Genomic DNA, 143,732 nt, shown 5'->3' with positions numbered 1-143,732 from the left:
GAGCGCTACATGCCAGCCCCCCGCAAGTGCCATGCGAGAGCAGGCATCGAGCCAGGACAGATTGTGCCAGCTCAGCGTGTCTGGTCTCCAGTGCGCCATTTCGGTCCAGGCTATCCTGCTCCGGCTCTGCGCACTGTGTCTCCGGGGCGCTGGGAGAGCTCAGTTCGCCCAATGCCTGCGCTCCGCCCGTGCCGGGCAAAAGTGGGCATTCAGCCTGGAGTTTGGGTGGCAAGCCTACGCACCAGAACTCCAGTGCTCCCCCACAGCCCGTTTTATCCTGTGCCTCCTCCTCGGACCAGGCCTCCAGTGGGTCGCTCCAGCCTGGTTTATCCTGTGCCTCCTCCCAGGACCAGGCCTCCTGTGGGTCTCTCCAGCCTGGTCTATCCTGTGCCTCCTCCCAGGACCAGGCCTCCTGTGGGTCTCCCCAGCCTGGTGAGTCCAGTGCCTGCGCTCAGAGCCAGGCCTCCTTCATGTCTCCCCAGCCTGGTGAGTCCTGGGCCAGAGCCGCCCGCCAGTCCGGAGCCGCCAGAGCCGCCCGCCAGTCCGGAGCCGCCAGAGCCACCCGCCAGTCCGGAGCCGCCAGAGCCGCCCACCTGTCCGGAGCCGTCTGCCTGTCCGGAGCCGCCAGAGCCGCCCGCCTGTCCGGAGCCGCCCGCCTGTCCGGAGCCGCCAGAGCCACCCACCTGTCCGGAGCCGCCAGAGCCGCCCGCCTGTCCGGAGCCGCCAGAGCCGCCCGCCTGTCCGGAGCCGCCAGAGCCGCCCGCCTTTCCGCCTGGTGAGTCCTGTGCCTGCGCCCAGGGCCAGGCCTCCTTCATGTCTCCCCAGCCTGGTGATTCCTGGGCCAGAACCGCCCGCCAGCCCGGAGCTGCCGGAGCCGCCAGGGACGCCGGGCGCAGCCAGGGACGCCCGCCAGCCGGGCGCAGCCAGGGACGCCCACCAGTCCTCCGGCACGGCCAGGGGCGCCACCTAAGTGGGCGACGCCGAGGGTGGAGCGGAGGCCACGTCCCGCACCTGAGCCGCCGCCGTAAGCAGGCCCACCCGGACCCTCCCCTTCAGAGTCAGGTTTTGCGGCCGGAGTCTTCACCTTTGGGGGGGTACTGTAACGCCCTGGCCATAGAGGGGTTTTTGTTCTTTATTTTGGTTAGGCCAGGGTGTTACATTGGGTGGGTGTTCTATGTTCATTTTTCTATGTTTTTGTATTTCTTTGTTTTGGGCCGTGTGGCTCCCAATCAGGCACAGCTGTAGTTCGTTGTTGCTGATTGGGAGTCACACATAAGGAGCCTGTTTTTCCTTTGGGTTTTGTGGGGGATTGTTTCTGTTTAGTGTCTTGCACCTGACTGTACTGTTTGGCTGTCGGTTTTCTTGTTTTGTTGTATCGTGTTCGTTCGTAAATTAAAACTCAAGATGAACACTAACTCTGCTGCACCTTGGTCTACTTCCACAGACAGCCGTTACATTATCAGAATAACTATATTATCATTATTACCTCTAAGAGGATGTTCCCAACTGAGTCTCTCTCAGTTTACTGGTCAAGACGTGACACTGAGTCTCTCTCAGTTTACTGGTCAGGACGTGACACTGAGTCTCTCTCAGTTTACTGGTCAGGACGTGACACTGAGTCTCTCTCAGTTTACTGGTCAGGACGTGACACTGTGAGTCTCTCTCAGTTTACTGGTCAGGACGTGACACTGAGTCTCTCTCAGTTTACTGTTAAGGACGTGACACTGTGAGTCTCTCTCAGTTTACTGGTCAGGACGTGACACCGTGAGTCTCTCTCAGTTTACTGGTCAGGACGTGACACCGTGAGTCTCTCTCAGTTTACTGGTCAGGACGTGACACTGTGAGTCTCTCTCAGTTTACTGGTCAGGACGTGACACTGTGTCTCTCTCAGTTTACTGGTCAGGACGTGACACTGTGAGTCTCTCAGTTTACTGGTCAGGACGTGACACTGTGAGTCTCTCAGTTTACTGGTCAGGACGTGACACTGTGAGTCTCTCTCAGTTTACTGGTCAGGACGTGACACTGTGAGTCTCTCAGTTTACTGGTCAGGACGTGACACTGTGAGTCTCTCTCAGTTTACTGGTCAGGACGTGACACTGTGAGTCTCTCAGTTTACTCGTCAGGACGTGACACTGTGAGTCTCTCTCAGTTTACTGGTCAGGACGTGACACTGAGTCTCTCAGTTTACTGGTCAGGACGTGACACTGTGAGTCTCTCTCAGTTTACTGGTCAGGACGTGACACTGTGAGTCTCTCTCAGTTTACTGGTCAGGACGTGACACTGTGTCTCTCTCAGTTTACTGGTCAGGACGTGACACTGAGTCTCTCTCAGTCAGTCAGAGAGCTGTGACTTTCTTGGGTTACATATTAAATGGAATTAAAAGTTAAGTAGTGCCATTTGGGACATGGACTTAGTTTCTCACAACTGTGGGTCTGAATGGGTCTTTGTAGAGTTTATGAGAGACAGTACTGTAGTAGTGTAGTAGTACTGTCTCCAAGACGTGGTAGGAGTCTGTTGTGTTCCCATGCCAAGCAGAGAGGAGCGGAGCACCCTGAGGTTTGTCAATGGCATGACACCAAGTTCTCTCGCTCTCTCTCTCTCGTTAACATTGCAAAGCAAGTGAATTAGATAATAAACAAAAGTAAAAAATTAACAGTAAACATTGCACTTTCCAAAAGAATAAAGACATTTCAAATGTGATATTATGTATATATACAGTGTTGTAATGATTTGCAAATAGTGAAAGTACAAAAGGGAAAATAAATATGGGTTGTATTTAAAATGGTATTTGTTCTTCACTGGTTGCCCTTTTCTTGTGGCAACAGGTCACTCATCTTGCAGCTGTGATGTCACACTGTGGTATTTCACCCAGTAGAGTTTATCAAAATTGGGTTTGTTTTCAAGTTCTTTGTGGATCTGTGTAATCTGAGGGAAATATGTGTCTCTAATATTGTCATACATTTGGCAGGAAGTTAGGAAGTGCAGCTCAGTTTCCACCACATTTTGTGGGCAGTGTGCACATAGCCTAAGGCAGCCACTCTCAATAGCAAAGCTTTGCTCACTGAGTCTGTACATAGTCAAAGCATTCCTTAAGTTTGGGTCAGTCACAGTGGTCAGGTATTCTGCCACTGTGTACTCTCTGTTTAGGGCCAAATAGCATTCTAGTTTGCTCTGTTTTATTGTTAATTCTTTCCAATGTGTCAAGTAATTATCTTTTTTCTCATGATTTGGTTGTGTCTAATTGTGTTGCTGTCCTGGAGCTCTGTGGGGTCTGTTTGTGAACAGAGCCCCAGGACCAGCTTGCTTAAGGGACTCTTCTCCAGGTTCATCTCTCTGTAGGTGATGGCTTTGTTATGGAAGGTTTGGGAATCCCTTCCTTTTAGGTGGTTGTAGAATTTAACGTCTCTTTTCTGGATTTTGAGAATTAGCGGGTATCGGCCTAATTCTGCTCTGCATGCATTATTTGGTGTTTTACGTTGTACACAAAGGATATTTTAGCAGAATTCTGCATGCTGAGTCTCAATTTGGTGTTTGTCCCATTTTGTGAATTCTTGGTTGGTGAGTGGACTCCAGACCTCACAACCAATGGGTTCTATAACTGATTCAAGTATTTTTAGCCAGATCCTAATTGGTATGTTAAATCTTATGTTCCTTTTGATGGCATAGAAGGCCCTTCTTGCCTTGTCTCTCAGATCGTTCACAACTTTGTGGAAGTTACCTGTGGCGCTGATGTTTAGGTCGAGGTATGTATAGTTTTTTGTGTGCTCTAGGGCAACGGTGTCTAGATGGAATTTGTATTTATGGTACTGGCGACTGGACCTTTTTTGGAACACCATTATTTTTGTCTTACTGAGATTTACTGTCAGGGCCCAGGTCTGACAGAATCTGTGCAGAAGATCTAGGTGCTGCTGTAGGCCCTCCTTGGTTGGTGACAGAAGCACCAGATCATCAGAAAACAGTAGACATTTGACTTCAGATTCTAGTAGGGTGAGGCCGGGTGCTGCAGACTTTTCTAGTGCCCTCGCCAATTCGTTGGTATATATGTTGAAGAGGGTGGGGCTTAAGCTGCATCCCTGTCTCACCCCACGGCCCTGTGGAAAGAAATGTGTGTTCTTTTGCCGATTTTAACCGCACACTTGTTGTTTGTGTACATGGATTTTATAGGCATGAGAAAACTTTAACTTTGTTTTGGTTTGTTTGTTTGTCAATTAGGGTGTGCAGGGTGAATATGTGTTCTGTCGTACGGTAATTTGGTAAAAAGCCAATTTGACATTTGCTCAGTACATTGTTTTCACTGAGGAAATGTATGAGTCTACTGTTAATGATAATGCAGAGGCTTTTCCCAAGGTTGCTGTTGACACATATCCCACGGTAGTTATTGGGGACAAATTGTCTCCACTGTGGTACATTGGGGTGATCAGTCCTTGGTTCCAAATATTGGGGAAGATGCCAGAACTAAGGATGATGTTAAAGAATAGCCAATTGGAATTTCTTGTCTGTATATTTTATAATTTCATTGAGTATCCCATCAACACCACAGGCCTTTTTGGATTGTAGGGTTTGTATTTTGTCCTGTAGTTCATTCAAGGTAATTGGAGGATCCAGTGGGTTCTGGTAGTCTTTAATAGTTGATTCTAAGATTTGTATTTGATCATGTATATGTTTTTTCTGTTTGTTCTTTGTTATAGAGCCAAAAAGATTGGAGAAGTGGTTTACCCATACATCTCTGTTTTGGATAGATAACTCTTCGTGTTGTTCTCTGTCCAATTTTCCTAGAAGTGGTTAGAGTGATTTCTGACGTGCTGTTCCTTCTTTTTCCGTAGTGTATTTCTGAATTGTTTTAGTGATTCACCGTAGTGAAGGCGTAGACTCAGGTTTTCTGGGTCTCTATGTTTTTGGTTGGATAGGTTTCTCAATTTCTTTCTTTGGTTTTTGCATTCTTCATCAAACCATCTGTCATTGTTGTTAATTTTCTTCGGTTTTCTGTTTGACATTTTTAGATTTGATAGGGAAGCTGAGAGGTCAAATGTACTGTTTAGGTTTTCTACTGCCAAGTTTACACCTTCACTATTACAGTGGAATGTTTTGTCCAGGAAGTTGTCTAAAATGGATTGAATTTGTAGTTGCCTAATTGTTGTTTGGTAGGTTTCCACACTACATTCCTTCCATCTATAGCATTTCTTAATATTCTTCAGTTCCTTTGGCTTTGATGCCTCATGATTGAGTATTACTCTGTTCAAGTTGACTGTGATTTTGCTGTGATCTGATCGGGGTGTCAATGGGCTGACTGTGAACGCTCTGAGAGACTGGGTTGAGGTCAGTGATAAAGTAGTCGACAATACTATTGTCAAGAGATGAGCTATAGGTGTACCTACCATTGGAGTCCCCTCAAAGCCTACCATTGACTATGTACATATCCAGAGCTGCAGGAGTTGTGAGACGTTTTTGTTGGTTATGTTGTTGTAGTTGTGCCTACGGGGGCATATGGGAGAGGGAATGCTGTCACCTCCAGGCAGGTGTTTGTCCCCCTGTGTGCTGAGGGTGTCAGGTTCTTGTCCAGTTTTGGCATTTTGGTCACCATACAGTTGTGGCCAAAAGTTTTGAGAATGACACAAATATTAATTTTCAAAGTCTGCTGCCTCAGTTTGTATGATGGCAATTTGCATATACTCCAGAATGTTATGAAGAGTTATCAGATGAATTGCAATTAATTGTCAAGTCCCTCTTTGCCATGCAAATGAACTGAATCCCCAAAAAACATTTCCACTGCATTTCAGCCCTGCCACAAAAGGACCAGCTGACATCATGTCAGTGATTCTCTCGTTAACATAGGTGTGAGTGTTGACAAGGACAAGGCTGGAGATCACTCTGTCATGCTGATTGAGTTCGAATAACAGACTGGTAGCTTCAAAAGGAGGGTGGTGCTTGGAATCATTGTTCTTCCTTTGTCAATCATGGTTACCTGCAAGGAAACATGTGCCATCATCATTGCTTTGCACAAAAAGGGCTTCACAGGCAAGGATATTGCTGCCAGTAAGATTGCACCTAAATCAACCATTTATCGGATCATCAAGAACTTCAAGGAGAGCGGTTAAATTGTTGTGAAGAAGGCTTCAGGGTACCCAAGAAAGTCCAGCAAGCGCCAGGACCGTCTCCTAAAGTTGATTTCAGCTGCGGGATCGGGGCACCAGCAGTACAGAGCTTGCTCAGGAATGGCAGCAGGCAGGTGTGAGTGCATCTGCACGCAGTGAGGCGAAGACTTTTGGAGGATGGCCTGGTGTCAAGAAGGGCAGCAAAGAAGCCACTTCTCTCCAAGAAAAACATCAGGGACAGACTGATATTCTGCAAAAGGTACAGGGATTGGCCTGCTGAGGACTGGGGTAAAGTCAGTTTCTCTGATGAATCCCTTTTCCGATTGTTTGGGGCATCCTGAAAAAAGCTTGTCCGGAGAAGACAAGGTGAGCGCTACCATCAGTCCTGTGTCATGCCAACAGTAAAGCATCCTGAGACCATTCATGTGTGGGGTTGCTTCTCAGCCAAGGGAGTGGGCTCCCTCACAATTTTGCCTAAGAACACAGCCATGAATAAAGAATGGTACCAACACATCCTCCGAGAGCAACTTCTCCCAACCATCCAGGAACAGTTTGGTGACGAACAATGCCTTTTCCAGCGTGATGGAGCACCTTGCCATAAGGCAAAAGTGATAACTAAGTGGCTCGGGGAACAAAACATCGATATTTTGGGTCCATGGCCAGGAAACTCCCCAGACCTTAATCCCATTGAGAACTTGTGGTCAATCCTCAAGAGGCAGGTGGACAAACAAAAACCAACAAATTCTGACAAACTCCAAGCATTGAATATGCAAGAATGGGCTGCCATCAGTCAGGATGTGGCCCAGAAGTTAATTGACAGCATGCCAGGGCGGATTGCAGAGGTCTTGAATAGAAGGGTCAACACTGCAAATATTGACTCTTTGCATCAACTTCATGTAATTGTCAATAAAAGCCTTTGACACTTATGAAATGCTTGTAATTATACTTCAGTATTCCATAGTAACATCTGACAAAAATATCTAAAGACACTGAGGCAGCAAACTTTGTGGAAATTAATATTTGTGTCATTCTCAAAACTTTTGGCCACGACTGTAGACTAGTACATGTCCCTGGGCCTGGAAATGATTGATTCCCCCTCCAGGATGGAGAAGCCGTGTTCATTAAAGTGGGGAATCTAGGGGGGGGGGGATATAGGTAGCACACAGGATAAGATAATTTCCTTTTGAATTTAATAGAGTGAGTTAGGTCGACTCTATATCAAATTAGCATACCCCCCCGAGTCTCTTCCCTGTTTCACACCTGGTAGTTTGGTGGATGGGACTACCAGCTCTCTGTAACCTAGAGGGAAACCAGTGGGTCCGTCTCCTCTATACCATGTTTCTTGTAGGATGACAATGTCTGTATTTCCAATTTCTTTTATGAAGTCCAGGTTCCTGCTCTTTAGGCCAAAGGCAGATGACCTCAGGCCTTGGATATTTCAGGATGAGATAATGAAGGCTTTGTGTTCCATAAAGGGTCCAATGTTGTTAGTGGTGTGGTTTGGCCTCAGACCAGTAAGTGTGATCAGAGCCTGCTGAGCATCTGGTACATGCCATTTGCCTGGGCAAGTGTAAGAGTGGGGGTTGAGCCTGTTTGCCTGCTCACGGCCTGGGCGTATGTGTCACTTTCATGTTGAGGCCCTCTTTGCGGGAGTGGGGGGCATGGGGTGGGCAGGAGGGGCATAGGTCTGATCTGAGGGGGCCTAAATGGGGTGTGGGCATGGTTGACTTGGGGGGGTGTTGATTGGTTGGAGTGGGGGTGTGGATGTGGCTAGTGGTACTGTGGTCTGGATGTAGGTCCTCTCGGCATGGGTCCTCTATGGGGGGGAGGAGGTCTGGCAGAGTGTCTCGCTGGTCTGGGCGGGGTGTCTATTGATCTGTTGTTCCTGTGTGAAGTGTTGGGGCTGCGTTTGAGGGTGATGTCCTTTAGGGTGCGAGTGAAGGTGGGCACTGATGCCTTGTATAGGTGGACCTGGTCATAGAGGCTGTTCAAGTCCAGGGTGGAGTGGTGGGCCAGGTAAACATTTGGTTTTGAGGCACAGTCATGGGAAATACTTGCGTTTACCTGCTGTATGGAAGCAGGGTGGAAGTCTTTTCATGGTAGCAAGGTGGAGATAACCACCTGTCTCTCTCTTTCTCTCTCTCTCTCTCTCTGAGAGATGACTGTGTCCCCAATAACACCATATTGCTTATACAGTGATGGACTACTTTATACCTGGACCCATTGGGCTCTGGTCAAATGTAATGTGTCCCAGAAGACTGGTCTTCTACATGTCTCAGCAGACTGTGGAGTGTCCCAGCAGAGTGGTCTTCTACATGTCTCAGCAGACTGTGGAGTGTCCCAGCAGAGTGGTCTTCTACATGTCTCAGCAGACTGTGGAGTGTCCCAGCAGACTGGTCTTCTACATGTCTCAGCAGACTGTGGAGTGTCCCAGCAGAGAGGTCCTGAATTTCCCAGTTGAAATACCCTAGCTGTATATCTGACTGGTTGTATTTTCTCAATATGATGGACCGCTAATGAACAAGTAACATAGAGAAGTGTGTGTGTGTTCCTGTACATGGGTGTGTCTGTATGGCTGTGTGTGTGTGTGTTCCTGTACATGGGTGTCTGTATGGCTGTGTGTGTGTTCCTGTACATGGGTGTGTCTGTATGGCTGTGTGTGTGTTCCTGTACATGGGTGTGTCTGTATGGCTGTGTGTGTGTGTGTGTGTGTGTGTGTGTGTTCCTGTACATGGGTATGGCTGTGTGTGTGTGTGTGTGTTCCTGTACATGGGTGTGTCTGTATGGCTGTGTGTGTGTTCCTGTACATGGGTGTGTCTGTATGGCTGTGTGTGTGTTCCTGTACATGGGTGTGTCTGTATGGCTATGGGTGTGTCTGTATGGCTGTGTGTGTGTGTGTGTGTGTGTGTGTGTGTGTGTGTGTGTGTGTGTGTGTGTGTGTGTGTGTGTGTGTGTTCCTGTACATGGGTGCGTCTGTATGGCTGTGTGTGTGTGTTCCTGTACATGGGTGTGTCTGTATGGCTGTGTGTGTGTTCCTGTACATGGGTGCGTCTGTATGGCTGTGTGTGTGTGTGTTCCTGTACATGGGTGTGTCTGTATGGCTGTGTGTGTGTGTTCCTGTACATGGGTGTGTCTGTATGGCTGTGTGTGTGTGTTCCTGTACATGGGTGTGTCTGTATGGCTGTGTGTGTGTGTTCCTGTACATGGGTGCGTCTGTATGGCTGTGTGTGCATGTGTGTGTGTAAAGGTTGTACTGGTACTCTGTGTCTGCAGTCCCAGCACACTACATAACAGCCAACAGTAGTGAATCCATCCCCCCCCCCCCCCCCATGGAATCTTACTCATTATGATGGAAAAGGACAAATGAATTCTAGAACAGCATTATTCTGAGACACTTTGTGAATTCAGGCCCAGAAGTCTTGTGTTAGATCAGCTCCCTGAGCTAATGTTGCCTTAGCTCAGCGGGGAAATGTAGTCTTATAGGGCTACAACGACCCAGGTTCAAACCCAGTCAAAAGCCTACATATGACATTACAATGAGTGGTTTAAACATAGATTCTATAATGTAATCCTATGGGTGTAAATACATTTTGGGCTCCTGAGTGGCGCGGTGGTCTAAGACACTGCCTTTAGGTGCTAGAGGTGTCACTACAGACCCTGGTTCGATCCCGGGCTGTATCACAACCAGCCGTGATTGGGAGTCCCATAGGGTGGCGCACAACTGGCCCAGCGTCGTCCGGGTTAGGGGAGGATTTGGCCGGGGTAGGCCGTCATTGTAAAATAAGAATTTGTTCTTAACTGACTTGCCTAGTTAAATAAAGGTTAAATATTATTATATATATTTTTTTTTTACATCTATCCCTGGATGTCCACTCTTAGGCTGCGTTTACACAGGCAGCCCAATTGTGATCTTTTTTCCACTATCACATCAGATATTTTCAAATCAGATCTTGTTCAGAGTTGATCTGATTGGACAATATACCATTTATTGGGGGAAAAAAGTTCAGAATTGGGCTGCCTGTGTAAATGCAGCATTACATGTCCAGCTTCTAACAGGCAGACTAAAACAGATGTCTCTCAACCCAGAATCCTGCTCTGTAGTTTTATGTGAGTTTTTACAGTGGCCTGGTAACGTTTAGAGTTTTTTCTAAAATGAGTCCAGTGTTTTAGGATGGATTTGGCCTGTTAAACATCAGACAGCGTGTGTGTCTGTCTCTTCAGAGAAACGACCAGATGAATCTACCGTCTGTTTCTAGAGAAATATTTAGAAAAGGACGTTAGGCGAGACTCTCTCTCTCTCACAGCACCGTTAATAATTAGAGATCGTTTTTCTTTTCGAGTGTTTGTGTGTGGTGACTGTATGCGAGTAACTTTGTAGGCGTAAAGTTAGTCAGTGTTGCTCCCTGCTGTCAGGAACAAGAACAGCAGTGGTGAATCAGTAAGAGATGATCAACGAGGGGCTATGAATTTTATTAAAAATAATCAACGATTTGTTTTCCACGACGTGCTAGCGGAGTAGAGCCCAGAGTTGATTATCGCTTTCATACCATGGGTATAATTAAACACATTTTCTTCTTGAAATGTGTTCATTTGCAGGTAGAAATGTGTTCAACATCCACTGAAGTAGCTAGCAAATGTACTAAATAGCTACAGTAGTTGCCGTGGTAACCAAACAGACTCGCTAGTTTAGCTAACTAGCTCGCCATTATGAACATCGAATTCAACAATTCCAATAATGTTTTAAATACGACTTTTGCTTTTAAAAGGCAGCTTCAACATCTAACATGTAAGAATTAACTATAGTCATTGAATTCAACCATGCAAATATACCGTGCGTTATTTAATGAAGCAATAAGGCCAGAGGAGGTGTGGTATATTAGTTGTGGTACATTGGCCAGATGTGCCTTATTGCTATTATAAACTGGTTAGCAACGTAATTAGAGCAGTAAAACTAAATGTTTTGTCATACCCGTAGTATACGTCTGATATACCATGGCTTTCAGCCAATCAGAATTCAGGGCTGAAACCACACAGTTTCTAACAGTATATAACCAACAGGGGTCAGGAGAGGCGAAGGGAGGCACAGTAGGCTGACTGGAGAGAGAGAACTGTTTTAGGATATAAAATGTAGAAATGCTTAATGAACTTAGTTAAACTGTCGTACCCCATCACAACCCAAAATACAAGCTTGTTTTACTCCAAAGTTTGTAAACAAACATGTAAACAAACACTGTTACCAAACCACTTTTACCAAACCAGTGGTGGCTGTCTGTTTTGTTATTGTTTCAACAGCAGATTGCCCCTTTAAAAATCATCCTCCAAATCTGAATTTATTGATGATGACAACAATGTAATTTAATATTTATAATACCACTGATGAATTTAGATGGGAGAAGATATCTCTGAGAGATTCAAGGAACAGAGCTACTTATGGATAATGACAACAGTTATTGAATATTATCAATAAAGTGGAAAGGATTCAAAACATGTATTCTTGTGAAGTGTGATGGATGTGGCTCTGTGAGTAGTTTTGTTTGAAACCTGAAGACTAGGCTTTAGCTCAGCAGGCTAACATAGACGCGCAGGACATCCAGGGTTTCTAGTCAATCATAAAGTCCAAAAAGGATATTGTTTGAATGATTAAGCAGGGACCTGTGTAAAACTACACACTTTATTGCTTTGCAGGGACAAAGTCTCAAAACCCTGTTTTATCAGAAAACATTCATAGTGAAAGTTAGAAAAGAACAAGGCACAGAAAGCAAGAGCAAGTGACCCAATTCTGTCGGGTAAAATTAGTAGGCTTCTCTCAGGTATGTATGTGATCAGTGATTGGACATTGACAGTTACAGTAACTGTAGGCTGTTTAATGAGCATTCTCCATTCTGGTTCAATGAAAAGTTAACCTCTTCAGAGTTTTAACAGCAGATTTATTCGTTTATCTGGCTATTCTTTTCTTATTGATCATAATTTGATTGTTCCCAAATATGTTTCAGTTAATCAAAATAGAAAACATGTCAGATAACATACTGTATGTTTGTGAGTATTACTACCATTTTTTGTTATGTTATAGTGTATAATAGGTGAGTCTGTATCATGTCCTGTCTCTTAGTAATGTTATAGTGTATAATAGGTGAGTCTGTATCATGTCTCTTAGTAATGTTATAGTGTATAATAGGTGAGTCTGTATCATGTCTCTTAGTAATGTTATAGTGTATAATAGGTGAGTCTGTATCATGTCTCTTAGTAATGTTATAGTGTATAATAGGTGAGTCTGTATCATGTCTCTTAGTAATGTTATAGTGTATAATAGGTGAGTCTGTATCATGTCCTGTCTCTTAGTAATGTTATAGTGTATAATAGGTGAGTCTGTATCATGTCTCTTAGTAATGTTATAGTGTATAATAGGTGAGTCTGTATCATGTCTCTTAGTAATGTTATAGTGTATATAAGGTGAGTCTGTATCATGTCCTGTCTCTTAGTAATGTTATAGTGTATAATAGGTGAGTCTGTATCATGTCTCTTAGTAATGTTATAGTGTATAATAGGTGAGTCTGTATCATGTCCTGTCTCTTAGTAATGTTATAGTGTATAATAGGTGAGTCTGTATCATGTCTCTTAGTAATGTTATAGTGTATAATAGGTGAGTCTGTATCATGTCTCTTAGTAATGTTATAGTTTATAATAGGTGAGTCTGTATCATGTCTCTTAGTAATGTTATAGTGTATAATAGGTGAGTCTGTATCATGTCCTGTCTCTTAGTAATGTTATAGTGTATAATAGGTGAGTCTGTATCATGTCCTGTCTCTTACTAATGTTATAGTGTATAATAGGTGAGTCTGTATCATGTCTCTTAGTAATGTTATAGTGTATAATAGGTGAGTCTGTATCATGTCCTGTCTCTTAGTAATGTTATAGTGTATAATAGGTGAGTCTGTATCATGTCCTGTCTCTTAGTAATGTTATAGTGTATAATAGGTGAGTCTGTATCATGTCTCTTAGTAATGTTATAGTGTATAATAGGTGAGTCTGTATCATGTCTCTTAGTAATGTTATAGTGTATAATAGGTGAGTCTGTATCATGTCCTGTCTCTTAGTAATGTTATAGTGTATAATAGGTGAGTCTGTATCATGTCCTGTCTCTTAGTAATGTTATAGTGTATAATAGGTGAGTCTGTATCATGTCTCTTAGTAATGTTATAGTGTATAATAGGTGAGTCTGTATCATGTCTCTTAGTAATGCTATAGTGTATAATAGGTGAGTCTGTATCATGTCTCTTAGTAATGTTATAGTGTATAATAGGTGAGTCTGTATCATGTCTCTTAGTAATGTTATAGTGTTTAATAGGTGAGTCTGTATCATGTCTCTTAGTAATGTTATAGTGTATAATAGGTGAGTCTGTATCATGTCTCTTAGTAATGTTATAGTGTATAATAGGTGAGTCTGTATCATGTCTCTTAGTAATGTTATAGTTTATAATAGGTGAATCTGTATCATGTCTCTTAGTAATGTTATAGTGTATAATAGGTGAGTCTGTATCATGTCTCTTAGTAATGTTATAGTTTATAATAGGTGAGTCTGTATCATGTCTCATAGTAATGTTATAGTGTATAATAGGTGAGTCTGTATCATGTCTCTTAGTAATGTTATAGTGTATAATAGGTGAGTCTGTATCATGTCCTGTCTCTTAGTAATGTTATAGTGTATAATAGGTGAGTCTGTATCATGACTCTTAGTAATGTTATAGTGTATAATAGGTGAGTCTGTATCATGTCTCTTAGTAATGTTATAGTGTATAATAGGTGAGTCTGTATCATGTCTCTTAGTAATGTTATAGTGTATAATAGGTGAGTCTGTATCATGTCCTGTCTCTTAGTTATGTTATAGTGTATAATAGGTGTCTGTATCATGTCTCTTAGTAATGTTATAGTGTATAATAGGTGAGTCTGTATCATGTCTCTTAGTAATGTTATAGTGTATAATAGGTGAGTCTGTATCATGTAATATCTCTTAGTAATGTTATAGTGTATAATAGGTGAGTCTGTATCATGTCTCTTAGTAATGTTATAGTGTATAATAAGTGAGTCTGTATCATGTCTCATAGTAATGTTATAGTTTATAATAGGTGAGTCTGTATCATGTCTCTTAGTAATGTTATAGTGTATAATAGGTGAGTCTGTATCATGTCTCTTAGTAATGTTATAGTGTATAATAGGTGAGTCTGTATCATGTCCTGTCTCTTAGTAATGTTATAGTGTATAATAGGTGAGTCTGTATCATGTCTCTTAGTAATGTTATAGTGTATAATAGGTGAGTCTGTATCATGTCTCTTAGTAATGTTATAGTGTATAATAGGTGAGTCTGTATCATGTCTCTTAGTAATGTTATAGTGTATAATAGGTGAGTCTGTATCATGTCTCTTAGTAATGTTATAGTGTATAATAGGTGAGTCTGTATCATGTCTCTTAGTAATGTTATAGTTTATAATAGGTGAGTCTGTATCATGTCTCTTAGTAATGTTATAGTGTATAATAGGTGAGTCTGTATCATGTCCTGTCTCTTAGTTATGTTATAGTGTATAATAGGTGAGTCTGTATCATGTCTCTTAGTAATGTTATAGTGTATAATAGGTGAGTCTGTATCATGTCTCTTAGTAATGTTATAGTGTATAATAGGTGAGTCTGTATCATGTAATATCTCTTAGTAATGTTATAGTGTATAATAGGTGAGTCTGTATCATGTCTCTTAGTAATGTTATAGTGTATAATAAGTGAGTCTGTATCATGTCTCTTAGTAATGTTATAGTGTATAATAGGTGAGTCTGTATCATGTCTCTTAGTAATGTTATAGTGTATAATAGGTGAGTCTGTATCATGTAATATCTCTTAGTAATGTTATAGTGTATAATAGGTGAGTCTGTATCATGTCTATTAGTAATGTTATAGTGTATAATAGGTGAGTCTGTATCATGTCTCTTAGTAATGTTATAGTGTATAATAGGTGAGTCTGTATCATGTCTCTTAGTAATGTTATAGTGTATAATAGGTGAGTCTGTATCATGTCTCTTAGTAATGTTATAGTTTATAATAGGTGAGTCTGTATCATGTCTCTTAGTAATGTTATAGTGTATAATAGGTGAGTCTGTATCATGTCTCTTAGTAATGTTATAGTGTATAATAGGTGAGTCTGTATCATGTCTCTTAGTAATGGTATAGTGTATAATAGGTGAGTCTGTATCATGTCTCTTAGTAATGTTATAGTTTATAATAGGTGAGTCTGTATCATGTCTCTTAGTAATGTTATAGTGTATAATAGGTGAGTCTGTATCATGTCCTGTCTCTTAGTAATGTTATAGTGTATAATAGGTGAGTCTGTATCATGTCCTGTCTCTTAGTAATGTTATAGTGTATAATAGGTGAGTCTGTATCATGTCTCTTAGTAATGTTATAGTGTATAATAGGTGAGTCTGTATCATGTCTCTTAGTAATGTTATAGTGTATAATAGGTGAGTCTGTATCATGTCCTGTCTCTTAGTAATGTTATAGTGTATAATAGGTGAGTCTGTATCATGTCTCTTAGTAATGTTATAGTGTATAATAGGTGAGTCTGTATCATGTCTCTTAGTAATGTTATAGTGTATAATAGGTGAGTCTGTATCATGTCTCTTAGTAATGTTATAGTTTATAATAGGTGAGTCTGTATCATGTCTCTTAGTAATGTTATAGTGTATAATAGGTGAGTCTGTATCATGTCCTGTCTCTTAGTAATGTTATAGTGTATAATAGGTGAGTCTGTATCATGACTCTTAGTAATGTTATAGTGTATAATAGGTGAGTCTGTATCATGTCTCTTAGTAATGTTATAGTGTATAATAGGTGAGTCTGTATCATGTCTCTTAGTAATGTTATAGTGTATAATAGGTGAGTCTGTATCATGTCCTGTCTCTTAGTAATGTTATAGTGTATAATAGGTGAGTCTGTATCATGTCTCTTAGTAATGTTATAGTGTATAATAGGTGAGTCTGTATCATGTCCTGTCTCTTAGTAATGTTATAGTGTATAATAGGTGAGTCTGTATCATGTCTCTTAGTAATGTTATAGTGTATAATAGGTGAGTCTGTATCATGTCTCTTAGTAATGTTATAGTGTATAATAGGTGAGTCTGTATCATGTCTCTTAGTAATGTTATAGTTTATAATAGGTGAGTCTGTATCATGTCTCTTAGTAATGTTATAGTGTATAATAGGTGAGTCTGTATCATGTCCTGTCTCTTAGTAATGTTATAGTGTATAATAGGTGAGTCTGTATCATGACTCTTAGTAATGTTATAGTGTATAATAGGTGAGTCTGTATCATGTCTCTTAGTAATGTTATAGTGTTTAATAGGTGAGCCTGTATCATGTCTCTTAGTAATGTTATAGTTTGTAATAGGTGAGTCTGTATCATGTCTCTTAGTAATGTTATAGTGTATAATAGGTGAGTCTGTATCATGTCCTGTCTCTTAGTAATGTTAGAGTATAATAGGTGAGTCTGTATCATGTCTCTTAGTAATGTTATAGTGTATAATAGGTGAGTCTGTATCATGTCCTGTCTCTTAGTAATGTTATAGTGTATAATAGGTGAGTCTGTATCATGTAATATCTCTTAGTAATGTTATAGTGTATAATAGGTGAGTCTGTATCATGTCTCTTAGTAATGTTATAGTTTATAATAGGTGAGTCTGTATCATGTAATATCTCTTAGTAATGTTATAGTGTATAATAGGTGAGTCTGTATCATGTCTCTTAGTAATGTTATAGTGTATAATAGGTGAGTCTGTATCATGTCTCTTAGTAATGTTATAGTGTATAATAGGTGAGTCTGTATCATGTCTCTTAGTAATGTTATAGTTTATAATAGGTGAGTCTGTATCATGTCTCTTAGTAATGTTATAGTGTATAATAGGTGAGTCTGTATCATGTCCTGTCTCTTAGTAATGTTATAGTGTATAATAGGTGAGTCTGTATCATGACTCTTAGTAATGTTATAGTGTATAATAGGTGAGTCTGTATCATGTCTCTTAGTAATGTTATAGTGTTTAATAGGTGAGCCTGTATCATGTCTCTTAGTAATGTTATAGTTTGTAATAGGTGAGTCTGTATCATGTCTCTTAGTAATGTTATAGTGTATAATAGGTGAGTCTGTATCATGTCCTGTCTCTTAGTAATGTTATAGAGTATAATAGGTGAGTCTGTATCATGTCTCTTAGTAATGTTATAGTGTATAATAGGTGAGTCTGTATCATGTCCTGTCTCTTAGTAATGTTATAGTGTATAATAGGTGAGTCTGTATCATGTAATATCTCTTAGTAATGTTATAGTGTATAATAGGTGAGTCTGTATCATGTCTCTTAGTAATGTTATAGTTTATAATAGGTGAGTCTGTATCATGTAATATCTCTTAGTAATGTTATAGTGTATAATAGGTGAGTCTGTATCATGTCTCTTAGTAATGTTATAGTGTATAATAGGTGAGTCTGTATCATGTCCTGTCTCTTAGTAATGTTATAGTGTATAATAGGTGAGTCTGTATCATGTAATATCTCTTAATAATGTTATAGTGTATAATAGGTGAGTCTGTATCATGTCTCTTAGTAATGTTATAGTTTATAATAGGTGAGTCTGAATCATGTCTCTTAGTAATGTTATAGTGTATAATAGGTGAGTCTGTATTATGTATCTTAGTAATGTTATAGTGTATAATAGGTGAGTCTGTATCATGTAATATCTCTTAGTAATGTTATAGTGTATAATAGGTGAGTCTGTATCATGTCCTGTCTCTTAGTAATGTTATAGTGTATAATAGGTGAGTCTGTATCATGTCTCTTAGTAATGTTATAGTGTATAATAGGTGAGTCTGTATCATGTCTCTTAGTAATGTTATAGTGTATAATAGGTGAGTCTGTATCATGTAATATCTCTTAGTAATGTTATAGTGTATAATAGGTGAGTCTGTATCATGTCTCTTAGTAATGTTATAGTGTATAATAGGTGAGTCTGTATCATGTCTCTTAGTAATGTTATAGTGTTTAATAGGTGAGCCTGTATCATGTCTCTTAGTAATGTTATAGTTTGTAATAGGTGAGTCTGTATCATGTCTCTTAGTAATGTTATAGTGTATAATAGGTGAGTCTGTATCATGTCCTGTCTCTTAGTAATGTTATAGAGTATAATAGGTGAGTCTGTATCATGTCTCTTAGTAATGTTATAGTGTATAATAGGTGAGTCTGTATCATGTCCTGTCTCTTAGTAATGTTATAGTGTATAATAGGTGAGTCTGTATCATGTAATATCTCTTAGTAATGTTATAGTGTATAATAGGTGAGTCTGTATCATGTCTCTTAGTAATGTTATAGTTTATAATAGGTGAGTCTGTATCATGTAATATCTCTTAGTAATGTTATAGTGTATAATAGGTGAGTCTGTATCATGTCTCTTAGTAATGTTATAGTGTATAATAGGTGAGTCTGTATCATGTCCTGTCTCTTAGTAATGTTATAGTGTATAATAGGTGAGTCTGTATCATGTAATATCTCTTAATAATGTTATAGTGTATAATAGGTGAGTCTGTATCATGTCTCTTAGTAATGTTATAGTTTATAATAGGTGAGTCTGATTCATGTCTCTTAGTAATGTTATAGTGTATAATAGGTGAGTCTGTATTATGTATCTTAGTAATGTTATAGTGTATAATAGGTGAGTCTGTATCATGTAATATCTCTTAGTAATGTTATAGTGTATAATAGGTGAGTCTGTATCATGTCCTGTCTCTTAGTAATGTTATAGTGTATAATAGGTGAGTCTGTATCATGTCTCTTAGTAATGTTATAGTGTATAATAGGTGAGTCTGTATCATGTCTCTTAGTAATGTTATAGTGTATAATAGGTGAGTCTGTATCATGTAATATCTCTTAGTAATGTTATAGTGTATAATAGGTGAGTCTGTATCATGTCTCTTAGTAATGTTATAGTGTATAATAGGTGAGTCTGTATCATGTAATATCTCTTAGTAATGTTATAGTGTATAATAGGTGAGTCTGTATCATGTCTATTAGTAATGTTATAGTGTATAATAGGTGAGTCTGTATCATGTCTCTTAGTAATGTTATAGTGTATAATAGGTGAGTCTGTATCATGTCTCTTAGTAATGTTATAGTGTATAATAGGTGAGTCTGTATCATGTCTCTTAGTAATGTTATAGTTTATAATAGGTGAGTCTGTATCATGTCTCTTAGTAATGTTATAGTGTATAATAGGTGAGTCTGTATCATGTCTCTTAGTAATGTTATAGTGTATAATAGGTGAGTCTGTATCATGTCTCTTAGTAATGGTATAGTGTATAATAGGTGAGTCTGTATCATGTCTCTTAGTAATGTTATAGTTTATAATAGGTGAGTCTGTATCATGTCTCTTAGTAATGTTATAGTGTATAATAGGTGAGTCTGTATCATGTCTCTTAGTAATGTTATAGTGTATAATAGGTGAGTCTGTATCATGTCTCTTAGTAATGTTATAGTGTATAATAGGTGAGTCTGTATCATGTCTCTTAGTAATGTTATAGTTTATAATAGGTGAGTCTGTATCATGTCTCTTAGTAATGTTATAGTGTATAATAGGTGAGTCTGTATCATGACTCTTAGTAATGTTATAGTGTATAATAGGTGAGTCTGTATCATGTCTCTTAGTAATGTTATAGTGTATAATAGGTGAGTCTGTATCATGTCCGGTCTCTTAGTAATGTTATAGTGTATAATAGGTGAGTCTGTATCATGTAATATCTCTTAGTAATGTTATAGTGTATAATAGGTGAGTCTGTATCATGTCTCTTAGTAATGTTATAGTTTATAATAGGTGAGTCTGTATCATGTCTCTTAGTAATGTTATAGTTTATAATAGGTGAGTCTGTATCATGTCTCTTAGTAATGTTATAGTTTATAATAGGTGAGTCTGTATCATGTCTCTTAGTAATGTTATAGTGTATAATAGGTGAGTCTGTATCATGTCCTGTCTCTTAGTAATGTTATAGTGTATAATAGGTGAGTCTGTATCATGACTCTTAGTAATGTTATAGTGTATAATAGGTGAGTCTGTATCATGTCTCTTAGTAATGTTATAGTGTTTAATAGGTGAGCCTGTATCATGTCTCTTAGTAATGTTATAGTTTGTAATAGGTGAGTCTGTATCATGTCTCTTAGTAATGTTATAGTGTATAATAGGTGAGTCTGTATCATGTCCTGTCTCTTAGTAATGTTATAGAGTATAATAGGTGAGTCTGTATCATGTCTCTTAGTAATGTTATAGTGTATAATAGGTGAGTCTGTATCATGTCCTGTCTCTTAGTAATGTTATAGTGTATAATAGGTGAGTCTGTATCATGTAATATCTCTTAGTAATGTTATAGTGTATAATAGGTGAGTCTGTATCATGTCTCTTAGTAATGTTATAGTTTATAATAGGTGAGTCTGTATCATGTAATATCTCTTAGTAATGTTATAGTGTATAATAGGTGAGTCTGTATCATGTCTCTTAGTAATGTTATAGTGTATAATAGGTGAGTCTGTATCATGTCCTGTCTCTTAGTAATGTTATAGTGTATAATAGGTGAGTCTGTATCATGTAATATCTCTTAGTAATGTTATAGTGTATAATAGGTGAGTCTGTATCATGTCTCTTAGTAATGTTATAGTTTATAATAGGTGAGTCTGAATCATGTCTCTTAGTAATGTTATAGTGTATAATAGGTGAGTCTGTATTATGTCTCTTAGTAATGTTATAGTGTATAATAGGTGAGTCTGTATCATGTAATATCTCTTAGTAATGTTATAGTGTATAATAGGTGAGTCTGTATCATGTCCTGTCTCTTAGTAATGTTATAGTGTATAATAGGTGAGTCTGTATCATGTCTCTTAGTAATGTTATAGTGTATAATAGGTGAGTCTGTATCATGTCTCTTAGTAATGTTATAGTGTATAATAGGTGAGTCTGTATCATGTAATATCTCTTAGTAATGTTATAGTGTATAATAGGTGAGTCTGTATCATGTCTCTTAGTAATGTTATAGTGTATAATAGGTGAGTCTGTATCATGTAATATCTCTTAGTAATGTTATAGTGTATAATAGGTGAGTCTGTATCATGTCTATTAGTAATGTTATAGTGTATAATAGGTGAGTCTGTATCATGTCTCTTAGTAATGTTATAGTGTATAATAGGTGAGTCTGTATCATGTCTCTTAGTAATGTTATAGTGTATAATAGGTGAGTCTGTATCATGTCTCTTAGTAATGTTATAGTTTATAATAGGTGAGTCTGTATCATGTCTCTTAGTAATGTTATAGTGTATAATAGGTGAGTCTGTATCATGTCTCTTAGTAATGTTATAGTGTATAATAGGTGAGTCTGTATCATGTCTCTTAGTAATGGTATAGTGTATAATAGGTGAGTCTGTATCATGTCTCTTAGTAATGTTATAGTTTATAATAGGTGAGTCTGTATCATGTCTCTTAGTAATGTTATAGTGTATAATAGGTGAGTCTGTATCATGTCTCTTAGTAATGTTATAGTGTATAATAGGTGAGTCTGTATCATGTCCTGTCTCTTAGTAATGTTATAGTGTATAATAGGTGAGTCTGTATCATGTCTCTTAGTAATGTTATAGTGTATAATAGGTGAGTCTGTATCATGTCTCTTAGTAATGTTATAGTGTATAATAGGTGAGTCTGTATCATGTCTCTTAGTAATGTTATAGTTTATAATAGGTGAGTCTGTATCATGTCTCTTAGTAATGTTATAGTGTATAATAGGTGAGTCTGTATCATGACTCTTAGTAATGTTATAGTGTATAATAGGTGAGTCTGTATCATGTCTCTTAGTAATGTTATAGTGTTTAATAGGTGAGCCTGTATCATGTCTCTTAGTAATGTTATAGTTTATAATAGGTGAGTCTGTATCATGTCTCTTAGTAATGTTATAGTGTATAATAGGTGAGTCTGTATCATGTCCGGTCTCTTAGTAATGTTATAGTGTATAATAGGTGAGTCTGTATCATGTAATATCTCTTAGTAATGTTATAGTGTATAATAGGTGAGTCTGTATCATGTCTCTTAGTAATGTTATAGTTTATAATAGGTGAGTCTGTATCATGTCTCTTAGTAATGTTATAGTTTATAATAGGTGAGTCTGTATCATGTCTCTTAGTAATGTTATAGTGTATAATAGGTGAGTCTGTATCATGTCCTGTCTCTTAGTAATGTTATAGTGTATAATAGGTGAGTCTGTATCATGTCTCTTAGTAATGTTATAGAGTATAATAGGTGAGTCTGTATCATGTCTCTTAGTAATGTTATAGTGTATAATAGGTGAGTCTGTATCATGTCCTGTCTCTTAGTAATGTTATAGTGTATAATAGGTGAGTCTGTATCATGTAATATCTCTTAGTAATGTTATAGTGTATAATAGGTGAGTCTGTATCATGTCTCTTAGTAATGTTATAGTTTATAATAGGTGAGTCTGTATCATGTCTCTTAGTAATGTTATAGTTTATAATAGGTGAGTCTGTATCATGTCTCTTAGTAATGTTATAGTGTATAATAGGTGAGTCTGTATCATGTCTCTTAGTAATGTTATAGTGTATAATAGGTGAGTCTGTATCATGTCTCTTAGTAATGTTATAGTGTATAATAGGTGAGTCTGTATCATGTCTCTTAGTAATGTTATAGTGTATAATAGGTGAGTCTGTATCATGTCTCTTAGTAATGTTATAGTGTATAATAGGTGAGTCTATCATGTCTCTTAGTAATGTTATAGTGTATAATAGGTGAGTTTGTATCATGTCTCTTAGTAATGTTATAGTTTATAATAGGTGAGTCTGTATCATGTCTCTTAGTAATGTTATAGTGTATAATAGGTGAGTCTGTATCATGTAATATCTCTTAGTATTGTTATAGTGTATAATAGGTGAGTCTGTATCATGTCTCTTAGTAATGTTATAGTGTATAATAGGTGAGTCTGTATCATGTAATATCTCTTAGTAATGTTATAGTGTATAATAGGTGAGTCTGTATCATGTCTCTTTGTAATGTTATAGTGTATAATAGGTGAGTCTGTATCATGTAATATCTCTTAGTAATGTTATAGTGTATAATAGGTGAGTCTGTATCATGTCTCTTAGTAATGTTATAGTGTATAATAGGTGAGTCTGTATCATGTCTCTTAGTAATGTTATAGTGTATAATAGGTGAGTCTGTATCATGTCTCTTAGTAATGTTATAGTGTATAATAGGTGAGTCTGTATCATGTCTCTTAGTAATGCTATAGTGTATAATAGGTGAGTCTGTATCATGTCTCTTAGTAATGTTATAGTGTATAATAGGTGAGTCTGTATCATGTCTCTTAGTAATGTTATAGTTTATAATAGGTGAGTCTGTATCATGTCTCTTAGTAATGTTATAGTGTATAATAGGTGAGTCTGTATCATGTAATATCTCTTAGTAATGTTAGTGTATAATAGGTGAGTCTGTATCATGTCTCTTAGTAATGTTATAGTGTATAATAGGTGAGTCTGTATCATGTCTCTTAGTAATGTTATAGTGTATAATAGGTGAGTCTGTATCATGTCTCTTAGTAATGTTATAGTGTATAATAGGTGAGTCTGTATCATGTCTCTTAGTAATGTTATAGTGTATAATAGGTGAGTCTGTATCATGTCCTGTCTCTTAGTAATGTTATAGTGTATAATAGGTGAGTCTGTATCATGTCTCTTAGTAATGTTATAGTTTATAATAGGTGAGTCTGTATCATGTCTCTTAGTAATGTTATAGTGTATAATAGGTGAGTCTGTATCATGTCCTGTCTCTTAGTAATGTTATAGTGTATAATAGGTGAGTCTGTATCATGTCTCTTAGTAATGTTATAGTGTATAATAGGTGAGTCTGTATCATGTCCTGTCTCTTAGTAATGTTATAGTGTATAATAGGTGAGTCTGTATCATGTAATATCTCTTAGTAATGTTATAGTGTATAATAGGTGAGTCTGTATCATGTCTCTTAGTAATGTTATAGTTTATAATAGGTGAGTCTGTATCATGTCTCTTAGTAATGTTATAGTGTATAATAGGTGAGTCTGTATCATGTCTCTTAGTAATGTTATAGTGTATAATAGGTGAGTCTGTATCATGTCTCTTAGTAATGTTATAGTTTATAATAGGTGAGTCTGAATCATGTCTCTTAGTAATGTTATAGTGTATAATAGGTGAGTCTGTATTATGTCTCTTAGTAATGTTATAGTGTATAATAGGTGAGTCTGTATCATGTAATATCTCTTAGTAATGTTATAGTGTATAATAGGTGAGTCTGTATCATGTCCTGTCTCTTAGTAATGTTATAGTGTATAATAGGTGAGTCTGTATCATGTCTCTTAGTAATGTTATAGTGTATAATAGGTGAGTCTGTATCATGTCTCTTAGTAATGTTATAGTGTATAATAGGTGAGTCTGTATCATGTATATCTCTTAGTAATGTTATAGTGTATAATAGGTGAGTCTGTATCATGTCTCTTAGTAATGTTATAGTGTATAATAGGTGAGTCTGTATCATGTCTCTTAGTAATGTTATAGTTTATAATAGGTGAGTCTGTATCATGTCTCTTAGTAATGTTATAGTGTATAATAGGTGAGTCTGTATCATGTAATATCTCTTAGTAATGTTATAGTGTATAATAGGTGAGTCTGTATCATGTAATATCTCTTAGTAATGTTATAGTGTATAATAGGTGAGTCTGTATCATGTCTCTTAGTAATGTTATAGTGTATAATAGGTGAGTCTGTATCATGTAATATCTCTTAGTAATGTTATAGTGTATAATAGGTGAGTCTGTATCATGTCTCTTTGTAATGTTATAGTGTATAATAGGTGAGTCTGTATCATGTAATATCTCTTAGTAATGTTATAGTGTATAATAGGTGAGTCTGTATCATGTCTCTTAGTAATGTTATAGTGTATAATAGGTGAGTCTGTATCATGTCTCTTAGTAATGTTATAGTGTATAATAGGTGAGTCTGTATCATGTCTCTTAGTAATGTTATAGTGTATAATAGGTGAGTCTGTATCATGTCTCTTAGTAATGCTATAGTGTATAATAGGTGAGTCTGTATCATGTCTCTTAGTAATGTTATAGTGTATAATAGGTGAGTCTGTATCATGTCTCTTAGTAATGTTATAGTTTATAATAGGTGAGTCTGTATCATGTCTCTTAGTAATGTTATAGTGTATAATAGGTGAGTCTGTATCATGTAATATCTCTTAGTAATGTTAGTGTATAATAGGTGAGTCTGTATCATGTCTCTTAGTAATGTTATAGTGTATAATAGGTGAGTCTGTATCATGTCTCTTAGTAATGTCATAGTTTATAATAGGTGAGTCTGTATCATGTCCTGTCTCTTAGTAATGTTATAGTGTATAATAGGTGAGTCTGTATCATGACTCTTAGTAATGTTATAGTGTATAATAGGTGAGTCTGTATCATGTCTCTTAGTAATGTTATAGTGTATAATAGGTGAGTCTGTATCATGTCTCTTAGTAATGTTATAGTGTATAATAGGTGAGTCTGTATCATGTCCTGTCTCTTAGTAATGTTATAGTGTATAATAGGTGAGCCTGTATCATGTCTCTTAGTAATGTTATAGTTTGTAATAGGTGAGTCTGTATCATGTCTCTTAGTAATGTTATAGTGTATAATAGGTGAGTCTGTATCATGTCCTGTCTCTTAGTAATGTTATAGAGTATAATAGGTGAGTCTGTATCATGTCTCTTAGTAATGTTATAGTGTATAATAGGTGAGTCTGTATCATGTCCTGTCTCTTAGTAATGTTATAGTGTATAATAGGTGAGTCTGTATCATGTAATATCTCTTAGTAATGTTATAGTGTATAATAGGTGAGTCTGTATCATGTCTCTTAGTAATGTTATAGTTTATAATAGGTGAGTCTGTATCATGTCTCTTAGTAATGTTATAGTGTTTAATAGGTGAGTCTGAATCATGTCTCTTAGTAATGTTATAGTGTATAATAGGTGAGTCTGTATCATGTCTCTTAGTAATGTTATAGTTTATAATAGGTGAGTCTGAATCATGTCTCTTAGTAATGTTATAGTGTATAATAGGTGAGTCTGTATTATGTCTCTTAGTAATGTTATAGTGTATAATAGGTGAGTCTGTATCATGTAATATCTCTTAGTAATGTTATAGTGTATAATAGGTGAGTCTGTATCATGTCCTGTCTCTTAGTAATGTTATAGTGTATAATAGGTGAGTCTGTATCATGTCTCTTAGTAATGTTATAGTGTATAATAGGTGAGTCTGTATCATGTCTCTTAGTAATGTTATAGTGTATAATAGGTGAGTCTGTATCATGTAATATCTCTTAGTAATGTTATAGTGTATAATAGGTGAGTCTGTATCATGTCTCTTAGTAATGTTATAGTGTATAATAGGTGAGTCTGTATCATGTAATATCTCTTAGTAATGTTATAGTGTATAATAGGTGAGTCTGTATCATGTCTATTAGTAATGTTATAGTGTATAATAGGTGAGTCTGTATCATGTCTCTTAGTAATGTTATAGTGTATAATAGGTGAGTCTGTATCATGTCTCTTAGTAATGTTATAGTTTATAATAGGTGAGTCTGTATCATGTCTCTTAGTAATGTTATAGTTTATAATAGGTGAGTCTGTATCATGTCTCTTAGTAATGTTATAGTGTATAATAGGTGAGTCTGTATCATGTCTCTTAGTAATGTTATAGTTTATAATAGGTGAGTCTGTATCATGTAATATCTCTTAGTAATGTTATAGTGTATAATAGGTGAGTCTGTATCATGTCTCTTAGTAATGTTATAGTGTATAATAGGTGAGTCTGTATCATGTAATATCTCTTAGTAATGTTATAGTGTATAATAGGTGAGTCTGTATCATGTCTCTTTGTAATGTTATAGTGTATAATAGGTGAGTCTGTATCATGTAATATCTCTTAGTAATGTTATAGTGTATAATAGGTGAGTCTGTATCATGTCTCTTAGTAATGTTATAGTGTATAATAGGTGAGTCTGTATCATGTCTCTTAGTAATGTTATAGTGTATAATAGGTGAGTCTGTATCATGTCTCTTAGTAATGTTATAGTGTATAATAGGTGAGTCTGTATCATGTCTCTTAGTAATGCTATAGTGTATAATAGGTGAGTCTGTATCATGTCTCTTAGTAATGTTATAGTGTATAATAGGTGAGTCTGTATCATGTCTCTTAGTAATGTTATAGTTTATAATAGGTGAGTCTGTATCATGTCTCTTAGTAATGTTATAGTGTATAATAGGTGAGTCTGTATCATGTAATATCTCTTAGTAATGTTAGTGTATAATAGGTGAGTCTGTATCATGTCTCTTAGTAATGTTATAGTGTATAATAGGTGAGTCTGTATCATGTCTCTTAGTAATGTCATAGTTTATAATAGGTGAGTCTGTATCATGTCCTGTCTCTTAGTAATGTTATAGTGTATAATAGGTGAGTCTGTATCATGACTCTTAGTAATGTTATAGTGTATAATAGGTGAGTCTGTATCATGTCTCTTAGTAATGTTATAGTGTATAATAGGTGAGTCTGTATCATGTCTCTTAGTAATGTTATAGTGTATAATAGGTGAGTCTGTATCATGTCCTGTCTCTTAGTAATGTTATAGTGTATAATAGGTGAGCCTGTATCATGTCTCTTAGTAATGTTATAGTTTGTAATAGGTGAGTCTGTATCATGTCTCTTAGTAATGTTATAGTGTATAATAGGTGAGTCTGTATCATGTCCTGTCTCTTAGTAATGTTATAGAGTATAATAGGTGAGTCTGTATCATGTCTCTTAGTAATGTTATAGTGTATAATAGGTGAGTCTGTATCATGTCCTGTCTCTTAGTAATGTTATAGTGTATAATAGGTGAGTCTGTATCATGTAATATCTCTTAGTAATGTTATAGTGTATAATAGGTGAGTCTGTATCATGTCTCTTAGTAATGTTATAGTTTATAATAGGTGAGTCTGTATCATGTCTCTTAGTAATGTTATAGTGTTTAATAGGTGAGTCTGAATCATGTCTCTTAGTAATGTTATAGTGTATAATAGGTGAGTCTGTATCATGTCTCTTAGTAATGTTATAGTTTATAATAGGTGAGTCTGAATCATGTCTCTTAGTAATGTTATAGTGTATAATAGGTGAGTCTGTATTATGTCTCTTAGTAATGTTATAGTGTATAATAGGTGAGTCTGTATCATGTAATATCTCTTAGTAATGTTATAGTGTATAATAGGTGAGTCTGTATCATGTCCTGTCTCTTAGTAATGTTATAGTGTATAATAGGTGAGTCTGTATCATGTCTCTTAGTAATGTTATAGTGTATAATAGGTGAGTCTGTATCATGTCTCTTAGTAATGTTATAGTGTATAATAGGTGAGTCTGTATCATGTAATATCTCTTAGTAATGTTATAGTGTATAATAGGTGAGTCTGTATCATGTCTCTTAGTAATGTTATAGTGTATAATAGGTGAGTCTGTATCATGTAATATCTCTTAGTAATGTTATAGTGTATAATAGGTGAGTCTGTATCATGTCTATTAGTAATGTTATAGTGTATAATAGGTGAGTCTGTATCATGTCTCTTAGTAATGTTATAGTGTATAATAGGTGAGTCTGTATCATGTCTCTTAGTAATGTTATAGTTTATAATAGGTGAGTCTGTATCATGTCTCTTAGTAATGTTATAGTTTATAATAGGTGAGTCTGTATCATGTCTCTTAGTAATGTTATAGTGTATAATAGGTGAGTCTGTATCATGTCTCTTAGTAATGTTATAGTTTATAATAGGTGAGTCTGTATCATGTCTCTTAGTAATGTTATAGTGTATAATAGGTGAGTCTGTATCATGTCTCTTAGTAATGTTATAGTGTATAATAGGTGAGTCTGTATCATGTCCTGTCTCTTAGTAATGTTATAGTGTATAATAGGTGAGTCTGTATCATGTCTCTTAGTAATGTTATAGTGTATAATAGGTGAGTCTGTATCATGTCTCTTAGTAATGTTATAGTGTATAATAGGTGAGTCTGTATCATGTCTCTTAGTAATGTTATAGTTTATAATAGGTGAGTCTGTATCATGTCTCTTAGTAATGTTATAGTGTATAATAGGTGAGTCTGTATCATGTCTCTTAGTAATGTTATAGTGTATAATAGGTGAGTCTGTATCATGTCCGGTCTCTTAGTAATGTTATAGTGTATAATAGGTGAGTCTGTATCATGTAATATCTCTTAGTAATGTTATAGTGTATAATAGGTGAGTCTGTATCATGTCTCTTAGTAATGTTATAGTGTATAATAGGTGAGTCTGTATCATGTAATATCTCTTAGTAATGTTATAGTGTATAATAGGTGAGTCTGTATCATGTCTATTAGTAATGTTATAGTGTATAATAGGTGAGTCTGTATCATGTCTCTTAGTAATGTTATAGTGTATAATAGGTGAGTCTGTATCATGTCTCTTAGTAATGTTATAGTGTATAATAGGTGAGTCTGTATCATGTCTCTTAGTAATGTTATAGTTTATAATAGGTGAGTCTGTATCATGTCTCTTAGTAATGTTATAGTGTATAATAGGTGAGTCTGTATCATGTCTCTTAGTAATGTTATAGTGTATAATAGGTGAGTCTGTATCATGTCTCTTAGTAATGGTATAGTGTATAATAGGTGAGTCTGTATCATGTCTCTTAGTAATATTATAGTTTATAATAGGTGAGTCTGTATCATGTCTCTTAGTAATGTTATAGTGTATAATAGGTGAGTCTGTATCATGTCTCTTAGTAATGTTATAGTGTATAATAGGTGAGTCTGTATCATGTCCTGTCTCTTAGTAATGTTATAGTGTATAATAGGTGAGTCTGTATCATGTCTCTTAGTAATGTTATAGTGTATAATAGGTGAGTCTGTATCATGTCTCTTAGTAATGTTATAGTGTATAATAGGTGAGTCTGTATCATGTCTCTTAGTAATGTTATAGTTTATAATAGGTGAGTCTGTATCATGTCTCTTAGTAATGTTATAGTGTATAATAGGTGAGTCTGTATCATGACTCTTAGTAATGTTATAGTGTATAATAGGTGAGTCTGTATCATGTCTCTTAGTAATGTTATAGTGTTTAATAGGTGAGCCTGTATCATGTCTCTTAGTAATGTTATAGTTTATAATAGGTGAGTCTGTATCATGTCTCTTAGTAATGTTATAGTGTATAATAGGTGAGTCTGTATCATGTCCGGTCTCTTAGTAATGTTATAGTGTATAATAGGTGAGTCTGTATCATGTAATATCTCTTAGTAATGTTATAGTGTATAATAGGTGAGTCTGTATCATGTCTCTTAGTAATGTTATAGTTTATAATAGGTGAGTCTGTATCATGTCTCTTAGTAATGTTATAGTTTATAATAGGTGAGTCTGTATCATGTCTCTTAGTAATGTTATAGTGTATAATAGGTGAGTCTGTATCATGTCCTGTCTCTTAGTAATGTTATAGTGTATAATAGGTGAGTCTGTATCATGTCTCTTAGTAATGTTATAGAGTATAATAGGTGAGTCTGTATCATGTCTCTTAGTAATGTTATAGTGTATAATAGGTGAGTCTGTATCATGTCCTGTCTCTTAGTAATGTTATAGTGTATAATAGGTGAGTCTGTATCATGTAATATCTCTTAGTAATGTTATAGTGTATAATAGGTGAGTCTGTATCATGTCTCTTAGTAATGTTATAGTTTATAATAGGTGAGTCTGTATCATGTCTCTTAGTAATGTTATAGTGTATAATAGGTGAGTCTGTATCATGTCTCTTAGTAATGTTATAGTGTATAATAGGTGAGTCTGTATCATGTCTCTTAGTAATGTTATAGTGTATAATAGGTGAGTCTGTATCATGTCTCTTAGTAATGTTATAGTGTATAATAGGTGAGTCTGTATCATGTCTCTTAGTAATGTTATAGTGTATAATAGGTGAGTCTATCATGTCTCTTAGTAATGTTATAGTGTATAATAGGTGAGTTTGTATCATGTCTCTTAGTAATGTTATAGTTTATAATAGGTGAGTCTGTATCATGTCTCTTAGTAATGTTATAGTGTATAATAGGTGAGTCTGTATCATGTAATATCTCTTAGTATTGTTATAGTGTATAATAGGTGAGTCTGTATCATGTCTCTTAGTAATGTTATAGTGTATAATAGGTGAGTCTGTATCATGTAATATCTCTTAGTAATGTTATAGTGTATAATAGGTGAGTCTGTATCATGTCTCTTTGTAATGTTATAGTGTATAATAGGTGAGTCTGTATCATGTAATATCTCTTAGTAATGTTATAGTGTATAATAGGTGAGTCTGTATCATGTCTCTTAGTAATGTTATAGTGTATAATAGGTGAGTCTGTATCATGTAATATCTCTTAGTAATGTTAGTGTATAATAGGTGAGTCTGTATCATGTCTCTTAGTAATGTTATAGTGTATAATAGGTGAGTCTGTATCATGTCTCTTAGTAATGTCATAGTTTATAATAGGTGAGTCTGTATCATGTCCTGTCTCTTAGTAATGTTATAGTGTATAATAGGTGAGTCTGTATCATGTCTCTTAGTAATGTTATAGTGTATAATAGGTGAGTCTGTATCATGTCTCTTAGTAATGTTATAGTGTATAATAGGTGAGTCTGTATCATGTCCTGTCTCTTAGTAATGTTATAGTGTATAATAGGTGAGTCTGTATCATGACTCTTAGTAATGTTATAGTGTATAATAGGTGAGTCTGTATCATGTCTCTTAGTAATGTTATAGTGTATAATAGGTGAGTCTGTATCATGTCTCTTAGTAATGTTATAGTGTATAATAGGTGAGTCTGTATCATGTCCTGTCTCTTAGTAATGTTATAGTGTATAATAGGTGAGCCTGTATCATGTCTCTTAGTAATGTTATAGTTTGTAATAGGTGAGTCTGTATCATGTCTCTTAGTAATGTTATAGTGTATAATAGGTGAGTCTGTATCATGTCCTGTCTCTTAGTAATGTTATAGAGTATAATAGGTGAGTCTGTATCATGTCTCTTAGTAATGTTATAGTGTATAATAGGTGAGTCTGTATCATGTCCTGTCTCTTAGTAATGTTATAGTGTATAATAGGTGAGTCTGTATCATGTAATATCTCTTAGTAATGTTATAGTGTATAATAGGTGAGTCTGTATCATGTCTCTTAGTAATGTTATAGTTTATAATAGGTGAGTCTGTATCATGTCTCTTAGTAATGTTATAGTGTTTAATAGGTGAGTCTGAATCATGTCTCTTAGTAATGTTATAGTGTATAATAGGTGAGTCTGTATCATGTCTCTTAGTAATGTTATAGTTTATAATAGGTGAGTCTGAATCATGTCTCTTAGTAATGTTATAGTGTATAATAGGTGAGTCTGTATTATGTCTCTTAGTAATGTTATAGTGTATAATAGGTGAGTCTGTATCATGTAATATCTCTTAGTAATGTTATAGTGTATAATAGGTGAGTCTGTATCATGTCCTGTCTCTTAGTAATGTTATAGTGTATAATAGGTGAGTCTGTATCATGTCTCTTAGTAATGTTATAGTGTATAATAGGTGAGTCTGTATCATGTCTCTTAGTAATGTTATAGTGTATAATAGGTGAGTCTGTATCATGTAATATCTCTTAGTAATGTTATAGTGTATAATAGGTGAGTCTGTATCATGTCTCTTAGTAATGTTATAGTGTATAATAGGTGAGTCTGTATCATGTAATATCTCTTAGTAATGTTATAGTGTATAATAGGTGAGTCTGTATCATGTCTCTTAGTAATGTTATAGTGTATAATAGGTGAGTCTGTATCATGTCTCTTAGTAATGTTATAGTGTATAATAGGTGAGTCTGTATCATGTCTCTTAGTAATGTTATAGTTTATAATAGGTGAGTCTGTATCATGTCTCTTAGTAATGTTATAGTGTATAATAGGTGAGTCTGTATCATGTCTCTTAGTAATGTTATAGTTTATAATAGGTGAGTCTGTATCATGTCTCTTAGTAATGTTATAGTGTATAATAGGTGAGTCTGTATCATGTCTCTTAGTAATGTTATAGTGTATAATAGGTGAGTCTGTATCATGTCCTGTCTCTTAGTAATGTTATAGTGTATAATAGGTGAGTCTGTATCATGTCTCTTAGTAATGTTATAGTGTATAATAGGTGAGTCTGTATCATGTCTCTTAGTAATGTTATAGTGTATAATAGGTGAGTCTGTATCATGTCTCTTAGTAATGTTATAGTGTATAATAGGTGAGTCTGTATCATGTCTCTTAGTAATGTTATAGTGTATAATAGGTGAGTCTGTATCATGTCTCTTAGTAATGTTATAGTGTATAATAGGTGAGTCTGTATCATGTCCGGTCTCTTAGTAATGTTATAGTGTATAATAGGTGAGTCTGTATCATGTAATATCTCTTAGTAATGTTATAGTGTATAATAGGTGAGTCTGTATCATGTCTCTTAGTAATGTTATAGTGTATAATAGGTGAGTCTGTATCATGTCTCTTAGTAATGTTATAGTGTATAATAGGTGAGTCTGTATCATGTCTCTTAGTAATGTTATAGTGTATAATAGGTGAGTCTGTATCATGTCTCTTAGTAATGTTATAGTGTATAATAGGTGAGTCTGTATCATGTCCTGTCTCTTAGTAATGTTATAGTTTATAATAGGTGAGTCTGTATCATGTCTCTTAGTAATGTTATAGTGTATAATAGGTGAGTCTGTATCATGTCTCTTAGTAATGTTATAGTTTATAATAGGTGAGTCTGTATCATGTCTCTTAGTAATGTTATAGTGTATAATAGGTGAGTCTGTATCATGTCTCTTTAGTAATGTTATAGTGTATAATAGGTGAGTCTGTATCATGTAATATCTCTTAGTAATGTTATAGTGTATAATAGGTGAGTCTGTATCATGTCTCTTAGTAATGTTATAGTGTATAATAGGTGAGTCTGTATCATGTCTCTTAGTAATGTTATAGTGTATAATAGGTGAGTCTGTATCATGTCTCTTAGTAATGTTATAGTGTATAATAGGTGAGTCTGTATCATGTAATATCTCTTAGTATTGTTATAGTGTATAATAGGTGAGTCTGTATCATGTCTCTTAGTAATGTTATAGTGTATAATAGGTGAGTCTGTATCATGTAATATCTCTTAGTAATGTTATAGTGTATAATAGGTGAGTCTGTATCATGTCTCTTTGTAATGTTATAGTGTATAATAGGTGAGTCTGTATCATGTAATATCTCTTAGTAATGTTATAGTGTATAATAGGTGAGTCTGTATCATGTCTCTTAGTAATGTTATAGTGTATAATAGGTGAGTCTGTATCATGTCTCTTAGTAATGTTATAGTGTATAATAGGTGAGTCTGTATCATGTCTCTTAGTAATGTTATAGTGTATAATAGGTGAGTCTGTATCATGTCTCTTAGTAATGTTATAGTGTATAATAGGTGAGTCTGTATCATGTCTCTTAGTAATGTTATAGTGTATAATAGGTGAGTCTGTATCATGTCTCTTAGTAATGTTATAGTGTATAATAGGTGAGTCTGTATCATGTCTCTTAGTAATGTTATAGTGTATAATAGGTGAGTCTGTATCATGTCTCTTAGTAATGTTATAGTGTATAATAGGTGAGTCTGTATCATGTCTCTTAGTAATGTTATAGTGTATAATAGGTGAGTCTGTATCATGTCTCTTAGTAATGTTATAGTGTATAATAGGTGAGTCTGTATCATGTCTCTTAGTAATGTTATAGTGTATAATAGGTGAGTCTGTATCATGTCTCTTAGTAATGTTATAGTGTATAATAGGTGAGTCTGTATCATGTCTCTTAGTAATGTTATAGTGTATAATAGGTGAGTCTGTATCATGTAATCTCTTAGTAATGTTATAGTGTATAATAGGTGAGTCTGTATCATGTCTCTTAGTAATGTTATAGTGTATAATAGGTGAGTCTGTATCATGTAATATCTCTTAGTAATGTTAGTGTATAATAGGTGAGTCTGTATCATGTCTCTTAGTAATGTTATAGTGTATAATAGGTGAGTCTGTATCATGTCTCTTAGTAATGTCATAGTTTATAATAGGTGAGTCTGTATCATGTCCTGTCTCTTAGTAATGTTATAGTGTATAATAGGTGAGTCTGTATCATGTCTCTTAGTAATGTTATAGTGTATAATAGGTGAGTCTGTATCATGTCTCTTAGTAATGTTATAGTGTATAATAGGTGAGTCTGTATCATGTCCTGTCTCTTAGTAATGTTATAGTGTATAATAGGTGAGTCTGTATCATGACTCTTAGTAATGTTATAGTGTATAATAGGTGAGTCTGTATCATGTCTCTTAGTAATGTTATAGTGTATAATAGGTGAGTCTGTATCATGTCTCTTAGTAATGTTATAGTGTATAATAGGTGAGTCTGTATCATGTCCTGTCTCTTAGTAATGTTATAGTGTATAATAGGTGAGCCTGTATCATGTCTCTTAGTAATGTTATAGTTTGTAATAGGTGAGTCTGTATCATGTCTCTTAGTAATGTTATAGTGTATAATAGGTGAGTCTGTATCATGTCCTGTCTCTTAGTAATGTTATAGAGTATAATAGGTGAGTCTGTATCATGTCTCTTAGTAATGTTATAGTGTATAATAGGTGAGTCTGTATCATGTCCTGTCTCTTAGTAATGTTATAGTGTATAATAGGTGAGTCTGTATCATGTAATATCTCTTAGTAATGTTATAGTGTATAATAGGTGAGTCTGTATCATGTCTCTTAGTAATGTTATAGTTTATAATAGGTGAGTCTGTATCATGTCTCTTAGTAATGTTATAGTGTTTAATAGGTGAGTCTGAATCATGTCTCTTAGTAATGTTATAGTGTATAATAGGTGAGTCTGTATCATGTCTCTTAGTAATGTTATAGTTTATAATAGGTGAGTCTGAATCATGTCTCTTAGTAATGTTATAGTGTATAATAGGTGAGTCTGTATTATGTCTCTTAGTAATGTTATAGTGTATAATAGGTGAGTCTGTATCATGTAATATCTCTTAGTAATGTTATAGTGTATAATAGGTGAGTCTGTATCATGTCCTGTCTCTTAGTAATGTTATAGTGTATAATAGGTGAGTCTGTATCATGTCTCTTAGTAATGTTATAGTGTATAATAGGTGAGTCTGTATCATGTCTCTTAGTAATGTTATAGTGTATAATAGGTGAGTCTGTATCATGTAATATCTCTTAGTAATGTTATAGTGTATAATAGGTGAGTCTGTATCATGTCTCTTAGTAATGTTATAGTGTATAATAGGTGAGTCTGTATCATGTAATATCTCTTAGTAATGTTATAGTGTATAATAGGTGAGTCTGTATCATGTCTATTAGTAATGTTATAGTGTATAATAGGTGAGTCTGTATCATGTCTCTTAGTAATGTTATAGTGTATAATAGGTGAGTCTGTATCATGTCTCTTAGTAATGTTATAGTTTATAATAGGTGAGTCTGTATCATGTCTCTTAGTAATGTTATAGTGTATAATAGGTGAGTCTGTATCATGTCTCTTAGTAATGTTATAGTTTATAATAGGTGAGTCTGTATCATGTCTCTTAGTAATGTTATAGTGTATAATAGGTGAGTCTGTATCATGTCTCTTAGTAATGTTATAGTGTATAATAGGTGAGTCTGTATCATGTCCTGTCTCTTAGTAATGTTATAGTGTATAATAGGTGAGTCTGTATCATGTCTCTTAGTAATGTTATAGTGTATAATAGGTGAGTCTGTATCATGTCTCTTAGTAATGTTATAGTGTATAATAGGTGAGTCTGTATCATGTCTCTTAGTAATGTTATAGTTTATAATAGGTGAGTCTGTATCATGTCTCTTAGTAATGTTATAGTGTATAATAGGTGAGTCTGTATCATGTCTCTTAGTAATGTTATAGTGTATAATAGGTGAGTCTGTATCATGTCCGGTCTCTTAGTAATGTTATAGTGTATAATAGGTGAGTCTGTATCATGTAATATCTCTTAGTAATGTTATAGTGTATAATAGGTGAGTCTGTATCATGTCTCTTAGTAATGTTATAGTGTATAATAGGTGAGTCTGTATCATGTCTCTTAGTAATGTTATAGTGTATAATAGGTGAGTCTGTATCATGTCTCTTAGTAATGTTATAGTGTATAATAGGTGAGTCTGTATCATGACTCTTAGTAATGTTATAGTGTATAATAGGTGAGTCTGTCTCATGTCCTGTCTCTTAGTAATGTTATAGTTTATAATAGGTGAGTCTGTATCATGTCTCTTAGTAATGTTATAGTGTATAATAGGTGAGTCTGTATCATGTCTCTTAGTAATGTTATAGTGTATAATAGGTGAGTCTGTATCATGTCCTGTCTCTTAGTAATGTTATAGTGTATAATAGGTGAGTCTGTATCATGTCTCTTAGTAATGTTATAGTTTATAATAGGTGAGTCTGTATCATGTCTCTTAGTAATGTTATAGTGTATAATAGGTGAGTCTGTATCATGTCCTGTCTCTTAGTAATGTTATAGTGTATAATAGGTGAGTCTGTATCATGTCTCTTAGTAATGTTATAGAGTATAATAGGTGAGTCTGTATCATGTCTCTTAGTAATGTTATAGTTTATAATAGGTGAGTCTGTATCATGTCTCTTAGTAATGTTATAGTTTATAATAGGTGAGTCTGTATCATGTCTCTTAGTAATGTTATAGTGTATAATAGGTGAGTCTGAATCATGTCTCTTAGTAATGTTATAGTGTATAATAGGTGAGTCTGTATCATGTCTCTTAGTAATGTTATAGTGTATAATAGGTGAGTCTGTATCATGTCTCTTAGTAATGTTATAGTGTATAATAGGTGAGTCTGTATCATGTCCTGTCTCTTAGTAATGTTATAGTGTATAATAGGTGAGTCTGTATCATGTAATATCTCTTAGTAATGTTATAGTGTATAATAGGTGAGTCTGTATCATGTCTCTTAGTAATGTTATAGTTTATAATAGGTGAGTCTGTATCATGTCTCTTAGTAATGTTATAGTTTATAATAGGTGAGTCTGTATCATGTCTCTTAGTAATGTTATAGTGTATAATAGGTGAGTCTGTATCATGTCTCTTAGTAATGTTATAGTGTATAATAGGTGAGTCTGTATCATGTCTCTTAGTAATGTTATAGTGTATAATAGGTGAGTCTGTATCATGTCTCTTAGTAATGTTATAGTGTATAATAGGTGAGTCTGTATCATGTCTCTTAGTAATGTTATAGTTTATAATAGGTGAGTCTGTATCATGTCTCTTAGTAATGTTATAGTGTATAATAGGTGAGTCTGTATCATGTCTCTTAGTAATGTTATAGTTTATAATAGGTGAGTCTGTATCATGTCTCTTAGTAATGTTATAGTGTATAATAGGTGAGTCTGTATCATGTCTCTTAGTAATGCTATAGTGTATAATAGGTGAGTCTGTATCATGTCTCTTAGTAATGTTATAGTTTATAATAGGTGAGTCTGTATCATGTCTCTTAGTAATGTTATAGTGTATAATAGGTGAGTCTGTATCATGTAATATCTCTTAGTAATGTTAGTGTATAATAGGTGAGTCTGTATCATGTCTCTTAGTAATGTTATAGTGTATAATAGGTGAGTCTGTATCATGTCCTGTCTCTTAGTAATGTTATAGTGTATAATAGGTGAGTCTGTATCATGTCTCTTAGTAATGTTATAGTGTATAATAGGTGAGTCTGTATCATGTCTCTTAGTAATGTTATAGTGTATAATAGGTGAGTCTGTATCATGTCTCTTAGTAATGTTATAGTGTATAATAGGTGAGTCTGTATCATGTCTCTTAGTAATGTTAGTGTATAATAGGTGAGTCTGTATCATGTCTCTTAGTAATGTTATAGTGTATAATAGGTGAGTCTGTATCATGTCTCTTAGTAATGTCATAGTTTATAATAGGTGAGTCTGTATCATGTCCTGTCTCTTAGTAATGTTATAGTTTATAATAGGTGAGTCTGTATCATGTAATATCTCTTAGTAATGTTATAGTGTATAATAGGTGAGTCTGTATCATGTCTCTTAGTAATGTTATAGTGTATAATAGGTGAGTCTGTATCATGTCTCTTAGTAATGTTATAGTGTATAATAGGTGAGTCTGTATCATGTCTCTTAGTAATGTTATAGTTTATAATAGGTGAGTCTGTATCATGTAATATCTCTTAGTAATGTTATAGTTTATAATAGGTGAGTCTGTATCATGTAATATCTCTTAGTAATGTTATAGTGGATAATAGGTGAGTCTGTATCATGTAATATCTCTTAGTAATGTTATAGTGGATAGTAGGTGAGTCTGTATCATGTCCTGGGAGGCTGGTGCTGCAGTGACTCAATCTTTGTTCTTGGTCTGGTGTATCTACATTCACAGGGTCTAAAGGTTTCACATTGTTATATGGTCTATGGCAGTTACAAATAATGGTATTATTATGCAGTCAATTTCTTAAAATTGGTCCCAATAGCCCATTCTCAAATCTACATTGTTAGATGTATTGAAGAAGGGTTTTATTTATCTATTTTCTACTTATTCTTTAGTCTTAGTATATTTTTTCACCTTTCAACCCTTATGGTGGGTCACAACTCAACAGACACCTCAGCTGGTGGATCACAACTCAACAGACACCTCAGCTGGTGGATCACAACTCAACAGACACCTCAGCTGGTGGGTCGCAACTCAACAGACACCTCAGCTGGTGGATCACAACTCAACAGACACCTCAGCTGGTGGGTCGCAACTCAACAGACACCTCAGCTGGTGGATCACAACTCAACAGACACCTCAGCTGGTGGGTCGCGACTCAACAGACACCTCAGCTGGTGGGTCGCGATTCAACAGACACCTCAGCTGGTGGGTCGCGACTCAACAGACACCTCAGCTGGTGGGTCACGACTCAACAGACACCTCAGCTGGTGGGTCGCGACTCAACAGACACCTCAGCTGGTGGGTCACGACTCAACAGACACCTCAGCTGGTGGGTCGCGACTCAACAGACACCTCAGCTGGTGGGTCGCGACTCAACAGACACCTCAGCTGGTGGGTCGCGACTCAACAGACACCTCAGCTGGTGGGTCGCGACTCAACAGACACCTCAGCTGGTGGGTCGCAACTCAACAGACACCTCAGCTGGTGGGTCGCAACTCAACAGACACCTCAGTTGGTGGGTCACAACTCAACAGACACCTCAGTTGGTGGGTTGCGAAGCAAAATATGTGAGAACTCCTAGTCTACATAGATAGACCATATAACAATCTGAAACCTTTAGGTGGTTCATTGCACATCTTGTACTGTCTCTCTGTATTGTTATAGGACTATAATACGTGTCTGTACTGTCTCTCTCTGTATTGTTATAGGACTATAATACGTGTCTGTGTACTGTCTCTCTGTATTGTTATACAACTATAATACGTGTCTGTACTGTCTCTCTCTGTATTGTTATAGGACTATAATACGTGTCTGTGTACTGTCTCTCTGTATTGTTATAGGACTATAATACGTGTCTGTGTACTGTCTCTCTGTATTGTTATAGGGCTATAATACGTGTCTGTGTACTGTCTCTCTGTATTGTTATAGGGCTATAATACGTGTCTGTGTACTGTCTCTCTGTATTGTTATAGGGCTATAATACGTGTCTGTGTACTGTCTCTCTGTATTGTTATAGGGCTATAATACGTGTCTGTGTACTGTCTCTCTGTATTGTTATAGGGCTATAATACGTGTCTGTGTACTGTCTCTCTGTATTGTTATAGGGCTATAATACGTGTCTGTGTACTGTCTCTCTGTATTGTTATAGGACTATAATACGTGTCTGTGTACTGTCTCTCTCTGTATTGTTATAGGACTATAATACGTGTCTGTGTACTGTCTCTCTGTATTGTTATAGGACTATAATACGTGTCTGTGTACTGTCTCTCTGTATTGTTATAGGACTATAATACGTGTCTGTGTACTGTCTCTCTGTATTGTTATAGGACTATAATACGTGTCTGTGTACTGTCTCTCACTGAAGAAGTCGTACTACGGAGAAACAACTTGGAGAAGAAGACGAGAGAGGAACAGGAGGAAGAGGGAAGGAGACTGAGACAGGAGGAGGGGCTGAGGTGGCAGACGAGGAAGGAGGACATTAGGGAAGAGGAGAGCGGGCACCAGGAAGAGGGAAGGGGACAGGAGGAGGGGCTGAGGTGGCAGACGAGGAAGGAGGACTTTAGGGAAGAGGAGAGCGGGCACCAGGAAGAGGGAAGGGGACAGGAGGAGGGGCTGAGGTGGCAGACGAGGAAGGAGGACTTTAGGGAAGAAGAGAGGGGGCACCAGGAGACTGCGGAACAACAGTGCAGAGAGAAGGAGAGGGAGAGAGAGAGGGAGAAGCAATCGATGGAGGACTCCTATGGCTATACCGGCAAGGTCCAGCCTGAGACATCCATGGCAGACAGGGCAAAGTCCAAATCCACTCCTGAGCTGGACCATGTGGAGAAACCAGAGATCAAAGTGACGAGCAGTGACGGGCTGGGTGAGGCATCGTGGATAAAGGGTCAGCAGAACCTGCCCAAGGCACAGCTGGAGAGGCAGCAGATCCTGCAGGAGATGAAAAAGAAAGTCAGACTACGCAACGACAACAGCTGGATCCGCCAGTGCTCCACCAGCAAGCACCCTGCCGCCGGACCCATCAGGAAAGGCAAGTCTCTCGACAACCTGGACATCTGCTCTTCCTGGCGCTCGTCGTGGACACCGGAAAGCACCTCCTCCATCCTCAACTACAGTTGGCCTCACTCTGCCCTCAACACCAACATCGGCGGGGTCAGAGGTCATTCCGGCTCAGCCACGAAGTCCTCTCTCTCCATGAGCTCCCTCAGAGGAGCCGGGGTTGGAAGCAACCAGCGCTCTCCCTCACCTCTTCCCCTTCTACTGGCCCCAAGTCTCAGTCATTCCTATCCGTGCATGAAAGCAGCAGGACAGTGAATGGCAAGAGAATCTGTACTTTCTGTGACACGGCACTGGTCAAGGGAGCCGCCATGGTCATCGAGTCCCTGGGGCTCGTTTATCATTTGACCTGTTTCAAGTGCATCAACTGTAAGTCTGAGCTGCTGGGCGCATCGGAGGTCGGAGCGGAGGGCAGAATACGGAACCTACGGCTCTTCTGTGACTCCTGCTACATGATTCAAAAGTGGACAGTCAACCTCCGTGAGAAATCAGTCAAAAGATTTTCAGAAGTAAAGCAAGATACACCAGCAGTGTTGTTTCCAAAGGGAGCAAATGAAACATAGTGGGCAGAACAAGGAGTTTCAAGTTTAGTTTTAATGTCACATGCACAGGATGAAGCAGGTCTAAAACAGTACAGTGAAATGTTAACTTGTGAGCTCTTTCCCATCAATGCACAATAAAGCCAGTGAGATAGAAATAAAACAGGACATGAGAAGAAACATGAGGATGCTGTTAAATACAGGTCCGAATTACAGGTCTGATATACAGGTCTCTGATATACAGGTACGAATTACAGGTCTCTGATATACAGGGGTCTGATATACAGGTCTCTGATATACAGGTACGAATTACAGGTCTCTGATATACAGGGGTCCGATATACAGGTCCGATATACAGGGGTCTGATATACAGGGGTTCGATATACAGGTCCGATATACAGGGGTCTGATATACAGGGGTCTGATATACAGGTCCGAATTACAGGTCTGATATACAGGTCCGATATACAGGGGTCTGATATACAGGGGTCTGATATACAGGTCCGAATTACAGGTCTGATATACAGGTCTCTGATATACAGGTCTGATATACAGGGGTCTGATATACAGGTCCGATATACATACAGGTCCGATATACAGGGGTCCAATATACAGGTCTGATATACAGGGGTTCGATATACAGGTCTGATATACAGGTCCAATATACAGGTCCGATATACAGGGGTCCGATATACAGGTCTGATATACAGGGGTCTGATATACAGGTCCGATATACAGGGGTCTGATTTACAGGGGTCTGATATACAGGGGTCTGATATACAGGTCCGAATTACAGGTCTGATATACAGGTCTCTGATATACAGGTCTGATATACAGGGGTCTGATATACAGGTCCGATATACATACAGGTCCGATATACAGGGGTCCGATATACAGGGGTCCGATATACAGGGGTCTGATTTACAGGGGTCTGATTTACAGGGGTCCGATATACAGGGGTTCGATATACAGGTCCGATATACAGGTCCGATATACATACAGGTCTGATATACAGGTCCGATATACAGGTCCGATATACAGGTCCGATATACAGGGGTCCGATATACAGGGGTCCGATATACAGGTCTGATATACAGGGGTCTGATATACAGGTCTGATATACATACAGGTCCGATATACAAGTTCGATATACAGGGGTCTGATATACAGGGGCCCGATATACAGGTCCGATATACATACAGGTCTGATATACAGGGGTCCGCTATACAGGTCCGATATACATACAGGTCTGATATACAGGGGTCCGATATACACGTCCGATATACATACAGGTCTGATATACAGGGGTCCGATATACAGGGGTCCGATATACAGGGGTGCGATATACAGGGGTCCGATATACAGGTCCGATATACAGGGGTCCGATATACAGGGGTCCGATATACAGGGGTCCGATATACAGGGGTCCGATATACAGGTCTGATATACAGGTCTGATATACAGGACTGATATACAGGTCTGACATACAGGGGCCGATATACAGGGGCCGATATACACACAGGTCTGATATACAGGTCTGATATACAGGGGTCCGATATACAGGGGTCCGATATACAGGGGTCTGATATACAGGGGTCCGATATACAGGTCCGATATACATACAGGTCTGATATACAGGGGTCCGATATACAGGGGTTCGATATACAGGGGTCCGATATACAGGGGTCTGATATACAGGGGTCCAATATACAGGGGTCCAATATACAGGGGTCCAATATACAGGTGTAATATCTAGGGGTCTGATATATAGGTCCGATATACAGGGGTCCGATATACAGGTGTAATATACATGTCCGATATACAGGTCCGATATACAGGTGTAATATACATGTCCGATATACAGGTCCGATATACAGGTCTGATATACAGGGGTCCGATATACAGGTCTGATATACAGGGGTCTGATATACAGGTCTGATATACAGGAGTAATATACATGTCCGATATACAGGTCCGATATACAGGTCCGATATACAGGTCCGATATACAGGGGTCTGATATACAGGGGTCTGATATACAGGTCCGATATACAGGTCCGATATACAGGGGTCTGATATACAGGTCTGATATACAGGGGTCTGATATACAGGTCCGATATACAGGTGTAATATACAGGTCTGATATACAGGGGTCTGATATATAGGGGTCTGATATATAGGGGTCTGATATACAGGTGTAATATACATGTCCGATATACAGGTCCGATATACAGGTTCGATATACAGGTCCGATATACAGGTCTGATAATACAGGGGTCTGATAATACAGGGGTCTGATATACAGGTCCGATATACAGGTGTAATATACAGGTCTGATATACAGGGGTCTGATATATAGGGGTCTGATATATAGGGGTCTGATATACAGGTGTAATATACATGTCCGATATACAGGTCCGATATACAGGTTCGATATACAGGTCCGATATACAGGTCTGATAATACAGGGGTCTGATATACAGGGGTCTGATATACAGGTCTGATATACAGGGGTCTGATATACAGGTCTGATATACAGGGGTCTGATATACAGGGGTCTGATATACAGGTGTAATATACAGGTCTGATATACAGGTCTGATATACAGGGGGCTGATATACAGGTCCGATATACAGGGGTCCGATATACAGGTCCGATATACATACAGGTCTGATATACAGGTCCGATATACAGGTCCGATATACAGGGGTCCGATATACAGGGGTCCGATATACAGGTGTAATATACAGGTCCGATATACAGGGGTCTGATATACAGGTGTAATATACAGGTCTGATATACAGGGGTCTGATATACAGGTCTGATATACATACAGGTCCGATATACAAGTCCGATATACAGGGGTCCGATATACAGGTCCGATATACATACAGGGGTCCGATATACAGGTCTGATATACAGGGGTCCGATATACAGGGGTCCGATATACAGGGGTAATATACAGGGGTCTGATATACAGGGGTCCGATATACAGGTCCGATATACAGGGGTCCGATATACAGGTGTAATATACAGGGGTCCGATATACAGGTCCAGTATACAGGTGTAATATACAGGGGTCCGATATACAGGTCTGATATACAGGGGTCTGATATACAGGTCTGATATACAGGGGTCTGATATACAGGTCTGATATACAGGTGTAATATACAGGGGTCTGATATACAGGGGTCTGATATACAGGGGTCCGATATACAGGTCTGATATACGGGTCTGATATACAGGGGTCTGATATACAGGGGTCTGATATACAGGGGTCCGATATACATGTCCGATATACAGGTCTGATATACAGGTCCGATATACAGGTCTGATATACAGGTCTGATATACAGGGGTCAGATATACAGGTGTAATATACAGGTCTGATATACAGGTCTGATATACAGGGGTCTGATATACAGGGGTCCGATACAGGTGTAATATACAGGTCTGATATACAGGGGTCTTATATACAGGGGTCTGATATACAGGTCTGATATACAGGTCTGATATACAGGTGTAATATACAGGTCTGATATACAGGGGTCTGATATACAGGGGTCTGATATACAGGTCTGATATACAGGTGTAATATACAGGTCTGATATACAGGGGTCTGATATACAGGTCCGATATACAGGGGTCTGATATACAAGTGTAATATACAGGGGTCCGATATACAGGTCCGATATACAGGGGTCTGATATACAGGTCCGATATACAGGTCTGATATGACCTGAGAATAGGCATAGAGTCAGTGCAGATAGTCTGTGGTAGAGAGGAAGGGCATTAGTAGTTATCTATAACAGTTTTATGCTCTCCAACAGTCTTATGGCCTGGGGAAAGAAGCTACACTGAACAAAATTATAAATGCAACATGTAAAGTCTTGGTCCCATGTTTCATGAGCTCAAATAAAAGATCCCAGAAGTGTTCAATATGCACAAAAAGCTTATTTCTCTCAAATGTATTTACATCTGTGTTAGTGAGCATTTCTCCTTTGCCAAGATAATCCATCCACCTGACAGGTGTGACATATCAAGAAGCTTATTAAACAGCATGATCATTACACAGGTGCCCCTTGTGCTGGGTACAATAAAAGGCCACTCTAAAATGTGCAGTTTTGTCACAGATGTCTTAAGTTGAGGGAGCGTGCAATTGGCATGCTGACTGCAGGGATGTCCAGCAGAGCTGTTGGCAGAGTTTCACGTTCATTTCTCTACCATAAACTGCCTCCAAAGTCATTTTAGAGAATTTGGCCAACCGGCCTCACATCCACAGACCACGTGTATGGCGTCGTGTGGGAGAGCGGTTTGCTGATGTCAACATTGTGAACAGAGTGCCCCATGGTGGAGGTGGGGTTATGGTATGGGCAAGCAGAAACTACGAACAACAAACACAATTGGATTTTATCAATGGCAATTTGAATGTTCAAAAATACTGCGATGAGATCCTGGGGCCCATTTATTTTTTTGTAAACAACATATGCTTATCTGTATTCCCAGTCGTGTGAAATCCTTAGATTAGGGCCACATGAATTTATTTAAATTGACTGATTTCCTCATATGAGCTGTAACTCAGTAAAATGGTTGGAATCGTTGCCTGTTGGTCCACGACTCGATGCTCCGGTACCGCCTGCTGGACAGGAGCAGAGGACAGTCCATGGCTCAGGTGGCTGGAGTCCTTGGCAGTTTTTCGGGCATAAATGTCTTGGATGGCCATCCGCACCACCCTCTGTAGGTCCTTGCGGTCGTGGATGGAGTAGTTGCCATACCAGGCGGTGATACAACCAGTCAGGATGCTCTCGATGGTACACCTGTAAAAGTTCCTGAGGATCTGAGGGGTCGTGCCAAATCTCTTCAGTCTCCGAAGGGGAAAGAGGCACTGTCACATCGTCTTCATGACTGTGCTGGTGTGAGAGGACCATGTTAAGTCCTCAGTAATGTGGACTCCAAGGAACACAGGTATTCCTCGTTTCTAGGCGGGAGAGGACAGTGTGGAGTGCAATTGAGATTGCGTTGTCTGTGGATCTGTTGGGGGCGCAAATTGGAGTGGGTCCAGGGTGTCTGGGATGATGGAATTGATGTGTGCCACGAACAGCCTTCAAAGCACTTCATGATTACAGATGTGAGTGCTACAGGGTGGTAGTTATTGTGGCAGGTTGGGAACAGGAATGATGGTAGTCAACTTGAAACATGGGGATTACAGACTGGGACAAGGAGAGATTGAACATTTCTGTGAAGACGCCTCCCAGCTGGTCTGCACAGGCCTGAGGACACAGCCTGGAAGGCCCTGCATTCTTACGAGTGTTGACCTGTTTGAAAGCCTTATGTCAGCCTCAGAGAGCGATATCACGCGGGGCTCCTCATGCAAAGCTCTGTTGTTTTTGTCGAAGAGTGCATGGAAGAAACAGATAAAGGAAACATTATGTACAAAAAAGTAAAGTTAAATGGCAAACGAATAACAAAATAGCAAAGTTAAAATGGCAAATGAATAACAAAATAGCAAAGTTGTGTCGACGCTCACAAGACTGCAACCATACGACACAGCGACATCTTGCAGGTGTGCAGAGCCAAGCGCAGTCTAGCATGTATTTGCATATTTCCGTTCTGAAATGCCTACTCTGTGAAGTGTGCGCGTGCAGTAACTCAATTCGTCCTTGCACTCCTAAATAATGCCACTTTTTAAAAAACTTTTAGAGTCAAGTCTACAAAACTTAGTCCACTCTGTTCGCTATAGATTTTAGTTTTGGGAACAGAAAACTGCATTGAGATCGAATGTTTCATCCATGAGAGAATTGGCAGAATGTCAGTTAAGTTTCATCGAGCTTCAACTTCTCCCACAACTGGACTTCTAAACGAATGCTTCAGATTAATTCATCCTGCGAGAGATCTGGCTCCTTGTTACTACAGACACCCTGGTTCAAATCCAGGCTGTATCACAACCGGCCGTGATTGGGAGACCCATAGTGCGGCGCACAATCGGCCCAGCGTCGTCCGGGTTTGGCCAGGGTAGGCCGTCATTGTAAATAAGAATTTGTTGTTAACTGATTTACCTAGTTAAATAAAAGGTTAAATAAATAAATATTCTGTGACAGTACTACAGCGGATAGAGGAATAGATGCCATGAACACTACAACCAGCCAGGAACACTGCAACCAGCCAGGAACACTGCAACAAACCAGGAACACTGCAACCAGCCAGGAACACTGCAACCAGCCATAAACACTGCAACCAGCCAGGAACACTGCAACCAGCCAGGAACACTGCAACCAGCCAGGAACACTGCAACCAGCCAGGAACACTGCAACCAGCCATAAACACTGCAACCAGCCAGGAACACTGCAACCAGCCAGGAACACTGCAACCAGCCATAAACACTGCAACCAGCCAGGAACACTGCAACCAGCCAGGAACACTGCAACCAGCCATAAACACTGCAACCAGCCAGGAACACTGCAACCAGCCATAAACACTGCAACCAGCCAGGAACACTGCAACCAGCCAGGAACACTGCAACAAGCCATAAACACTGCAACCAGCCAGGAACACTGCAACCAGCCAGGAACACTGCAACAAGCCATAAACACTGCAACCAACCAGGAACACTGCAACCAGCCAGGAACACTGCAACCAGCCATAAACACTGCAACCAGCCAGGAACACTGCAACAAGCCATAAACACTGCAACCAGCTATAAACACTGCAACCAGCCAGGAACACTGCAACAAGCCATAAACACTGCAACCAACCAGGAACACTGCAACCAGCCAGGAACACTGCAACCAGCCATAAACACTGCAACCAGCCAGGAACACTGCAACAAGCCATAAACACTGCAACCAGCCATAAACACTGCAACCAGCTATAAACACTGCAACCAGCCAGGAACACTGCAACCAGCCATAAACACTGCAACAAGCCATAAACACTGCAACCAGCCATAAACACTGCAACCAGCTATAAACACTTCACTAAATGACAACTGTAGTAGATGTTTTAAATATATCTAAAATGGCCAAAACATTGTACTATACATCAGAATTGACTATGAATGAATTCAGGGTTGGTGTTTGATGTGATCTGAAGTAGACTCAGTTTAAAACAATACTTGTCTAGGGATTTTTAAACAGACAATTATTGTTTGCTTTACTAACCATTTAGGGAAAGAATGCATTCAACTGAAATGTTTCTTCTGGACAATGATACCTGTTTATTTTATTTTATTGCACAGTTCATCTCTTTTATATACATACTGCAACAGATACAAACCTGGACACCGGACACATTTTAAAACGGAACAATAGCGATTCCATGTTAAGCGTTAATATACATTACTCTGCATCTTGAAAATCAAATCACATTTGAATAATGAAGAAGCATTACCAGTCACACGAGTACTTGCTCGTTATTTGTGAAATCATGTCATCTTGTCTTTTACAATTGAAGCACCATGCAATGGCTCAGACATTCTTTCTGCTAGGTTTGGAACAGAATTGAAGGTGCCATGAATTGTTCAGTAGGAAGGTTTCGCCCAAACAACAACTATAGGTGTCAAACTGGTACAAAGAACTGAAGAGGAAATATATTTTAATTTTACACCATAAAACAATGCAGTTGTTAAATAGAGCAATTCATTCGAAACAATGGGGATGAAGTGAAATGACTATTTTAGGCTGTATTGAAAAAAGTTATGACCACACAATTTGCCACTAGATGGCCTCTTTAACCACAGAAAGAGATCTTGATGACAGCTTATTGCAGTTATAAAAGATCATCGGTCACTCATTACTTTCATGTTCACTGTGAAATTCACGAGGGCTTTGAGAATCGGGCTGCAAACATATGGCTCAAAAATCTACATTTCCTTGCAACCCCTGGACAAATATAATCTCCAAATAAAAAGTCGACAATGCGGAATCCAAAGCATTGCAAGCGCCAGCTGAGCGACCAGAGTTGTAAAATCCCAGTAACTTTCCTCAAATTCCCAGAAATAAACAAGAAATCCAGAACCCTCCAACCAGGATTTCTGGAAAACATGGGACATTTAAGTAAAGTTACCAGAATATTGCAACCGTGTGAGCCACAAATGACAATGTTTCTGTATTTCCTTCCTCTTCGTGTGTAATCAAAGTTTGTATTCCCCGCGTCAGGACATAGTGGTGTACAACCGTACAAGCCCCAACCGAGTCACTGGAAGGTGTTTCTCTCTTATCATGGGGGTTTTAACATGACTGTAAAGGCAAGAGATGCATTAAAAACACAAAGACTTAAGCTTTTTATTGGCAGTGGAAAATAAGTTTCAGTATTTTATTGAAAGTAATCCATAAATAATACTGTGATAAAATAGTTAAGTACTCAGACTGTACATCATTTTGTTACCAGAGCAGGAGAATACAAATGGGGAAAACTGGAGATTAAAAAAAGAAGAAAAATCAGCATTTGCTTTGTGCATTATAAAATGACTAAATCACAAAGGGAATAACAACTAATGTAGGGTGGAAAGGAAGTCTTCGCTTCCGTGACATTATCTGTCTTGAAAAAGTATTGCCACAGCAACCTGTGTTAAAACACTCAGAAACAGCTTTAAAAAATGGCAACTTCTAAAAATCAAACGGAGAAAGCAACAAACACGACGGAGATGAGGAATAAATAAGACAGCCAGAGAAAGGAGGTAAGAAAAGAAAAACATCAGGCTTGATTAAAGTCTCTGTAGTACAACATGTTGGTTAAAGGTCTGTGGGTGGATCGCTCCACCTCGGGTGAGTAGCTAGTCGCTGGGATCAGTTTAGGCCACAGTGGACTTGGTCCGTCGATACGCTTTCGGCTCAGGTCTGGCTCCCGTTAGTGTGCTCCAGGGGAAGGCAGGGGAAAGAGAGGGATGAGAAGGAGGGAAAGAGGAATGGAGAGTTTGGGCATGCGAGGTTGACTGGAGAATTGGAGATCCTACACAGTGGAACGGTCTCTTACCAAGCGATGCATCTGAAAACAGCCCTGGTCTTCACTACTGTTTATGGCTTTTGTTTCAGTCTTTCTACAGGTTTGGTTTCACAGGAAAGAACAAAGAGAAAGAGAGTTGTTTCACGTGTCACCTGTCGTCACAGTTACCCAGGGCCTTGTGGTTACGGTCCGCCCGGTGCTTAGCGACCACAGCGTTGTAGCAGTTTGTGAAACAATGTCATTCAGAACTCCAGCAATATTTCTGATATTCACATATCCTCATTGTCCTAGAAGAGCTGCATTTACAAATAATCCCCATGGATACGCTTGAAGATAACAACAGGCTGGGGGAGAAGGGAAATGGGCTCCAATTCAGTTAGAAAGTCACTTATTAAAGTCACCCGATCATCAGTTCAATGATTAAAAACAACAGAGGACAGAGAAATAAAAACATACATCTTGTCAATACAAGATCAGGAATATATATATATATAAAATGATTAGATAATGTCTGTAGATATAAATATACAAACTCCAGACCATCTAAAAACATTCAGTTACATCTGAGAGTTAACCTTGATAAGGACACAATTGGAACAGTTTTAGAAAAGAGGGATTTTTCCATTTAGGTGGGAGAGAGGGGTGAAGTAACAGATACATAACAAATCTAAAACCATTGAAATGTCCCACCAGCTTGCTAACATAAATAGAACAATAAAGATTGATAAATCTAGTACTGAGATTGGTGACGTGGTTGTTAGTTATTTTATCTCTGTGATGACAATACAACTCTGTGCGAAGTGTCCTTGCAGGGTCAGCAGCTGCTCCTGATGGGGGGAAACTCACACCCCTCATCCTCCAACCAGCAGTCACCTATAGAAATAATGAGGATCAACTAAGAGAAGAGGAGGTAGAGAGACAGAGGTAGAAAGAGAGGTAAAGAGAAAGACAGAGACAGGCAGGCAGGCAGACAGAGGGGCAGACAGAGGGGCGGGCAGACAGAGGGGCGGGCAGACAGAGGGGCGGGCAGAGACAGAGAAGCAGCAGATGAAGGAGAGAAAGAGGAGAGGAGGAGCGTAGACATGCGTTAATATAGCCAAGAAAGCAGAGGCACAAGAAGCTGCTTTAACAGAAGAGATCCACTGTGAAGTGTGTGTGTGTGTGTGTGTGTGTGTGTGTGTGTGTGTGTGTGTATTTATATATATATAAACTTACTGTGTAGTGTTAGCAGGAGTATGTCCTGACTGTGGCAGTGTCCAGCCTCTTTATTGCAGACTGACTCCCTGCATCCCCACAGCAAAACCACATGCAGAAACATGCTGTTAGTTAGTCACTCACAATCTCCAGCATAACACACCCACACACACTAGAGCTGGGAAAACACTAAACCATTGTTGAAAGCATATTGTGTAAGGTCTCCTTAACAAGACAGAGATGAAGCCGCAGCAGTGCCACAGACACAATGAGCCCTCATTCCCCGTGGACCCAACCCCTTGTCCTACCGTCCATGGGGCTCCTTTTGGGCTGCGTGGAGGGGGACGCTGCGTTGCTATTGGGCAGTCTGAAGTTGGCGGGCAGGGTGTCGGCTGAGCCCGGGGACATCCCCCGGGCGTCTTTGGGCCGGAACTTCTTCCTCCAGGAGGGGGCGCGCCGGAAGTTGTTATCATCCTCCTGGAAGAGATTCAGAGAGAGGAGGAAGCAGGAAGGAGATAAAGATGCGGATATACATGGAGGAGTGATTTAGAAAGAGTGTGTGTGTGAGTGTGCGCTTTAGAAAGTGTGTGTGTGTGCGCATGTTAGTGAGTGTGTGCGCTTTAGAAAGAGTGTGTGTGTGTGTGTGGGATTTAAATTGTGCGTGCGTGTGTGTGCGCTTTAGAAAGTGTGTGTGTGTGTGTGTGTGAGTGTGTGCTTGTGTGAGTGATTTAAAAAGTGTGTGTGGTTTAGAAAGTGTGTGTGTGGTCCATCATATGTGTGTGTCTCACCTCATCCAGTCTCCTCTCTGTACCGATGGCCAGTAGACTGTTGTACTCACTCTCCAGAGCTGCTCTCGCCTACAACACAGGAAGGAGGGAGAGACAGACAGTAGATGAATGAGTGCGTCTCCTCTCACTTCGGAGTGAAGGAGACAAGAGCTGACGTCTCAGCTGGGAGCGCTGTCTGACTGCCAGGGTGTGTGTGTGTGTCTACGTCCTGTGTGGGTACCTACCTGTGTGTTCTGGGTGGGGATCTGCAGCAGCAGGGCCAGGGCGTTGTGGTCGAAGGTTTCATCCAGGGCCAGCAGAGCTCCGTGTACGCCGCTCTCCAGCAGGTTGTTACTGTACTCCTTCAGCCCCATGGCCTGTACCCAGCTGATCACACGCTCGTTACTCCACACCAGCACGTCTGCTCAGGGTACACAAAATGGTAACCAGTTGGTACAGAAACGTTTGGGGAATGATCAGGGAACACATCCAAAGAGAGTCAAAAATAATTCCTCTGTAGAAAAAATAAATAAAAAATAAATAAATTAAAAAATCGGGAAGGATGAATTAATTTGACATTTCAGATTCTCCCATAGTGTTATTATCTTAGCGTTGCTGACACTTCAGATTCTCCCATAGTGTTATTATCTTAGCGTTGCTGACACCAGATTCTCCCATAGTGTTATTAGCTTAGTGTTGCTGACACTTCAGATTCTCCCATAGTGTTATTATCTTAGTGTTGCTGACACCAGATTCTCCCATAGTGTTATTAGCTTAGCGTTGCTGACACCAGATTCTCCCATAGTGTTATTATCTTAGCGTTGCTGACACCAGATTCTCCCATAGTGTTATTATCTTAGCGTTGCTGACACTTCAGATTCTCCCACAGCGTTATCTTAGCGTTGCTGACACTTCAGATTCTCCCATAGTGTTATTATCTTAGCGTTGCTGACACTTCAGATTCTCCCACAGCGTTATTATCTTAGTGTTGCTGACACCAGATTCTCCCATAGTGTTATTATCTTAGCGTTGCTGACACCAGATTCTCCCATAGTGTTATTATCTTAGCGTTGCTGACACTTCAGATTCTCCCATAGTGTTATTATCTTAGCGTTGCTGACACCAGATTCTCCCATAGTGTTATTATCTTAGTGTTGCTGACACTTCAGATTCTCCCATAGTGTTATTATCTTAGCGTTGCTGACACCAGATTCTCCCATAGTGTTATTATCTTAGCGTTGCTGACACCAGATTCTCCCATAGTGTTATTATCTTAGCGTTGCTGACACTTCAGATTCTCCCATAGTGTTATTATCTTAGCGTTGCTGACACTTCCGATTCTCCCATAGTGTTATTTGCTTAGCGTTGCTGACACCAGATTCTCCCATAGTGTTATTATCTTAGCGTTGCTGACACTTCAGATTCTCCCATAGTGTTATTATCTTAAGTGTTGCTGACACCAGATTCTCCCATAGTGTTATTATCTTAGCGTTGCTGACACCAGATTCTCCCATAGTGTTATTATCTTAGCGTTGCTGACACTTCAGATTCTCCCATAGTGTTATTATCTTAGCGTTGCTGACACCAGATTCTCCCATAGTGTTATTATCTTAGTGTTGCTGACACCAGATTCTCCCATAGTGTTATTATCTTAGCGTTGCTGACACTTCAGATTCTCCCATAGTGTTATTATCTTAGCGTTGCTGACACTTCAGATTCTCCCATAGTGTTATTATCTTAGCGTTGCTGACACCAGATTCTCCCATAGTGTTATTATCTTAGCGTTGCTGACACTTCAGATTCTCCCATAGTGTTATTATCTTAGCGTTGCTGACACTTCAGATTCTCCCACAGCGTTATTATCTTAGCTAACTAAATGATGAGTGAATCTGAACAGTGTGGTCATTTCTCCCTTCGGTTGACTGTCATTTTCTCTCACCGTTATCCCAGCTGTTACCTTGCAGCTCCAGCTGGGTCTCATCACGCCTTCTCTCCAGCTCCTTCCTGTCGTAGTTCAATCTCCTCAGACACATCACCCCACACTGGAAACTGTTCCTGTTACACAGACACATTGACTGGTTAAATATTTAGACAGAAACAAAATGAACGTCCCTAGTTGTCCATGGCACCATTTTGGCCCTTAATAGTGGGAACTGTCCACCATTTATTTTGGCCCTTACCTATGGAAACTGTAACCCATTTTGGTTCCTAATACCTGTGGAAGCTGTCCACCATTTTCAGCCTTTTACCTGTGGAAGCTGTCCACCATTTTGAGCTTTTACCTGTGGAAACTGTTCACCATTTTGAGCTTTTACCTGTGGAAACTGTTCACCATTTTGAGCTTTTACCTGTGGAAACTGTTCACCATTTTGAGCTTTTACCTGTGGAAACTGTTCACCATTTTGAGCTTTTACCTGTGGAAACAGTCCACCATTTTGAGGCTTTTACCTGTGGAAACAGTCCACCATTTTGAGGCTTTTACCTGTGGAAACTGTCCACCATTTTAAGCTGTCCCCTCATGTCCTTCTTGGTGAGGTGGTCCAGCATGCGTGCGTCTACCAGGGACTCCATGAAGTAGGAGCGGTACTGGGGCAGACCCAGGCTGGGCAGCCACTCGTTACCAATCCACTCATGGTTCATGTCTCCATACGCCAGCGTCTGTGGAGGGAGGGACAGGGGCTAGGTCAGACTGTGTTTGGAGTCTATTGAAGAGTCAAAAGTTAGTGGGGGATGGCTACCATCACTATGAAAGGCTATCAGGCCATTACAACAAGAAAAAGGCTAGGTGGGAAAGTGATGGAAATCACCCCATTAAAATCTAGTGTGTGCATGTGTCTGTAGGTTCATGTTTGTGTGCAAGTTACAGCAGGTTTAGGTGCAGCTACGACCACAGATCAGAACTAGGGCCAGTGAGAGAACTAGACTGATGTGTGTGTTCTGATAGGTGGGAGGTCAGAGAACTAGACTGATGTGTGTGTTCTGATAGGTGGGAGGTCAGAGAACTAGACTGATGTGTGTGTTCTGATAGGTGGGAGGTCAGAGAACTAGACTGATGTGTGTGTTCTGATAGGTGGGAGGTCAGAGAACTAGACTGATGTGTGTGTTCTGATAGGTGGGAGGTCAGAGAACTAGACTGATGTGTGTGTTCTGATAGGTGGGAGGTCAGAGAACTAGACTGATGTGTGTGTTCTGATAGGTGGGAGGTCAGAGAACTAGACTGATGTGTGTGTTCTGATAGGTGGGAGGTCAGAGAACTAGACTGATGTGTGTGTTCTGATAGGTGGGAGGTCAGAGAACTAGACTGATGTGTGTGTTCTGATAGGTGGGAGGTCAGAGAACTAGACTGATGTGTGTGTTCTGATAGGTGGGAGGTCAGAGAACTAGACTGATGTGTGTGTTCTGATAGGTGGGAGGTCAGAGAACTAGACTGATGTGTGTGTTCTGATAGGTGGGAGGTCAGAGAACTAGACTGATGTGTGTTTTGATAGGTGGGAGGGGAAGGAAGTAGCCCAACTGTAAACAACTTCTAAACAGCAGAGGCTTGTAATAATTCTCTCCTGTCCTGACTGTGGCTTCTAAACAGGACATCTGAGTCAATGTCTGTCTGCCACCACAAGCGTTTGATGGAGAAGCCATATCACTATGTGTGTAACTACATTATTCCTGCTGCAATATCCTCCTTCTCCGATACCTCCAGATTTGCAGCTGATACTTTAGTCAGCTGCACATTTAAAGGTAACGGAGACCAAGAGCCATACTGTTATCAGAGCATCCGTGCAAGAAAACAAACTATCTGTCCAACTGAAACTACTGAGAAATAATCAAACTGAAACAACCATCTGTCCAACTGAAGAACTAAACTGCCCAACTGAAATAAGGTGAAATGTCCTCGTCGTCTACCACAGCCAGAGAAAAGAGAGACAGACAGGGGTGTGCAAACCTGGGCCCAGCTGCCCTCGTCATCCTCCTGTTGTTAGCATGGTTAGCATGGTGAGAGAAGAGAAGCGGGTTAGAGTTAGTGACTGTGGCAGTGCTGGGTTCGGCAGCTCAACATCAACATGCTACTTAACCAGTGTTAATGTTAAGACAACTCAACTAGAAACTGGACATGCAACCAACAGCTCATGCTTTAGGCTACATTAGTGTCCTGTTCTCAATGAACCTGGGATTGACCTCGAATCCATTTGAATATCTATTACTGCTGTTTGACCTGTTGAAGCATCCATTGTAACACATGTATTAGTAAATCCCAGGTTGAAACAGGACTGTAAATATAGCATTGAGCAAAAGTGTTTAAATGAAATACAGTTTTATAACTTGACAAACAGTGCCTTGCGAAAGTATTCACCCCCCTTGGCATTTTTCCTATTGTGTTGCCTTTCAACCTGGAATTAACATTTATTTTTTGGGGGGTTTGTATCATTTGATTTACACAACATGCCTATCACTTTGAAGATGCAAAATATTTTTTCTTGTGGAACGAAAAAGAAATAAGACAAAAAAAATACGGAAAACTTGAGCGTGCATAACTATTCACCCCCCAAAGTCAATACCTCGTAGAGCCACCTTTTGCAGGAATTACAGCTGCAAGTCTCTTGGGGTATGTCTCTATAAGCTTGGCACATCTAGCCATTGGGATTTTTGCCAATTCTTCAAGGCAAAACTGCTCCAGCGCCTTCAAGTTGGATGGGTTCCGCTGGTGTACAGCAATCTTTAAGTCATACCACAGATTCTCAATTGGATTGAGGTCTGGGCTTTGACTAGGCCATTCCAAGACATTTAAATATTTCCCCTTAAACCACTCGAGTGTTGCTTTAGCAGTATGCTTAGGGTCATTGTCCTGCTGGAAGGTGAACCTCCGTCCCAGTCTGAAATCTCTGGAAGACATCAGGTTTCCCCTAAGAATTTCCCTGTATTTCGCGCCATCAATCATTCCTTCTATTCTGACCAGTTTCCCAGTCCCTGCTGATAAAAACATGGTGGTGTTCTCGGGGTGATGAGAGGTATTGGGTTTGCGCCAGACAGCGTTTTCCTTGATGGCCAAAAAGCTACATTTTAGTCTCATTTGACCAGAGTACCTCCTTCCATATGTTTTGGGAGTCTCCCACATGCCTTTTGGCGAACACCAAATGTATTTTGCTTATTTTTTTCTTTAAGCAATGGCTTTCTTCTGGCCACTCTTCCGTAAAGCCCAGCTCTGTGGAGTGTACGGCTTAAAGTGGTCCTATGGACAGATACTCCGTGGACCTTTGCAGCTCCTTCAGGGTTATCTTTGGTCTCTTTGTTGCCTCTGATTAATGCCCTCCTTGCCTGGTCTGTGAGTTTTGGTGGGCGGCCCTCTCTTGGCAGGTTTGTTCTGGTGCCACATTCTTTCCATTTTTTAATAATGGATTTAATGGTGCTCCGTGGGATGTTCAAAGTTTCTGATATTTTTTTTTATAACCCAACCCTGATCTGTACTTCTCTACAACTTTGTCCCTGACCTGTTTGGAGAGCTCCTTGGTCTTCATGGTGCTGCTTGCTTAGTGGTGTTGCAGACTCTGGGGCTTTTCAGAACAGGTGTATATATACTGAGATCATGTGACACTTACATAAAGTCCACCTGTGTGCCATCTAACTAATTGTGTGACTTCTGAAGGTAATTGGTTGCACCAGATCTTATTTAGGGGCTTCATAGCAAAAGGGGTGAATACATATGCATGCACCACCTTTTTTTGTACATATTCTGAAACATGTTATTTTTTTCATTTCACTTCAACAATTTGGACTATTTTGTGTACGTCCATTACATGAAATCCAAATTACAAGTTGTAATGCAACAAAATAGGAAAAAAGCCAAAGGGGATGAATACTTTAGCAAGGCACTGTACTGTGTAGCAATTAGGCCTGGAACATAAAGACAACACAAATCTAATGTTAACCAGTCATTTCTGTTCAAAAGCTAAGTCTGTGCTGAACTTAGCCTTCAACCAAACTGACAGACAGCCTTCAACCAAACTGACAGACACACAAAAAACACACGTACTGACACCAAAAGCCCAAACCAAGACACAGACATGGACAAACAGGGCCGTGAGAAAAGTACAGACAGGGAGTAACACCCAACTACCAACCAGATCACTAGCAGTCGCCTGCGCCAGTGACTGCCCAATGGCTTGGGGAGACTAACCGTGGAGGGCGTGGCCGCAAGGCACTCCAACTCTTCGTGCGTGACCCACACGTTCCCCGTGGACTGATCATGTGACAACCCCAAGAGTCACCAGTGATGCAAGCGTGTGAGAGGAAAGGGAGGAGGAGGGAGAGGAGAGGGAGAGGAGAGGGAGGAGCAGAGTGAAGAGAAGGAGGAGAGGGTGTGAGGATTTGTTTATATTAAGAACAGAGGGAGGATGGGAAGGAAAATAAGACCAAACAGCATTGTTATTATCACATCACATGATTCAGAGAGAGAGAGAGAGACAGAGTGACAGAGAGAGACACAGAGAGAGACACAGAGAGAGAGCGAGAGAGACACAGAGAGAGAGAACGAGAGAGAGAAAGAGAGAGAGAGGCCCCAATCAGGGCAGTCCTTGTGAGTGAGTGAGTGATGTGCCGTGAACTCTGATTGGTGGAAAGGTTACAGTTAGAAACGCTATTAGCTGGTTAGAGAAGTGACAGTAGCATGCTCCAATCAGGAGGAGAGGAAGAAGAGGGCAGGGTCCTCCAGGGTCCACGTCTGCACTGGACTTCTTCAGAAGGTCTTCATTTTGGAGCTACCAGTATCTTTGCTGTGTCTGTGTGTATGCTTCACGTGTGTATGGGTTCCCATGTGTGTGTGTGTTGTCGTGTGTGTGTGTGTCTTACAGTTCTGGAGGTGGGGGGGGCAGAGGGGGAGGTGAGAGACATGATCTCCTGGATAGCCAGTCTCAGTTTGAGGCGGTGGAGGGGGTTACTGATGCCAATCTCCCTCTGGATCTCTGTGTCCGACAGGGCAGACATGATGGCACCGCTCTTCACATTGGCACGACATGCCGCCACGTACCAGGCTGGCATACCCACCCACAGCTACAGAGGAGACAGAGGGGAGGACAGAGGTGGCAGGGGAGGACAGAGAGGGGACAGAGGTGGCAGGGGAGGACAGAGAGGGGACAGCGGATGGCAGGGGACAGCGGATGGCAGGGGAGGGGACAGCGGATGGCAGGGGAGGGGACAGCGGATGGCAGGGGAGGGGACAGAGGTGGCAGGGGAGGGGACAGAGGATGGCAGGGGAGGGGACAGAGGATGGCAGGGGAGGGGACAGAGGTGGCAGGGGAGGGGACAGAGGATGGCAGGGGAGGGGACAGAGGATGGCAGGGGAGGGGACAGAGGTGGCAGGGGAGGGGACAGAGGTGGCAGGGGATGGGACAGAGGTGGCAGGGGAGGGGACAGAGGTGGCAGGGGATGGGACAGAGGTGGCAGGGGAGGGGACAGAGGTGGCAGGGGAGGGGACAGAGGATGGCAGGGGAGGGGACAGAGGATGGCAGGGGATGGGACAGAGGATGGCAGGGGAGGGGACAGAGGATGGCAGGGGAGGGGACAGAGGTGGCAGGGGATGGGACAGAGGTGGCAGGGGAGGGGACAGAGGTGGCAGGGGATGGGACAGAGGTGGCAGGGGAGGGGACAGAGGTGGCAGGGGAGGGGACAGAGGTGGCAGGGGAGGGGACAGAGGATGGCAGGGGAGGGGACAGAGGATGGCAGGGGAGGGGACAGAGAGGGGACAGAGGTGGCAGGGGAGGGCAGAGAGGGGACAGGAGAAAGAAGACATGCTTGGGTTATTTTGGGGTTATTTTTGTGTTTTGAATGTGTATGCACATGATAACAAGTTTAGATAGCTGCCCACAAAACTCACTTAGCAGCCTAAACATTTCTGTTTGCTGACATGGGCTAATTGACTGACTATCAGTGAATGACATGAGCAGAAAAACTGCTTATGCACAACCAAATTTAGAAATTGCAACTTGTGTATTCTACTTATCTAACTGTCAACAGTAAGTTGAGACCCCGACGGGAGGATGGGATTGATCTGACAGTTGCCCATCCCTGCTTTAGAGTCTAGAGTTGCGAAACCCGAGTAACTTTCTAAAAATCCCACTTAGAAGATTCCAGGATTCAGGACCCTACTGGTGTTTAACCCAGGGGAGATGCAGGACCCTACTGGTGTATAACCCAGGGGAGATGCAGGACCCTACTGGTGTTTATCCCAGGGGAGATGCAGGACCCTACTGGTGTATAACCCAGGGGAGATGCAGGACCCTACTGGTGTTTAACCCAGGGGAGATGCAGGACCCTACTGGTGTTTAACCCAGGGGAGATGCAGGACCCTACTGGTGTATAACCCAGGGGAGATGCAGGACCCTACTGGTGTATAACCCAGGGGAGATGCAGGACCCTACTGGTGTTTAACCCAGGGGAGATGCAGGACCCTACTGGTGTTTAACCCAGGGGAGATGCAGGACCCTACTGGTGTATAACCCAGGGGAGATGCAGGACCCTACTGGTGTATAACCCAGGGGAGATGCAGGACCCTACTGGTGTTTAACCCAGGGGAGATGCAGGACCCTACTGGTGTATAACCCAGGGGAGATGCAGGACCCTACTGGTGTTTAACCCAGGGGAGATGCAGGACCCTACTGGTGTTTAACCCAGGGGAGATGCAGGACCCTACTGGTGTATAACCCAGGGGAGATGCAGGACCCTACTGGTGTTTAACCCAGGGGAGATGCAGGACCCTACTGGTGTTTAACCCAGGGGAGATGCAGGACCCTACTGGTGTTTAACCCAGGGGAGATGCAGGACCCTACTGGTGTTTAACCCAGGGGAGATGCAGGACCCTACTGGTGTTTAACCCAGGGGAGATGCAGGACCCTACTGGTGTATAACCCAGGGGAGATGCAGGACCCTACTGGTGTTTAACCCAGGGGAGATGCAGGACCCTACTGGTGTTTAACCCAGGGGAGATGCAGGACCCTACTGGTGTTTAACCCAGGGGAGATGCAGGACCCTACTGGTGTTTAACCCAGGGGAGATGCAGGACCCTACTGGTGTTTAACCCAGGGGAGATGCAGGACCCTACTGGTGTATAACCCAGGGGAGATGCAGGACCCTACTGGTGTTTAACCCAGGGGAGATGCAGGACCCTACTGGTGTTTAACCCAGGGGAGATGCAGGACCCTACTGGTGTATAACCCAGGGGAGATGCAGGACCCTACTGGTGTATAACCCAGGGGAGATTCAAGACCCTACTGGTGTTTAACCCAGGGGAGATTCAAGACCCTACTGGTGTTTAACCCAGGGGAGATGCAGGACCCTACTGGTGTATAACCCAGGGGAGATGCAGGACCCTACTGGTGTTTAACCCAGGGGAGATTCAGGACCCTACTGGTGTATAACCCAGGGGAGATGCAGGACCCTACTGGTGTATAACCCAGGGGAGATTCAAGACCCTACTGGTGTTTAACCCAGGGGAGATGCAGGACCCTACTAGTGTTTAACCCAGGGGCTGCATTCGGTCTTCAACGAGGTCCGCAATGAAAATTATTTATATTTCCTTACCATCAAAATTGGCAAAAAAAAAGAAAAAAAGATCCTCTATCATTTTGGGGAATTTGATGCTCCTTGACTGTCTCATTCTGGTGTTTATTAGAGTTGGACAGTCAAACTGTATGACTGTCTCATTCTGGTGTTTATTACAGCTGGACACAGTCAACAAACTGTATGACTGTCTCATTCTGGTGTTTATTAGAGTTGGACACAGTCAACCAACTGTATGACTGTCTCATTCTGGTGTTTATTAGAGCTGGACACAGTCAACAAACTGTATGACTGTCTCATTCTGGTGTTTATTACAGCTGGACACAGTCAACAAACTGTATGACTGTCTCATTCTGGTGTTTATTAGAGCTGGACACAGTCAACAAACTGTATGACTGTCTCATTCTGGTGTTTATTAGAGTTGGACACAGTCAACAAACTGTATGACTGTCTCATTCTGGTGTTTATTAGAGTTGGACAGTCAAACTGTATGACTGTCTCATTCTGGTGTTTATTAGAGCTGGACACAGTCAACAAACTGTATGACTGTCTCATTCTGGTGTTTATTACAGCTGGACACAGTCAACAAACTGTATGACTGTCTCATTCTGGTGTTTATTAGAGTTGGACAGTCAAACTGTATGACTGTCTCATTCTGGTGTTTATTAGAGCTGGACACAGTCAACAAACTGTATGACTGTCTCATTCTGGTGTTTATTACAGCTGGACACAGTCAACAAACTGTATGACTGTCTCATTCTGGTGTTTATTAGAGCTGGACACAGTCAACAAACTGTATGACTGTCTCATTCTGGTGTTTATTACAGCTGGACACAGTCAACAAACTGTATGACTGTCTCATTCTGGTGTTTATTAGAGTTGGACACAGTCAACAAACTGTATGACTGTCTCATTCTGGTGTTTATTAGAGTTGGACACAGTCAACAAACTGTATGACTGTCTCATTCTGGTGTTTATTAGAGTTGGACACAGTCAACAAACTGTATGACTGTCTCATTCTGGTGTTTATTAGAGCTGGACACAGTCAACAAACTGTATGACTGTCTCATTCTGGTGTTTATTAGAGCTGGACACAGTCAACAAACTGTATGACTGTTTCATTCTGGTGTTTATTACAGCTGGACACAGTCAACAAACTGTATGACTGTCTCATTCTGGTGTTTATTAGAGCTGGACACAGTCAACAAACTGTATGACTGTCTCATTCTGGTGTTTATTAGAGTTGGACAGTCAACAAACTGTATGACTGTCTCATTCTGGTGTTTATTAGAGCTGGACACAGTCAACAAACTGTATGACTGTCTCATTCTGGTGTTTATTAGAGTTGGACACAGTCAACAAACTGTATGACTGTCTCATTCTGGTGTTTATTAGAGCTGGACACAGTCAACAAACTGTATGACTGTCTCATTCTGGTGTTTATTAGAGCTGGACACAGTCAACAAACTGTATGACTGTTTCATTCTGGTGTTTATTACAGCTGGACACAGTCAACAAACTGTATGACTGTCTCATTCTGGTGTTTATTAGAGCTGGACACAGTCAACAAACTGTATGACTGTCTCATTCTGGTGTTTATTAGAGCTGGACACAGTCAACAAACTGTATGACTGTCTCATTCTGGTGTTTATTAGAGTTGGACAGTCAACAAACTGTATGACTGTCTCATTCTGGTGTTTATTAGAGTTGGACAGTCAAACTGTATGACTGTCTCATTCTGGTGTTTATTACAGCTGGACACAGTCAACAAACTGTATGACTGTCTCATTCTGGTGTTTATTAGAGCTGGACACAGTCAACAAACTGTATGACTGTCTCATTCTGGTGTTTATTAGAGTTGGACAGTCAAACTGTATGACTGTCTCATTCTGGTGTTTATTAGAGTTGGACACAGTCAACAAACTGTATGACTGTCTCATTCTGGTGTTTATTAGAGTTGGACAGTCAAACTGTATGACTGTCTCATTCTGGTGTTTATTAGAGCTGAACACAGTCAACAAACTGTATGACTGTCTCATTCTGGTGTTTATTAGAGCTGGACACAGTCAACAAACTGTATGACTGTCTCATTCTGGTGTTTATTAGAGTTGGACAGTCAACAAACTGTATGACTGTCTCATTCTGGTGTTTATTAGAGTTGGACAGTCAAACTGTATGACTGTCTCATTCTGGTGTTTATTACAGCTGGACACAGTCAACAAACTGTATGACTGTCTCATTCTGGTGTTTATTAGAGCTGGACACAGTCAACAAACTGTATGACTGTCTCATTCTGGTGTTTATTAGAGTTGGACAGTCAAACTGTATGACTGTCTCATTCTGGTGTTTATTAGAGTTGGACACAGTCAACAAACTGTATGACTGTCTCATTCTGGTGTTTATTAGAGTTGGACAGTCAAACTGTATGACTGTCTCATTCTGGTGTTTATTAGAGCTGGACACAGTCAACAAACTGTATGACTGTCTCATTCTGGTGTTTATTAGAGTTGGACACAGTCAACAAACTGTATGACTGTCTCATTCTGGTGTTTATTAGAGTTGGACAGTCAAACTGTATGACTGTCTCATTCTGGTGTTTATTAGAGCTGGACACAGTCAACAAACTGTATGACTGTCTCATTCTGGTGTTTATTACAGCTGGACACAGTCAACAAACTGTATGACTGTCTCATTCTGGTGTTTATTAGAGTTGGACACAGTCAACAAACTGTATGACTGTCTCATTCTGGTGTTTATTACAGCTGGACACAGTCAACAAACTGTATGACTGTCTCATTCTGGTGTTTATTAGAGTTGGACACAGTCAACAAACTGTATGACTGTCTCATTCTGGTGTTTATTAGAGTTGGACAGTCAACAAACTGTATGACTGTCTCATTCTGGTGTTTATTAGAGCTGGACACAGTCAACAAACTATGACTGTACGTCCATTATTAGTTGTACAGGTTAGATTTGGTTTGAGTCATTTTAAATTATATTGAGTTTGTTTCCACCACAAAAACAACATTTCATGTATTTATTTTTTGTACTCAAACCACGCCGCGGGACAGATTGGCCGGATCCAGCCCGCGGGCCGTGTGTTTGACACCCCTGCTCTAACCCTTCCTATCTGGATGGGTCATATTGTTCTTCTAGGAAGCACAGACTGCTTAGCCCTGACTGTCCGTGTGTGTGTGTGTGTGTGTGTGTACTTATTCATTTTTGTGGTGTGTCTCACCTCCAGCCAGACCACTACAGTGGGGCCGTCCCACTGGGCGAAGGGAAGACTCTGCCTGCGAGCCTCTTCCAGCAACTCATGCCTAAAACAACACACATGGTTAGAGAGAGAGAGAGAGAAACACACACACACACACACACACACACACACACACACACACAGAGAGAGCCCATTTGACCATACACACACATACACCTCAACCTGCACACCATGAAAACACAGTACCTCACACACATGCCCACACATTGTTGTAAACATGCCGAGGTAAAACAGAGAGAAAGCTGAGGATTTTAACCCTGCGGCAGTTCAGACCTAGAGAAAGAGAGGGAGAAAGAGAGGGAGAGGGAGAGAGCAACCCCAGATCATTTCCAGAACATTCTGGCCAGGTAAACAGGTCAGAAGTTTAAAGGCTGGTGACCACTTCAAAGCTTTGCAGGAGTCACATTTAAATCAATAAATTTGGTGGAAGACTCCTGCTCCTGAGTCAAGAAGGAGACCACCTTTATGCCAAGCCACTGTTACATAACCAGTATCTTTGTGGCCAACAGACTAAGGGCATCATGGGAAATGGAGTTATCACAACGGTTCAATACTAGGGGGAAACGTGTGTTAGTTAGAATGCATCCATAACACAACAGTCAGTAGAGGACAGAACACATGCAACAAAATACATGGAAAAACCTTCAGATAGTACGTTTGTCTATTTTTGTGTGTAATATTTTGGTCCACAAGATGGTACCATCCACTACTTAGCAGTGGAAAGATCCCACTAGTATCAGATCAGAACTAAAACCTGGCAAGACTGACTCAGTGTCAACTTCCACAGTTCTTAGTCTACACCTGTTAGTCTCATGTTTACGAAGCTATGTGACAAAATTACATTTGAATTCAGGAAGTACACAGAAAATTCCAATTCTCTACCATGCTTTTCAAATTAGGACATTTTGGAATTGAGTTTACTGTTTGAATTGACTGGAATTGAAATGGACTTGACACCAACCCTGATAAGTTGATCCTAGTTCTTTAGTTAACACCGGAAGAGGCTCAGAGAAAGCTTTCTAAAAACGGCAGGTAGACACATTCCTGTTAGTTGAGATGGTACTGTAAGGTATAGCAGTGAGGAAAATACATCAGGTCTGAGGAGAGCTGGTGAGGGCAGCATGAAGCCAACTGTTTGGAGGCAAAGAGCGCAAAGCAACAAGCAACATGGAGTAGATGACTCACCCTGTCTTTGGACTACAGATGGAATGAGAGAGGGATGAAATAAAAGAGTCAGAATCAGCTAAATAAAAAGAACTGAAGCCAATTAAAAATAACCTAACTAGGCATAGGAGAGGTCCTGGTGGCGATGGCCAATGAGAACCAAGCTTGGACTCCTGGTGGCGATGGCCAATGAGAACCAAGCTTGGACTCCTGGTGGCGATGGCCAATGAGAACCAAGCTTGGACTCCTGGTGGCGATGGCCAATGAGAACCAAGCTTGGACTCCTGGTGGCGAAGGCCAATCAGAACCAAGCTTTAACTGTATCAAACAAACGTAGATCTATCAAAAGTGTCATTAAATGTTTGCTTCAAAACACAAAACTAATTCAACCACCTTACTTTATGCATATTTGAAAGTTATACAGTTATGATCAAGTCACCCCTTGATTACTTAAAGAAAAAAGGGGGACATTAGTTCAGAAAAATGAATGAATGTGAAATGGAAGCCTGGCTGACACACTGCATCATATCAACCTGAACTAGAAGCATGAAGCTGTACAAATGCATAGGGCTGGTTTCCCAGACACAGATAGAGTGCACCCCTGGAATAACAAGCATTCATTAATAGGAGTGCGGGAAACTGGCCCTTAGAAAATCCCACCCTGGCAGTGTGGCTGAGGAGATGCAGTGAATTGGGAGATCGAGTTTGTGTGGACGGGACGGGCGGGGGTATGAGACCAGGACCCTGGGAGGGACAGCATGGAGCATGAGGCCCGGGAGGGACAGCATGGGGCATGAGGCCCGGGAGGGACAGCATGGGGCATGAGGCCCGGGAGGGACAGCATGGGGCATGAGGCCAGGGAGGGACAGCATGGAGCATGAGGCCAGGGAGGGACAGCATGGAGCATGAGGCCAGGGAGGGACAGCATGGGGCATGAGGTCCGGGAGGGACAGCATGGGACATGAGGCCAGGGAGGGACAGCATGGAGCATGAGGCCAGGGAGGGACAGCATGGGGCATGAGGCCCGGGAGGGACAGCATGGAGCATGAGGCCAGGGAGGGACAGCATGGGGCATGAGGTCCGGGAGGGACAGCATGGGGCATGAGGCCCGGGAGGGACAGCATGGGACATGAGGCCCGGGAGGGACAGCATGGGACATGAGGCCAGGGAGGGACAGCATGGAGCATGAGGCCAGGGAGGGACAGCATGGAGCATGAGGCCAGGGAGGGACAGCATGGAGCATGAGGCCAGGGAGGGACAGCATGGAGCATGAGGCCAGGGAGGGACAGCATGGAGCATGAGGCCAGGGAGGGACAGCATGGAGCATGAGGCCAGGGAGGGACAGCATGGAGCATGAGGCCAGGGAGGGACAGCATGGGGCATGAGGCCCGGGAGGGACAGCATGGAGCATGAGGCCAGGGAGGGACAGCATGGAGCATGAGGCCAGGGAGGGACAGCATGGAGCATGAGGCCAGGGAGGGACAGCATGGAGCATGAGGCCAGGGAGGGACAGCATGGAGCATGAGGCCAGGGAGGGACAGCATGGAGCATGAGGCCAGGGAGGGACAGCATGGGGCATGAGGCCCGGGAGGGACAGCATGGAGCATGAGGCCAGGGAGGGACAGCATGGAGCATGAGGCCAGGGAGGGACAGCATGGAGCATGAGGCCAGGGAGGGACAGCATGGAGCATGAGGCCAGGGAGGGACAGCATGGAGCATGAGGCCAGGGAGGGACAGCATGGAGAGGGGACATGAGGCCAGGACCCAGGGAGGGACAGCATGGAGAGAGAGCAGGTGGCAGCACGCTACACGGCAGGGTGAGCATAGAGCAACACAGGGTTGTTCCAGTGCTGGGGTCTGATCTACAACGGTCATATAGAACACACAAGCATAAACAGCAGCATGGCTGGAGCCATCAACCAGACCTATCTGAGCTAGATTGACCTCTCTAGTACAGCAAGATCTATGGTTGACCGAGTAAATTCATATCTATTGGAAGGAAGCCGAAAACACCAGTCTATTTACCACTAGTATTATCTACTGTTAACTAGACGGAACCATTCTAGCTACTGTTAACTAGAAGGAACCAGTCTGGCTACTGTTAACTAGAAGGAACCAGTCTAGCTACTGTTAACTAGAAGGAACCAGTCTAGCTACTGTTAACTAGAAGGAACCAGTCTAGCTACTGTTAACTAGAAGGAACCATTCTAGCTACTGTTAACTAGAAGGAACCAGTCTAGCTACTGTTAACTAGAAGGAACCAGTCTAGCTACTGTTAACTAGAAGGAACCAGTCTAGCTACCACTCCAGTAGTATTTACTGTTAACTAGACAGAACCAGTCTAGCTACCACTCCAGTAGTATCTACTGTTAACTAGACGGAACCAGTCTAGCTACCACTCCAGTAGTATCTACTGTTAACTAGACAGAACCAGTCTAGCTACCACTCCAGTAGTATCTACTGTTAACTAGAAGGAACCATTCTAGCTACTGTTAACTACAAGGAACCAGTCTAGCTACTGTTAACTAGACAGAACCAGTCTAGCTACCACTCCAGTAGTATCTACTGTTAACTAGAAGGAACCAGTCTAGCTACCACTCCAGTAGTAGCTACTGTTAACTAGACGGAACCATTCTAGCTACTGTTAACTAGAAGGAACCAGTCTAGCTACTGTTAACTAGAAGGAACCAGACTAGCTACTGTTAACTAGAAGGAACCAGACTAGCTACTGTTAACTAGAAGGAACCAGTCTAGCTACCACTCCAGTAGTATCTACTGTTAACTAGACAGAACCAGTCTAGCTACCACTCCAGTAGTATCTACTGTTAACTAGACAGAACCAGTCTAGCTACCACTCCAGTAGTATCTACTGTTAACTAGAAGGAACCAGTGTAGCTACCACTCCAGTAGTATCTACTGTTAACTAGACGGAACCAGTCTAGCTACCACTCCAGTACTATCTACTGTTAACTAGAAGGAACCAGACTAGCTACTGTTAACTAGAAGGAACCATTCTAGCTACTGTTAACTACAAGGAACCAGTCTAGCTACTGTTAACTAGAAGGAACCAGTCTAGCTACCACTCCAGTAGTATCTACTGTTAACTAGACAGAACCAGTCTAGCTACCACTCCAGTAGTATCTACTGTTAACTAGACGGAACCATTCTAGCTACTGTTAACTAGAAGGAACCAGTCTAGCTACCACTCCAGTAGTATCTACTGTTAACTAGACAGAACCAGACTAGCTACCACTCCAGTAGTAGCTACTGTTAACTAGACAGAACCAGTCTAGCTACCACTCCAGTAGTAGCTACTGTTAACTAGACGGAACCATTCTAGCTACTGTTAACTAGAAGGAACCAGTCTAGCTACCACTCCAGTAGTAGCTACTGTTAACTAGACGGAACCATTCTAGCTACTGTTAACTAGAAGGAACCAGTCTAGCTACTGTTAACTAGAAGGAACCAGACTAGCTACTGTTAACTAGAAGGAACCAGTCTAGCTACCACTCCAGTAGTATCTACTGTTAACTAGACAGAACCAGTCTAGCTACCACTCCAGTAGTAGCTACTGTTAACTAGACGGAACCATTCTAGCTACTGTTAACTAGAAGGAACCAGTCTAGCTACCACTCCAGTAGTAGCTACTGTTAACTAGACGGAACCATTCTAGCTACTGTTAACTAGAAGGAACCAGTCTAGCTACTGTTAACTAGAAGGAACCAGACTAGCTACTGTTAACTAGAAGGAACCAGTCTAGCTACTGTTAACTAGAAGGAACCAGTCTAGCTACTGTTAACTAGACGGAACCATTCTAGCTACTGTTAACAAGAAGGAACCAGTCTAGCTACTGTTAACTAGAAGGAACCAGTCTAGCTACTGTTAACTAGAAGGAACCAGTCTAGCTACCACTCCAGTAGTATCTACTGTTAACTAGACAGAACCAGTCTAGCTACCACTCCAGTAGTATCTACTGTTAACTAGAAGGAACCAGTCTAGCTACCACTCCAGTAGTATCTACTGTTAACTAGACAGAACCAGTCTAGCTACCACTCCAGTAGTATCTACTGTTAACTAGAAGGAACCAGTCTAGCTACCACTCCAGTAGTATTTACTGTTAACTAGAAGGAACCATTCTAGCTACTGTTAACTACAAGGAACCAGTCTAGCTACTGTTAACTAGAAGGAACCAGTCTAGCTACCACTCCAGTAGTATCTACTGTTAACTAGACAGAACCAGTCTAGCTACCACTCCAGTAGTATCTACTGTTAACTAGAAGGAACCAGTCTAGCTACCACTCCAGTAGTATTTACTGTTAACTAGAAGGAACCATTCTAGCTACTGTTAACTACAAGGAACCAGTCTAGCTACTGTTAACTAGAAGGAACCAGTCTAGCTACCACTCCAGTACTATCTACTGTTAACTAGACAGAACCAGTCTAGCTACCACTCCAGTAGTATCTACTGTTAACTAGAAGGAACCAGACTAGCTACCACTCCAGTAGTATCTACTGTTAACTAGACAGAACCAGTCTAGCTACCACTCCAGTACTATCTACTGTTAACTAGACAGAACCAGTCTAGCTACCACTCCAGTAGTATCTACTGTTAACTAGAAGGAACCAGACTAGCTACCACTCCAGTAGTATCTACTGTTAACTAGACAGAACCAGTCTAGCTACCACTCCAGTACTATCTACTGTTAACTAGACAGAACCAGTCTAGCTACCACTCCAGTAGTATCTACTGTTAACTAGAAGGAACCAGACTAGCTACTGTTAACTAGACTGAACCAGTCTAGCTACCACTCCAGTAGTATCTACTGTTAACTAGACAGAACCAGTCTAGCTACCACTCCAGTAGTATCTACTGTTAACTAGAAGGAACCAGACTAGCTACCACTCCAGTAGTATTTACGTTGCGTCACTGACAGGATGTGGAAACACCTACTTCTTCTGCAGTTTCCTGTTCTTCTCAGCGGGGCCGCCTAGTTTTCCCAGCCCCAGTGCATCCTGGGGAGAGGTCTCTGCCTCAGGGGTACCAGCTGTGAGGAGAAATGGAGAGTCAGAGGTTAACGTCAGTGCAGGTAGTCCCTTCCTGTTTCAGCTTGTTTTCTTCTGTTTGCTGCCTAATGAACATGAGCCTGCAGGCATGTTTTAGGGAGGGGGGGACTGACCTTGGCTGCCAGGGGACTCCTTGCTCCCTGGGGGGCCTGGCCGACCCTTCTCCTTCTTGCCGAAGAGGCGCCCGATGGAGGACTTGATGCTCTTCTTCTTGGCTGCCTTGTTCAGAGAGTCCTGACTGCTGTTACTGCTGCTGGGGTTACTACCCTGGCCGTCCTGTAGGGTGGTCATACTGAGACAGAGAGAGGTGGGGTGAGAGGAAGAGCGAGATGGGGGGGAGAGAGGAAGAGCGAGATGGGGGGGAGAGAGGAAGAGCGAGATGGGGGGGAGAGAGGAAGAGCGAGATGGGGGAGAGAGGAAGAGCGAGATGGGGGAGAGAGGAAGAGCGAGATAGGGGAAGAGAGGGAGGGGAGAGAAAAGGTGGGCGAGAGAGAGAGAAGGGGGAGCGAGAGAGAGAAGGGGGAGCGAGAGAGAGAAGGGGGAGCGAGAGAGAGAAGGGGGAGAGAGAGAGAAGGGGGAGCGAGAGAGAGAAGGGGGAGCGAGAGAGAGAAGGGGGAGCGAGAGAGAGAAGGGGGAGAGAGAGAGAGAAGGGGGAGCGAGAGAGAGAAGGGGGAGCGAGAGAGAGAAGGGCGAGAGAGAGAGAGAAGGGGGAGCGAGAGAGAGAGAAGGGGGAGCGAGAGAGAGAGAAGGGGGAGCGAGAGAGAGAGAAGGGGGAGCGAGAGAGAGAGAAGGGGGAGCGAGAGAGAGAGAAGGGGGAGCGAGAGAGAGAGAAGGGGGAGCGAGAGAGAGAGAAGGGGGAGCGAGAGAGAGAGAAGGGGGAGCGAGAGAGAGAGAAGGGGGAGCGAGAGAGAGAAGGGGGAGCGAGAGAGAGAAGGGGGTGCGAGAGAGAGAAGGGGGAGCGAGAGAGAGAGAAGGGGGAGCGAGAGAGAGAAGGGGGAGCGAGAGAGAGAAGGGGGAGAGAGAGAGAGAAGGGGGAGCGAGATGGGCATGAATGCATAAAGAGATATACAGAGAGAGAGAGAGAGATAGAAAGCGAGGGAGAGAGATGTGGATAGATAAATACATTGAAAGATCAGAAACAGAGGGATGAAGGGATGGATGAACGGACAGATAAGAGAACGACAGAAGGAGAGAGAGAAACATGGCTATTGTAGAAAACAGAGTGATATATTGGTCAGGCAGAAAGGGGCTTCCTACCTGCGGATGTCTCTGATGTCCTCATGGCTGGCAGTGTGGCTGGCCCCCTTGTGCAGGCGCATGGAGCGCGGTGTGGTGGGAGGGGACGTCTCACACTGGATTGTGGTCTTGTCGTCCTGGGCAGACTAGAACAACACGGGGACACTCAGTCAGTTACTGTCTTCTAACGGGAAAAGGGGGTAGAGGAGGAGAGCTTTTATAAAGCGTCTCTCGCTTCTCTGTATGGAGTCGATGGGGAGGACGGAGGAGAAGACAGACTCGTTCTTCAACCTAGAAAGAAGAAAAGCTTTGTGACATGTTCATTTCAGGATGTTCAAGACACTCAGGTTTTGGGAAGTGTAGAGGTGAGACACGTGTGGAGGGGGAGGGACACACACACACCGAAGGAAAGAGTGAAGGTTTGAGTAAGTTAGGGAGTGTGGGGTTGGGAAGTCACATTTTAGGGGGTGTAGAGTCTAAACTACAGGTTATGGTTGGGAAGGTGCAGACAGACCGGCAGGCAGACAGGCAGACAGACAGACCGGCAGGCAGGGTAGAGGCCAGAGAGAGAGAGCAGTAACTAGCGTGGGCTCTAGATTACCTTCCTGCGGTGCTTGCGCAGGTCACTAGGCTGAAGCATGGCAGCGGAGGAGGAGAGAAGAGAGGACGTTAGATACACACACTACCAGCAGAACAGAAAGCCCAGCACAGGCACACACACACACACACACACACACACACACACACACACACACACACACACACACACTAAATGAAAAAGTAGAGTCCAACATGCACCACCCTGCATTACTACATCACTCTACTGTCTCCCCCCCTACCACCACCCTGCATTACTACATCACTCTACTGTCTCCCCCCTACCACCACCCTGCATTACTACATCACTCTACTGTCTCCCCCCTACCACCACCCTGCATTACTACATCACTCTACTGTCTGTCTCCCCCTACCACCACCCTGCATTACTACATCACTCTACTGTCTCCCCCCCTACCACCACCCTGCATTACTACATCACTCTACTGTCTGTCTCCCCCTACCACCACCCTGCATTACTACATCACTCTACTGTCTGTCTCCCCCTACCACCACCCTGCATTACTACATCACTCTACTGTCTCCCCCCTACCACCACCCTGCATTACTACATCACTCTACTGTCTCCCCCATACCACCACCCTGCATTACTACATCACTCTACTGTCTCCCCCCTACCACCACCCTGCATTACTACATCACTCTACTGTCTCCCCCCTACCACCACCCTGCATTACTACATCACTCTACTGTCTCCCCCCCTACCACCACCCTGCATTACTACATCACTCTACTGTCTCCCCCCTACCACCACCCTGCATTACTACATCACTCTACTGTCTCCCCCCTACCACCACCCTGCATTACTACATCACTCTACTGTCTGTCTCCCCCTACCACCACCCTGCATTACTACATCACTCTACTGTCTTCCCCCCTACCACCACCCTGCATTACTACATCACTCTACTGTCTCCCCCCTACCACCACCCTGCATTACTACATCACTCTACTGTCTCCCCCCTACCACCACCCTGCATTACTACATCACTCTACTGTCTCCCCCCTACCACCACCCTGCATTACTACATCACTCTACTGTCTCCCCCCTACCACCACCCTGCATTACTACATCACTCTACTGTCTCCCCCCTACCACCACCCTGCATTACTACATCACTCTACTGTCTCCCCCCTACCACCACCCTGTATTACATCACTCTACTGTCTCCCCCCTACCACCACCCTGCATTACTACATCACTCTACTGTCTCCCCCCCTACCACCACCCTGCATTACTACATCACTCTACTGTCTGTCTCCCCCTACCACCACCCTGCATTACTACATCACTCTACTGTCTGTCTCCCCCTACCACCACCCTGCATTACTACATCACTCTACTGTCTGTCTCCCCCTACCACCACCCTGCATTACTACATCACTCTACTGTCTCCCCCCCTACCACCACCCTGCATTACTACATCACTCTACTGTCTGTCTCCCCCCTACCACCACCCTGCATTACTACATCACTCTACTGTCTCCCCCCTACCACCACCCTGCATTACTACATCACTCTACTGTCTCCCCCCCTACCACCACCCTGTATTACTACATCACTCTACTGTCTCCCCCCTACCACCACCCTGCATTACTACATCACTCTACTGTCTCCCCCCTACCACCACCCTGCATTACTACATCACTCTACTGTCTCCCCCCTACCACCACCCTGTATTACTACATCACTCTACTGTCTCCCCCCTACCACCACCCTGCATTACTACATCACTCTACTGTCTCCCCCCCTACCACCACCCTGCATTACTACATCACTCTACTGTCTCCCCCCTACCACCACCCTGCATTACTACATCACTCTACTGTCTCCCCCTACCACCACCCTGTATTACTACATCACTCTACTGTCTCCCCCCTACCACCACCCTGCATTACTACATCACTCTACTGTCTGTCTCCCCCCTACCACCACCCTGCATTACTACATCACTCTACTGTCTGTCTCCCCCTACCACCACCCTGCATTACTACATCACTCTACTGTCTGTCCACGTTCAAACATACACTGCCTGTGAAATCTGGGGAAATCACACTGAGGTCAAAGATCAGAGGTGGGAGCAGAGTGAAACCACTGCAAAGCACACTCCGGGAGGGGTTCAGTCTGCTGGTAGCTAATGGCTAAGCTACTGCTTTATGGGGTCGCTCTCACACACCGACCGTGCTCTCACACATGGGTGTTCTTTAAAAAAAACACGAGTATTAATTGGTTTAAGTTGATAAAGGAAATTAAACACACCACAACAAGACTGTTGACCTAAAGCAACAGGACTGTTGACCTAAAGCAACAAGACTGTTGACCTAAAGCAACAAGACTGTTGACCTAAAGCAACAAGACTGTTGACCTAAAGCAACAAGACTGTTGACCTAAAGCAACAAGACTGTTGACCTAAAGGAACAGGACTGTTGACCTAAAGCAACAGGACTGTTGACCTAAAGCAACAGGACTGTTGACCTAAAGCAACAGGACTGTTGACCTAAAGCAACAGGACTGTTGACCTAAAGCAACAAGACTGTTGACCTAAAGGAACAGGACTGTTGACCTAAAGCAACAGGACTGTTGACCTAAAGCAACAGGACTGTTGACCTAAAGCAACAGGACTGTTGACCTAAAGCAACAGGACTGTTAACCTAAAGCAACAAGACTGTTGACCTAAAGCAACAGGACTGTTGACCTAAAGCAACAGGACTGTTAACCTAAAGCAACAAGACTGTTGACCTAAAGCAACAAGACTGTTGACCTAAAGCAACAGGACTGTTGACCTAAAGCAACAGGACTGTTAACCTAAAGCAACAAGACTGTTGACCTAAAGCAACAGGACTGTTGACCTAAAGCAACAGGACTGTTGACCTAAAGCAACAGGACTGTTGACCTAAAGCAACAAGACTGTTGACCTAAAGCAACAGGACTGTTGACCTAAAGCAACAGGACTGTTGACCTAAAGCAACAGGACTGTTGACCTAAAGCAACAAGACTGTTGACCTAAAGCAACAAGACTGTTGACCTAAAGCAACAAGACTGTTGACCTAAAGCAACAGGACTGTTAACCTAAAGCAACAAGACTGTTGACCTAAAGCAACAAGACTGTTGACCTAAAGCAACAAGACTGTTGACCTAAAGCAACAAGACTGTTGACCTAAAGCAACAGGACTGTTAACCTAAAGCAACAGGACTGTTGACCTAAAGCAACAAGACTGTTGACCTAAAGCAACAAGACTGTTGACCTAAAGCAACAAGACTGTTGACCTAAAGCAACAGGACTGTTAACCTAAAGCAACAGGACTGTTAACCTAAAGCAACAGGACTGGGTAGTGTTCAGGGGGCACAACACGAAGAAAACCAGCATCAACGTGTCCAATTCTGTTTTGAAATGTTTTGCCACGGTGCGCCCTACTGAACACAACCTAGGACTGTGGTAATAATATGTGACTCATGTAATGTGACAGGAAGTGAGGCAGCCAGGGATATGGGACTCGTGTCATGTGACGGGGGAGTGAGGCAGCTAGGGTTGATGTGCCCCTGCATGCCTTTCTCCAGCTTGGCATCTCTAGAGTAAATAAACAAATGGAGTAGCAGCACATATTTCCACGAAAGGTTCTCCTAGTCCTGCTCCGAACACAGGAAGAGATAAGAGAACCAGGAAGAGGAGGGGGGGTGAGGGGGAGGACAGAACTCAAACGCAGAACTTAATCAAGCTGAGGGGAAAATACCTCATTTAACTCTGTCGTGTCTGAAATGAAGTCTGAATTGAGCACAACAAGGCTCTACTTTAACTTTAATCAACAGCCATTCTGTCTGGCGTGTGATGAGCTAACAGCCATTCTGTCTGGCGTGTGATGAGCTAACAGCCACTCTGTCTGGCGTGTGATGAGCTAACAGCCACTCTGTCTGGCGTGTGATGAGCTAACAGCCACTCTGTCTGGCGTGTGATGAGCTAACAGCCACTCTGTCTGGCGTGTGATGAGCTAACAGCCACTCTGTCTGGCGTGTGATGAGCTAACAGCCACTCTGTCTGGCGTGTGATGAGCTAACAGCCACTCTGTCTGGCGTGTGATGAGCTAACACCCACTCTGTCTGGCGTGTGATGAGCTAACAGCCACTCTGTCTGGCGTGTGATGAGCTAACAGCCACTCTGTCTGGCGTGTGATGAGCTAACAGCCACTCTGTCTGGCGTGTGATGAGCTAACAGCCACTCTGTCTGGCGTGTGATGAGCTAACAGCCACTCTGTCTGGCGTGTGATGAGCTAACAGCCACTCTGTCTGGCGTGTGATGAGCTAACAGCCACTCTGTCTGGCGTGTGATGAGCTAACAGCCACTCTGTCTGGCGTGTGATGAGCTAACAGCCACTCTGTCTGGCGTGTGATGAGCTAACAGCCACTCTGTCTGGCGTGTGATGAGCTAACAGCCACTCTGTCTGGCGTGTGATGAGCTAACAGCCACTCTGTCTGGCGTGTGATGAGCTAACAGCCACTCTGTCTGGCGTGTGATGAGCTAACAGCCACTCTGTCTGGCGTGTGATGAGCTAACACCCACTCTGTCTGGCGTGTGATGAGCTAACAGCCACTCTGTCTGGCGTGTGATGAGCTAACAGCCACTCTGTCTGGCGTGTGATGAGCTAACAGCCATTCTGTCTGGCGTGTGATGAGCTAACAGCCACTCTGTCTGGCGTGTGATGAGCTAACAGCCATTCTGTTTGGCGTGTGATGAGCTAACAGCCACTCTGTCTGGCGTGTGATGAGCTAACAGCCATTCTGTCTGGCGTGTGATGAGCTAACAGCCATTCTGTCTGGCGTGTGATGAGCTAACAGCCAAACAGAGTTTTCACATTTGCTCTGCATCTTCATTGGATAAGCTACCTGCCTGATCTTTTTCTGAAGTCCAATGGGGGCCCAGCATTCTAGGATAACTTCAAAACCCTCCCATGAGAGGCTAGTGAACAGCTAGTGATTGCTGTGTGGCCCCACAGATGGACCGTGGGACAGGGGGCGGTGTGTGTGAGTGCGACCCCAGGCTGACTGAACCCTGCATGGGGAAGAGAGAACTAGGGTAGGGGGTGGTACCTGGAAGTAGCATGGAGCATAGCTACAGGCAGGGGGGGCAGGTAAGCTAATGCTAGCAGCAGGGTAGGGCAGGTAAGCTACTGTCTGCTGGTGGGACAGCGACCTCTGGATCACATAGGGGTTATAGAGGTAGTGCTGGGGGAACACAGGTACAGATCACACACACACACACGTCACCTACCAAATACAACATGTCAAACTAGTAGCTAGTTCCATGAACGTGTCACAAACACTGAACAGATGAAAACATTAGATTCTAACGGACACAGATCTGACAGCACATGAAACAGATCTCCTGTGGACTAGTATGAACAGATGAAAACATAGATTCTAACGGACACAGATCTGACAGCACATGAAACAGATCTCCTGTGGACTAGTATGAACAGATGAAAACATAGATTCTAACGGACACAGATCTGACAGCACATGAAACAGATCTCCTGTGGACTAGTATGAACAGATGAAAACATAGATTCTAACGGACACAGATCTGACAGCACATGAAACAGATCTCCTGTGGACTAGTATGAACAGATGAAAACATTAGATTCTAACAGACACAGATCTGACAGCACATGAAACAGATCTCCTGTGGACTAGTATGAACAGATGAAAACATTAGATTCTAACAGACACAGATCTGACAGCACATGAAACAGATCTCCTGTGGACTAGTATGAACAGATGAAAACATTAGATTCTAACGGACACAGATCTGACAGCACATGAAACAGATCTCCTGTGGACTAGTATGAACAGATGAAAACATAGATTCTAACGGACACAGATCTGACAGCACATGAAACAGATCTCCTGTGGACTAGTATGAACAGGGGATGGTATTATGATCCAATAATGAGAGATGACAGTTAGTGAAGCTAAAGGAATGGAGAGAGTGAGAGAGAGAGCAGAGATGAGATAGACAAGAGGAGGATGATGTCATTCTAGAGGAGGAGGATGATGTCATTCTAGAGGAAGAGGATTGAAAGGCTGCTTGTTTCAGAGAGGAAGAAAGAGGAGCTGGTTGATCAACATGGATGGACTGAAGCGGAATGAGTAAAAGGAGACTGATGATGGATGAAGTGTAGGGCCCAATCTCAAATCTCCCCTAAACCCTACGCCCTAATCCCTATACGCCCTAAACCCTACGCCCTAAACACTACGCCCTAAACCCTACGCCCTAAACCCTATACGCCCTAAACCCTACGCCCTAAACCCTACGCCCTTGTGCAGAACTGAGAGGATTTAACAAGCGTATGTAATATGATGAGAGCTCCACTTGTTCTCTGATAGGCTAGGTGGAACTTCCACCAATCAAATCTCTCAGATCTCCACAAGGGCATAGGTCTCTCTCTCACCAGGGTCATGACTCCCATGCGGTCCACCTCTCGGTTGGGGCTGCGGTTGGGGATGCGTCGTGGGGTGGAGGAGCCTGAGCCGGGGGGCGACGAGCCCCCCATGGAGGAGGGGGGGATGGAGCTCATGGAGCGGAAGCGGCTGCCCCCCAGGCTGTCCCCACTGCCCACACGGCTCTCGATCTCCTCTGCCAGCATGGCTGTGTTCTCCTTCTCCTCCTGAATCATCCTGGAGGGGGGTGGGGGTGAGGAGAGAGAGAAGGGAGAGGAGAGACGGGGGAGGAGTAGGAGGGACGAGGGGGAGGAGAGCGAGACGGAGGAGAGACGAGACGAAGGAGATACGAGACGGGGGAGAGAGGAGAGACGAGAGAGAGGAGAGGGAGAGCGAGGAGAGGGAGAGCGAGGAGAGGGAGAGCGAGGAGAGGGAGAGCGAGGAGAGGGAGAGCGAGAGGAGGGAGAGCGAGGAGAGGGAGAGCGAGGAGAGGGAGAGCGAGGAGAGGGAGAGCGAGGAGAGGGAGAGCGAGGAGAGGGAGAGTGAGGAGAGGGAGAGCGAGGAGAGGGAGAGCGAGGAGAGGGAGAGCGAGAGATGTTAGTGTTAGCATCTCCTTGTTTTCTCTAAAATGAAAAAGGGAAAATGTTTCTCATCAGATTACTAGAATGACATCTCCAGAGTGATGTTGAAATACGTCCAATATGCTGATGGTAGGGGTGTGTGTGTACCTGATCTCGTTGTTGATGGCGTCCAGCTGCTCCTGCAGCATGAGGGCCAGGGTCTGAGCGTCGGCCTGGCCGGCAGGGGACAGCAGGTCCACTGAGCTGAACATGGTCTCGCGCTCATCGTCCTCCAGGTCTGACGTGTCCAGGTCAGACTCAAACGCCTGAGCAACGTTGGCCAGAACATTAGCCTGCTGCACACGCTCCCACTCCTGTTCATTCAGAGTCTGGACCTGAGGAGAGAGGGGGGTGGGAAGAGAGGAAAATAAGACAATGTAGGAGGGAGGGAGGGAGAGCGAGAAAGGGGGGGAAAGTGGGAGGGAGAGAAAGGGGATGGAGTGAGAGGAAGGAAAAGTTACAGAGAAAGTTAGTCTAACCGTATCGAACGGTCCAGAATACCTTTAAGCCAGGCTCTGTAAAACACTCCACAGCAATAACTACAGACCAACACTATCAAATCAACCTCTCCATCATCATCATCATCATCATCATCATCATCATTATTATGGTTGTCTTCACTCTGACTTACATGTCTCTGATGTCCAGAGAGGAAGCAGAGAGAGAGAGAGAGAGAGAGAGAGAGAACATCATCAGATACAGAACAAATGAGAGAGGGAAGGAGGGAGAGAGAGAGAGAACACCATCAGATACAGAACAAATGAGAGAGGGAAGGAGGGAGGGAGAGAGAACATCATCAGATACAGAACAAATGAGAGAGGGAAGGAGGGAGAGAGAGAGAACATCATCAGATACAGAACAAATGAGAGAGGGAAGGAGGGAGAGAGAGAACATCATCAGATACAGAACAAATGAGAGAGGGAAGGAGGGAGAGAGAGAACATCATCAGATACAGAACAAATGAGAGAGGGAAGGAGGGAGAGAGAGAGAGAACACCATCAGATACAGAACAAATGAGAGAGGGAAGGAGGGAGGGAGAGAGAACATCATCAGATACAGAACAAATGAGAGAGGGAAGGAGGGAGAGAGAGAGAACATCATCAGATACAGAACAAATGAGAGAGGGAAGGAGGGAGGGAGAGAGAGAGAGAACATCATCAGATACAGAACAAATGAGAGAGGGAAGGAGGGAGAGAGAGAGAACATCATCAGATACAGAACAAATGAGAGAGGGAAGGAAGGAGGGAGAGAACAGTTTGTGGGCCGGAGATGACTTCAACACAGACAATAGATATCTGAGCTGAATGATCTGGAACATCAGTATCTAGGTCCACCAGACAGACAGACACCAGCTGCCAATATTGCATTTAAACTGTCCCTCACTAGGACAGACAGGGCTGCGGGGGTTCACCTTGGAGGGTTCATCCCGTAGCGCGGCGAGACGCCCCTTCTGGGGCCTCCTCAGCACCAGCGCGCTGCCGTAGTGGTCCGAGTGGCTGTCCATCATGGAGGAGGCCGACACCGGGTACCTGAAGTCTGGGGTGCTGCCTTGGTGAGACCGCCTGAGAGCACACACACACACACACACACACACACACACACAAAATAGATCAATCACAGAGAAAAGAGGTGGACAGAGAGGCCAGAGCACGGGCCAATCATGTGTGGGCCAGAGTCCAGGGCAGCCAATGAGAAAGCTGATTATTTTACCCATGGTGCAGCAGTGAGTTGCTCCTGTTCCTGCCTTGCTCGTTCTCCGCCCGCATTGTCTCAATCTGGATCAATAGCTGCTCCTGAAGGAGGGAGAGAGGAGGGGGTAGGAAGAGAGCGAAGGAGGGGGAGAGGAGGGGGAGGAAGAGAGGGAAGGAGGGGGAGAGGAGGGAGGAGGAAGAGGGAAGGAGGGGGAGAGGAGGGGGAGGAAGAGAGGGAAGGAGGGGGAGAGGAGGGGAGAGAGGAGGGGAGAGGGAGGGAGAGAGGAGGGGGGAGGAAGAGAGGGAAGGAGGGGGAGAGGGAGGGAGAGAGGAGGGGGGAGGAAGAGAGGGAAGGAGGGGGAGAGGGAGGGAGAGAGGAGGGGGGAGGAAGAGAGGGAAGGAGGGGGAGAGGGAGGGAGAGAGGAGGGGGGAGGAAGAGAGGGAAGGAGGGGGAGAGGAAGAGAGGGAAGGAGGGTGAGAGGAAGGTATAGGAAAAGGGAAGGAGGGGTAGGAAGAGGGAAGGAGGGGGAGAGGGGAGGGGGAGGGAGAGGAGGGGGTAGGAAGAGAGGGGGAGAGGAGGGGAGAAAGACAGACATGAGGGGTGTCATTGGCAATGAGAATCCAAACACAGCGATGACAACTCTCCAGTTGTTCAGAGGAGTGAGCAGCCAGAGTCAACAATCCTTACCTTCTCATGGTGTGCTTCCTCAACCAGCTTCTTACTGTGCTCCAGATCTCTGATGAGGCCGTTCTGGTGGAGGAGAGACAGAACATAGATAATGACCACAGCATTGTCCCAGATTGGTTCATCTATAGATAATGACCACAGCCTTGTCCCAGATTGGTTCAGCTATAGATAATGACCACAGCATTGTCCCAGCTTGGTTCATCTATAGATAATGACCACAGCCTTGTCCCAGATTGGTTCATCTATAGATAATGACCACAGCATTGTCCCAGATTGGTTCATCTATAGATAATGACCACAGCATTGTCCCAGATTGGTTCATCTATAGATAATGACCACAGCCTTGTCCCAGATTGGTTCATCTATAGATAATGACCACAGCCTTGTCCCAGATTGGTTCATCTATAGATAATGACCACAGCATTGTCCCAGATTGGTTCATCTATAGATAATGACCACAGCATTGTCCCAGATTGGTTCATCTATAGATAATGACCACAGCCTTGTCCCAGATTGGTTCATCTATAGATAATGACCACAGCCTTGTCCCAGATTGGTTCATCTATAGATAATGACCACAGCCTTGTCCCAGATTGGTTCATCTATAGATAATGACCACAGCATTGTCCCAGATTGGTTCATCTATAGATAATGACCACAGCATTGTCCCAGCTTGGTTCAGCTATAGATAATGACCACAGCATTGTCCCAGCTTGGTTCAGCTATAGATAATGACCACAGCATTGTCCCAGATTGGTTCATCTATAGATAATGACCACAGCCTTGTCCCAGATTGGTTCATCTATAGATAATGACCACAGCATTGTCCCAGCTTGGTTCAGCTATAGATAATGACCACAACATTGTCCCAGATTGGTTCATCTATAGATAATGACCACAGCATTGTCCCAGCTTGGTTCAGCTATAGATAATGACCACAGCATTGTCCCAGCTTGGTTCAGCTATAGATAATGACCACAGCATTGTCCCAGATTGGTTCAGCTATAGATAATGACCACAGCATTGTCCCAGATTGGTTCATCTATAGATAATGACCACAGCATTGTCCCAGCTTGGTTCAGCTATAGATAATGACCACAGCATTGTCCCAGCTTCGTTCAGCTATAGATAATGACCACAACATTGTCCCAGATTGTTTCAGCTACAGAGGTATGGATAAAATGACATGCCATTTAGCATGTCCCACCCACCTTGTCCTCTTGGGCAGACATCCTCTCCTTGAGGTGAAGCTGTATCCTAACCCACCCACCTTGTCCTCTAGGGCAGACATCCTCTCTTTGAGGTGAAGCTGTATCCTAACCCACCCACCTTGTCCTCTAGGGCAGACATCCTCTCTTTGAGGTGAAGCTGTATCCTAACCCACCCACCTTGTCCTCTAGGGCAGACATCCTCTCTTTGAGGTGAAGCTGTATCCTAACCCACCCACCTTGTCCTCTAGGGCAGACATCCTCTCTTTGAGGTGAAGCTGTATCCTAACCCACCCACCTTGTCCTCTAGGGCAGACATCCTCTCTTTGAGGTGAAGCTGTATCCTAACCCACCCACCTTGTCCTCTAGGGCAGACATCCTCTCTTTGAGGTGAAGCTGTAGCCTCTCATTGGACTCTGACAGCAGCTTGTCCACCGTCTCCGACAGACGCCTGTTGTGCTCCTCGTTCATCTTCTCCCTCTGGCGCGCCTTCACAACACAAACAAACACACTAATCAGAGCAGAGAAACCTACCGGTTCCTTTATGAAACATTTCACAACACACATTCTCATTGTTTTCTTTCCATTTTCTGTTCATGCATGGATCTTTAGGTTGTATGAGGTCAAATCTTCAATGACTTATTTGAATGAGAATGAATATATTGTCTACAATGAAAGTACAATTCTAAAATCAGACAGTCCAACGACCACATCTGTAAACATTCACCAACTTCTGTCCAACAACACAGACTGACTGACTGCCAGCCAGATGACCTTTGACCCCATCTGTCTCACCCTGAGCAGTTCCTGGTTCTTCTCCTCCAGCTGAGCCTCCATCTGCCTCACCCTCTCCTCCACGTTGCCATGACGCTCCTCCGCCTGCAGGACAGACAGAGTCAAACACCTCATCATCCATGCAACAAAAAAAACATTCCCTAAGCTCTACCCTTTAGGAATTTGTACAGATGTGAGAGGGCTGGGTCGGTGTAAGAGGACTGGAGAAGTTGAAGAGGGCTGGCTAGGTGTGTAGCTTCTTTCAGATCAATACAAATGATCCTGGAGAAGAATGGAACTGAAAAGGCCCAGTCAGAGGCTTAGTACCATATAGGTTCATGTTAGGGGTTATGGGGGGGTTGAGGCGCCCATCTACCCACAAACACCAGCACCAAGAACCAGACATCAACCAACTACAGCCAGCCAGTAGCAGCCATGCACCAGCAGAGACAGGGGACAGGGACACATCAGTACAGCCAGCAAGAAGCAGCCATGCACCAGCAGAGACAGGGGACAGGGACACATCAGTACAGCCAGCCAGTAGCAGCCATGCACCAGCAGAGACAGGGGACAGGGACACATCAGTACAGCCAGCAAGAAGCAGCCATGCACCAGCAGAGACAGGGGACAGGGACACATCAGTACAGCCAGCCAGTAGCAGCCATGCACCAGCAGAGACAGGGGACAGGGACACATCAGTACAGCCAGCAAGAAGCAGCCATGCACCAGCAGAGACAGGGGACAGGGACACATCAGTACAGCCAGCCAGTAGCAGCCATGCACCAGCAGAGACAGGGGACAGGGACACATCAGTACAGCCAGCAAGAAGCAGCCATGCACCAGCAGAGACAGGGGACAGGGACACATCAGTACAGCCAGCCAGTAGCAGCCATGCACCAGCAGAGACAGGGGACAGGGACACATCAGTACAGCCAGCAAGAAGCAGCCATGCACCAGCATAGACAGGGGACAGGGACACATCAGTACAGCCAGCAAGAAGCAGCCATGCACCAGCATAGACAGGGGACAGGGACACATCAGTACAGCCAGCCAGTAGCAGCCATGCACCAGCATAGACAGGGGACAGGGACACATCAGTACAGCCAGCAAGAAGCAGCCATGCACCAGCAGAGACAGGGGACAGGGACACATCAGTACAGCCAGCAAGAAGCAGCCATGCACCAGCATAGACAGGGGACAGGGACACATCAGTACAGCCAGCAAGAAGCAGCCATGCACCAGCAGAGACAGGGGACAGGGACACATCAGTACAGCCAGCAAGAAGCAGCCATGCACCAGCAGAGACAGGGGACAGGGACACATCAGTACAGCCAGCAAGAAGCAGCCATGCACCAGCAGAGACAGGGGACAGGGACACATCAGTACAGCCAGCAAGAAGCAGCCATGCACCAGCAGAGACAGGGGACAGGGGAGAGGGACACAGAGCAGTACAGCCAAGCCCCATAAAAGCACCATGAAAACATTCCAGACAGAATACAGACTAGAAACAAGGGGATCTGCGGGGGAAAGAAGGGGAAACTGTTCATGTTAATGGCTCTAATGTGCTTAGACAAAGTTTATATATTTCACCTTTATTTAACCAGGTAGGCAAGTTGAGAACAAGTTCTCATTTACAATTGCGACCTGGCCAAAATAAAGCAAAGCAGTTCGACACATACAACAGAGTTACACATGGAGTAAAACAAACATACAGTCAATAATACAGAAGAAAAATAAGTCAATATACAATGTGAGCAAATGAGGTGAGATGGGAGGTAAAGGCAAAAAAAGGCCATGGTGGCAAAGTAAATACAATATAGCATGTAAAACACTGGAATGGTAGATTTGTAGTGGAAGAAAGTGCAAAGTAGAAATAGAAATAATGGGGTGCAAAGGAGCAAAATAAATAAATAAATACAGGAGGGGTAGTTGTTTGGGCTAAATTATAGATGGGCTATGTACAGGTGCAGTGATCAGTGAGCTGCTCTGACAGCTGGTGCTTAAAGCTAGTGAGGGAGATAAGTGTTCCCAGTTGTGGAAAGGGGAGAGAGTAACTGGCTAAAGGGAAGTATACTGTAGCAATCCAGTGCGGGGTGACCCAATGTAACCAAGAACATTTGAACATTCAAATAAAAAGTGAATAAAAATGTCAGCACGAGTTTGGAAAACTCTATTCTGCCGGAGAAAGCTGTCTCAGTGTCCGGGCACCATTCTAAAACTCTGGTATGGGGGGGGGGGGGGGGTCCTAGACCCTCTGAGCAAATTAAGTAGCACTTCCTGTTTGTGTTACATCATAAACTATTTTTAGCGGTTGGGGGAGGGGAGTTGTGCACAGAAATACACTTTAAACATAGATCAGCAGTGCCAAGCTAAGCAGGCAGAGTTAGACCACTGGGCAGGGGTAAGAGATGGGGCTGGGGTGTGAGGGTATTGGGGGAGGTTTAGGGGTGATTGTAGCCAGTCTACCTTCCTCTGTGTCTTGGCGTCCTTAGAGCCCGAGGCGTCAGGCTAGGGGGGTTGGGGAGGAGGGGGAGGTAAAGGTTGAGGACAGACCAAACAAGAAACAGAGAGGAGAAGACGACAGTGTGAGAGATGAGAGAGAAAGTGAGAGCGAGAGAGAGAGCAGGAAGTACTTTAGGACAAGAGGGAATAGAGTTTTAACCTGTTGGGGCTAGGGGGCAGTATTTGCACGGCCGGATAAAAAAGGTACCCGATTTAAACTGGTTACTACTCTTGCCCAGAAACGAGAATATGCATATAATTAGTAGATTTGGATAGAAAACACTCTAAAGTTTCTAAAACTGTTTGAATGGTGTCTGTGAGTATAACAGAACTCATATGGCAGGCCAAAACCTGAGAAGATTCTATATAGGAAGTGCCCTGTCTGACAATTTGTTATCCTTCTGTGGCATCTCTATCAAAATTACAGCATCTCTGCTGTAACGTGACATTTTCTAAGGCTTCCATTGGCTCTCAGAAGGCGCCAGAAAGTGGAATGACATCTCTGCAGTCTCTGGGCGAAAAACAGCAGGAGTTTTTGTGAGTGGTCAGGCAGGGAACAATGACACTGGAGTGCGCGTCCACGAGAGGACTCCATGTTTTTCTTTCAGTCTTTGAACGAATACAACGTCGCCCGGCTGGAATATTATCGCTATTTAACAAGAAAAATCGCATAAAAATTGATTTTAAACAGCGTTTGACATGCTTCAAAGTACGGTAATGGAATATTTGGACATTTTTTGTCACGAAATGCGCTCGCCTTCGGATGCCTTCGGATACTGACCTGAACGCACGAACAAAACGGAGGTATTTGGATATAACTATGGATTATTTCAAACCAAAACAACATTTGTTGTTGAAGTAGAAGTCCTGGGAGTGCATTCTGACGAAGAACAGCAAAGGTAATCCAATTTTTCTTATAGTAAATCGGAGTTTGGTGAGGGCCAAACTTGGTGGGTGTCAAATTAACTAGCCGTGATGGCCGGGCTATCTACTCAGAATATTGCAAAATGTGCTTTCGACGAAAAGCTATTTTAAAATCTGACACCGTGCTTGCATAAAGGAGTTCTGTATGTATAATTCTTAAAATAATTGTTATGTATTTTGTGAACGTTAATCGTGAGTAATTAAGTAAATTCACCTGAAGTTTGCGGTGGGTATGCTAGTTCTGAACATCACATGCTAATGTAAAAAGCTGTTTTTTGATATAAAAATGAACTTGATTGAACAAAACATGCATGTATTGTATAACATAATGTCCTAGGAGTGTCATCTGATGAAGATCATCAAAGGTTAATGCTGCATTTAGCTGTGGTTTTGGTTTTTGTGACATATATGCTTGCTTTGAAAATGGCTGTGTGATTATTTTTGGCAGGGTACTCTCCTGACATAATCTAATGTTTTGCTTTCGCTGTAAAGCCTTTTTGAAATCGGACAGTGTGGTTAGATTAACGAGAGTCTTGTCTTTAAAATGGTGTAAAATAGTCATATGTTTGAGAAATTGAAGTTATAACATTTATGAGATATTTGTATTTCGCGCAAGCGTCCCACCTTGCCCAGGGAGGTTAATGCAGCTAAAGACCGCGGACCGGCCGACAGGACTAAAGACCGCGGACCGGCCGACAGGACTAAAGACCGCGGACCGGCCGACAGGACTAAAGACCGCGGACCGGCCGACAGGACTAACGACCGCGGACCGGCCGACAGGACTAACGACCGCGGACCGGCCGACAGGACTAACGACCGCGGACCGGCCGACAGGACTAACGACCGCGGACCGGCCGACAGGACTAACGACCGCGGACCGGCCGACAGGACTAAAGACCGCGGACCGGCCGACAGGACTAAAGACCGCGGACCGGCCGACAGGACTAACGACCGCGGACCGGCCGACAGGACTAACGACCGCGGACCGGCCGACAGGACTAACGACCGCGGACCGGCCGACAGGACTAACGACCGCGGACCGGCCGACAGGACTAAAGACCGCGGACCTGCCGACAGGACTAACGACCGCGGACCGGCCGACAGGACTAACGACCGCGGACCGGCCGACAGGACTAACGACCGCGGACCGGCCGACAGGACTAACGACCGCGGACCGGCCGACAGGACTAACGACCGCGGACCGGCCGACAGGACTAACGACCGCGGACCGGCCGACAGGACTAACGACCGCGGACCGGCCGACAGGACTAACGACCGCGGACCGGCCGACAGGACTAAAGACCGCGGACCGGCCGACAGGACTAAAGACCGCGGACCGGCCGACAGGACTAAAGACCGCGGACCGGCCGACAGGACTAAAGACCGCGGACCGGCCGACAGGACTAAAGACCGCGGACCGGCCGACAGGACTAAAGACCGCGGACCGACAGACAGGACTAAAGACCGCGGACTGACAGACAGGACTTCAGCAGAGATTACTAGACAGGACTTAATGTCAATAACAAGAGACTGGAGGAAGATATGTGGTGGAGGTAGCTGGGTGGAGGTAGCTGGGTGGTTAGGTAGAGGTAGCTGGGTGGTTAGGTAGAGGTAGCTGGGTGGAGGTAGCTGGGTGGTTAGGTGGTTGGGTGGAGGTAGCTGGGTGGTTGGGTGGAGGTAGCTGGGTGGTTGGGTGGAGGTAGCTGGGTGGTGGTAGCTGGGTGGTTGGGTGGAGGTAGCTGGGTGGTTGGGTGGAGGTAGCTGGGTGGTTGGGTGGAGGTAGCTGGGTGGTTGGGTGGAGGTAGCTGGGTGGTGGTAGCTGGGTGGTTGGGTGGAGGTAGCTGGGTGGTTAGGTGGAGGTAGCTGGGTGGAGGTAGCTGGGTGGTTGGTTGGAGGTAGCTGGGTGGTTGGGTGGAGGTAGCTGGGTGGAGGTAGCTGGGTGGTTGGTTGGAGGTAGCTGGGTGGTTGGGTGGAGGTAGCTGGGTGGTTGGGTGGAGGTAGCTGGGTGGTTAGGTGGAGGTAGCTGGGTGGTTAGGTGGAGGTAGCTGGGTGGTTAGGTGGAGGTAGCTGGGTGGTTAGGTGGAGGTAGCTGGGTGGTGTGGCAGTGACAGGTTCTACACTGAAATCTCTGCCTCTTAAAGAGTTAAAAGGAAGAGAGGAAAGAGAGGAGTGGGAGAGAGATATTTTTTGGTATCCTTCCCCAGATCTGTGCCTCGACACAATCCTGTCTCGGAGCTCTACGGACAATTCCTTTGACATCATGGCTTGGTTATTGCTCTGACATGCACTGTCAACTGTGGGACCTTATATAGACAGGTGTGTGTCTTTCCAAATCATGTCCAATCAATTGAATTTACCACAGGTGGACTCCAATCAAGTTGTAGAAACATCTCAAGGATGTTCAATGGAAACAGGATGCACCGGAGCTCAATTTCAAGTCTCATAGCAAAGGGTCTGAATAAGGTATTTTATGAATTATGTTTTTATACATTTGCATAAATCAAATAAAATAAAAACAGTTTCCGCTTCGTCATTATGGGGTATTGTGTGTAGATTGATCAGGGGTAAAAATATTTTTTATCAATTTTAGAATAAGGTTGTAACGTAACAAAATGTGGAAAAAGTCAATGGGTCTGGATACCTTCTGAATGCACTGTATACAGTCGCCACCATCTGGATACCTTCTGAATGCACTGTATACAGTCGCCACCATCTGAATACCTTCTGAATGCGCTGTATACAGTCGCCACCATCTGGATACCTTCTGAATGCACTGTATACAGTCGCCACCATCTGAATACCTTCTGAATGCACTGTATACAGTCGCCACCATCTGGATACCTTCTGAATGCACTGTATACAGTCGCCACCATCTGGATACCTTCTGAATGCACTGTATACAGTCGCCACCATCTGAATACCTTCTGAATGCACTGTATACAGTCGCCACCATCTGGATACCTTCTGAATGCACTGTATACAGTCGCCACCATCTGGATACCTTCTGAATGCACTGTATACAGTCGCCACCATCTGAATACCTTCTGAATGCACTGTATACAGTCGCCACCATCTGAATACCTTCTGAATGCACTGTATACAGTCGCCACCATCTGGATACCTTCTGAATGCGCTGTATACAGTCGCCACCATCTGGATACCTTCTGAATGCGCTGTATACAGTCGCCACCATCTGAATACCTTCTGAATGCACTGTATACAGTCGCCACCATTTGAATGGTTTTTTTTCTTCCATAAGTATTTTCACAAATTCCCTTCTAGTGTACTAAAGTAGTCCAAAGGTTAGTATTTGGTCCCATATTCCTAGCACACAATTAAAACATCGAGCTGGTGACTCTACAAACTTGTTGGATGCATTTTACATTTGTTTAAGGTAGTGTTTCAGATTACGTTTTTGCCCCAATAGAAACTGAATTGTGAACTACATATTGTGTCACTTGTATTGTAAATAGGAACAGAAGAGGTTTCTAAACATTTCTATATTAAATGTGGATGCTGCCACGATTATGGATAATCATGAATGAATCCTAAATAATGATGAGTGAGAAAGTCAGAGGAACGAAGTACACACACACACACACACACACACACACACACACACACACACACACACACACACACACACACACACACACACACACACACACACACACACCGGAAAGGATGAGAAATGGAGAGGAGTCTCTCTCAGGAGGCATGTTTGACGGCGTGGAGGCGGGACTGACCTTGGTGAGGGCCGCCACCCTCTGGGCTAGCTCCGCCTCCACCTCGGGCAGAGTCTCCGCCTTCCTGATGGTCTGCTGCAGCTTCTGCTCGGCCAGCTCTAAACGCTCCTGCAGCTGCCTGTTCCTCTCCTCTGTCTGGAGATCAATACATTAATCAGTCATATTAATCAATACATTACAACGGTTCCTCTCCTCTGTCTGGAGATCAATACATTCAGTCATATTAATCAATACATTACAACGGTTCCTCTCATCTGTCTGGAGATCAAACACCATCAGTCATATTAATCAATACATTACAACGGTTCCTCTCCTCTGTCTGGAGATCAATACATTAATCAGTCATATTAATCAATACATTACAACGGTTCCTCTCCTCTGTCTGGAGATCAAACACCATCAGTCATATTAATCAATACATTACAACGGTCCCTCTCCTCTGTCTGGAGATCAATACATTAATCAGTCATATTAATCAATACATTACAACGGTTCCTCTCCTCTGTCTGGAGATCAAACACCATCAGTCATATTAATCAATACATTACAACGGTTCCTCTCCTCTGTCTGGAGATCAATACATTAATCAGTCATATTAATCAATACATTACAACGGTTCCTCTCCTCTGTCTGGAGATCAATACATTAATCAGTCATATTAATCAATACATTACAACGGTTCCTCTCCTCTGTCTGGAGATCAATACATTAATCAGTCATATTAATCAATACATTACAACGGTTCCTCTCCTCTGTCTGGAGATCAATACATTAATCAGTCATATTAATCAATACATTACAACGGTTCCTCTCCTCTGTCTGGAGATCAAACACCATCAGTCATATTAATCAATACATTACAACGGTTCCTCTCCTCTGTCTGGAGATCAATACATTAATCAGTCATATTAATCAATACATTACAACGGTTCCTCTCCTCTGTCTGGAGATCAATACATTAATCAGTCATATTAATCAATACATTACAACGGTTCCTCTCCTCTGTCTGGAGATCAAACACCATCAGTCATATTAATCAATACATTACAACGGTTCCTCTCCTCTGTCTGGAGATCAATACATTAATCAGTCATATTAATCAATACATTACAACGGTTCCGTTCCTCTGTCTGGAGATCAAACACCATCAGTCATATTAATCAATACATTACAACGGTTCCTCTCCTCCGTCTGGAGATCAATACATTAATCATGGGAACAGGCAGACCACAATATCAGAACAAGACCCCCTGTGTAAACGCAGCCTATCTGATTCTGACCACTTTAGAATAAGACATATCAGTAAACATCTCATCTCCAAATGGTGTCTGATACACAGTGTTTAGGTACCGTCTTGTTGGCCTGGTGTCTGATACACAGTGTTTAGGTACCGTCTTGTTGGCCTGGTGTCTGATACACAGTGTTTAGGTACTGTCTTGTTGGCCTGGTGTCTGATACACAGTGTTTAGGTACCGTCTTGTTGGCCTGGTGTCTGATACACAGTGTTTAGGTACTGTCTTGTTGGCCTGGTGTCTGATACACAGTGTTTAGGTACCGTCTTGTTGGCCTGGTGTCTGATACACAGTGTTTAGGTACCGTCTTGTTGGCCTGGGGGATGATACACAGTGTTTAGGTACCGTCTTGTTGGCCTGGTGTCTGATACACAGTGTTTAGGTACTGTCTTGTTGGCCTGGGGGATGATACACAGTGTTTAGGTACCGTCTTGTTGGCCTGGGGATGATACACAGTGTTTAGGTACCGTCTTGTTGGCCTGGGGGATGATACACAGTGTTTAGGTACCGTCTTGTTGGCCTGGGGGATGATACACAGTGTTTAGGTACTGTCTTGTTGGCCTGGGGGATGATACACAGTGTTTAGGTACCGTCTTGTTGGCCTGGGGGATGATACACAGTGTTTAGGTACTGTCTTGTTGGCCTGGTGTCTGATACACAGTGTTTAGGTACCGTCTTGTTGGCCTGGTGTCTGATACACAGTGTTTAGGTACCGTCTTGTTGGCCTGGTGTCTGATACACAGTGTTTAGGTACCGTCTTGTTGGCCTGGGGGATGATACACAGTGTTTTGGTACGGTCTTGTTGGCCTGGGGGATGATACACAGTGTTTAGGTACCGTCTTGTTGGCCTGGGGGATGATACACAGTGTTTAGGTACCGTCTTGTTGGCCTGGTGTCTGATACACAGTGTTTAGGTACTGTCTTGTTGGCCTGGGGGATGATACACAGTGTTTAGGTACTGTCTTGTTGGCCTGGTGTCTGATACACAGTGTTTAGGTACCGTCTTGTTGGCCTGGGGGATGATACACAGTGTTTAGGTACCGTCTTGTTGGCCTGGGGGATGATACACAGTGTTTAGGTACCGTCTTGTTGGCCTGGTGTCTGATACACAGTGTTTAGGTACTGTCTTGTTGGCCTGGGGGATGACTTGAAAAACAAACTCCAATCTGGATGTAATCTCACTGCTAAAACAAGGCTAGCTATTTTCTCTGTTAGCTGTCTCCCCCCTCTTCTTCTCTCCCCTCCAGCAGCGTGCTGGCCCAGTTCTGGCAGCATGGAGGCCCAGACTAAAAGAGAAACCACCAATAGAGATTAGAAAAAGAGAGAAGAGATCATACAAGAGAAGAGAGATCGAGGCAAGAAAGAAAACAGAAGGAGGGGAAGAGGACATACAAGAGAAGAGCAGGCAGACCAGAGAGAAAACAGAGAGAGAAGTGAATGTGTCTGAGGCGTCTGATTCAGTGCCTGCTGCGTTGGGCAGTCTGTGAATGCACGAGAAGGGGTACAGGACCCCGCAGGCTCTTCCTGCTGCCGGAAAGAGCCGACAATCACACTAACCCCCCAAATACACAAATCCTCAAAAAACACACACACACACACACACACACACACACACACAGGAAAAACCCAACTGTAGGCTTCCATACTGGTGGGTTATAGATGTGAGATACTGTAGGCTTCCTTACTGGTGGGTTATAGATGTGAGATACTGTAGGCTTCCTTACTGGTGGGTTATAGATGTGAGATACTGTAGGCTTCCTTACTGGTGGGTTATAGATGTGAGATACTGTAGGCTTCCTTACTGGTGGGTTATAGATGTGAGATACTGTAGGCTTCCATACTGGTGGGTTATAGATGTGAGATACTGTAGGCTTCCTTACTGGTGGGTTATAGATGTGAGATACTGTAGGCTTCCTTACTGGTGGGTTATAGATGTGAGATACTGTAGGCTTCCTTACTGGTGGGTTATAGATGTGAGATACTGTAGGCTTCCTTACTGGTGGGTTATAGATGTGAGATACTGTAGGCTTCCTTACTGGTGGGTTATAGATGTGAGATACTGTAGGCTTCCTTACTGGTGGGTTATAGATGTGAGATACTGTAGGCTTCCATACTGGTGGGTTATAGATGTGAGATACTGTAGGCTTCCTTACTGGTGGGTTATAGATGTGAGATACTGTAGGCTTCCATACTGGTGGGTTATAGATGTGAGATACTGTAGGCTTCCTTACTGGTGGGTTATAGATGTGAGATACTGTAGGCTTCCTTACTGGTGGGTTATAGATGTGAGATACTGTAGGCTTCCTTACTGGTGGGTTATAGATGTGAGATACTGTAGGCTTCCTTACTGGTGGGTTATAGATGTGAGATACTGTAGGCTTCCTTACTGGTGGGTTATAGATGTGAGATACTGTAGGCTTCCATACTGGTGGGTTATAGATGTGAGATACTGTAGGCTTCCTTACTGGTGGGTTATAGATGTGAGATACTGTAGGCTTCCTTACTGGTGGGTTATAGATGTGAGATACTGTAGGCTTCCTTACTGGTGGGTTATAGATGTGAGATACTGTAGGCTTCCATACTGGTGGGTTATAGATGTGAGATACTGTAGGCTTCCATACTGGTGGGTTATAGATGTGAGATACTGTAGACTTCCTTACTGGTGGGTTATAGATGTGAGATACTGTAGGCTTCCTTACTGGTGGGTTATAGATGTGAGATACTGTAGGCTTCCATACTGGTGGGTTATAGATGTGAGATACTGTAGGCTTCCATACTGGTGGGTTATAGATGTGAGATACTGTAGGCTTCCTTACTGGTGGGTTATAGATGTGAGATACTGTAGGCTTCCTTACTGGTGGGTTATAGATGTGAGATACTGTAGGCTTCCTTACTGGTGGGTTATAGATGTGAGATACTGTAGGCTTCCTTACTGGCGGGTTATAGATGTGAGATACTGTAGGCTTCCTTACTGGTGGGTTATAGATGTGAGATACTGTAGGCTTCCTTACTGGTGGGTTATAGATGTGAGATACTGTAGGCTTCCTTACTGGTGGGTTATAGATGTGAGATACTGTAGGCTTCCTTACTGGTGGGTTATAGATGTGAGATACTGTAGGCTTCCTTACTGGCGGGTTATAGATGTGAGATACTGTAGGCTTCCTTACTGGTGGGTTATAGATGTGAGATACTGTAGGCTTCCTTACTGGTGTATAGTCTCTGTACAGTATTGACTGCTCCGATCTTGCTGTTGGTTCGATTGGTGTGTGTGTGTACTGACCTGTCGGAACAGGGACTCCTTGTTGGCCACTTCGTTCTCCAGCTTGTCGTTGAGGTCATGTACGGAGGTGGCCTCTCGCTGCGCTGCCAAGTACCTCTTCTCCAGGGTGACGATACGCTCCTCTATGTCCTCCTTCTGGGCCATAGACTATACGGAGAGAGACGGATACGTTTAGCACACACACACACACACACACACACACACACACACACACACACACACACACACACACACACACACACACACACACACACACACCCCCCCCCCCCCCCCCCCCCCCCCCGTGTTAGTAACGTTAACATCCAGTACGTACCTCTCGTATGTCTCTCTGCAGGCGTGTTAGTAACGTTAACATCCAGTACGTACCTCTCGTATGTCTCTCTGCAGGCGTGTTAGTAACGTTAACATCCAGTACGTACCTCTCGTATGTCTCTCTGCAGGCGTGTTAGTAACGTTAACATCCAGTACGTACCTCTCGTATGTCTCTCTGCAGGCGTGTTAGTAACGTTAACATCCAGTACGTACCTCTCGTATGTCTCTCTGCAGGCGTGTTAGTAACGTTAACATCCAGTACGTACCTCTCGTATGTCTCTCTGCAGGCGTGTGTTCACGTCTTCACTCTTGAGGAGGTCCTTGCGTGCCGTGTCCAGGTCCTCCTCCAGCTCGCTGACGCGTCCCGTCATGGCTGCCATGCGCTCCATCATCTGCCCCAGGTCTGACGTCTGTCTCGCCACCATCTCCTGCAGCTCTCCCACCTTCCCCTGGTCCTCCTCCTGGCTCAGAGAGCCGTCAGACGACCTCTACAGACAAGTCAGTGTTTAGGTTTCTTAAAGATAGAAACAACTAGGACATGACCTATAACCCCTGACCCTTCCCCTGGTCCTCCTCCTGGCTCAGAGAGCCGTCTGACGACCTCTAGTTGGGAGAGGAGGACACTAGATATTAAATGCTGCAGGGCACGGCCTACGAGGCTTGTGGTTGTCTTATCTTCCTTATTTAAATGCACTGACTAAGTCTCTCTGGATAAAAGGTTTCCTACCTTGCCATTTGTGCTTGGGGTGTTTTCAGAGTTGTGGTTGAGCCCTTCCATTCCATCGCCTAGCGACCTCTTCTGGATATTCTGCTCTCTCAGATAGGACATCTAGGAGAAGATAGTATTTTATTAATATCCCAAAGGGGAGATTTGATTGGACCAATAAAGAAGACCAATAAAGACCCAATAAAGCACAACAGAACCCAGACACTAACAGCAGCACATCATTAATGATTAGAAGAAACTAAGGGTTCATGTTAAAAAGCCTCCTAAGGGACCCCACAGTCAGATCAGAGTACTGTTAAAAAGCCTCCTAAGGGACCCCACAGTCAGATCCGAGTACTGTTAAAAAGCCTCCTAAGGGACCCCACAGTCAGATCAGAGTACTGTTAAAAATCCTCCTAAGGGACTCCACAGTCAGATCAGAGTACTGTTAAAAAGCCTCCTAAGGGACCCCACAGTCAGATCCGAGTACTGTTAAAAAGCCTCCTAAGGGACCCCACAGTCAGATCAGAGTACTGTTAAAAATCCTCCTAAGGGACCCCACAGTCAGATCAGAGTACTGTTAAAAAGCCTCCTAAGGGACCCCACAGTCAGATCAGAGTACTGTTAAAAATCCTCCTAAGGGACCCCACAGTCGAATCGGAGTAGTGTTAAAAAGCCTCCTAAGGGACCCCACAGTCAGATCAGAGTAGTGTTAAAAAGCCTCCTAAGGGACCCCACAGTCAGATCAGAGTACTGTTAAAAAGCCTCCTAAGGGACCCCACAGTCAGATCAGAGTACTGTTAAAAAGCCTCCTAAGGGACCCCACAGTCAGATCAGAGTACTGTTAAAAATCCTCCTAAGGGACCCCACAGTCGAATCGGAGTAGTGTTAAAAAGCCTCCTAAGGGACCCCACAGTCAGATCAGAGTAGTGTTAAAAATCCTCCTAAGGGACCCCACAGTCGAATCGGAGTACTGTTAAAAAGCCTCCTAAGGGACCCCACAGTCAGATCAGAGTACTGTTAAAAAGCCTCCTAAGGGACCCCACAGTCAGATCAGAGTACTGTTAAAAATCCTCCTAAGGGACTCCACAGTCAGATCGGAGAGCTTCTCAAAGTTAGCAGGTTAACTCATTCATTGAGCCCACTTTGTCAAATCCCCAAATACAGATGACCCTCTCTGACATTAAAAGTAAACACACACATGCACACTAATCAGGGAGGACAGGCTCGTGGTAATGGCTGGAGCAGAATCAGTGGAATGGTATCAAATACATCAAACACATTGTTTCCATGGTTTCCAGGTGTTTGATGCCATTCTCTCCGTTCCAGCCATTATTATGAGCTGTCCTCCTCTCAGCAGCCTCCTCTGGTGTGTTTGTGTACTTGTGTACACAAACGCATATATCCCTACACTGCCAGGCAGACACGCTCCCCCCCTCTTTCACAGCTCAGTCGGTGGAGCTTGCAACTCCAGGATAGTGGGTTTGATTCCCGGGACCACCAGTAGGTAAAACATATTCACGCATGACTAAGTCCCTTTGGATAAAAGTGTCTGTTAAATGCCATGTATTATGATGATATTAGTATGTAGCCACACACACGGCTGTGACGGTTATGAATGTTAGCTTGTTCTCCATGTAATCTTATAATCCCACAGATGGAACAGACATTGTCATGCAAATTACAAAACGGTCATTTAACTAACTGGAGGGTCATTTAACCAACTGGAGGGTCATTTAACTAACTGGAGGGTCATTTAACTAACTGGAGGGTCATTTAACTAACTGGAGGGTCATTTAACTAACTGGAGGGTCATTTAACTAACTGGAGGGTCATTTAACTAACTGGAGGGTCATTTAACTAACTGGAGGGTCATTTAATCAACTGGAGGGTCATTTAATCAACTGGAGGGTCATTTAATCAACTGGAGGGTCATTTAACTAACTGGAGGGTCATTTAACTAACTGGAGGGTCATTTAATCAACTGGAGGGTCATTTAACTAACTGGAGGGTCATTTAACTAACTGGAGGGTCATTTAACTAACTGGAGGGTCATTTAACTAACTGGAGGGTCATTTAATCAACTGGAGGGTCATTTAACTAACTGGAGGGTCATTTAACTAACTGGAGGGTCATTTAACTAACTGGAGGGTCATTTAATCAACTGGAGGGTCATTTAATCAACTGGAGGGTCATTTAACTAACTGGAGGGTCATTTAATCAACTGGAGGGTCATTTAACTAACTGGAGGGTCATTTAATCAACTGGAGGGTCATTTAATCAACTGGAGGGTCATTTAATCAACTGGAGGGTCATTTAACTAACTGGAGGGTCATTTAACTAACTGGAGGGTCATTTAACTAACTGGAGGGTCATTTAATCAACTGGAGGGTCATTTAATCAACTGGAGGGTCATTTAATCAACTGGAGGGTCATTTAATCAACTGGAGGGTCATTTAACTAACTGGAGGGTCATTTAACTAACTGGAGGGTCATTTAACTAACTGGAGGGTCATTTAACTAACTGGAGGGTCATTTAACTAACTGGAGGGTCATTTAACTAACTGGAGGGTCATTTAATCAACTGGAGGGTCATTTAACTAACTGGAGGATCATTTAATCAACTGGAGGGTCATTTAACTAACTGGAGGGTCATTTAACTAACTGGAGGGTCATTTAACTAACTGGAGGGTCATTTAATCAACTGGAGGGTCATTTAATCAACTGGAGGGTCATTTAATCAACTGGAGGGTCATTTAACTAACTGGAGGGTCATTTAACTAACTGGAGGGTCATTTAACTAACTGGAGGGTCATTTAATCAACTGGAGGGTCATTTAACTAACTGGAAGGTCATTTAACTAACTGGAGGGTCATTTAACTAACTGGAGGGTCATTTAACTAACTGGAGGGGGGCACTTGTTTCAAGGTAGAATAACAGCATTAATTTATCCCTTTATATAGCCCTGGGAAGAAACACTACTGATCATCACAAAATAAAATGTACATTAACTGAAAATAGATCACTTTGACAGTTACCCGCCTGGGTTTGTGACCACGCTGACCGGGACAGCCCTATTCACACACATGCAAGCAGGCTGACACACGCACACACACACTCGCACACAAGCGTAAGAGAAGTATGTGTGTGTGTGTGTACTGTACTGCATTGCTAGGCTGATTCTCTACTCTCTGAGACGAAGGGAATCAAAGGACAGATGTGGAGGACAGGAGAGAAATCTAGTCCACTTTCCCATGATCCTCGAGCCCTTTTGTCCATTTTAATCCCATTCACGACTCATCTCCTCTGAGAGCTCTGTGCATTCTGTGTGTTCTTCCTGTCCGGGTTGGCACCCCCCCCTTGGGTTGTGCAGTGGCGGAGAGCTTTGTGGACTATACTCGGCCTTGTCTCAGGATGGTAAGTTGGTGGTTGAAGTTATCCCTCTAGTGGTGTGGGGGCTGTGCTTTGGCAAAGTGGGTGGGGTTATATCCTGCCTGTTCGGCCTTGTCTGGGGGTATCATCGGATTGGGCCACAGTGTCTCCCAACCCCTCCTGTCTCAGCCTCCAGTATTTATGCTGCAGTAGTTTGTGTCAGGGGGCTAGGGTCAGTCTGTTATATCTGCAGTATTTCTCCTGTCTTATGCGGTGTCCTGTGTGAATTTAAGTATGCGCTCTCTAATTCTCTCTTTCTTTCTCTCTCTCTCTCGGAGGACCTGAGCCCTAGGACCATGCCTCAGGACTACCTGGCCTGATGACTCCTTGCTGTCCCCAGTCCACCTGGCCGTGCTGCTGCTCCAGTTTCAACTGTTCTGCCTGCGGCTATGGAACCCTGACCTGTTCACCGGACGTGCTACCTGTCCCAGACCTGCTGTTTTCAACTCTCTAGAGACAGCAGGAGCGGTAGAGATACTCTGAATGATCGGCTATGAAAAGCCAACTGACATTTTCTCCTGAGGTGCTGACCTGTTGCACCCTCGACAACCACTGTGATTATAATTATTTGACCCTGCTGGTCATCTATGAACATTTGAACATCTTGGCCATGTTCTGTTATAATCTCCACCCAGCACAGCCAGAAGAGGACTGGCCACCCATTATAGCCTGGTTCCTCTAGGTTTCTTCCTAGGTTTCGGCCTTTCTTGGGAGTTGTTCCTAGCCACTGTGCTTCTACACTTGCATTGCTTGCTGGTTGGGGTTTTAGGCTGTGTTTCTTCTGTACAGCACTTTGTGACATCAGCTGATGTAAGAAGGGCTTTATAAATAAATTTGATTGAGTGTATATGTCCATTCGTGGAGTCCCTGTATCCAGCTCTCAGTTAATAAGTCATATCAATGTGTGACTCATGTCCCTACAACACCTGTATCTGTGTACAGTGGAATGTCACAGATACTGTGTAATCACAAAATAGTATAACGTCACAGATACTGTGTAATCACAAGACAGTGAACGTCACAGATACTGTGTAATCACAAGACAGTATAACATTACAGATACTGTGTAATCACAAGCCAGTATAACATTACAGATACTGTGTAATCACAAGCCAGTATAACATCACAGATACTGTGTAATCACAAAACAGTATAACGTCACAGATACTGTGTAATCACAAGACAGTGAACGTCACAGATACTGTGTAATCACAAGACAGTATAACATTACAGATACTGTGTAATCACAAGACAGTATAACATTACAGATACTGTGTAATCACAAGACAGTATAACATTACAGATACTGTGTAATCACAAGACGAAGCCTATTCTTCTTTTTCCAAGTGTTAAATATGGAAATGATGAAATAAGGTCCATAGTCATTCAAGATGGATTGGTTTTTATTCCCCCAGGAAAACTAGTGAGGACTGTTGTCATGGATACGATTTGCTGATTGTCAGGCGAGAGTGAGTCGCCATTGGCAAGTTGACTGGGAATATGGTTGAATCCCTCCATGAGGCAATCAAACAGGCAAAATGTCAGTACAGAGACAAAGTGGAGTCGCAATTCAACGGATCAGACACAAGATGTGTGTGTCAGGGTCTACAGACAATCAACAGATTACAAAGAGAAAACCAGCCTCGTCGCGGACACCGACGCCTCGCTCCCGGACAAGCTAAACACCTTCTTCAGCCGCTTTGAGGATAACACAGTGCCACCAACGCAGCCCCGCTTTGAGGATAACACAGTGCCACCAACGCAGCCCCGCTTTGAGGATAACACAGTGTCACCAACGCAGCCCCGCTTTGAGGATAACACAGTGTCACCAACGCAGCCCCGCTTTGAGGATAACACAGTGCCACCAACGCGGCCCCGCTTTGAGGATAACACAGTGCCACCAACGCGGCCCCGCTTTGAGGATAACACAGTGCCACCAACGCAGCCCCGCTTTGAGGATAACACAGTGTCACCAACGCAGCCCCGCTTTGAGGATAACACAGTGCCACCAACGCAGCCCCGCTTTGAGGATAACACAGTGCCACCAACGCAGCCCCGCTTTGAGGATAACACAGTGCCACCAACGCGGCCCCGCTTTGAGGATAACACAGTGCCACCAACGCAGCCCCGCTTTGAGGATAACACAGTGTCACCAACGCAGCCCCGCTTTGAGGATAACACAGTGCCACCAACGCGGCCCGCTTTGAGGATAACACAGTGCCACCAACGCAGCCCCGCTTTGAGGATAACACAGTGCCACCAACGCAGCCCCGCTTTGAGGATAACACAGTGCCACCAACGCAGCCCCGCTTTGAGGATAACACAGTGCCACCAACGCAGCCCCGCTTTGAGGATAACACAGTGCCACCAACGCAGCCCCGCTTTGAGGATAACACAGTGCCACCAACGCAGCCCCGCTTTGAGGATAACACAGTGCCACCAACACAGCCCCGCTTTGAGGATAACACAGTGCCACCAACACGGCCCGCTTTGAGGATAACACAGTGCCACCAACGCAGCCCCGCTTTGAGGATAACACAGTGTCACCAACACGGCCCGCTATGAGGATAACAGTGTCACCAACACAGCCCCGCTTTGAGGATAACACAGTGTCATCAACGCGGTCGACTTCCAAGGAATGTAGGGGCTCGTTCTCCGTGGCTGACGTGAGTAAGACATTTAAGCTTGTTAACCCTTGCAAGGCTGCCGGCCCAGACGGCATCCCTAGCCGCGTCCTCAGAGCATGCGCAGACCAGCTGGCTGGAGTGTTTACGGACATATTAAATCTCTCCCTTTCCCAGTCTGCTGTCCCCACCTGCTGCAAGATGTCCACCATTGCTCCTGTATCCAAGAAAGCAACAAGGTAACTGAACTAAGGCTTGGGGCTAGTTAAGGACCTTATCACCTCTACCTTACCAGACACCCTAGACCCACTTCAAATTGCTTACCGCCCCAATAGATCCACAGACGATGCAATCGCCATCGCACCGCACACTGCCCTGTCCCGCCTGGACAAGAGGAATACCAATTTAAGAATGCTGTTCATAGGCTATAGCTCAGCCTTCAACACCATAGTACCCTCCAAGCTCATCACTAAGCTCAGGGCCCTGGGTCCGAACACCTCCCTGTGCAACTGGGTCCTGGACTTTCTGATGGCTCGCCCTCAGGTGGTGAAGGTAGGAAAGAACCTCTTCGCTGATCCTCAACACTGGGGCACCACAAGGGTGCGTGCTCAGCCCCCTCCTGTACTCCCTGTTCACCCATGACTGCGTGGCCAAGCACCCCTCCAACTCAAGCCTCAAGTTTGCAGACGACACAACAGTAGTAGGCTTGATTACCAACAATGATGAGACAGTCTACAGGGAGGAGGTCAGGGCCCTGGCGGAGTGGTACGAGGAAAAGAACCTCTTCCTCAACAAAACGAAGGAGCAAATTATGGACTTCAGGAAACAGCAGAGGGGGCACGCCCCTATCCACATCTTCGGGACCGCAGTGGAGAAGTTGAAAAGCTTCAAGTTCCTAGGCTTACACGTCACTGACATCCTGAAATGGTACACCCACACAGACAGTGTGGTGAAGAATGCGCAACAGCGCCTCTTCAACCACAGGAGTCTGAAGAAATTTGGCTTGGGCAACTCAAACCCTCACAAACTTTTACAGATGCACAATTGAGAGCATCCTGTCGGGCTGTATCACCGCCTGGTACAACAACTGCACCGCCCGCTACCGCAGGGCTCTCCAGAGGGTGGAGGCCAACAGACTGTTAAATAGTCATCACTAGCCGGCTACCACTCGGTTACTCAACCCTGCACCTTAGAGGCTGCTGCCCCATATACATAGGAATCACTGGTCACTTTAATAATGGAACACTGGCCACTTTAATAACGTTTACATGCTGCTTTACTCATTTCATATGTATATACTGTATTCTATTCTACTGTATTTTAGACATTGCTCGTCCTAATATTATATACATCTTAATTCCATTATTTTACTTTTAGATGTGCGTGTGTGTGTGTGTGTGTGTGTGTATAGGGTTACTACAGGATGGTCAGACGAGGCTTACCTCTTTGTGTTGTGATGTGAGCTGTTCTTCCAGCTGGCTGCATCTTTCTAAAGCCACACGCAGTCTCTCCCTGACCTGGAAAACAGACAATGATTAGTCTCCATCATTTTACACACTGCCATTAGACCTGTGCAAAAGAAGAGATTAGCAGGCAGACAACGTCCTCCCCCCCACCAACCTTCTCGTCCAGGGCTTTGTGGTGTTCAAACAGGGACTTGAGTGCCTTGAGGACCTCTACCTCACTGGAGACCCCAGCGGGAGACTGGGCCTGCCTCTTCACCACCGTCATCCTCAGACTGCGTTCATGACGAGACACCAGACACTCCAGATGCTCCAGGAGAAGCTAAGGTCATCACAGAATACACATCAGATGTTACACGTCATGGTACACACACACACACGTTCCAGGAGAAGCTACGGTCATCACAGAATACACAAGTTACAAACAGCGCCATGTTCACGCCACACACACACACACACACACACACACACACACACACACACACACACACACACACACACACACACACACACACACACACACACACACACACACACACACACACACACACACACACACACACACACACACACACACACACACACACACACACACACACAGGATTGTGAAATAGTACAGACATGCTTACACATATGAGTGTGTGTTGTGCTCAATCCCATGTTGTTGAGCAGCTCAGGGGGGTCCCATCAGAGCTGCAGGCTGACAAAGCCCAGACTTATCCCTTAATCTCCCCTTCCCTCCTCATATCCCCCTCTACCCCCTTCCTCCCATATTCTACCCTCCATCCTCCCTCTCCCCTCCTCCATCCCCCTCTTTCTAATCCCTCCTCCCTCCCGCTCTTTCTCCCTCCCTCCTCTCCCCAGTCGGTGTCCATCGTTCCTAATTAGACTGACCCAGACTCTGCTCATTGCAACTAGACTGGCAGGTGGATTAACCAGTTAGAGCCGTACATCTGCCACTAGGCCAGAGCAGAGAAGTGACAGGCAGGGGAATTAACCTATGGCTGTCTGCGCTGTGACCTGGGAGGGCGGGTGCTCTGTCAGGGCGGGTGAGCTAATCCTCAGAACAGAAAGCAAGCCCTCTCAAAAACTCAAACACACACGTAAACACTACTAAAACACACATGTACTACTAAAACATACACACACTACTAACACACACAAACAAACAAATACCCACAGTGGGGGTTTGACACTGTTAATGGACTATGCTAGGGACTGGAAGGGGACTGTGTGTGTGTGTGTGTGTGTGTGTGTGTGTGTGTGTGTGTGTGTCTGACCCGTGTGTTGTTCCTCTCAGCCTTGAGCTCAGCGATCTCCTCCTCCCTCTCCATCAAATGCTCCCGACACACATTCACCTCCTTGGTCAGCGCAGCAAACTCCTGGACAACAACACATTAACACAACGTTAGAGATGACAGCAAACTCCTGGACAACAACACATTAACACAACGTTAGAGACGACAGCAAACTCCTGGACAACAACACATTAACACATCGTTAGAGATGACAGCAAACTCCTGGACAACAACACATTAACACAACGTTAGAGATGACAGCAAACTTCTGGACAACAACACATTAACACAACGTTAGAGATGACAGCAAACTCCTGGACAACAACACATTAACACAACGTTAGAGATGACAGCAAACTCCTGGACAACAACACATTAACACAACGTTAGAGATGACAGCAAACTCCTGGACAACAACACATTAACACATCGTTAGAGATGACAGCAAACTCCTGGACAACAACACATTAACACAACGTTAGAGATGACAGCAAACTCCTGGACAACAACACATTAACACAACGTTAGAGATGACAGCAAACTTCTGGACAACAACACATTAACACAACGTTAGAGATGACAGCAAACTCCTGGACAACAACACATTAACACAACGTTAGAGATGACGGCAAACTCCTGGACAACAACACATTAACACAACGTTAGAGAGACGGCAAACTCCTGGACAACAACACATTAACACAACGTTAGAGAGACAGCAAACTCCTGGACAACAACACATTAACACAACGTTAGAGATGACAGCAAACTCCTGGACAACAACACATTAACACAACGTTAGAGATGACAGCAAACTCCTGGACAACAACACATTAACACAACGTTAGAGATGACAGCAAACTCCTGGACAACAACACATTAACACAACGTTAGAGATGACAGCAAACTTCTGGACAACAACACATTAACACAACGTTAGAGAGACGGCAAACTCCTGGACAACAACACATTAACACAACGTTAGAGATGACAGCAAACTCCTGGACAACAACACATTAACACAACGTTAGAGATGACAGCAAACTCCTGGACAACAACACATTAACACAACGTTAGAGATGACAGCAAACTCCTGGACAACAACACATTAACACAACGTTAGAGATGACAGCAAACTCCTGGACAACAACACATTAACACAACGTTAGAGATGACAGCAAACTCCTGGACAACAACACATTAACACAATGTTAGAGATGACAGCAAACTCCTGGACAACAACACATTAACACAACGTTAGAGATGACAGCAAACTTCTGGACAACAACACATTAACACAACGTTAGAGAGACGGCAAACTCCTGGACAACAACACATTAACACAACGTTAGAGATGACAGCAAACTCCTGGACAACAACACATTAACACAACGTTAGAGATGACAGCAAACTCCTGGACAACAACACATTAACACAACGTTAGAGAGACAGCAAACTCCTGGACAACAACACATTAACCTGTTAGGGCTAGGGGGCAGTATTGACACGGCTGGATAAAAAACATACCCGATTTAATCTGGTTACCACTCCTACCCAGTAACTAGAATATGCATATACTTATTACATATGGATAGAAAACACCCTAAATTTTCTAAAACTGTTTGAATGGTGTCTGTGAGTATAACAGAACTCAAATGGCAGGTCAAAACCTGAGAGATTCCTTTACAGGAAGTGGCCTGTCTGACCATTTCTTGAACTTCTTTTCCATCTCTATCATTTACTAAGGATCTCTGCTCTAACGTGACACTTCCCACGTCGTCCATAGGCGCTCAGAGCCCGGGAAAAAACAGAATGTCGTCATTCCAGCCCCAGGCTGAAACACATTATCGCCTTTCTCAAGTGGCCGATCAAGGGACACTGGGCTTAGGCGCGTGACCCGACCGCCCCCACCTTTGGGATTTTTTCCTCTGTTTGCCGAAAAGGAGATTCCCTGTCGGAATATTATCGCTTTTCTACGAGAAAAATGGCGTAAAAATTGATTTTAAACAGCGGTTGACATGCTTCGAAGTACGGTAATGGAATATTTAGAATTTTATTGTCACGAATTGCGCCATGCGCGCGACACTTCTTTACTATTTCGGATAGTGTCTGGAACGCACGAACAAAACGCCGCTATTCGGATATAACGATGGATTATTTTGGACCAAACCAACATTTGTTATTGAAGTAGAAGTCCTGGGTGTGCATTCTGACGAAGACAACAAAAGGTAATCAAACTTTTATAATAGTAAATATGATTATGGTGAGTGCTAAACTTGCCGGGTGTCTAAATAGCGAGCCCGTGATGCCTGGGCTATGTACTTAGAATATTGCAAAATGTGCTTTCATCAAAAAGCTATTTTAAAATCGGACATATTGAGTGCATAGAGGAGGTCTGTATCTATAATTCTTAAAATAATTGTTATGCTTTTTGTGAACGTTTATCGTGAGTAATTTAGTAAAATGTTAGCGAATTCCCCGGAAGTTTGCGGGGGGTATGCTAGTTCTGAACGTCACATGCTAATGTAAAAAGCTGGTTTTTGATATAAATATGAACTTGATTGAACAAAACATGCATGTATTGTATAACATAATGTCCTAGGGTTGTCATCTGATGAAGATCATCAAAGGTGAGTGCTGCATTTAGCTGTCTTCTGGGTTTTGGTGACATTATATGTTGGCTTGAAAAATGGGTGTCTGATTATTTCTGGCTTGTTACTCTGCTGACATAATCTAATGTTTTGCTTTCGTTGGAAAGCCTTTTTGAAATCGGACAGTGTGGTTAGATTAACGAGAGTCTTGTCTTTAAATGGCTGTAAAATAGTCATATGTTTGAGAAATTGAAGTAATAGGATTTTTAAGGTTTTGAAAATCGCGCCACAGGATAGATGTGGCTGTTACGTAGGTGGGACGAATTCGTCCCGCCTAGCCTAGAGAGGTTAACACAACGTTAGAGCGACAGGTCAAATCAATCAAATGGATTTTATAAAGCCTACTTTTGACCAGGGCCCATAGGCTGCACACATACATAATACGTTTCCATGTTGGTAAACAGGTTGGGGAACTACACACTTCCTGCCAGTCTAACAGGTTGGGGAACTACACACTTCCTGCCAGTCAACAGGTTGGGGAACTACACACTTCCTGCCAGTCAACAGGTTGGGGAACTACACACTTCCTGCCAGTCAACAGGTTGGGGAACTACACACTTCCTGCCAGTCTAACAGGTTGGGGAACTACACACTTCCTGCCAGTCAACAGGTTGGGGAACTACACACTTCCTGCCAGTCAACAGGTTGGGCAACTACACACTTCCTGACAGTCAACAGGTTGGGCAACTACACACTTCCTGACAGTCAACAGGGTGGGGAACTACACACTTCCTGACAGTCAACAGGGTGGGGAACTACACACTTCCTGACAGTCAACAGGTTGGGCAACTACACACTTCCTGACAGTCAACAGGTTGGGGAAATACACACTTCCTGACAGTCAACAGGTTGGGCAACTACACACTTCCTGCCAGTCAACAGGTTGGGGAACTACACACTTCCTTCCAGTCAACAGGGTGGGGAACTACACACTTCCTTCCAGTCAACAGGTTGGGGAACTACACACTTCCTGACAGTCACTTTTTAAGCTGCAGAGAAAATATTTAAGCTGTATGTTTATGTGTGAATTTAATTTAAAATACGATTGAAGTATTGAATGAGTAGTAGCACTATTTCACGAATCTGACTGAAAAATAATAATAACTAAGATTATACTTTTGTATCTATTCAGAAAGGTTGAGCTCTCCATCTCTCAGAGGACCAGATGGACACAACCACAGTAAGAACAACACACACTGACTACAACTATCGGGAGAGATGGAGGGGAGAGGAGAGAAGAGAGGACAGGAGAGAGAGAGAGAGAGAGGGCAGGAGAGAAGAGAGAGAGAGAGAGGACAGGAGAGAAGAGAGAGAGAGAGAGAGAGAGAGAGGACAGGAGAGAAGAGAGAGAGAGGACAGGAGAGAAGAGAGAAAGAGAGAAAGAGAGAGAGAGGGGACAGGAGAGAAGAGAGAGAGGACAGGAGAGAAGAGAGAGAGGACAGGAGAGAAGAGAGAGAGGACAGGAGACAAGAGAGAGAGGACAGGAGACAAGAGAGAGAGGACAGGAGAGAGAGAGAGGACAGGAGAGAGAGAGGACAGGAGACAAGAGAGAGAGGACAGGAGACAAGAGAGAGAGGACAGGAGACAAGAGAGAGAGGACAGGAGAGAAGAGAGGACAGGAGAGAAGAGAGAGAGAGCGAGAGGACAGGAGAGAGAGAGAGACACTTCATTTAACTTCATATTCCAGAGTCTCCCTCCAGTCTTCCATCCATCCCATCCAATCAACAGAGTCTCCCCTCCAGTCTTCCATCCAATCAACAGAGTCTCCCTCCAGTCTTCCATCCAATCAACAGTCTCCCTCCAGTCTTCCATCCAATCAACAGAGTCTCCCTCCAGTCTTCCATCCAATCAACAGAGTCTCCCTCCAGTCTTCCATCCAATCAACAGAGTCTCCCTCCAGTCTTCCATCCAATCAACAGTCTCCCTCCAGTCTTCCATCCATCCCATTCAATCAACAGCCACCATGCATTAAGACTACATGCAGTTTACCAACTAGAGACTCTTGCCCTATACCACACACACACCTAGTCTCTCACACACACCACACACACACACACACACACACACACACACACACACACACACACACACACACACACACACACCTTAACAGATTCCATGGTTGGGCCTATAGAGTGAACCATCCTGATATTTGGTTCAGTGGGACAGGTTCCCTGAGTATCCAGGCCTTCTTTGAGGACACACACTGTTCAGTCCCCACGGCCTGAGGAAGCCCTTCTTCTTTCCCTCTCTTATATATTGATCTACTTCTTTGGCGACTGGCACCGATTCCACACTAGAGACCATGGGAGTTTTTGATTGGCCTGACCATGCATAAGTGCCCGTCCTTTAGCCAGTGAAGGAGGAGGAGGCGGGGAAAGGGGTTATTATGTGGGGAGTTGGAATGTTGGATTCCAGAATTCCAGAGCAGTCTGATATATAACCAGCCGCCAGAGAGAGAGAGGCCCTGCCTGTCTGACTACTTCAGGACAGCCTGCCCTGCATACTCTCTCCTTTCCCTCCATTTATCCACACTCTCCTTCTTGGTCTCCCTTTATCTCTCTGTCTCTTCTCATCACTGTCTGTGTCTGAAATCTGTCTGCCTACTACTAACCAAAACGACATACTGTGTACTAATCATACCACATACTATTTAGTACATACTATTTAGTAGAAATGTATGCAGCCGTTTACTAATCGTACTACATACTATTTAGTACATACTGTTGAGTAGAAAAGTATTCAGTAAGCAACAAATATCAACATACTAGGCTCTCCCATACTGATAATCAATGTTGGGGTCAGTTACCTGGAAACTAATATATTACATATTACTCGGTACATTAAACAAAAGTAACATGTTACTTTATAATATTACTTTGCATGTCCAAGGGAGCCGCGTCATTTTCATGAAGAAAAAAAATATCGAAACGTTTCGGACTGTCGGAGGGAGCCGCACACGCTCTACCAAAGGTACGCTGCTTACTACCTCAGGTCTGATCACTAGTTCCTCCTTCCATCTGATAGGCTGCTTACTACCTCAGGTCTGATCACTAGTTCCTCCTTCCATCTGATAGGCTGCTTACTACCTCAGGTCTGATCACTAGTTCCTCCTTCCATCTGATAGGCTGCTTACTACCTCAGGTCTGATCACTAGTTCCTCCTTCCATCTGATAGGCTGCTTACTACCTCAGGTCTGATCACTAGTTCCTCCTTCCATCTGATAGGCTGCTTACTACCTCAGGTCTGATCACTAGTTCCTCCTTCCATCTGATAGGCTGCTTACTACCTCAGGTCTGATCACTAGTTCCTCCTTCCATCTGATAGGCTGCTTACTACCTCAGGTCTGATCACTAGTTCCTCCTTCCATCTGATAGGCTGCTTACTACCTCAGGTCTGATCACTAGTTCCTCCTTCCATCTGATAGGCTGCTTACTACCTCAGGTCTGATCACTAGTTCCTCCTTCCATCTGATAGGCTGCTTACTACCTCAGGTCTGATCACTAGTTCCTCCTTCCATCTGATAGGCTGCTTACTACCTCAGGTCTGATCACTAGTTCCTGCATTCATCTGATAGGCTGCTTACTACCTCAGGTCTGATCACTAGTTCCTCCTTCCATCTGATAGGCTGCTTACTACCTCAGGTCTGATCAATAGTTCCTCCTTCCATCTGATAGGCTGCTTACTACCTCAGGTCTGATCACTAGTTCCTGCATTCATCTGATAGGCTACTTACTACCTCAGGTCTGATCACTAGTTCCTCCTTCCATCTGTGGCGCTGCTTTCCTGTGCTAGTCTACAAGTGCTGCACTTTCATATGGGCTGCTGAATTAGCCAAATATACTGGAAGACAAACATCTGTACAGATATTTTGAATGAAAAGCTATGATCTCTCTTTCACGGCGCCAATTCTATTTATATGAGGAAACAAACTGAGATCGGATCATGAAAACGTGTTATGATTCTGAAAGCAAGGCACACTTTACTTCACAAAGTAACTATTAATATATTACCAACTGTTGAAAAGTAATACATGGAATTGCTAGTTACTCATAAAAAGTAATCAGATTACATTTCTTTTGATACCCCCATCGCTGCTAAGTAATGCATCATCTAATGTTGCCTTGTTTCATTTTATCCCTTCTCTAATTATCAGTTTATCATCAGTTGTCGTCAAACACGCGGGTCTCAAAACAACATTCCCTTCCTCAATAGTGTGCAGCGAATCAAACTAGATGAAAAGCCAAATTGAGTATGAAATCTTGGCACTTAAAACACTAGATTTTCAAAATGTCACAAACTATGAATATAAATCTGCAACCTCTGTGTGTCGCTTTCTTTTTCACCCCTGTGTTGCCCCTGTGTTGCCCCTGTGGTGCCCCTGTGGTGCCCCTGTGGTGCCCCTGTGGTGCCCCTGTGGTGCCCCTGTGGTGCCCCTGTGTTGCCCCTGTGTTGCCCCTGTGGTGCCCCTGTGTGTGTCTCTCCTCTTTGTACTAAAGACATATGACCAAAGCAGACACCAAGGGAAGCTTTTCTCTTTTCTACATCACCGAAGGCAAAACGCTTCGGTCAGACATGCTTTAATGTTTAGCACACAAGTCTATCTGGGCTAAGGCCCTGTGGTAGCGGCCTAATGTGGGCTCCACTGATAAGCAGCATGTCTGTCCAATGTCCATCCATCACTGCAGCACTAAGAGGCCTGAGCGCAGAGCGTGACAAAAGCACAGCTGAATGCGCTCCTTTTCATTTCTGACCTAGCGCTTCGGGGGAAGAGAAAAATACCACTGAAGATTCTTTTTCTTACACCTGTCAGCACGGCTTCCTAGAATCTGTTGAGAGTGTGTGATGTGTGTGGGCGCCTAAGTGAGTGTGCGCGGGGTGTGTCCCCCCCGCGCGCGGGGTGTGTCTCCCGCGTGTCTCTGTGCGCGCCGGGGTGTCTCTGTGCGCGCCGGGGTGTCTCTGTGCGCGCCGGGGTGTCTCTGTGCGCGCCGGGGTGTCTCTGTGCGCGCCGGGGTGTCTCTGTGCGCGCCGGGGTGTCTCTGTGCGCGCCGGGGTGTCTCTGTGCGCGCGGGGTGTCTCTGTGTGGCTGCATAACCTAACTCCCCCTGAGACACCCTCGGAGACTGGGGTCACCGTCTGGGTCAAACATGATCAGCCATTATCAACACAGACCCTGGAGCAACTGCCTTGCACATCAACTGATGTTTCACCTTGTCTGCCTGGGGATTACAAACAGCCACCTTTAGATGACCTGCTGAATGCTCTAACCGCTACGCTAGCTGCGACCTGTTGTCCTCCTGGTATTACAGGCTAGATATCGGATGGGATAAATGAACACAAAAACTGTTCCGTATTAACAGAAACCTGGATTTGCTGCTGTGGTACACCACAGCTCCCTCTCTCTCATTCCAGTATGACAGCTCCCTCCCTCCCTCTCTCTCATTCCAGTATGACAGCTCCCTCCCTCTCATTCCAGTATGACAGCTCCCTCTCTCTCATTCCAGTATGACAGCTCCCTCCCTCTCTCTCATTCCAGTATGACAGCTCCCTCCCTCTCTCTCATTCCAGTATGACAGCTCCCTCCCTCTCTCTCATTCCAGTATGACAGCTCCCTCCCTCTCTCTCATTCCAGTATGACAGCTCCCTCTCTCTCATTCCAGTATGACAGCTCCCTCTCTCTCATTCCAGTATGACAGCTCCCTCTCCCTCATTCCAGTATGACAGCTCCCTCTCCCTCATTCCAGTATGACAGCTCCCTCCCTCTCATTCCAGTATGACAGCTCCCTCTCTCTCATTCCAGTATGACAGCTCCCTCTCTCTCATTCCAGTATGACAGCTCCCTCCCTCTCATTCCAGTATGACAGCTCCCTCTCTCTCATTCCAGTATGACAGCTCCCTCTCTCTCATTCCAGTATGACAGCTCCCTCCCTCTCATTCCAGTATGACAGCAGCTCCCTCTCTCTCATTCCAGTATGACAGCAGCTCCCTCTCTCTCATTCCAGTATGACAGCTCCCTCTCTCTCATTCCAGTATGACAGCTCCCTCTCTCTCATTCCAGTATGACAGCTCCCTCTCTCTCATTCCAGTATGACAGCTCCCTCTCTCTCATTCCAGTATGACAGCTCCCTCTCTCATTCCAGTATGACAGCTCCCTCTCTCTCATTCCAGTATGACAGCTCCCTCTCTCTCATTCCAGTATGACAGCTCCCTCTCTCTCATTCCAGTATGACAGCTCCCTCTCTCTCATTCCAGTATGACAGCTCCCTCCCTCTCATTCCAGTATGACAGCTCCCTCTCTCTCTCATTCCAGTATGACAGCTCCCTCCCTCTCTCTCATTCCAGTATGACAGCGACCTCCCTCTCTCTCTCATTCCAGTATGACAGCGACCTCCCTCTCTCTCTCATTCCAGTATGACAGCGACCTCCCTCTCTCTCATTCCAGTATGACAGCTCCCTCCCTCTCTCTCATTCCAGTATGACAGCTCCCTCCCTCTCTCTCATTCCAGTATGACAGCTCCCTCCCTCTCATTCCAGTATGACAGCTCCCTCTCTCTCATTCCAGTATGACAGCTCCCTCTCTCTCATTCCAGTATGACAGCTCCCTCCCTCTCATTCCAGTATGACAGCTCCCTCTCTCTCATTCCAGTATGACAGCTCCCTCCCTCAGCTCCCTCCCTCTCATTCCAGTATGACAGCTCCCTCCCTCTCATTCCAGTATGACAGCTCCCTCCCTCTCATTCCAGTATGACAGCTCCCTCCCTCTCATTCCAGTATGACAGCTCCCTCCCTCTCATTCCAGTATGACAGCTCCCTCTCTCTCATTCCAGTATGACAGCTCCCTCTCTCTCATTCCAGTATGACAGCTCCCTCCCTCTCTCTCATTCCAGTATGACAGCTCCCTCCCTCTCTCTCATTCCAGTATGACAGCTCCCTCCCTCTCTCTCATTCCAGTATGACAGCTCCCTCTCTCTCATTCCAGTATGACAGCTCCCTCTCTCTCATTCCAGTATGACAGCTCCCTCTCTCTCATTCCAGTATGACAGCTCCCTCTCTCTCATTCCAGTATGACAGCTCCCTCCCTCTCATTCCAGTATGACAGCTCCCTCCTCCTCTCATGTGACCTTTATTTAACTAGGCAAGTCAGTTAAGAACAAATTCTTATTTACAACGACGGCCTGCCCCGGCCAAGCCCGGACGACGCTGGGCCAATTGTGCGCCGCCCTATGGGACTCTCAATCATGGCTGGTTGTGATACAGCCTGGATTCGAACCTGGGTGTCTGTAGTGATGCCTCTAGCACTGAGATGCAGTGCTTTAGACCGCTGCCCCACTCGGGAGCCCCAAAATTCCTTCCAGTATTAACAGAAACCTGGATTTGCTGCTGTGGTACACCACCAGCGTAGGAAAGTATCTTCCCTCCCTCCCTCATTCAACAATGACAGCTCCCTCCCTCCCTCATTCCAGTATGACAGCTCCCTCTCTCTCATTCCAGTATGACAGCTCCCTCCCTCCCTCTCTCTCATTCCAGTATGACAGCTCCCTCCCTCTCATTCCAGTATGACAGCTCCCTCTCCCTCATTCCAGTATGACAGCTCCCTCTCCCTCATTCCAGTATGACAGCTCCCTCCCTCTCATTCCAGTATGACAGCTCCCTCTCTCTCATTCCAGTATGACAGCTCCCTCTCTCTCATTCCAGTATGACAGCTCCCTCTCTCTCATTCCAGTATGACAGCTCCCTCCCTCTCATTCCAGTATGACAGCAGCTCCCTCTCTCTCATTCCAGTATGACAGCAGCTCCCTCTCTCATTCCAGTATGACAGCTCCCTCCCTCTCATTCCAGTATGACAGCTCCCTCCCTCTCATTCCAGTATGACAGCTCCCTCCCTCTCATTCCAGTATGACAGCTCCCTCCCTCTCATTCCAGTATGACAGCTCCCTCCCTCTCATTCCAGTATGACAGCTCCCTCCCTCTCATTCCAGTATGACAGCTCCCTCTCTCTCATTCCAGTATGACAGCTCCCTCTCTCTCATTCCAGTATGACAGCTCCCTCCCTCTCTCTCATTCCAGTATGACAGCTCCCTCCCTCTCTCTCATTCCAGTATGACAGCTCCCTCCCTCTCTCTCATTCCAGTATGACAGCTCCCTCCCTCTCTCTCATTCCAGTATGACAGCTCCCTCTCTCTCATTCCAGTATGACAGCTCCCTCTCTCTCATTCCAGTATGACAGCTCCCTCTCTCTCAATCATGGCTGGTTGTGATACAGCCTGGATTCGAACCTGGGTGTCTGTAGTGATGCCTCTAGCACTGAGATGCAGTGCTTTAGACCGCTGCCCCACTCGGGAGCCCCAAAATTCCTTCCAGTATGACAGCTCTCTCCCTTTCTCCCTCATTCCAGAAGGACAGCTCTCTCCCTTTCTCCCTCATTCCAGAAGGACAGCTCTCTCCCTTTCTCCCTCATTCCAGAAGGACAGCTCTCTCCCTTTCTCCCTCATTCCAGAAGGACAGCTCTCTCCCTTTCTCCCTCATTCCAGGACAGCTCTCTCCCTTTCGCCCTCATTCCAGAAGGACACTTCAGAGGGAGTCCTCTCTAACAGGCCTGTGTAAAGCCAAACAGAACAGTCCTCTCTAACAGGCCTGTGTAAAGCCAAACAGAACAGTCCTCTCTAACAGGCCTGTGTAAAGCCAAACAGAACAGTCCTCTCTAACAGGCCTGTGTAAAGCCAAACAGAACAGTCCTCTCTAACAGGCCTGTGTAAAGCCAAACAGAACAGTCCTCTCTAACAGGCCTGTGTAAAGCCAAACAGAACAGTCCTCTCTAACAGGCCTGTGTAAAGCCAAACAGTGTAGACAGTAGTGTCATGACAACACCACCATATGAGTCTGTCTGTGATGCGTCAGACAGAGACAGGTGACAGGGAGCAGCCCTGTTTGTTTAAACACACAGATAAACTCACTTCACATCACTTACATGTTTACACCCCAACGACAACCTATGACTCAGACAGAAACAAAGAGATGGGAGAGAGAGAGACGGGGAAGAGAGAGGAGAGAGAGATGGGGAAGAGAGAGGAGAGAGAGATGGGGAAGAGAGAGGAGAGAGAGATTTGGAAGAGAGGAGAGAGACAGGGAAGAGAGCGGAGAGAGAGGTGACATCAAGAAGGGATCATATCTTTCACATGGTCAGTCTGTGTCATGGAAAGAGCAGGTGTTCCTAATGCCTTGTGTACGGACAGACAGACAGAGAGACAGAGAGACAGACAGACAGACAGACAGACAGAGAGAGAGTAGCTACCAGATGTCATGGTTGAGAAGCTTGGACATTTCCAAGTGAATGTAAACAAGAGACATTGTGCAAATAGACGCACGCTTGTCTGAAGGAAGAACAGTACTGGCTCTGGAGCAGCATGTACACACACACACACACACACACACACACACACACACACACACACACACACACACACACACACACACACACACACACACACACACACACACACACACACACACACACACACACACACACACACCACACACACACACACACACACACACACACACACACACACACACACACACACACATTAAATATGTAGGGCGGAGCACGTGCATACACCCATTTGAATGAAATGGGAGTAGCCTCTGGCTCTCCCTCTCTCTGTGTGTTCGCTGTGCAGATGTCCGCTGGGTAACAGAGAGGGTATGATGCTACCGCTGTTTGTCTCGTCTGTCAGGAGGTGAGCCCTCTACCAAGGGTTCATGATACAGATGGGTGGAACTCCCAATTGATAGGGCCCTGGGCCCACATGGGGGAAACACGGGGGAAACACGGGGGAAACACGGGGGAAACACGGGGGAAACACGGGGGAAATGACACAGCACAGCTTCCAGAAAGACCGTTGCTTTCAAACGAGGGATTTGGTGGTAAAACAGTCATTCTGCTCATAGATTATACACGTATGAACTACACATTGACACGTCCAGCCCAAAGCGGGAAGTAAAAAAAATACTTAGTCAGCATGTCTTTAATAAGCATTTGGTAGGGAACTGTAAAACAAGTACACATGTAGAATACAATGTAAATGCCATGGTGTTGATACCATGCTCCCAACAGCACTCTGCAATCTGAAGCCACTGACACGTTTTGCCCTGAACCACACAACTCTAGCCATCTGCAGGTCAAAAGTCAAAGTAGCCCAGACAACTAGACTGAACAGTGTGTTGAGCTGGAGCGTGGTCCATGGCATGCAGCATCTCCTTAAACTGTTATTTACTCTGCTGTTACATCTGGTAAGAGACTGCAGCAACACTGGTCTGACAGACTCTCTACTCTACTGTTACATCTGGTCTAGAGACTGCAGCAACACTGGTCTGACAGACTCTCTACTCTGCTGTTACATCTGGTCTAGAGACTGCAGCAACACTGGTCTGAGACTCTCTACTCTGCTGTTACATCTGGTCTAGAGACTGCAGCAACACTGGTCTGACAGACTCTCTACTCTGCTGTTACATCTGGTAAGAGACTGCAGCAACACTGGTCTGACAGACTCTCTACTCTGCTGTTACATCTGGTCTAGAGACTGCAGCAACACTGGTCTGACAGACTCTCTACTCTGCTGTTACATCTGGTCTAGAGACTGCAGCAGCACTGGTCTGACAGACTCTCTACTCTGCTGTTACATCTGGTCTAGAGACTGCAGCAACACTGGTCTGAGACTCTCTACTCTGCTGTTACATCTGGTAAGAGACTGCAGCAACACTGGTCTGACAGACTCTCTACTCTGCTGTTACATCTGGTCTAGAGACTGCAGCAACACTGGTCTGACAGACTCTCTACTCTGCTGTTACATCTGGTAAGAGACTGCAGCAACACTGGTCTGACAGACTCTACTCTGCTGTTACATCTGGTAAGAGACTGCAGCAACACTGGTCTGACAGACTCTCTACTCTGCTGTTACATCTGGTCTAGAGACTGCAGCAACACTGGTCTGACAGACTCTCTACTCTGCTGTTACATCTGGTCTAGAGACTGCAGCAACACTGGTCTGACAGACTCTCTACTCTGCTGTTACATCTGGTAAGAGACTGCAGCAGCACTGGTCTGACAGACTCTCTACTCTGCTGTTACATCTGGTAAGAGACTGCAGCAGCACTGGTCTGACAGACTCTCTACTCTGCTGTTACATCTGGTCTAGAGACTGCAGCAGCACTGGTCTGACAGACTCTCTACTCTGCTGTTACATCTGGTCTAGAGACTGCAGCAACACTGGTCTGAGACTCTCTACTCTGCTGTTACATCTGGTAAGAGACTGCAGCAACACTGGTCTGACAGACTCTCTACTCTGCTGTTACATCTGGTCTAGAGACTGCAGCAACACTGGTCTGACAGACTCTCTACTCTGCTGTTACATCTGGTAAGAGACTGCAGCAACACTGGTCTGACAGACTCTACTCTGCTGTTACATCTGGTAAGAGACTGCAGCAGCACTGGTCTGACAGACTCTCTACTCTGCTGTTACATCTGGTAAGAGACTGCAGCAGCACTGGTCTGACAGACTCTCTACTCTGCTGTTACATCTGGTAAGAGACTGCAGCAACACTGGTCTGACAGACTCTCTACTCTGCTGTTACATCTGGTAAGAGACTGCAGCAGCACTGGTCTGACAGACTCTCTACTCTGCTGTTACATCTGGTCTAGAGACTGCAGCAACACTGGTCTGACAGACTCTCTACTCTGCTGTTACATCTGGTAAGAGACTGCAGCAGCACTGGTCTGACAGACTCTCTACTCTGCTGTTACATCTGGTCTAGAGACTGCAGCAACACTGGTCTGACAGACTCTCTACTCTGCTGTTACATCTGGTCTAGAGACTGCAGCAACACTGGTCTGACAGACTCTCTACTCTGCTGTTACATCTGGTCTAGAGACTGCAGCAGCACTGGTCTGACAGACTCTCTACTCTGCTGTTACATCTGGTCTAGAGACTGCAGCAACACTGGTCTGACAGACTCTCTACTCTGCTGTTACATCTGGTCTAGAGACTGCAGCAACACTGGTCTGACAGACTCTCTACTCTGCTGTTACATCTGGTCTAGAGACTGCAGCAGCACTGGTCTGACAGACTCTACTCTGCTGTTACATCTGGTCTAGAGACTGCAGCAACACTGGTCTGACAGACTCTCTACTCTAGTGACTGTCTGGAACAAGTCCGCCTTTGTCTCAGTCTCCTGTTCTGTCCCTCTTTCTTTCTCCCCCTCTAGGTCCTTTCCTCCGTCTCTCGGTAAGTCAGTCAGTTTTCCCCCTCTCTCCGTGTCTCTCCCTCTATCCCAGTCTCTCCCATCTCAGTTTGATTCCTTCGATGTTTTTAGTATCCTGGGAGAGTAGGAAAACATTGGTGGTGAATGTCCCTGTACGACCAACGTCCTCATGCAGGGGCTCTATGTTCATACGTTGTGTCCATTGGTGGAATAGTGGGTCTAAGGTGGACTGGAACTAATTCTACATGCCGTTCCACAGCCCTGTTTGTAAAAGATGCTGCTGACGTTGGGGGGTGATCTAGATTAGAGGTCGGACGATTATGATTTTTCAACGCCGATACCGATTATTGGAGGACCAAAACCCCCGATGCCGATTAATCTGCCGATTTAAAAAAATGTTTTTGTAATAATGACAATTACAACAATACTGAATGAACACTTATTTTAACTTAATATAATATACATCAATAAAATCAATTTAGCCTCAAATAAATAATGAAACATGTTCAATTTGGTTTAAATAATGCAAAACAAAGTGTTGGAGAAGAAAGTAAAAGTGCAATATGTGCCATGTAAGAAAGCTAACGTTTAAGTGCCTTGCTCAGAACATGGGAACATATGAAAGCTGGTGGTTCCTTTTAACATGAGTCTTCAATATTCCCAGGTAAGAAGTTTTAGGTTGTAGTTATTATATTATTATAGGAATTATAGGACTATTTCTCTCTATACGATTTGTATTTCATATACCTTTGACTATTGGATGTTCTTATAGGCACTTTAGTATTGCCAGTGTAACAGTATAGCTTCCGTCCCTCTCCTCGCTCCTACCTGGGCTCGAACCAGGAACACATCGACAACAGCCACCCTCGAAGCAGCGTTACCCATGTAGAGCAAGGGGAACAACCACTCCAAGTCTCAGAGGGAGTGACGTTTGAAACGCTATTAGCGCGCACCCCGCTAACTAGCTAGCCATTTCACTTCGGTTACACCAGCCTCATCTTGGGAGTTGACAGGCTTGAAGGGGTGGGAATAATTTGTGGAACGTTCCAACAGGAATCTGTTCCAAAAAACGTAAAGTAAAAGGTTGCCAACCAACAACGCATACAAAGTAGCAACGCATACAAACCTAGCTAACTAGCTGCCGAATAGGCATCAACTCACCACGTAGCTTATTCTTAATGTTTGTCCATAGGCAACCAGAGTGAGGACAGACAGTTTTCGGAATAAACGTGATGAGTGAAAAACGCAATGAAATAGACCACTCCCTACGAAATAGACCACTCCCTACCCAGTATCTTATTCTGCCGCTATACAACTTTGTATGCGTTGTTTTTTGGAAACCTTGTTATTTACCAAGTTTTTGGAATAGATTCCTGTTGGAACATTCCACAAATTATACCCACCCAGGTTGAAGTCATAAACAGCGCAATGCTTGAAGCACAGCGAAGAGCTGCTGGCAAAACGCACGAAAGTGCCGTTTGAATGCATGCTTACGAGCCTGCTGGTGCCTACCACCGCTCAGTCAGACCGCTCTATCAAATCATAGACTTAATTATAATATAATAAACACACAGAAATTCGAGCCTTAGGTCATTAATATGGTCGAATCCATAAACTATCATCTCGAAAACATAAGTTTTTTCTTTCAGTGAAATACGGAACCGTTCTGTATTTTATCTAACGGGTGGCAACCCTAAGTCTAAATATTCCTGTTACATTGCACAACCTTCAATGTTATGTCACAATTACGTAAAATTCAGGCAAATTAGTTCGCAACGAGCCAGGCGGCCCAAACTGTTGCATATACCCTGACTCTGCGTGCAATGAACGCTAGAGATGTGACACAATTTCATGTTAGCAGGCAATATAAACTAAATATGCAGGTTTAAAAATATATACTTGTGTATTGATTTTAAAGAAAGGCATTGATGTTTATGGTTAGGTACATTGGTGCAACGACAGTGCTTTTTTCGCAAATGCGCTTGTTAAATCATCACCCGTTTGTCGAAGTAGGCTGTGATTCAATGAAAAATTAACAGGCACCGCATCGATTATATGCAACGCAGGAAACGTTAGATAAACTAGTAATATCATCAACCATGTGTAGTTAACTAGTGATTATGTTAAGATTGATAGTTTTTTATAAGATAAGATTAATGCTAGCGAGTAACTTACCTTGGCTTCTTGCTGCCCTCGCGTAACAGGTAGTCAGCATGCCATGCAGGCTCCTCGTGGAGTGCAATGTAAGGCAGGTGGTTAGAGCGTTGGACTAGTAACCGAAGGTTGCAAAAACGAATTCCCCCTGAACAAGGCAGTTAACCCCCGTTCCTAGGCCGTCATTGTAAATAAGAAAGTGTTCTTAATCTGACTTGCCTAGTTAAATGTGTAAAAAAAAAGTAACAAAAAATATTCAAAATAGGCAAATCGGTGACCAAAAATACCGATTACCGATTGCTATGAAAACTTGAAATCGGCCCTAATTAATTGGCCATTCCGGTTAATCGGTCGACCTCTAATCTAGATCAGTGGTTCTCTAACCTCTCCTCAGGACCCCCTGACGTTAAATGGGGGGGCGGGGGGTCCCCCGAGGAGAGGTTAGAGAACCACTGATCTAGCCCTTTAAGTATTATAGCTACAGTGATGTGATGCCTGGGTTAGATGGCTCCACTGCTACAAGGCCTTATGAGGCCACAACACCCTGTACTGTGGTAAGCCACTCTCAGGTTAAGGAGCTTTACATCAGCCAACTCACTCTCTCACACACACACACACACACACACACACACACACACACACACACACACACACACACACACACACACACACACACACACACACACAATTAGTGGAATGAAACAAAGTGCCAACAGAGATGGGGCGTAATTCAGAGAAGCCTGTCATTTCAGCCCCAGAGAGCCTAGGTTCAGCCCCAGAGAGCCAAGGTTCAGAGGAGATTCATTCCTCTATTGGGTTCAACCCATTCCTGAATCTCCATACTAGTCCTTGACTCACTCCAGTTCCAAACAGTGGATTGTTTATCTGGAGGGCACGACCCCACTCTAATTTCCACTGATCAGAGCCCCTCTGATATCAGAGATTAACAGAGCCCCCAAATCCTTAATCTGGGTTAGGGCAGGGAGGGAGGGCTTCCTCAAGGAGACTACTGCTGCCTCATAAGCCTGTGTTATAGAGATGCTTTGTGGCAGCAGGCAGCAGGCAGCAAACAGTGCATTGCAGTAATGTGCAACGTTTACAGAGAGCCTGTGTACTGAGCCAGGAGAAAACATGCCTGTCTCAAGAGAGTCAGAGTGTCCTAAAGGGGACCTGAGCCAACCTGCCAGACCGGACCGTGACCATGAGTGGCCAAACCCAGAGTGGGAGGGAGAAAGGAGGGGACTAGTGTGGGAACTGGTGCCAGGCCCTGGGTCTCAAAGTCCATGCAGAGAAATTCAGTCAACCTTTCTGTCACAGATATACAAAACATAGACTACACAACCATATACATAAAAAACTCAAGACTGAAACTTTGGGTAGATTTTTTTGGGGGGGTTACTGTACTCCCCCCTCTCTCTGTGTTTCTCTGCCCCTCTCAGGGTCCCCTCAATGGATAGAAGACCAACAATCCGCCTGGCTATGCTCCACCAGCTCCATACTTCCACCAGTGAATGAAAAAACAAAGTTTTCCTCGTCACATTTTCCATGGAATACAGAGTGAGGCTGGATTTACTCACTACAATCAATAGAATACAGTAATCTCTCTCTCCCTCCCTCCCTCCTTAGGAAACTCCAAAAGATGCTAAAACAAGGAACATAACTCTAAAAGGACTTTGAAGAGAGGAAGGGAGAGAGAAAGAGTGAATGTGGGAAGAAAAAAATAGTTAGGCAGAGGCACACGAGGAGAAAAACAGAGATATTTTATAGAAGCCCTCCAAACCAAGACGCTACGGAAACAAATCCCATTTGGAGTTGAGTGAGGCAAAAGAGTAGGGAGGGAACAGAGGAGGAAGGAAGAGTTTAAAACAGTAAAGGACAGTGAGCAAGAGAGACGGGGAGAGAGAGAGAGAGAGAGAGACGGAGAGAGAGAGAGACGGGGAGAGAGACGGGGAGAGAGAGAGAGAGAGAGAGACGGAGAGAGAGAGAGAGAGACGGGGAGAGAGATAGAGAGAGAGAGACGGGGAGAGAGAGAGAGAGAGACGGCGAGAGAGAGAGAGAGAGACGGAGAGAGAGAGAGACGGGGAGAGAGACGGGGAGAGAGAGAGAGAGAGAGAGAGAGACGGGGAGAGAGAGAGAGAGAGACGGAGAGAGAGAGAGCGAGAGAGACGGGGAGAGAGAGAGAGAGAGAGAGACGGGGAGAGAGAGAGAGAGAGACGGGGAGAGAGAGAGAGAGAGAGACGGGGAGAGAGAGAGAGAGAGACGGGGAGAGAGAGAGAGAGAGAGACGGGGAGAGAGAGAGAGAGAGACGGGGAGAGAGAGAGAGAGAGACGGGGAGAGAGAGAGAGAGAGACGGGGAGAGAGAGAGAGAGAGACGGAGAGAGAGACGGGGAGAGAGAGAGACGGGGAGAGAGAGAGAGAGAGACGGGGAGAGAGAGAGAGAGAGAGACGGGGAGAGAGAGAGAGAGAGACGGGGAGAGAGAGAGAGAGAGACGGGGAGAGAGAGAGAGACGGGAGAGAGAGAGAGAGAGACGGAGAGAGAGACGGGGAGAGAGAGAGAGAGAGACGGGGAGAGAGAGAGAGAGAGAGACGGGGAGAGAGAGACGGGGAGAGAGAGAGAGAGAGACGGGGAGAGAGAGAGAGAGAGACGGGGAGAGAGAGAGAGAGAGACGGGGAGAGAGAGAGAGACGGGGAGAGAGAGAGAGACGGGGAAAGAGAGAGAGAGGGGGAGAGAGAGAGAGAGACGGGGAGAGAGAGAGACGGGGAGAGACAGGGAGAGAGAGAGACGGGGAGAGAGAGAGAGAGACGGGGAGAGAGAGAGAGAGACGGGGAGAGAGAGAGAGAGAGAGAGACGGGGAGAGAGAGAGAGAGAGAGAGACGGGGAGAGAGAGAGACGGGGTGAGAGAGAGAGAGACGGGGAGAGAGAGAGAGAGAGACGGGGAGAGAGAGAGAGAGAGACGGGGAGAGAGACGGGGAGAGAGAGAGAGAGAGATGGGGAGAGAGAGAGAGAGAGAGAGAGCCGGGGAGAGAGAGAGAGAGAGCCGGGGAGAGAGAGAGAGAGAGAGAGAGAGAAAGAGACGGGGAGAGAGAGAGAGAGAGAGAGACGGGGAGAGAGAGAGACGGGGAGAGAGACGGGGAGAGAGAGAGACGGGGAGAGAGAGAGACGGGGAGAGAGAGAGAGACGGGGAGAGAGAGAGAGACGGGGAGAGAGAGACGGGGAGAGAGAGACGGGGAGAGAGAGACGGGGAGAGAGAGAGAGAGACGGGGAGAGAGAGACGGGGAGAGAGAGACGGGGAGAGAGAGACGGGGAGAGAGCTATGAAATGCCTCACTGCTCTTGGTTAGTATGGGTATGATACTTTACTAAATCTCCATCTTATAATGAGAGATTTACTACAGTCCTCTACTGGTTCACATCACAAGACCAGTAAGCTCTCCCTGCTGGCCTCTCTCATTCTCCCTCTCTGGCCTTATCACGTGAAGGGGCTCCTGCTTTCCCCACCCACACCAAGCAGCCACTGTGCCGAAACGTCCCTCAGACCCCACGCCCTGCCCTCAGACCCCACGCCCTGCCCTCAGACCCCACGCCCTGCCCTCAGACCCCACGCCCTGCCCTCAGACCCCACGCCCTGCCCTCAGACCCCACGCCCTGCCCTCAGACCCCACGCCCTGCCCTCAGACCCCACCCCACGCCCTGCCCTCAGACCCCACGCCCTGCCCTCAGACCCCACGCCCTGCCCTCAGACCCCACGCCCTGCCCTCACGCCCTGCCCTCAGACCCCACGCCCTGCCCTCAGACCCCACGCCCTCCATCTTGTCTGTCTGTTATCGTCTCATTTTCACTTTCCCCCCTTCCTCTCCCTTCCCCCTCCCTTCTTTCCCCCTACTCCTCTCCTCCTCCCTTCCTCTCCCCCACTTCCTTTTCCCCCCTCATCTCCCTCCCTCCGTCCTCCTCTCCCCCCCACTCCTCTCCTCCTCCCTACTCCCCCATTTCCCCCTCCACTCCTTCCTTGAGTGGTGGTACACCATCCAGCAGAGCCCTGCTTTTCTTTAACCCCCCCGTACTCCCCCTTCTCTCTTTAAACGTCCATCTCCTCCTCCCTTGTGTAGAGCCATAGAAACACCACCAGGCCTGAAGAACAGATTTAATTCACACACACACACACACACACACACACACACACACGACCACACACCCACTCATTCACACACACAACCACACTCATTCACACACACACACACACAACCACACTCATTCACACACACACTCATTCACACACACACACACACACACACACACACACACACACACACACACACACGCGAGCGAGAGCGAGACAGAGCGTGAGAGAGCTCACAGAGACAAACAGTTCCCCACTTCAACAAAACCACACTGTGTTCAGATGGCACTGACCTCAACACGACACAATTAGCCCAATTCCACCATATGGGGCATAACATTAGATTAAAACTGCTGGGGCTGAACACAACATCCCCACGGTGTCAACACTCTGAAATATATTCATGGAGCTGGTCGTGTGAATGAGTGTGTGTGTGTGCGCGTGTGGGGGGGGGGGAGGTCGTGTGTGTGTGTGTGTGTGTGTGTGTGTGTGTGTGTGTGTGTGTGTGTGTGTGTGTGTGTGTGTGTGTGTGTGGTCGTGTGAATGAGTGTGTGTGTGTGGTCGTGTGAATGGGTGGGTGTGTGTGTGTGGTCGTGTGAATGAGTGGGTGTGTGTGTGTGGTCGTGTGAATGAGTGTGTGTGTGTGTGGTCGTGTGAATGAGTGGGTGTGTGTGTGTGGTCGTGTGAATGAGTGTGTGTGTGTGTGGTCGTGTGAATGAGTGTGTGTGTGTGTGGTCGTGTGAGTGTGTGTGAGTGTGTGTGGTCGTGTGAGTGTGTGTGAGTGTGTGTGGTCGTGTGAGTGTGTGTGATTGTGTGTGAGTGTGAGTGTGTGTGTGTGTGTGTGAGTGGGTGAGTGTGTGTGTGTGTGTGTGTGTGTGTGTGTGTGTGTGTGTGTGTGTGTGTGTGTGTGTCATCCTGGTCAATGAGGAAAAAAAACAATGGCAGTTGAGAATCAACTGTCCCGTCAACCCCAGTCAGTCAGCAGTGAACCGTCCCGTCAACCCCAGTCAGTCAGCAGTGAACCGTCCCGTCAACCCCAGTCAGTCAGCAGTGAACTGTCCCGTCAACCCCAGTCAGTCAGCAGTGAACTGTCCCGTCAACCCCAGTCAGTCAGCAGTGAACCGTCCCGTCAACCCCAGTCAGTCAGCAGTGAACCGTCCCGTCAACCCCAGTCAGTCAGCAGTGAACTGTCCCGTCAACCCCAGTCAGTCAGCAGTGAACCGTCCCGTCAACCCCAGTCAGTCAGCAGTGAACCGTCCCGTCAACCCCAGTCAGTCAGCAGTGAACCGTCCCGTCAACCCCAGTCAGTCAGCAGTGAACCGTCCCGTCAACCCCAGTCAGTCAGCAGTGAACCGTCCCGTCAACCCCAGTCAGTCAGCAGTGAACCGTCCCGTCAACCCCAGTCAGTCAGCAGTGAACCGTCCCGTCAACCCCAGTCAGTCAGCAGTGAACCGTCCCGTCAACCCCAGTCAGTCAGCAGTGAACCGTCCCGTCAACCCCAGTCAGTCAGCAGTGAACCGTCCCGTCAACCCCAGTCAGTCAGCAGTGAACTGTCCCGTCAACCCCAGTCAGTCAGCAGTGAACTGTCCCGTCAACCCCAGTCAGTCAGCAGTGAACTGTCCCGTCAACCCCAGTCAGTCAGCAGTGAACTGTCCCGTCAACCCCAGTCAGTCAGCAGTGAACTGTCCCGTCAACCCCAGTCAGTCAGCAGTGAACTGTCCCGTCAACCCCAGTCAGTCAGCAGTGAACTGTCCCGTCAACCCCAGTCAGTCAGCAGTGAACTGTCCCGTCAACCCCAGTCAGTCAGCAGTGAACTGTCCCGTCAACCCCAGTCAGTCAGCAGTGAACTGTCCCGTCAACCCCAGTCAGTCAGCAGTGAACTGTCCCGTCAACCCCAGTCAGTCAGCAGTGAACCGTCCCGTCAACCCCAGTCAGTCAGCAGTGAACCGTCCCGTCAACCCCAGTCAGTCAGCAGTGAACCGTCCCGTCAACCCCAGTCAGTCAGCAGTGAACCGTCCCGTCAACCCCAGTCAGTCAGCAGTGAACCGTCCCGTCAACCCCAGTCAGTCAGCAGTGAACCGTCCCGTCAACCCCAGTCAGTCAGCAGTGAACCGTCCCGTCAACCCCAGTCAGTCAGCAGTGAACCGTCCCGTCAACCCCAGTCAGTCAGCAGTGAACCGTCCCGTCAACCCCAGTCAGTCAGCAGTGAACCGTCCCGTCAACCCCAGTCAGTCAGCAGTGAACCGTCCCGTCAACCCCAGTCAGTCAGCAGTGAACCGTCCCGTCAACCCCAGTCAGTCAGCAGTGAACCGTCCCGTCAACCCCAGTCAGTCAGCAGTGAACCGTCCCGTCAACCCCAGTCAGTCAGCAGTGAACCGTCCCGTCAACCCCAGTCAGTCAGCAGTGAACCGTCCCGTCAACCCCAGTCAGTCAGCAGTGAACCGTCCCGTCAACCCCAGTCAGTCAGCAGTGAACCGTCCCGTCAACCCCAGTCAGTCAGCAGTGAACCGTCCCGTCAACCCCAGTCAGTCAGCAGTGAACCGTCCCGTCAACCCCAGTCAGTCAGCAGTGAACCGTCCCGTCAACCCCAGTCAGTCAGCAGTGAACCGTCCCGTCAACCCCAGTCAGTCAGCAGTGAACCGTCCCGTCAACCCCAGTCAGTCAGCAGTGAACTGTCCCGTCAACCCCAGTCAGTCAGCAGTGAACTGTCCCGTCAACCCCAGTCAGTCAGCAGTGAACTGTCCCGTCAACCCCAGTCAGTCAGCAGTGAACTGTCCCGTCAACCCCAGTCAGTCAGCAGTGAACTGTCCCGTCAACCCCAGTCAGTCAGCAGTGAACTGTCCCGTCAACCCCAGTCAGTCAGCAGTGAACTGTCCCGTCAACCCCAGTCAGTCAGCAGTGAACCGTCCCGTCAACCCCAGTCAGTCAGCAGTGAACCGTCCCGTCAACCCCAGTCAGTCAGCAGTGAACCGTCCCGTCAACCCCAGTCAGTCAGCAGTGAACTGTCCCGTCAACCCCAGTCAGTCAGCAGTGAACTGTCCCGTCAACCCCAGTCAGTCAGCAGTGAACTGTCCCGTCAACCCCAGTCAGTCAGCAGTGAACTGTCCCGTCAACCCCAGTCAGTCAGCAGTGAACTGTCCCGTCAACCCCAGTCAGTCAGCAGTGAACTGTCCCGTCAACCCCAGTCAGTCAGCAGTGAACTGTCCCGTCAACCCCAGTCAGTCAGCAGTGAACCGTCCCGTCAACCCCAGTCAGTCAGCAGTGAACCGTCCCGTCAACCCCAGTCAGTCAGCAGTGAACTGTCCCGTCAACCCCAGTCAGTACAGTTTACTACTAACTGACAGGGTTGACAGTGAAGTTCACTACCGACTGAGGGTTGAGGGGCTGTGGATGTTGAGCACGCTGCCCTGGAATGTTGGTACATTCCACAAGAGGGGCACTCTCTCTGGGGGTGGGGGAAAGCGGGAGACGTGAGGCCCTATTAGCAAGCAGGCTGATAACTTTCAGGTAAAGCCACTCCCCACCTACCCAGTGCTTCCCAAAACCAGACAGAGAGAGGAATATAAAATTTGAAATTGAATTAAGAGACAGAGAGAGAGAGAAAGAAAGGACAGAGAGAAAGAAGGAGAGGGACAGAGAGGGACAGGGACAGAGAGGGACAGGGACAGAGAGGGACAGGGACAGAGAGGGACAGGGACAGAGAGGGACAGGGGGACAGGGACAGAGAGGGACAGGGACAGAGAGGGACAGACAGGGACAGAGAGGGACAGACAGGGACAGAGAGGGACAGAGAGGGACAGAGGGACAGACAGGGACAGAGAGGGACAGGGACAGAGAGGGACAGAGAGGGACAGAGAGGGACAGAGGGACAGACAGGGACAGAGAGGGACAGAAAGGGACAGAGAGGGACAGAGGGACAGACAGGGACAGACAGGGACAGAGAGGGACAGGGACAGAGAGGGACAGACAGGGACAGAGAGGGACAGAGAGGGACAGAGAGGGACAGGGACAGAGGGACAGAGTGTAATGGTGCCAAATAAAAGCAATGGGATGACATGGCAGGAGGGAGGGAGCAACACATATTATTGCTATAGGTCCCCGTCTTACAGTCTGACTCCATAACCAGTGTGTCTCTCTACACAGTGCATTGGAGGCACCTGTAATTAGTGCATGTTTGGCCTGTTACTCCAGGTTACCGTGAATTAGCTAGGCTAGTACCCCGGCAATGTCAATCTGAGGGACAGAGAGACTACCATTCACTCACGTCACCAGAGGCTCCCCCCTTTCTGTTCCAGCTTTATCAGTCAGTTATGCAGCCACTGAGTCCAGCCAAATGAACCAGCAACAGCCAGGTCCCCCCCCCCCCGCTCCAACAGCCAGGTACCAAGCCCCCCCCCCCCCCCCCGCTCCAACAGCCAGGTACCAAGACCCCTCCACGAGTCTTTCACATTCCACAACCTTTACTCTGTAATAACATGTAGGAGTTGTTGCTATAGGGCTACTATAGAGGGGGATTGACAGGAGCAGACATGTCCTGACGTGGTGTACTGTAGACACCATCACCTAGCAGAATGACAGACTGTTTCCTCTTTCTTCCTGGCCACACACACTGATAAAGGGTTCGCTACCATGGTTCCTGTTCACAGCTCTGTGTGCTAGGGGCACCCCCACAGACACTGGCATCGTAGCATGTTAGCATGGTACCCGTAGCTCCACACGGTCCCGAACGGCAGGGTGACAGACAGTCCTGAACGGCAGGGTGACAGACAGACACGGTCCCGAGCGGCAGGGTGACAGACAGTCCTGAACAGCAGGGTGACAGACACAGTCCCGAGCTACAGCCGGGACTGGAAGTTAACTGGTGAGTGGTAGTCATGCAGAACCCAATAAAGTTGAAAATCCTTAGTAGAGATTCCATTTGTAGAGCAGAAAAAAGTGAAGAACCTATCTAGGAATTCATTTCCATCAGCAATAGAACTCCTTCTCTTCAGAGTTCTGCATTCTGAGGACCACTCAGGGCATCAATCCATTTCTGCCCAGAACAAATGGTTAAAACACTCTTGCTTTCTCTCCGGTGCACCAGGTGTGAGAGGGGTTAACAGGAAAGCGAGGCATGTGTTCCCAACGACAGTGTTACGCTGTGTGAGGTCAGCGACCGCTCCAAAAAAAGAAAAGCTAAATGGAACGAGGAAGAAGCTATAAAACTGGGTAGGGTACAGGAAACCAACACCTTTTTATGGGATTGTCATCATATTGTCCAGCTATGGAGAATATAACTTAGCAACTCTTTCTCTCCTCTGGATATCATTAGTGTGATGACTTTCATTTAATTAAACTATCTGTTAAGTATCTGATGTGCTTTTGTATTAGCGTCGGCCATCGTCTGGCGAGCACAGAACAGCTTGTTTAACTGAACTCCAGGTCCTTGTGCATTATTAACAGAGGACACCCAATCCCCCCGGGGCCTGGTTCAAAACAGAAAACCACCCAATCCCCCCGGGGCCTGGTTCAAAATGTAAAACCACCCAATCCCCCCGGGGCCTGGTTCAAAACGTAAAACCACCCAATCCCCCCGGGGCCTGGTTCAAAACGTAAAACTACCCAATCCCCCCCGGGGCCTGGTTCAAAACGTAAAACCACCCAATCCCCCCGGGGCCTGGTACAAAACGTAAAACTACCCAATCCCCCCCGGGGCCTGGTACAAAACGTAAAACCACCCAATCCCCCCCGGGGCCTGGTTCAAAACATAAAACCACCCAATCCCCCCGGGGCCTGGTTCAAAACGTAAAACCACGAGGATGTGGTTTTACTAGAGGGACTGAAACCTGAGCCTCCATCATACACACATACAGAGAGACAGACCGACCAGACGGGTACAAGGCTTCATCGAGAGAGAGAGAAAACGTGTGGGGGGGCAGAGAAAGGGAGAGAAACTTTTCTTCATTACAGTAGAAAGAGAAATGCAGGACTCTACCAGCTCATGCTACAAACTAACTATGTTAACCAACAGCTTCAAGGAAGGAATTTCATTAGACAAATGTACTCACCAGCCAAACCACAGACGTTCCTGAATTTACCTCAGCTATACAGTATACAAAACTGAGTTCTTCTCTGGTGGAGGTGCTCAGGACCTACCCAGTTCAGATACACAACTGATATGAACACTTTAGAATTACATACGGGCATCATTTCAAAACCACACCGCAGTTCTGTTTTCCTCCATGGCAGAAACGTTGGCGATTACATGCATGTCACAGTCCATAGGACTACTTCCAGTAGGAATACAATGCCATTTCATTTAGTTCCTAATCAGAAACCTCTCTCCAGCACTGGTTTTATTGGACCAGCCAGACAGGCCTAGCAGTGTGTGTGTGTGTGTGTAATCCGTGAGGTCATCAGTGACCGTTACAGAGAGAGGAGGAGGATCAAGCACATCATACATATTCTAGCACCGCGTGACACAGTAACGGTAGTTCATCTGACGGGCGAACAAGTGCTTTGTGTAACCTTGGAGGGCGTCCAGAATGACAACAGAAGGTTAAAACTCAAGCGTTTTACACTGGCTGGTTGAGTGACTACAGTAATGGGGGGGGGATTTACCACCACCCCCCCTTAACCAGAGTCCCTGTGGAGTCTCAATCACTAAGGCTATCTGCTGAGGGAAAAGGCTGCATTAGGGCCTTTCATCCCGTAGCTAAACACACACTCTTATACAGTAGCTTCACACTCCGCTTGTGGGAAAGGGCATAGAAGCAAGATAAAACTCTTCTCTCTCTTTACCACAGTAGTCTACAATTAAATGGTATATTTAAGCAATAAGGCCAGGGGGGGGTAATATTGGCCATATATCACAAACCTCTGAGGTGCCTTATTGCTATTAGAAACTGGTTACCAACATAATTAGAGCAGTAAAAATACATGTTTTGTCATACCCGTGGTATACGGTCTGATATACCACGGCTGTCAGCCAATCAGCATTCAGGGCTAGAACCACCATGTTTATAACAGGCCTTATGTGATTTCACCACATTTCAAAAAGAACAAATAAAAACACAGAACAGTGTAAACCTAACCCATGTGTCCCGTACAGCAGCATCAGCAGCCTCAGGTCTCTTACCTGGGGCAGGGCGGTGTTAAGCTGCCTCTGCAGCGAGTCTCTATCGTGGCTGACCTCGTGCAGCTTGCCCTGGGTCAGGCCTAGGTTCTCCTGGGTCTCCCTCAGCGTGTCCAGTAGCCGGTCGCGTTCCTCCAGCATGGAAACCATCAGAGATTCAAAGTGCCCCTCTGAGTCCGAATGCAGAGGTGAGCTAGACCCCCGCCGGCCACCCGAAGGCCCCTCCGACTCGCTGATGGTGGGCATCACCTCGCACATCATCTAGGATAGGAGGAGAGGGGAAGGAAGAGAGGAAGGGAGGCGGAGAGGGAGAAAATGTCAGAGAAAGAAGTCGCCAACAATTATAAGGACAACGCCTCAGCTCAATAGCGTCTTGATCTTTACATCAGAGTTGAATGACTTATCACACATCAGGATGAATGACAGCATCACTAAGCGCCGTTCTCCGTGGAAAACATTACGAACACTAAACATGAAACCGCAAGGTGATCATGAACATACATTGTATTTTCTTCATACATGCTTGACTCTGAGGAAAATCATTAAGTTCATTCACAACCGAGAGCACAGAAAAATATCCAGGAAGGGCTGGACATAACCTGCCAGCACTGCCATGATGCCGCAAGACACTGGACCTCAAACTTGTGTTAAGTCACAAGTGTTGACAGGTACTGACATTTCTGTGTGGTGCCATCTCTGGTGTTCTGTGTGGTGCCATCTCTGGTGTTCTGTATGGTGCCATCTCTGGTGTTCTGTGTGGTGCCATCTCTGGTGTTCTGTGTGGTGCCATCTCTGGTGTTCTGTGTGGTGCCATCTCTGGTGTTCTGTGTGGTGCCATCTCTGGTGTTCTGTGTGGTGCCATCTCTGGTGTTCTGTGTGGTGCCATCTCTGGTGTTCTGTGTGGTGCCATCTCTGGTGTTCTGTGTGGTGCCATCTCTGGTGTTCTGTGTGGTGCCATCTCTGGTGTTCTGTGTGGTGCCATCTCTGGTGTTCTGTATGGTGCCATCTCTGGTGTTCTGTGTGGTGCCATCTCTGGTGTTCTGTGTGACAGAGTGCTTGCAGAGATTCTATGAAGTTTGTCTCTAACAGACTCAAAATACACACATACACAGCCCATCAACAGAAACCCCCCCCCAGCTAGGGAACAAGATAAACTCCGGTACAACGTGACAATGGTACTCTCGCTATCTCCCCATCTGCACTCAATAAATCAGCACCTTGAGCCAAGCTGTTGTCTGAAGGGTAGTGGCAGGCACGCATGGAGAGAACATTCATTTGCAGTGAGAAAACACAACACAGTGGGGAAGGCCTACACACACAATCAGGCCGTATATATATATTGCACTAGCTGGTTCCTGCAATGTGCTGATTTATGATTTAGTAATCAAACTACTTTGTAGGTCTGCTGTAAACCACTGTATTTAACAAGAGGAGAACCCAGTCAAAGCACTCTTTTCTGCAACCTGTTTGATAAGCACTATTCCATTAATATCATAATAATGCATCTAATTATAATAATTGATGCCATTTAACAGACGCCCTTATCCAAGCAAATTACAGTCATGCTGCATACAGTCATGCTGCATACAGTCATGCTGCATACAGTCATGCTGCATACAGTCATGCTGCATACAGTCATGCTGCATACAGTCATGCTGCATACAGTCATGCTAGCGGGAATCAAACTCACTATCCTGGCATGGCAAGTGCCATTTTCTAACGACTGAGAAATGCCTTCTTCGTCATGGCCCTGGTCCGCAGAGACAAATAGCTTCTTCATGAAATAAAATGTTATTGGTCACATCCACATATTTAGCAGATGTTATTGAGGGTGTAGAGATATGCTTGTGTTCCTAACTCCATTAGTGCAATAGTATCTAACAATTCACAACAATAAACACAAATGTAAAAAGTAAAAGAATGGACTTAAGAAATATATGGTCTGCAGAGTCAGTATACATCCCATACACTAATAGTTGTATTAGTTCCCTTCCTGACAGACACCTCGTTAAGTTTGCTGGTGACACTGCCTTGATCAGGCTGTTGCATGATGACGAGGAACACCATGGCCCAGTCCTAAATGACTTTGTAGAGTGGTGTGACCAATCACACTTGGTCCTCAATACCAAAGAGATGTGCATAGACTTCAGGAAGAGAACACCACCTACCTCTGCAACATCTATCAGAGGTCAGAACATAGAGATTGTAGAGGAATATACATCCCTGGGTGTCCTCTTGGACAATAAGCTTCAGTGGAGTAAATGTACAGACCTGATCTACTAAAAAAAGAGTCAACAGAGACTGTACTTTCTCAAAAAGCTGGGATCTTTTAATGTTAATAGTACTATACTGACTCTATTTTACAAGTCTTTCAGTGAGAGTATTTTAACTTTTTGTATTGTTTGTTGGTTTGGCAATGCCACTGTCAGCCAGAGAAATATGCTGAGAAGGATTATCACCACATCAAGCAAGGTACTAGGAGTCAAACAGACAGGCCTGGATGAGATCTTTAAGGTCAGGGCCCTCCACAAGGTACTAGGAGTCAAACAGACAGGCCTGGATGAGATCTTTAAGGTCAGGGCCCTCCACAAGGTACTAGGAGTCAAACAGACAGGCCTGGATGAGATCTTTAAGGTCAGGGCCCTCCACAAGGTACTAGGAGTCAAACAGACAGGCCTGGATGAGATCTTTAAGGTCAGGGCCCTCCACAAGGTACTAGGAGTCAAACAGACAAGCCTGGATGAGATCTTTAAGGTCAGGGCCCTCCACAAGGTACTAGGAGTCAAACAGACAGGCCTGGATGAGATCTTTAAGGTCCCTCCGCAAGGCTCACAAAATCCTTTTAGACCCAAGCCACCCCCTGTACCCGGACTTTGAACTACTCCCCTCTGGGCGCAGGTATAGGGCACCCCTCGACAAGAAAAACAGAACTAGACAATAATTTGTGCCAGGTGTGATATCCCCCCTAAATAGCTTGGGCTAATGTTCCTATTGACCCAGTAAGGCCAGCAGGCTAATGTTCCTATTGACCCAGTAAGGCCAGCAGGCTAATGTTCCTATTGACCCAGTAAGGCCAGCAGGCTAATGTTCCTATTGACCCAGTAAGGCCAGCAGGCTAATGTTCCTATTGACCCAGTAAGGCCAGCAGGCTAATGTTCCTATTGACCCAGTAAGGCCAGCAGGCTAATGTTCCTATTGACCCAGTAAGGCCAGCAGGCTAATGTTCCTATTGACCCAGTAAGGCCAGCAGGCTAATGTTCCTATTGACCCAGTAAGGCCAGCAGGCTAATGTTCCTATTGACCCAGTAAGGCCAGCAGGCTAATGTTCCTATTGACCCAGTAAGGCCAGCAGGCTAATGTTCCTATTGACCCAGTAAGGCCAGCAGGCTAATGTTCCTATTGACCCAGTAAGGCCAGCAGGCTAATGTTCCTATTGACCCAGTAAGGCCAGCAGGCTAATGTTCCTATTGACCCAGTAAGGCCAGCAGGCTAATGTTCCTATTGACCCAGTAAGGCCAGCAGGCTAATGTTCCTATTGACCCAGTAAGGCCAGCAGGCTAATGTTCCTATTGACCCAGTAAGGCCAGCAGGCTAGTCTCTTTTTATTGGTATGTAACTGTTATGAAAGTTGTACTGTCATTTTGTTTTGCTATTTAAACACCATTATAAACACGTACATGACACTGCAACAAAATTTCCCCATGGCGACAATAAAGTCAGTAAAGTAACTTCTTTACGGCTTCTTCACCATGACCCTGCTCTGCAGAGAGTCAGTATAATGAGTAATGACTTCTTCACCATGACCCTGCTCTGCAGAGAGTCAGTATAATGAGTAATGACTTCTTCACCATGACCCTGCTCTGCAGAGAGTCAGTATACTGAGTAATGACTTCTTCACCATGACCCTGCTCTGCAGAGAGTCAGTATACTGAGTAATGACTTCTTCACCATGACCCTGCTCTGCAGAGAGTCAGTATACTGAGTAATGACTTCTTCACCATGACCCTGCTCTGCAGAGAGTCAGTATACTGAGAAATGGCTTCTTCACCATGACCCTGCTCTGCAGAGAGTCAGTATAATGAGTAATGACTTCTTCACCATGACCCTGCTCTGCAGAGAGTCAGTATAATGAGAAATGGCTTCTTCACCATGACCCTGCTCTGCAGAGAGTCAGTATAATGAGTAATGACTTCTTCACCATGACCCTGCTCTGCAGAGAGTCAGTATAATGAGTAATGGCTTCTTCACCATGACCCTGCTCTGCAGAGAGTCAGTATAATGAGTAATGGCTTCTTCATCAGGACCTTTATGCTTTCCAAGGGCCAATTTCTAACTGGAGATTTGCGCTTGAGGTTTGCACCAAAGCCTGTGGTGCATCAGATGATGAAGCCAGACCACCGAGTGCCCTTCCATTGACCAGACACTAAGAAAACCAATGTACACAAACACATGTAGACCTAGCCTACACTCACAATCACTCTGGATGTGTGTGTACAGTAATATGGTTTTCCTTTGTAAATGGGCAGGCATAAGATGTTGGGGATGCAGGCCTGACTGAGTGGTTGACTTCATCCACTGGCTCCACAACAGGGGGCTCAACACTGGCGATTAGGCCCTGTAGACGGGCCTCCAGGAGGGAAAGCCCAGAATCATGTGAGCTACATTTAAAAAACCCAAACGGAACTGCAGCTAATGAACTGGAACGAAGTGCATTTTGTACTGGGTGGCCGGGGAGGACTAGGGCTTTCCTTTCTTCTTCTTCCACGGCCTTCAACGCCAAAGGCACTTGCTTTCAGAAGCCACTGTGTTCAGTTCAGGGACCTGAGCAGTGACACTGTACCTTTAGGAGCTTGTTTAGGAGCCAAAACCATCCAAATCCCCCACATATCTAGGTAATAAATATTAATTTTGGCTGCTGCCAAATGTAACCTATTTTCACCCAGGCAAATGTACAGCAGGCTCCAATAACAAGGTCAAACCAACAAAACAATGGAGTTTATAGGGGGGAGGGGCCCTACTGAAGAGCACGAGACAGAATGACAGATGGTAGCCATACTCTGTAGTGTAACTACCTCAATGTACAAAACAACACGTTCTGTGTGCATCATGTCAGTAGGCTTCAAAGTATGGCAGTTCAGTTGTAGACATCTCAATGCAGTGACACCTATGTCACCAAGTAGCGTTACATAAGGCTGAAGTCCCTATACACATCCATTGAACAAAGCGAACACAGAGCTCGGACTGGATGGGCTGCTAACATACACAGTAAACAAGACTGCTACAGGTAGGCTGAAGTCCAAATAGAGAGACAAGGGGGTCAAAGTCCGGTAACATTAATGTGTAAACCATAACATCAAGGTCACGGGGAAAGCGTAACGCTAATACTTTCGGTCTGGAATGTGACTGTTTTTGATAAACAAACTAGCTGCCAAGGCGCGTGTGTTGGTACTGTAGAACAGTCCTAACTCTTTCAAACTCAAGGCTGGAGGCATAAAATATGAGTACGGACACCTAGCTAACTAGATCAATCAATTGGCAGTTATCGAAAAGGACTACGAGAAACTTAAGTTATAACAAGTTAATTAAGTAAGTTAGTGCCAAATGCACTCCTTTCCAGAGCTGTGAACCAAATGGCCATAACACATGCCTGGTAGAAAGTTAGTAAAGCTGGTACAATAAAAGGTTATACATTGTTGCAAATAGATCAATGGTTAGCTAACGTTACCTTTGCAAACTAGGCGAAATTCCTTTGTGATGTCCACTTTTCTTTTTATGTTGCTGAGCTTTCTTCAACTTAATTTCTAGGCAGTTCGTCCAACTAATGCAACGGTACAATTGTATGAATAATCCAAGCCATTCAAAACATTAAATCCATTGAAATTTTGAAAACCATCCAGACTGAAGGTCCCCGACGGCGAACAAAAAAGGAATTCCAAAGGCCGCACTGAGACCCACATCAGAGGGCAATACTCCAACCCTAGCTAGCTATTTCGCTAACGGTAGTTACTTCTGCATTGCACAAGATAAAAGTGCGTCAAACTGATTATTAGTATTTGCGCATATAATATACACGCAATTACTACCTCATCCTAACCTTTGTATACTTTGTTCAAGAAAAAAAAGGTGTAGTTAGCCAGCTAGGCAACACTCCTTACAAGGAACAAAAGTGGAAACAGATGTAGTTAGATAGCTAGCTAACGTTAGCAATCAAATGGCCAGAGCTAGCTAGGCACTATAGCCGGTTACGATAGCTCATTAGACTGTAACTAAAAAGTGAAATGTTACTGTCCAAGACAATACCAGGCAAAGCATATAAAGTGTTTATAATCCAACTTCAAGGGTCAAATGAAAAAAATTAAGACGAAGTCAAAAGAAAACTAAAATATCCAAAACACATTTTCTCTGGAGTATTTACTTTTGCCAGCTAACGTTAGCTTAGCTTCCCGTCGACGAGCCGCGTCACCACATCACAGCCTGGCAAAAACTGTGAGATCCAAGAGAGGAGATCGCGGAAACTTTAAAATCCTTGGATTGGGCTCAAAACACACTTGATAAACATGTATCCACGGCCAATTTGTCCATGGGTTACCAACGTATGAAATAAACCAGGTTTCCGTCCGAATGCAAGCTTTTAATCCAGTTTTCTTTGGTAGTCCAGCTCGACAGGAGCCGTCCCTCTCCCGGTCGGCACAGGAGTCACTTCTTGTTGTCTATCGTTTCCTGCTCTCCTGTGCGTCCATACGCTGGTGACGTTCGAACAGTGGAAAGCACGTCGCTAGGGCAGGGCTACCGTCCGTGAACAAGGTTGCGGCTCATTCAGTCTGACGTTAGATTTACAGTGTATTATCTTTGTGTGTGTTTTAGGTCATTGTGATTAGCCTATGTGTGGTGTAATAATGGCAGCATTTTCCCTCTTGTCACTTGATTTTTTTTAACATTTATAATGGAAGACATTTAGTTATGATAGATGCATTTATCTTTGAAAAATCACACACACACACACACACACACACACACACACACACACACACACACACACACACACACACACACACACAGCATTCCAGAGACACTCCACAGGGTGTCTTTATTAAAGTAATCATGCCCTCCATGTACACTATGAGACAGATATTGCCAATTTCAACGTTTTGCTTCAGGGACCTGCAATATTGGCAGTAATCAGTCAACATAATCATCCTGAGCTCCAACATCCTCTCAAGCTTTTGAGAGTGAAGGAGAAAGAGAGAGGGAGAAAATGTGAGGGTGGGTTTTGCTTAAATTAGTTATGGTGCCTCAGGATGGTCCTGTTAGACTACAGGATGGTCCTGTTAGACTATAGGATGGTCCTGTTAGACTATAGGATGGTCCTGTTAGACTACAGGATGGTCCTGGTAGACTATAGGATGGTCCTGTTAGACTACATCAGTAGGATGGTCCTGTTAGACTATAGGATGGTCCTGTTAGACTATAGGATGGTCCTGGTAGACTATAGGATGGTCCTGTTAGACTACAGGATGGTCCTGTTAGACTATAGGATGGTCCTGTTAGACTATAGGATGGTACTGTTAGACTATAGGATGGTCCTGTTAGACTACAGGATGGTCCTGTTAGACTACAGGATGGTCATGTTAGACTATAGGCTGGTCCTGTTAGACTATAGGATGGTCCTGTTAGACTACAGGATGGTCATGTTAGACTACAGGATGGTCCTTTTAGACTGCAGGATGGTCCTGGTAGACTATAGGATGGTCCTGTTAGACTGCAGGATGGTCCTGGTAGACTATAGGATGGTCATGTTAGACTACATCAGTAGGATGGTCCTGTTAGACTACATCAGTAGGATGGTCCTGTTAGACTACAGGATGGTCCTGTTAGACTATAGGATGGTCATGTTAGACTATAGGATGGTCCTGTTAGACTACAGGATGGTCCTGTTAGACTGCAGGATGGTCCTGGTAGACTACTGGATGGTCATGTTAGACTATAGGATGGTCCTGTTAGACTATAGGATGGTCCTGTTAGACTGCAGGATGGTCCTGTTAGACTACAGGATGGTCATGTTAGACTATAGGATGGTCCTGTTAGACTA

The 143,732-nt window shown here is 44.4% G+C and overlaps 2 protein-coding genes across 17 annotated transcripts; one reads left to right on the top strand and one right to left on the bottom strand.

The window, feature by feature from the left end:
• The first annotated feature begins 11,787 nt into the window (after nucleotides 1–11,787).
• LOC123725166 (LIM domain only protein 7-like) lies at nucleotides 11,788–46,601 on the top strand. Its single transcript, XM_082969775.1, has 2 exons — nucleotides 11,788–11,902; nucleotides 41,288–46,601. The coding sequence occupies exon 2, from the start codon at nucleotides 41,688–41,690 to the stop codon at nucleotides 42,270–42,272; it is 585 nt and encodes a 194-aa protein (XP_082825901.1). The 5' UTR covers nucleotides 11,788–11,902; nucleotides 41,288–41,687; the 3' UTR covers nucleotides 42,273–46,601.
• A 4,214-nt stretch (nucleotides 46,602–50,815) lies between these two features.
• Nucleotides 50,816–142,358, bottom strand: LOC106599863 (liprin-alpha-1). 16 transcript variants are annotated; one of them, XM_082969772.1, is made up of 31 exons: nucleotides 141,369–142,358; nucleotides 135,647–135,904; nucleotides 107,332–107,433; nucleotides 106,209–106,373; nucleotides 106,031–106,105; nucleotides 98,554–98,655; nucleotides 98,093–98,314; nucleotides 97,515–97,661; nucleotides 92,943–93,077; nucleotides 85,792–85,875; nucleotides 85,354–85,485; nucleotides 83,789–83,851; nucleotides 83,120–83,202; nucleotides 82,821–82,971; nucleotides 81,518–81,744; nucleotides 80,801–81,026; nucleotides 74,340–74,369; nucleotides 73,760–73,884; nucleotides 72,616–72,794; nucleotides 72,390–72,483; nucleotides 66,236–66,317; nucleotides 60,292–60,492; nucleotides 59,621–59,683; nucleotides 57,392–57,418; nucleotides 55,934–56,109; nucleotides 55,391–55,506; nucleotides 53,697–53,872; nucleotides 53,474–53,541; nucleotides 52,993–53,174; nucleotides 52,706–52,773; nucleotides 50,816–52,385 (listed from the first exon to the last, which is right to left on the bottom strand). In XM_082969772.1, the coding sequence occupies exons 2-30, from the start codon at nucleotides 135,902–135,904 to the stop codon at nucleotides 52,715–52,717; spliced, it is 3,750 nt and encodes a 1,249-aa protein (XP_082825898.1). In that variant the 5' UTR covers nucleotides 141,369–142,358; the 3' UTR covers nucleotides 50,816–52,385; nucleotides 52,706–52,714. The 16 variants fall into 16 exon arrangements, with proteins under 16 accessions (XP_082825898.1, XP_082825899.1, XP_082825885.1 ...); XM_082969773.1 differs by having other exon boundaries at nucleotides 142,059–142,358; XM_082969759.1 differs by lacking the exon at nucleotides 141,369–142,358 and adding an exon at nucleotides 136,320–136,931 and having other exon boundaries at nucleotides 50,816–52,363.
• Nucleotides 142,359–143,732: the final 1,374 nt, after the last annotated feature.

The sequence above is a fragment of the Salmo salar genome, chromosome 26 (assembly GCF_965601325.2).
Source record: "Salmo salar chromosome 26, fSalSal1, whole genome shotgun sequence".
NCBI classification, from domain to species: domain Eukaryota; kingdom Metazoa; phylum Chordata; class Actinopteri; order Salmoniformes; family Salmonidae; genus Salmo; species Salmo salar.
This window is presented reverse-complemented; position numbering and strand designations above follow the sequence as displayed.

Coding starts and splice junctions, on each gene's coding strand:
- LOC123725166 (XM_082969775.1), top strand. CDS start 41,688: ATGGAGGACTCCTATGGCTATACCGGCAAGGTCCAGCCTGAGACATCC.
- LOC106599863 (XM_082969760.1), bottom strand. CDS start 136,760: ATGGGCTGTGTATGTGTGTATTTTGAGTCTGTTAGAGACAAACTTCAT. Junction 60,493..66,235: donor CTGTAGTGGTCTGGCTGGAG/GTGAGACACACC, acceptor TCTCCTCTGTAG/CTGTGGGTGGGTATGCCAGC. Junction 59,684..60,291: donor CCCCCCCCACCTCCAGAACT/GTAAGACACACA, acceptor TCACATGATCAG/TCCACGGGGAACGTGTGGGT.